This window comes from Suncus etruscus, chromosome 17, assembly GCF_024139225.1.
Source record: "Suncus etruscus isolate mSunEtr1 chromosome 17, mSunEtr1.pri.cur, whole genome shotgun sequence".
NCBI lineage: Eukaryota > Metazoa > Chordata > Mammalia > Eulipotyphla > Soricidae > Suncus > Suncus etruscus.
The window spans coordinates 23,877,638-24,000,137 of record NC_064864.1 but is presented as its reverse complement, the minus strand read 5'-3'; the positions used below and the strand labels follow the sequence as shown (position 1 = coordinate 24,000,137).

Genomic DNA, 122,500 nt, shown 5'->3' with positions numbered 1-122,500 from the left:
TTGCCTCTCCTCTCTGAACATCAACCTGAACTGATGGCTTTCCCAAACTCAAACAGTTCCAGCGAATTTTGAAGTGGGTGTCACTGACAGCCAGTCACCACTGGTCACAAAAAGTAGTCTCTTTTTCCAGGCTGACCTTACTACTCAGGGCTTGATGGAAGCATCCTTGATCTCCTCCAATGACAACAAAGAGTCTTGACTCCATTCCTGACCCCAGAATAGAATCATTCTGTGAAGAGTGAGAGCTCAGTCCAGTCATGGGAATGTGCACCAGAACACTCAGACTAGAGTAATGGGACACTGAGCTAGGGGTTCAATAAGTCAATAAGTTCAGTAAGTTCAATGCAGTCAAGTAAAGCTAAGAACAGAATCTTTCAAGAGCATTCCTCTTCAATCAGCTAAAACAAAGCATGAAAAGAACAACAGAGAAAATATTATTATGCTTTAACCTGGCACTCTTATCTGATCCTTCATTTTCATGAATACTGGTATCATTTCTTTTTTTTTTTTCCCCCAAGCCAGGAAGCCAGGAGTGATTTCTGAGCACATAGCAGGAGTAACCCCTGAGCATCACAAGGTGTGGCCCAAAAACCAAAAAAAAAAAGAAAAGAAAAAGAAAAAGAAATTTAAGCCATTTACCTTTATTTTTTATAATTTATTTAAACACTGTGATTACAAACATAATTGTAGTTAGGTTTCAGCCATACAAGAATACCCCCTTCACCTATGCAACCTTCCCATCATCAATGCCCCCATCTCTTCCCTCTCACTCCCAGCCTGTATTTGAGACAGGCTTTCTACATCCCTTACTCACTGACATTGTTCTGATAATTCTCAGAGTAGTTATTTCTCTAACTGCACTCACCACTCTTATATCTTAAGCCGGTCCTTCTGGCCCTTATCTTTGGGAATTACTTCAATGTCTTTAATTTTTCTTAAAACCCATAGATGAGTGAGGCAATTCCCAGTCTCTCTCTCTCTCTCTCTCTCTCTCTCTCTCTCTCTCTCTCTCTCTCTCTCTCTCTCTCTCTCTCTCTCTCTCTCTCTCTCCCTCCCTTTCCCTCTCCCTCTGACTAATTTAATTCAGCATAATAGATTCCATGTACATCCATGTATCCATGTATAGGAAAATTTTATGACTTCATCTCTCCTGATGGCTGCATAATATTCCATTGTGTATATGTACACAGTTTCTTTAGCCATTCATCTGTTGAAGGGCATCTTGGTTGTTTCCAGAGTCTGGCTATAGTAAATAGTGCTGCAATGAATATAGGCGTGAGGAAGGGATTTTTGTATTGCATTTTTGTGTTCCTTGGGTATATCCCTAGGAGTGGATCATATAGGAGCTCAATGTCCAGTGTTTTGAGGAATCTCCATATTGTTTTCCATAAGGGCTGGACTAGACGGCATTCCCACCAGCAATGAATAAGGGTTCCTTTCTCCCCACATCCCCGCCAGACTGATTGTTCTTGCTCTTTGTGATGTGTGCCAGTCTCTGTGGTGTGAGATGGTACCTCACCATTGTTTTGATTTGCATCTCCCTGATGATTAGTGATATGGAGCATTTTTCATGTGCCTTTTGGCCATTTGTATTTTTTTCTTTGAGAAATCATTCATTTCTTCTCCCCATTTGTTGATGGGAGTAGATGTTTTTTCTTGCTAAGTTCTGTCAGTACCTTGTATATCTTAGATATTAGCCCCTTATCTGATGTGTATTGAGTGAATAGCTTCTCCCATCCTATGGGTGGCTTTTGTATCGTAGGCATTATTTTCTTTGAGGTGCAGAAGCTTCTCAGCTTAATTTAGTCCTATTTGTGTGTCTCTGCTTCGACTTGTTTGGAGAGTTCTGTTTCTTTCTTGAAGATGCCTTTAGTTTCAATGTCCTGAAGTGTTTAACCTACATGTTGTTCTATATATCTTATGATTTCAGGTCTGATATCAAGGTCTTTAATCCATTTGCATTTTACCTTGGTGCATGGTGTTAGTTGGAGTTCTGAGTTTTTTTTTTGTTTTTTTTTTTTTGCAAGTGACTGACCAATTGTGCCAACACCATTTGTTGAAGAGGATTTCCTTGCTCCATTTTACGTTTCTTGCCCCTTTATCAAAGATTAATTTTTTTTTGATTTTTGGTTTTTGGGCCACACCCGGCGATGCTCAGGGGTTATTCCTGGTTGTCTGCTCAGAAATAGCTCCTGGCAGGCACGGGGGACCATATGGAACACCGGGATTTGAACCAACCACCTTTGGTCCAGGATCAGCTGCTTGCAAGGCAAACGCTGCTGTGCTATCTCTCCGGGCCCTATCAAAGATTAATTGATTGTATATCTGGGGCGGATTCTCTGAATACTCCAGTCTATTCCACTGATCTGAGAGTCTGTCTGTACTGGTGTCATTTCTTGTGCACAGTTTAGTTCTGTACTCTAATTTTATAAAATCTTTCAATAATTGTGTGATGATTAGAGCAATATAATAAACTAAAATTTAAAGAATCAATGAAGCATGTAAGCAAATACAAGCCTCTTTATATTGAGACTCATCGATAGTAGAAAGTTGTCTCACTAGAAGGCTTGAGTTTTAAGGAATGCCCCGAAAATGAAGGTGGGTTCTGAAAAGATAACTCAGTGGTCATGAGCACATACATTGCTATGCTCAGGGACCACTTCTGATTGCTGGCACTACACCACATGCTCCCCAAATATCATCAGGGTTGGCCTGGTGGCCTCTAACAAGCCTCAGACTGACCATTAACTCATCCCACTATTTGGCCAAGTATCACTAGTAGTGGACTTCGGGCCTCCTGATATCAGTTTGGGAAACCCATCTGAAAACAACAACTAAAAAAAAAAAAAAAAAAAAAAGAAAGGAGCCAGAGGGGCCTGGAGAGATAGCACAGCGGCGTTTGCCTTGCAAGCAGCCGATCCAGGACCTAAGGTGGTTGGTTTGAATCCCAGTGTCCCATATGGTCCCCCGTGCCTGCCAGGAGCTATTTCTGAGCAGACAACCAGGAATAACCCCTGAGCATCGCCGGGTGTGGCCCAAAAACCGAAAAAAAAAAAAAAAAAAAAAAAAAGAAAGTGGCCAGAGATAGCACAATGGTAGGCATTTGCCTTGTATGCAGCTGACCAAGACCAATGGTGGTTCAATTCCCAGCATTCTATATGGTCCCCTGATCATGCCAGGGGCAATTTTTGAGTGCAGAGCCAGGAGTAACTAACTCCTAAGCATTGCTGGGTGTGACCCAAAAATGAATAAATAAATAATTAAATAAATAACAAGAGAAAGAAAACTTGGGACAGGGGGGGGCAACAACACAGTGAAGAGGGCGTTTGGTTTACACGAAGCCAACCCAGGTTCAATAATTGGCATCCCATATTCCATATTGTCCCCTGAACACCACTAGAAGTAATTCTTGAGTGCAGAGCCAGGAGTAACCCCTGAGATGCACCAAGAATGGCCTCCAAACAAAACAAAAACAAACAAACAAACAAAAAAAACCAAAACCTTTTTTTCAAATGAGTTAGGATTTATGATTTAGGAGAAACATTTGGAAGACAAGATAATTCAGGCCTTTTTTCTAAGATAGAAAGTGAAACCTGCTACCAATCAACCAATGATCTCAAATGAGAAGTATGCACCTATAATAAATATATAGACTTGGTCAACGCTTTCCCTATAGCCTATGAATCTCTGAGCAGAGAGGCTGGCTGAGTTGAACTGAAATTGAGAGAGAGAGAGAGAGAGAGAGAGAGAGAGAGAGAGAGAGAGAGAGAGAGAGAGAGAGAGAGAGAGAGAGAGAGAGCACTCGTGCGTGTAAACCCGCATGCATGCTTGGTTTTGGATCATACCATGTGCTGCTCTGGGGTTACTCCTGACTCTGTACTCAAGAATTATCCCTGGTAGGCTCAGGTGACCATATGGGATGCCAAAGATCAAACCTGGATTTGCCATGTGTAAGGCAAGCCCAAATACTGTGTAATCTCTCCAGTCCCATGAACTAAACTTCTGATCCACATAACCATGAGATATTAAAGGGGTATTGTTTCACAGGATAGGTTTTTGGTCATTAACTATGAAGCAATGGAAAACGAACAGTCTGTCATCCATATTACATTGTAGAATAGGGGATTCTTACTCTTTCCTCTTTCCTAGTATACTAAGAGAAACTGGATAGAAGAGCATAGCTGGAACACTATAGCAGGAAACTTTGTTGAGGATGCAGGAACCATCTGAAAAGCCATCTGTTTATTCTAGTCCCTTCTGTTGTGAACCACTTCTGCAATACATTTAGGACTATTCTGTTTGGGGGGAAGTATATCCAGAGGTGATCATGGGCCACTCCTGGATCTATAACCAGTGGTTATTCTTGGTTTTGTGCTTAGTAAATACTCCTTGATCCATGCTCAGGGACTGTACATTGGGGTGCCCATGGGACCATATATGATTCTGGGATTTCAACCACCTAGTTCATGTACAATGCAAATTGTTTTTGTTTTTGTTTGGTTTGGTTTTTGGGTCACACCTGGCACCGCTCAGGGGTTACTCCTGGCTCTATGCTCAGAAATCACTCCTGGCAGGCTCAGTGGACCATATGGGATGCCGGGATTTGAACCACTGACCTTCTGCATGAAAGTCAAACACCTTACCTCCATGCTATCTCTCCGGCTCCGGAGAGATAAAACCTCTGTTCTTTCTCCTTGATCCATGTTCTCTTGTTTTTGTGGAATATCAAAACACCATGCTAAGAACTCTTCATTTTTCTGACTCTCCATTGATTTTCTACCTGTCACTCAATGGTTCTTTGATAATGAAGTTTCACTGCCCATTCTCTGTGCTATCTAGCTCATGTCCTCGGTAACTCTGCTTGTTTGAGAACCTCACAAGAATTTACTTGATATGAGTTCATAATTTAATGAATTCATCATTAAAAATAGACAAATAAATTTGTGCCAAGATGAATCAGAAAAATCTGGAGAAGGAATGCAAAATACTAATTTTTGTTGTATTTTTAAGTGACTTACATTTTCCTTAATAGTGCAATATTGTTGGTTTCCCATGTCCTCGCAATATGACACTCCAATTTTGTGTTTTTATTTATTTATTTAATTTATTTTGTTTTGGGGTCACATTAGTAGTGTCTGGGGATTACTCCTAGCTCTGCATTCAGGAATTATACTTGGCAAGCTGTGATCAAGGGACTGTAATGAGATGCTGGAGATCAAACCCTGGGCAGCTAGCTGTGTGCAAGGCAAGTACCCTATCTTTGTACTATCTCTTTGTGCCCCCTAATTTTATGATTTTTAAGGCACAATAGTCTACCATTTCAGCTAAAGCATTCTTAGGAAGTCTCTAGATTTGGGGGCCTGCTCTACATCCTGGATAGACTAAGCACCCCCAGAGATGGGGAATAAACAATGGTCCCTGGATATAACCTGCTGTCTCATGGGAAGCAGAACTTAACAATTATTTGTAATAGCACTTTATCTCCAGGTTGGCCTTGTCTTGCCTCAATTTTAATCTTTTTCTATTTATTTGGGGAGGGGGCACATCTGACATCATGTATGGGAGTTCTTCTTGGCAGTGTTTAGAGGACCATGAAGTTCCAGAGATTGAACCTAGACCTTTTGCATACAAAGCATTAGTTGACACTCTGCTATTACCTAAAACAAAGGTGTTCCCATAATTTTCTTTCTTTTTTTACCTATCTCTTTGATAAGTAAATCTCCATCTGATCTCACTCAATTCTCCCCCCTGCTGGTTTAATTTGTATTGGTAAAAGAAACAGGTTTCAGTTTGGCTTGGTACTTGCTGAGAAACCACAAGTTGAGAAGTCAACCAGACTCCATGATTCTCTCCTGACTGGCTTGGTTTATTAATTTTTCATGGATACCCTTCTTTAGACCCAACCTGGGTTTGGAAATACAGTATGTGGATGATTTCACAACTAGCATCTGATCAGTGACCTGAGGACCTTAGAGGATCCAAACAATAGTGAGTAACTTGACCATCAGGTGAGTTGTCACCATGATGACCCCCTTGAGCTGGACTAAGTGTGTAGTGCACTTCACTAGAACATCGGTGTACATGGCACCCATTCTGAACAGCTTCAGATTGCTCTGGTCTTATCACCCCACCAACCCTGGAAGCAGAGGTCCCCTCAGGTGAGACAGAAGCAGGCAGTGAAAAGGAGAGAGCTGAAGACTCCAGACCTGACAGCACTGTCTTTCTTCTACCACAGGCACTTTGTGTGAGAACCTCAGCCCCCCACCTGTAGCAGCTTATTGAGATCACTGATGGAGTAGAAGCCAAAGAGAAAGCACCACTGCTCATTATAAGAATGTTTTAGCAAACTTATTTTCAAATGGTGTATAAATGTATATACACCATTTAAAAATAAGTTTATATATATATATAAACTTATTTTTTATTTTAATATTATATATATATAATATTTTATTATTATATATATCTGCGCAGAAATGTTCTTATGATTTTGTTTAGAGAAATTTATGAAAAAGGAACTTGGATGTTATAGACTTGTATTACAGTACTCTGTGTAAAATGTTTAAGACTTTTCTTTATCTTTTTTTTTTAAGTTCCCCCTGTTTAAGACTTTTCAGATTAAGTATATCTACAGAAAGATTCTATTGTTTATATTCAGAGAAGTCTATGAAAAAATTTTGTGAGATGTATAAGACAAGGATATGGAAATAGCTGGTTGTTTTGAGAACGATGTATGCACAATCTAACCTATGACGCTTTTTAAAGCCCAGTCTGCCCTCAGGAGCAGTGATTCCTAGAAATGAGAAAAATTCCTTACCACTTTACTTACTGTTAAAGGATCTTTTTCTTTTTTTTTTTCCCCAGCTTTTACTGTGCCTATGCAAATTAACAGCCACTTTGGGGATTTATTTTACATCTGGTGCCAACAGAACAAAATTTACAAAAGTCTTTCTCAAAAAAAAAGATTTTTAAACAGAAAAGGTGAATTTGTTAGTTGACACACTGCTATTACCCAAAACAAAAGCATTCCCTCAATTTCCTCTTTCCTTTTCACCTATCCTTTTGATATGTAAAAGTCCACCTGGATCTCACTTAACTGTCCTTTGAATTTGTACTGGGGAAATAAAAAGGATTAGTCTGGCTTGGCTGACAGAGAGACCATGAAGTAAGAAGCAAATTGGCACCAAAAAAAAAAAATTGGCACAAAAAAACAAAACAAATAAAAAAGCAAACTGGCTCTATGATTATCTCCTGACTGGCTTAGTTTATTCCACCTGCATGCATGGGGTGATTTCACACAAAGCATGTGCTCAATCTAATGAGATATCTCTCTGGCCCTCAAACTTGTGTTTTACCAAGATCTTTCTGGGATTAGTACTGAGAAGTTAAATGCAGAGGAAGAGCAAACAAATAAGTGATATTACTAATCCAAACAAAATAAGATTGTGACTGGAACATTTGAGCAGTTACATTCTGCTTTCATTTCAAGTGAATTAACAGAATATAACAGACCAAAAATGGTGGTGTCGTGGTGATACCAAGAGGTTTGACCAAATAAAATGATGGCCAGTGGGCCGGGCGGTGGCGCTAAAGGTAAGGTGCCTGCGCTAGCCTTGGACGGACCGAGGTTCGATCCCCCGGTGTCCCATATGGTCCCCCAAGCCAGGAGCAACTTCTGAGCACATAGCCAGGAGTAACCCCTGAGCGTTACCGGGTGTGGCCCAAAAACCAAAAAAAAAAAAAAAAAAAAAATGATGGCCAGAGACAGGGACAAGAGCGAAGTACAGTTAGATAAGGTAAGTTTGATTTTGGAAAATCTTAAAGCTTTAAGTATGAAGTCATCACCATATAAATGGCTTTTAAATGAAGAGAAAGCTGTGGAAGAATTTCCAGCCTTTGAGTTTTACTATCAAGGAGCTACTCAATAAATCAGCTTCATTAGTTGATACAGGCAGATTCTAGAACAAGTGGAAACTTCTGAAGGACTTGACTGCAAAGTTCCACTGAAATTAAGATATGTACATATGAAATGGATGTTTTCACTGTCTGGTGGCCAGAAGCAAACTAAAAAAGATCAAACAAGAGGCAAAGTCTCAAGAGTTTGAACACATTTTAAATTCTGATGATGAGTTTATTTTCTCCAATTACTACCTCAAATAGAACATGATGAGAGGGTTTTCATGGTTTATTGGGACAAGGCTTGGTTGGAGAGTCCCTACAGACACTCCACAGTTCTTCAAATCATGACTTGATCTACCTACATTCAATATAAGCTCTTTCTGCTAATCATTTTCTCAGCTAGCATCTTTGGGATAAGAATCACAAGCAGTATCTACCTTATAATGATCTAAGAAGGATATTTGGAGCTATGATCCAGTCTGTGGGTAACTTGAGGTGGAAAATCCTGGCCATTTATTTCCTGTAGATTTTGGATGCCGTGGTCAGTTTGGCTGTCCAACCCTGAAGAAGGCATCTCTGAAGGTGCTCTGAGAATCACACTGGAAGTATTTGGCAGGAGTTGCTGCTTTGAGGCCTCATTCCCCTGAGGTTCTGTTTTCTCCTGCACCAATGTGCTGCTCTCTTCGGAACTGGCTACCGTCATAGGTGACTAAACAAAGACAAAGAACCAAAGAACTTGATAGCATTAGCTGAAAATACGGTAAGTATTACACAAGCACAAGACTTTCAAGAAGAAGAACATAACTGAACAGACCTGTTCTAGTAAACTATGAAACCAAAAGCAGATAAAATCAAGAAGATTAAAATATTATGTATATGTGTATATGGGGAGATTCATCAGACCAGCAGTTCCCCTTCTAACAATATTCCTATCAAAATCTGTTTATATATTCTATTGTTTTCTATTGTTTAATTCTTTCACTCTGAACTTTAAATTTTCTATGTTTATGGCAGGAACAGAAAATATTAGTATTACCCCAATATTTTTTTGCTCTCTTGTAATTTAGAATTCTTACAGTCACACCCATAGTTTAGGTATTGTAACTGTTTTACTATGCTCTGCCTAATACTGGACATTTTAGAAGAAAGCCGCATCAAACTTGGTAACAATAAAAAAGAATAAAACAATAGGGGCAAAAGAACACGCTGAACTAGCTTGGGTCTTTGCTTACAAGTTAGAGGGCTGGGTTCAATCCTGACACTATGGTTCTCTGAACACTAAGCTAGGAGCAATCCCTGAGCAACCCTGGTCATGGCCATAACATGCCCCCCCACCCCAAAAAAATACCCAAGAGAAATTACTGAAACATTGAGAAAAAGAACTAAAAAAGTGAACACAGCTTCAGTAGTCAATGACACAGTACATCTATGGGAGTCATTGGTTGGAGTAGAAATTGTCGGGCTTAAGCTCTACTGGCCTCTTTGATACTCAGGCCTGTCCAAAGTCCCAGAGACTCAGTTTATAAGGGACCATTAGGGGCACCTGAGAGGGCTGTGAGGTACCTGCCCCTATGCTCTCTCTCTCTCTCTCTCTCTCTCTCTCTCTCTCTCTCTCTCTCTCTCTCTCTCTCTCTCTCTCTCACCCTTTTTACCTACAAAAATGCTGTGTATCTATCCTGTATAAGTATGGATTGATTCTATATGAAAACATACTTCTAAAACATTCATATGGCTAAGATATTTATTTTTTTAAAAGGGGTCTGTTTTCAGAAATAGAAATAGCGTAATATCCAACTTACTCAATGCTGCCTCTACTTAATAGAGAGAAGACAAAGCAAGCAATTTTGACCTGTTTTTTAGATCTGACTCCAAGACCACCTCCTCTGCCAATCCTCTTTTTATTTTATTTTTTAATTTTTTGGTGTTTAAGCCACAACCAGCAGTCTTCAGGCCTTACTCCTAGCTCTGCATTCCCAGGGATTATTCCTGATGGTACTCAGAGGACCACATGAGATGAGAGGGATTGAATCCAGGTCAGCCACATGTAATGCAAGAACCCTACTCACTGTCCTATCTCTCTGGAGTGTGCATGAACCTCTTCTTGATTGCTATCATTGGATGTGATTTCTACCACGTACAGTGCTCTGTTTTGACTCCTCTTCTGACACACCCATGGGACTGGTGGAATTCAATATGAGGTACATGTAAGCAGTAGGGTTTGAAGATATTCAGATCAACCTTGCAAAGCTCTGAGTCTGTGCATATAATCTCAATATATAAATTAGTAAGCCTACAGAAGCTCTCAACCCAATTTCAACCCATTATGGTTCTGTCGGAACCATAATGAATTAGTTGGAGACAAATTCGATAGCATTAATATTATAAGACTTGAAGGTGATTAATTATAAGAAATATTTTGCAATTCATCTTGGATCAACAAAGGACTAAAACTATTCCTATTCAATATAATTTCACTTCAATATCCTTTATCTATTCCTGGAAATTCATCCTAGCAGAGTAACTTCCACTCCAATGATGTGGCTCTCCTTTCCGAGGTAGCGGGGGGTCACTGTGGCTTCTCTTTCTTTCCTTTTAACAAAGGTGATTGATTCCCAGAACCACAACCTGCATATCAGTTCTTTCCTAAAATTGAGAGCTTGCCCAGAGATCTGGCATTACTATGCTAGATCTGGTTTCTCAACTTCTTCCATGACAGTGACCTCTACCTCACACCTGGCAATAGGTCAGCTCATTCTGACATTGTGATGCTCAATATAAAACCTCCTGAATACATGACAAACATACAATTCAAAACTACTGAATTTTTTTGGTTTAGGGGGCCACGCCTGGTGGTGCTCAGGGATTACTTCTGGCACCGCACTCAGAAATCACTCCTGGCAGCCTCGGGGGACCATATGTGATGCTGGGGACCAAATCTGGGTCCATTCCAGGTTGGCCACATGCAAGGCAAACGCCCTACTGCTGTGCTATCACTCCAGCTCTTGATCTTTTTATTTAATAAAGGCACCATGAAAACCAGAATGGAATTTGGGGATCTGTTTCTAAGATCTATATCTATAGCTACATAGATTCCTATTAGCAAGGAAGCATGGTGTTAGAAATGAAATAGTATACATAGAAAAGGGATGATAATTTTAGTTAAGACCTTACTTACCCAACCATCTTCCAACAATTGCTCAAAGAATGAATTCTCTCAGAGGAAGAGTTGATTTCAAGTAAACTACTATCTGATGGGAAAAGGAACTATAATTCACTTACAAAACTCCCAGATTTTTAAAATATATTGTTTATAAGGAAAGTTGAGCATAGTTGTATAAATTTAAGAAGGTCAACTTGTTTATGTCCTCATCAAAGTTAAATTTGGAAGCTAGGAAAATCTAATGAAGATTTTATTGTGTAGGATAGGGTATAGCTAAAAAAGGTGTCCTATAGAAAACCCAGAAAATCAAGTTCATGTACTTTGTAAGAAGCACAAAATGTCACAAACTTTTCAGAAGATTCTAACAAAAATTGTGGGAGATAAGAAGACATTCTGGTCAGGCAAAGAGATTCACAGTTACTTCTTATTCCAAGTCAATAATTTATAAGCCCTAGTTGGGAAGAAGACCATCAAAAAATAACAATGATTTATGAGCACTGTTCCAGCATCATGGAGAAGGCATCTGTGGCAAGATTCATAAATCAATGGAATATAATCAAACTCTTAATAGCACAGAATAAAGAGCCCCAGCTACTGGAACTATATACCCTAATAAAAACCACATTTGCTTTCTGAAAGCTTTTGAATAAATTTTTGAAAAGGAAGCAAAATATCTTTTATGATATTTTATTTGTCCACCTAAGTGACAACGTAGTCCTTTTTAAATCTTATTTTTAAATTCAGTACCATCTAAGGCAGTTCTTGAAATCTAAAATGAAATTTCCTTTTAGTGTGTGTGTGTGTGTGTGTGCGCACGCGCGCACACACACACACACACACACGCGCGCGCACTAGCATGAATCTCACTGACAAGAACTAATAGAAAATCAATTTACGGGGAAAATCTACGCCCGCCCAAGTGATTCCCGACTGTGAGTGTTGCCTGTGCGTGTTTTTCCACTGTCCTGTCTCCGAAACCTCTTGGGAGTGGGCCTAAAAGGGCCCATAAAAATAGCTCTCCCAGAGGCTCATCCAAGGGCTGGAGCACCAAGGAACTGTGTCAGACCATGAAAACCAGCTATCCACAGTATTTTGCAGAAAGGAAGGTCCCCTGTTTATAACGTCAGGCTGGGAAAATCTACGCCCGCCCAGTGATTCCCGACTGTGAGTGTTGCCTGTGCATGTTTTTTCACTGTCCTGTCTCCGAAACCTCTTGGGAGTGGGCTGAAAAGGGCCCAGAAAAATAGCTCTCCCAGAGGCTCCAGAAGAGCACAGATGCTCCACTTTGCTTCGTGGCCGCGCACTCTTTCTAACCAATGAACCCCACCACAACACGCAGAAAAAAATCACACTACAAGCGTGACAATGAGGAAATCTCGCAGGCAAACACCATGCACAGAGAATGAAGATGATAGCTGGGATGACCTAAAAAATCCCAACCATCTGATTAGCCTCTCGAATAAGGAGTTTAGAATAGCAATATGGAAGATGTTTGTAGAACTCAAAGAAAGCATAGATTGATCTGAACAGAACACAAAAACAGAAATCAGAAAACTCCAAACTGAAATAACAGATCTGAAAAACACGGTAGCTGAACTGAAAAACTCAGTGGATGGCCTCACCAGCAGGGTAACAGCAGCTGAGGAGAGAATTTGAGTACTGGAAGATGTGATGCAGAAAAACTCAACAAAGAATGAGAACAATCGGTGCTGGCGGTGATGTGGAGAGAAAGGAACTCTTATCCACTGGGAATGCCATCTAGTCCAACCTCTATGGAAAGCGATATGGAGATTCCTCCAAAACCTGGAAATTGAGCTCCCATTCGACCCAGCTATTCCACTCCCAGGGATGTACCCTAGGAACACAAGAATACAATACAAAAGAACCCTTCCTCACACCTATATTTATTGCAGCACTATTCACAATAGCCAGGCTCTAGAAACAACCAAGATGCCCTTCAACAGACGAATGGCTAAAGAAAATGTGGTACATATACACAATGGAATATTATGCAGCCGTCAGGAGAGAGGAAGGCATGAAATTTTCCTATACATGGATGTACATGGAGTCTATCATGCTGTGTGAAATAAGTCAGAGGGAAAGAGAGATGCAGAATAGTCTCATTCACGTATGGGTTTTAAGAAAAATAAAAGTCATCTTTGCAACAATCCTCACAGACAATGAGAGGAGGGCTGGAACTTCCAGCTCACTTTATGAAGCTCACCACAAAGAGTGGTGAGTGCAGTTATAGAAATAACTACACTGAGAACTTCCATAATCATGTGAATGAATGAGGGAACTGGAAAGCCTGTCTAGAGTACAGATGGGGGTGGGGTGGGATGGAAGGAGATTTGGGACATTGGTGGTGGGAATGTTTCACTGGTGAAGGGGGGGGGTGTTCTTTACATGACTGAGACCTAATCATAATCGTATTTGTAATCAAGATGTTTAAGTAAAGAAAAAATGCAAAAAAAAAAAAAAAAAGAAAAAAGAAAAAGAAAATCAGTTTACTTTTCAACATATGAAGCCGGAAGAATGAGAAGGGGTCAATGGGTACCTCAGTTCTAGTCTCCTGTGGCCACAGTAGATAGGATGTGCCCATTGCTGAGTCCCTTCCTAGCATCTTGCAATCCTGTTCACACCTCTTTTTTGTTTGTTTGTTTGTTTGTTTGTTTGCTTATTTTGGGTCACATCTGACATGCTCAAGGTTACTCCTGGCTCTGCATTCAGAAATCACTCCTGGCAGGTTAGGGGGACCATATGGGATGCTGGGGATCAAATTTGTGTTGGCTGTGTGCAAAGCAAATGCCCTACCCACTGTGCTATTGCTCCAGCTTCTTGTTTGTACCTTGTGTATCTGAGTCTCCTCTTGTTTCAGCATTTCTGTCAGAATGGTTTCCTTGAGTTTTTTATCATCTTCCTCTGGCTGAATCCTCTCTTTCTCACTCTGAAGTGACATGACAGATAAAGCTGAGGTAGTTTAGGCATATAGAGGCCAGGCCCTCCCTCACCAAACAGAACTCAACTCTGTAATCAGGTTAGTCTGCTGGAACTCCAAAGCCACTAACTGTACACACAGCTGCTCAGGAGTTGGACTCCTTTTTTTCAGTAGAGGGTGCACAGCTCAGAAGACTATATGGGATGCTACAGGTTGCACCTACCCAGATTGGCTGAATGCAAGGCAAACACTCTACCTACTGTAGGGACTATCACTTGGGCCCCTGGAGTCTCTCTTTAGTGCCCATATAGACCATGCTTCTTGGATAGCTAATTAAAGCCATTATCACAGGTTGGTTATGCCAAGAAACTCCCTGGGACACCCTGGAATCCTATCTTAGGCTTCATTTAGTCCAGGAAAGTTGAAAAGCCCTTCCAAACCCACCCAGGGTGTGCCTGTACAGATACCTGTCACCTACAACTACCAATCCCCCAAAGGTCCACCAGCCCCACCCTCCAGATCACTACCCACTACCCTTGCCCCATCCCTACCTCTTTTTTTGCTACAGTGATTTTCCTGTGATGATACAGCCAGTGAGCCAGGTATTCAATGGGGTCACTGGGCCGAACTATTGCCACCGTTGCCAGTGCTCTAGTAAGGCTGTTTCCAAAGCACCTCTTCAGGTAGTCAGTTTCCATACTTGAGAGACCTGGAAACAATAAATTTGTCCCACTATTTACACATTTAATTCAATTAAAAAAAAAAAAAAAGACACTAGCCAGGGGCCGGAGAGATAGCACAGCGGGCTTTTGCCTTGCAAGCAGCTGATCCAGGACCTAAGGTGGTTGTTTCGCATCCTGGTGTCCCATATGGTCCCCCGGGCCTGCCAGGAGCTATTTCTGAGCAGATAGCCAGAAGTAATCCCTGAGCACTGCCGGATGTGGCCCAAAAGTTAAAAAAAAGAAAAAGAAAAAAAAAGACACTAGCCAGTCAAATTCATCTCAGCACAAAAAATGAGCTGGTTTTTTGGATCCCACAATTCCCCTCCCCCACCAGAACTAAAACATACATACTTGCCAAGGGCTCTTCTTCCATTCAAATGCTTTTTTTCCTAAAGCTCTCTTCTGGTCCTGGGCCAGACAGCAGGTTGTGGGAATCATCAGGCATGAGTTGATAAGGTTAGAGTCCATTAAGGGAAGCTAAGCAATTGCCTCCACTTGCCCATACATTTCTACCTTTGAGCAGAGGAAAATAATTGAGATCTCAAGAAAAAACTCTGAGTACCTTGAAAATTGTACTATTGTCAACTAAGACCTATAGAAGATAGGCTCATTTGTTTCACAAAGGATCACTGAGCCCTGGTGGAGAGTTGAGGGAATTGTAAAGGTCAAGGGCTCTGCCAGCACTTAACATGATAGTCCCTCTCTCTACCTTAGCAAGATACTATTTTAGGTTGTGTTATGCCTGTAGATTGTATTAATCCAATTTCAAGAGCTGCAACTTGAGATAGACTGTAAGTTAGTAATGGCAGGTGCTGTAGCAATACAAGGGCAGATTCTGGTATCAGACAGACAAAGCTGCAATCCTAGTTTCATCGCTTATTAGCTGTGTGATCTTCAGCAAGTCACCCCGTCTTTCTGAGCCTTGTTTGTCTCATCTGTGAAATAAAATCACAAATGTACACCATAATTATACAGATTAAAAAAGGTTAGAAAATATGTGACAAGCAATTTTCCTGGCCCATAGTAAGTATTTAATAATAAATATTAGTTCTTAGAGAGGAAGATTATGAATTCACTTGGTTTAGCATCTTGCCTATTCCTGACCAATTAGTTGCCTAGTCCAGAAGTTTACATGGGCTTTATTGTTCGTTTTGGTTTTGCAGTGCTGGGTATGGAACAAAAAGCCGCATACAGGCAAAGTATGGTCTCTGCTACTCAGTTATATCTCCACTCCCTGATGTTTTAATGTCTTGTCTCCCAAAGAGCTGATAATAAAAGATCATATTCAATCCTATCATTTCCTGAAGTGTTTTTCACCTTAAGCAGGAAAGACAGGTAAATGGATATGAACATAGGGGAAAAATAAAACAACAACAACAAAAAACACTTCTCTCAGCTCTCTCCACTGCAAAAGCTTTGATACAAATAGATGTTAATAGTCATAAAATGTTGAGCAGACTGGCCTCTAAAAAGCTGCCATCATTAAGAAAGAATCAAGGGGCCGGCGAGGTGGCGCTAGAGGTAAGGTGTCTGCCTTGCAAGCGCTAGCCAAGGAAGGACCGAGTTCGATCCCCCGGTGTCCCACATGGTCCCCCCAAGCCAGGGGCAATTTCTGAGCGCTTAGCCAGGAGTAACCCGTGAGCATCAAATGGGTGTGCCTCCCCCGCCCAAATAAGAAGGAATCAAGGTTCCTTGGAGAAATAACAAATTTCTTTCTTTCTTTCTTTCTTTCTTTCTTTCTTTCTTTCTTTCTTTCTTTCTTTCTTTCTTTCTTTCTTTCTTTCTTTCTTTCTTTCTCTCTCTCTCTCTTTCTTTCCTTCCTTCCTTCCTTCCTTCTTCCTTCCTTCCTTCCTTCCTTCCTTTCTTTCTTTCTTTCTTTCTTTCTTTCTTTCTTTCTTTCTTTCTTTCTTTCTTTCTTTCTTTCTTTTTTTCTTTCTTTCTTTCTTCCTTCCTTTCTTCCTTCCTTCCTTCCTTCCTTTCTTTCTTCTTTCTTTCTTTCTTTCTTTCTTTCTTTCTTCTTCTTACTATCTTTCTTTCTTTTGGGCCATCTTCTTCTTACTATCTTTCTTTCTTTTTCTTTCTTCCTTTCTTTGTTTGTTTGTTTCTTTCTTTCTTTCTTTCTTTCTTTCTTTCTTTCTTTCTTTCTTTCTTTCTTCTTTCTTTCTTCTTTCTTTCTTTCCTTCTTTCTTTCTTCCTTTTTTCTTTCTTTCTTTCTTTCTTTCTTTCTTTCTTTCTTTTTTTGTGGTAAATAACAAATTTCAAGGCTGGGACAAAAAAAATCTAATAAGCCTGAACATTTTATTGTCCTATAAAGAAAAAGATAAAAAATAAATGCTTGGGGATACAGGAATGAGTCTGGTTACTATGAAGCAGGCAGAAGTGATTTGACTAAAAAAATAATAATGACTTATAATGGGTTGTGAGAAAAGAGTAATAATTGACTAGAACAAAAATCCATGAGTGTAGATAAGAATAAAAAACTGTCTGTGTATTTATTATTCTCATACTATTTTTAAAATATCTGTAGCTGAGAGCTATCATTTTATGCCTTTCTCTCTTTTTCTGACTCATTTCACTCAACATGATATTCTCATGTATAAACAGATTTCATGACTTCATTTTCCGAACAGCTACATGGTATTCCATTGTGTAGATGTATCATGGTTGCCATAGTATTAAAATAATACCCAAAGATTACAGAAATAATGAGGTAGGGGAAGTGCAGTTAGGACAGAGAAGGGACCACTATGACAATAAGAGTTGAAAATGATCACTCTAGACAAGAACTGAGAGCTGAAAGGAAATAAAGTGATATAAATATACCCCTTCAGTAACAATATTGCAAACCATGGTGCCCGAGAGAGAGAGAGAGAGAGAGAGAGAGAGAGAGAGAGAGAGAGAGAGAGAGAGAGAGAAGAGAAACAGGCTAGGGGTAGTAGCAAAGTGGGGGTATGGGGGCAACTAGGAAAATTGGTGGTGGAAAGTGAACACTGGTGAAGGGATGGGTGTTAAAACACTGTATAACTGAAATTCAGCTAGCAACAACTGACTTTATATTTCATGGTAATTTAATTTTAAAAAAATTTTAACTGACTGGGGGTAGAGTGAGGGAAATGGCCTAAAAGGATGAATGAAGCACAGGGCTGGAAGAGAGTACAAGTATAAGTTATTGTGTTCCATGAGCCAACCCCAAGGATCATATGTGATTCTCCCAAGCACTGCCTTGAGTGATTTCTGAGCACAAAGCCAGAAGTAAACCTGAGCACCAATGGATGTGCACCCCCACCCCCAACAAAATGGCTGGAGCACATACCTGGCAGGCACAGGGCACTAAATTCAATCCCTGGTGCTGCAGTCTTCTCCCCATTTTTAGATATAACAGTGGTGGCTCCTAGCAGCCTTGGGGAGATGGGCCCCACCAAAAAGGCAAATGGGAAGTGATCTGTGATATGAGTCTAGTGATAGAGTTCATGCTTTGCATATTCAAGGCCTTAGATTCAATTCTGCCTAATCATGCCAGAGAACCACTAAATATGACTCCATAAATAACAAAATTTTGGAAAAAAAATACAAAATAGAAGGTGAAAGGGAAAGGCTGGAGAGATAGTACAGGAAGTAATGCATTGGCATTGCATATTTCTACAGAAATAACGCTAATTCAAATCCCCAGTACCACATATGGTCACTTGAAGACCACCAGGGGTCACTCCTGAGCAGAGAACCAGGAATAGTCCCTGACCTGAGCACTGCTGTATGTGACACAAGCGCCTTCCTCCCAAATGGGACAGAAGGCAAGCTCTTAAGGAGACTGTGTAATGAATTATGGCTTTTAAAACTCATTTTGGTTTTCTGTTTGTTTGTTTTTGAGCCAAACCCAGGTCAGCCGTGTGCAAGACAAATGCCCTACCCACGGTATGAAAATCATTCTGTAACTGTCAAAGTATAACAGAATCATTGAGTGCTAAAATTTCAAGAATATTTGATAAAATATTTATGTATTTTTTACACTTTCTCCACTTAAATTATGAGAACCAGGGATATGATTCAATAGTAGAATTTGCGCTTGCATGTGTGAGGTCCTAGGTTCAATAGATTTTATCATTGCAAACAAATAAAATAATGGAATTTGGCTTAGGAAAGTGTTTCAATGGGGAGTGGTGTATACCTGCACACAGAGGCCCGGAATTTGATTTCTAGCGCCCAATGGATCCCCAATGGGATTCAAATATTGCAGGAAGTGTTCTCTGGGAGTCCTCTGGGCATTACTGGGAGTCTTGGCTTTCCAAAAGAAGAGATGTTACACCTGTCTCTCAAATGATGTGGTTTAGGGCTGGAGAGATAGCATGTCGGTAGGGCATTTGCCTTGCACACAGCCAACACAGGACGAATCCCCGTTTCAATTCCTGGCATCTCATATGGTCACCCGATCTTACCGGGGTGATTTCTGAGTGCAGAGCCAGGAGTAACCCATGAGCGCTGCTGGGTGTGATCCCCCCAAGCCCCCCCCCACAAAAATGTGGTTTAAAGAAAATAAGGGAAACCTTTCTGTTATGAAACACAACTTTAACCAAGTGATCAAAGTAAAAAAAAAAGTCAACAATTAAGAGATAAAGTGGCATCCTATTTTTCTGATGTGACATACAAATGGGGCTTCTGCAAAATCTTGCCTAAAGCATAGTGCATCTTATAAAAAGTGGAGAGGCAATTAAAGCACTTCTTTTTTCTGCAGCCCACCCTGGTTTGATCCCAGGGTTCACATATGCTTTCTTGAATATGGAACTAAGAGTAGTCCTTGAGCAACACCCAGTCCCTTGACATTGTCCCAAAGGAACGTCAGACCACACACAACATATGATCCTGGATTGGGTCTGGACCAGGAAAACTTAATTATACAAAGGCTATTGAGACCATTTAATTAGCTGATTTACAGACTACACAATAGCCCTGTGTCAAGGTAAGATGTTCTCATTCTGGTCATTGAAATATGAGTAATATTCTTAGGACACACAGTGGGATGGTGATACAGAATACTAACAGCCCCTAAAGATGTGCAAATTCTCCTCGGAAATGGAGGGGATTCTGCAGTTGTGGGGTTGGAGCTTTAACCTGTGAATTCCTTTGACCCAGCATCCTTGGAGATGCCTACCTACACCCTAGCCCTTTAGTGGACACCCAGAGGGCGGCCAAGACCCCCCAACCCCAATTGTTCCATTCAGTCCCTCTTTTTCCAGCACCCACCCCTAATCAGAGTCCAGGCGGCAGGCTTCCCCCACCACTCCACACACATGTCCCTTCCCGTGTGTGTGGCACAGACACGCATTCTCCTCTGTGCACCCACACTCAGGAAGCCTGCTCCTCCCTTTGCCTTGACTTAGCCCCCCACAATTGCCCACTTTCTTCCCTCTAGCTTACTCCGATTCTTGTACCTCTCTTGCTAACCTACCTGCCTCTAGCTATTCCAGTTCCCGGAGGCGCGTGCACCTGTTGCCGAGCAACAGGATGCTCTCCGCGGGGGGGGGGAGGAGCGTGCGTCTGTTGCCTAGCGACGGGACGCTCTCCTAGGGTGTGGGCGGAGATATCATTGTTGCCTGGCAACAGGATGCTCTCCTCGAAGGTGGGCGGAGCTAGCACCTGTTGCCTGGCGACGGGATGCTTTCCTCCGGGTGGGCGGAGCCTAACGTCGTTGCCTAGCGACGGGATGCTCTTCTCTGCAGCCCGCCGTCTGATGTGAGCCTGCCTGCCTGGTGGGCCTCTCTGCTGTTTTTGTCGGTTGGCCCCAAAGAATTGTGCAAGCTCAGTCGCAAGTCCAGGCACCTCGCACGTTCAAAACCAGGGTCAGTTAGTTCCTCGTCCAGGGACTTCGAAGACTCCTCGGTGGAAGGCTTTCTCTTCCTGTCAACTATAAAACGCACGCTTGAAGGGAGTCCAGGCAGGGAGCCCCTGCAAAGGAAAAGGAATTCAGGTGCTCCAGTTTGCGAAAAAGCCCCAAACAATCTTGCACACCCAGTTAATTTTGAATTTTAGAAACAGAAAGGATACCTCTATACATTTTTATACAGTATAAAATAATACAAAAATCATTTGCTTAACTGAATTTTGCTTTTTTATTTTTATATTTTTTAAATATTAAATATTTATATTTTATATTTTTAAAAATATTTTATATTTTTAGTTTTGGTTTGCTTTCTGAAGACTCAGGGGATTATATGGGATGCTGGGGATCAAACCCTGGTCAGCCGCATACCCACTGTACTATATCTCCTGCCCCTTTTATTTGGGTTTTGAGACCTTCCTCAGTGGTGTTTTGAGCATGCTCCTGACTCTTGCTCTCTGGTCACTTCTAGTAGAGCAGTGATTGGGATCTAACTGTGGTCAGTCACATGCTAAAGTTCACTTTCATCTGGGCATCCTGTATTTTATTTTGCTAAATGTAGGAACCTTTTGTGCAACCCCTTTTCCCCATTTGTTTGGCTTTACCTCAGGCAGACTTAAGGCACATTTTGGGCTTCTGGGAGCATCTTGAGGCTTGATTGGGCAGGTTTTGATTGTCTCCATAAAAAGTAGCATTTCCTACAACCACCTTGTGATGTGGACACCATCTCCTTCCTCATGGGGACCCCACAGATGATGTAATGGAGCACCCAAAATATGAGACCCAAGCAGGACCCAACTTATTCTTTTAGTGCAGTGGTGGTGGTGGTGGTGAAACAGGGATGTTTGGGCCAAATCTGGCTGCTTGAGTTTAATTCTGGCTTTATGCTCAGAGATCACTCCTGGGCATGTGCAGAGAACCACGTATGGTGGGAATCAAATCTGGGTCACTAGCATGAAGGCAGCCCTTGCCTTAACATTGTACAGCTCAAACTCAAAATTTTCCTTTAGTTACTGTGTTCTTCCATGTTTTAGTTCTCTGGAGCCACAGGAGTTCTTTTATGTCACTCGCCTTCAGATGACATTGAGGGATTAGTGTAGTTATTGTCCTTTTTATGTAGTATTTTGGTTTTTATGAAGTAGTCATAATTCCTTTATGGGAGAATTAGGGTGTTTGAGCCACATCTGGTGATGTTCAGAGCTAACTTCTGGCTCTGATCTCAGGGGTTGTTCTTGGTAGGCGTTGGAAACTATATAGGATGCCCAGAATCGAACCTGGGTCAGCCTCATACAGGCAAGTGTCCTAACTGATGTAAGGGTCAAAGAGAGAGTGCAGGAGCTAAGGTGCTTACCTCGCCATACTATCACTTGGTCACCAGAAGTTGTGATACTCTTCAGTCTAATACTTTTTATCTTGGTATTTTAAGACACCAATGCCAATTTGATAGGGAATGAGGTTCAATTGTGTCTGAGTTCAATTTCAACCTTGTTTTTATGAGTGTGCTTATTTGCCCACAATGAACATTCTTTCTTTCCTTGCTTCTGTTGTCAATTCAGAAAACAGCATAGGGCACATATTCTGTGTTTTCCTTTGATCACTTCAGATTATGTTCTGGACATCAGTTCCTACATAGAGATAGTCCACATTTCCTTTTCAGATATCTGCAAAGTAAATTACCATTTTTCTCATCAGTTCTTTAATTAGTTCTTTAATGATTAACATTTCTATTCAACTCCATTTTGACTAGTCTCTGATGGTATATAAAAATAATCAGGTGGGGCCAGAGAGATAACATGGAGGTAAGGCATTTGCCTTAGGTGCAGAAGGATAGTGGTTAGAATCCTAGCATCCCATATGGTCCCCCAGGCCTGCCAGGAGTAACCCCTGAGCACTGCTGGGTGTGACCCAAACCCCCCCCCAAAAAATCAGGTGCACATTGATATACATTTAACATTTTTTGAAGATAATATCTCAGAAATGAGATCGGTCAAAAAATGAATACACAGGTAATATTTAGAGATTGACAAATTCCTCAGTTTATGGATTATGCCAATTTGTACATCAAATGAGATAAAGCAATAGTACAATCTATAAGTGTACTTCACAGGGTCTTTGCTGTGGAATTTTATGCATAAAGTTAGGTGAATTTTCCCATAAGCAAACCTAAAAAAACCTAGTGTCTTTGCCCCTATAATTTCTTGGGCCTATCATGTAATAGATACTCATGTAATATTTGTTGAATAACAAAATTAATAACAAAAATGCTTCATTAGACTTTCAACAGTTTTTTCCCAAAGATCCTGAGAACATTGGTCACTAAATTAATTGGTTCTTTTATTTTTATTTTTATTTTGGGCAATACTTGATGTACTCAGGGCTTACATATGACTTTGTGTTCAGAGACCACTCCTGGTAGTGCTTAGAGGGATTATAAACTAGACTGGTCACTTGTTAGACAAGCATGTACCTGTTATACACTATCTGGCTTCCTAAAACTTAATTAAAAAGTCTGATGTAAGGGCCAGAGAGAGTGAGTATAGGGGATAAGCCACTTACCTTGAATTCTGCTAATTCTGGTTTGATCCCCTGTGCACTGCCAGGATTACTCCTGAGCACTGCAGGGTATGGCAAAACTCCCTAACTCCCACCCCTCAAATCTGATCTGATCTAAGTGTATGCCTATTCTTATGCCTAAATTTTTCTGGAAGTGAAGAAACGTATCCACTTGCAATCAAGACAAGCCAGCTATATCAGGAAGTAGGACTGTACAAGCTTCCTTGGAGAATGGGAACTTTGCATTGCTTGGAAAAGCTTAAGGAATGAGGATTGAGTCAAATTTTAGAAGTAAGGAGATACTTCCCAAGGTGGGAGAGTCAAGGGATCATTGTGTCCAAAAGTCACAGAGATGGAGACATTGAACAGAATGGCAGAATATTCATTGTAGTTAGAGTCCAGGAGGCAGAAGGGATATCTCTGGAAAAGAGCCTGAAAGAAAATTAGGTATAGGAAATGAGAAGCCTCATTCATAGCCTATTCATGGAAGGCTGATTTATTTTCTTTCAAAATTCAATAACTCTCTCATATTAAATTCTCCAAGAATTATTCTCAGGTGTTGGGAGAAACTTCTTAGTATGATCATTAGGGTAAAGGAATCAAGAGTAGGGTATGAATCCTGTGTGTATATATTCATATGTGTGTGTGTGTGTGTGTGTGTGTGTGTGTTTATTCTTAGTCTACTTGTTTAATCTCTTTGGGTCTGGCAGTCTTCCTCTGCATGAGGTGAAAAATCCATTTTCCAGAGGTATTGTATGAATTGTTAGACATATATTGTTGGCATCTAACGCATATTGTTACTGACCTTACAGTCAGTAATGGAAGTATTGTCCCATCTTTGGTGTCAGGTGTTGAAAGTCATCCAGGATTTAAGAACTCTTAGTTGTAGTGATTTCTGTGGTACCTTTCTGGAAGCCATTCCCTGGGGTCAGCTTTCTTATGTCATCCCAATGTGAGGGAGGTGCCTGAGGCTGGTGACAGGGTTTAAGACTTTTTTTGGCTTCATAAGACTCCACTTTTCTTAGGATTTAATTGAAAATTCATGACACTAATGCAAAACATTTATCTTTTAGAAAGTTTTAATCATGGATTAGAAATGGAGTCAGCATATCTCCAAAAGCACGTTGGGAAATGTCTAACTCTAGGTCTTGCGGAATTGGCAAAAAGTCGCCCCACAGATCCAATAGAATATTTGGCATTATGGATTTACAAATACAAATATAATCTGATTGCGGAACAACAGGTAAATCTGGATCTTCTTTTAAAAAATAAGAGTAGTCTAATTTGTCTAACTTGTCTGTTTTTAAATAGTTCAATAGCATAAAATTTAGTTTTACAAAAACTTATAGAAAAACATAGACAACTTAGCTAAGTAGAAAGAAAACTATTCAAAACCACCTTAATTTTGATTACTATGTAGTTTTCTTTTTTTACACATTTATATTACTCTGTGTAATTTGTACTCTTCGTAGAAGTAAAACATTCCTAGTTATACTCTTTCAAAATGGATCATGTAATCTACTTAACTTTTAACTTTCAATTTGCTTAACTTTAAATTAGTGATGGAAGTGCTTTCAAGATTATTTTCCCATCTAGTCCAACCTTTATGGAAAGTGATATGGAAATTCCTCCAAAAACTGGAACTTGACATCCCATATGATCCAGCTATACCACTCCTAGAGATATACCTGAGGAACACAAAAATACAATACAAAAATCCCTTCCTCACACCTATATTCATCGCAGCACTATTTACAATAGCCAGACTCTGGAAACAACCAAGATGCCCTTCAACAGATGAGTGGCTAAAGAAACTGTGGTACATATACACAATGGAATATTATGCAGCCGTCAGGAGAGATGAAGTCATGAAATTTTCCTATACATGTTGTACATGGAATCTATTATGCTGAGTGAAATAAGTCAGAGGGAGAGAGATAGACTCACTCATCTATGGGTTTTAAGAAAAATGAGGGCCGAGAGATAGCATGGAGGTAAGGTGTTTGCTTTGCATGCAGAAAGACGGTGGTTCGAATCCTGGCATCTCATATGATCCCCCGAGCCTGCCAGGAGCAATTTCTGAGTGTAGAGCCAGGAATAACCCCTGAGCACTGCTGGGTGTGACCCAAAAACCAAAAAAAAAAATGAAAGACATTTTTGCAATAATACTCAGAGACAAAAGAGATGAGGGCTGGAAGGTGCACCACAAAGAGTGGTGAGTGCTGTTAGAGAAATAACTACATTGAGAACTATCCTAACAATGTGAATGAATGAGGGAAGTAGAAAGCCTGTCTAGAGCACAGGCGGGAGTGGGGTGGGGAGGAGGGAGATTTGGGACTTTGGCGGTGGGAATATTGCACTAGTGAAGGGGGATGTTCTTTACATGACTGAAATCATACAACTACAGTCATATTTGTAATCACAGTGTTTAAATAAAGATAAAAAAGAAAAAAAAGATTATTTTCACCAATAGCTTCATTTTTACTTAGTCACAGAATACTTTTTTTTTTTTTTTTTAACAATGCTAGAGACAAAAGGAAATGGCTGAGTTGGAACGTGAGAGAGCAGTAGCTCTGCTGCGACAGCAAATGATGGAGAAGCTCAAAGCAGAGGAGCTCCTGTTTCAACAGGTGAGACAGTCCAGCAGGGACCAGAATCAATGGTGTCTACCTACATGTGTTCAAACCAGATGTTGAAAAGCCTCTCCCCGCAACTCGCCCCCACACTCTTGTTCTGTAGATCAGGATTTCTGTGTGTGTGTGTGTGTGTGTGTGTGTGTGTGTGTGTGTGTGTGTGTGTGTGTGTGTGTGTGTGTGTGTGTGTGTGTGTGGCTTTTGGGTCATCCCGGCAGTGCTCAGGGATTACTCCTGGCTCCATGCTCAGAAATTGCTCCTAGCAGGCACTGGGAACCATATGAGACACCGGGATTCGAACTGATGGCCTTCTGCATGAAAGGCAAAGTTTGCCTTACCTCCTTGCTATCTCTCCGGCCCCATAGTTCAGGATTTCTTCTAGCTTCATCTCTGTGTATAGAATATTTTCTATGCTGGAGATGCAGCGACAGTACATTGGGGGCAAATGTGCTCTCCTGTAGCACTGTGAACAGTTTCAGACCTGTGAGTGTTGCTGGAAAAATGACTACAGGTTATTTGAGATAAACAAACAAACAAACAAAGAGGTTATTTGAGACCACTGATGACCTTGAAGAAAGGAACAATGTGAGTGTTGGGTTGAGGAAACCCGGAAGAGATGGTTATGATGGCTCCACTTTCAAGGTGATTTTTAGGGAAGAAGATTTTTCTTTTTCTTTTTTTTATCTCATTGAAACCATTGTGATTTGCAAAGCCTTTCATCATTGGGTTTTAGGCATACAGTGACAGTGAATTAGGGCCAATCCCACTACCAGTGTTGACCTCACTCCCCCTATGTTCCCAGCATGCATCCTACACTACCACCTTTAACTCCCTGGCCTGCCAGTGTAACAGGCCCATTTTAAGTATAGATTATTATCATTTGGATCTTTTGATCCTATTGTTGTTGACTTTGGCTTGGGTATTTAGTTATGTCCTTTTATTTTATCTTCATCAATGCACCTGAGACCACTTGGCCCTTGGCCCTGTTTTTTTTTTTCCTAATTCTATAGAAAAATGCAAAGTAATTCATCTCTCAAGGTTTTATTAAAAAAAAAAAAAAGCCGGGAGCCCCTATCTAGAAGATAAAAACAAAATTTAAATAAAGAGAGGGTGGCAATTTTCTTTTTGCATAGGCTCAGCAAACATTGGGAGAAATTAGAAAAGAAAAAACAAACCATTGGCCTAAAAACAGGGTGTCCCTACCCATGAAGCATCCTGTTATAAGACCAAGTACAGGATCCGTGCATACTAATTGTCTGACCCCAAGGTCTTTCTTCATGGTGAATCAAGTGGAGGGAGGGAGAGTAGTTAATATTAAGAAAATAGAGATGATAACCCAGAGACAGCTTTCCAAGGAGGTGAGGAAAATAGGTGTGGAAAACAGAAGCATTGGCAGGAGAAAGGGCTTGAGGAGGGAAGAAAGTGGCAGGCATATGTGGATAAAAGGGTTTATAGTAAAGTCTGAAAGCAGTTCTTGTGAGACTTTGTCTTATGGGAGGACCAAGGTTATCTTTTGAGTTTTAGGAAGTGAGAGAGTGGACAAAATAATGACAGGTTTGAGTATGATAGGGGAGAGCTGATAGGGAAAATAGCTTTGCTTGCTAGCTATACCAAATATTTATGATGGTGCCATGTGTTGTTGTTTTGTGATATATGAATATGATTTTTGTCCTTTTAGGCCTAGATCTCCGAATTAAGATGTGTAGGAGAGAGACCCTTGATGTAGGAGGATTGGGGAGCTGACTATGTTGGGAAGGAAATAGTAAAAGATTAAAGGAATGGATCATGAAGTATAAACTGGAAGGCAGGAAGTTCTAGAGTGATTTTTAGGTAAATTTATCAAGAGCTTTACAACAGTGAAGTCACTGATAAAGTATTAACATATAGTCTTGCTGCTAGAAACATGACTTGGGCCTATATATTTTTTTAATTAATTTATTTTGTTTGGGGAGGCCACACTTAGTGGTGCTCAGGGTTTAGTTTTAATTCAGCACTCAGGAACCTCTCCTGATAGGGCTCAGAGGAAATGATATGGGGTATCAGGGATTGAACCATAATCAGTGACATGCAAAGCAAGCACCCTACTTTCTGTACAATCTCTCAGGCCCTGAGCCTCCACACTCTTACAATACTGTGTCTCCCTTCACTCCCTGTCTCTGCTGCTCCTGTGGTGACCAGAGGCTGCACACACTTTGTTGAAATGTCAGTATGCTCCTGTGGTGTCACATACTTTTAGTTGCAGTGCCCTCAGGATCAACAGCACACTGGTAGTGGTATTTGCACATACTATCTTGTAGTGTGCCAAAGATCTCACACTTTAAAAAAAATGTTTGGGATATACCCAGTGGTGTTCAGGGCTTATTCCTGGCTCTACACTCAGGGATCACTCTTTGGCAGGTTTAAGAACCATATGGGGTGCTGGGGAGCACACCTGGCATCAAAACAAGTGCTCTACCAACTGTACTATTTCTTTGACTCATACACATTTTTTTAAAAGGGTAGAAACCTTTTTGGGCTGGAGCAGTGGTGAGCAGTAGGGTATTTGCCTTAAACACGCTAACCTAGGATGGACCGCTGTTTGATCCCCTAGCATCCCATATGATCCCCCAAGCCAGGAGCAATTTCTGAGCGCATAGCCAGAAGTAACCCCTGAGTGTCACCAGGTGTGACCCAAAAACAAAAAAAGGGGGGGGCGAAGAAACCTTTTATCTGAGTATGTGGATAAAAAGAAAAATATATTCAAGGAAAATAGCTTCTGTTTAAGGTCTCTTGATTTAGAGAAGAATAGAACATTCCAGGTATCTTGCCTCAATACGACTGGCGAAAACCTAATTGCTTCTGAGTTTTAGTTCTCAATTATTTGGATGGGTGTATGGGAAGGGGGGCAACCCCAAATTGACCATCACGAAGTTTTGACCTGGTGGAAAAACAATAAATCTCATGATTGTTTTGAGGAATACACATGTAAAAGTTCTTGGCAGATGCTGCTTTTATATATTTAAAAAACCCACAAACTAATGGTTGGCTTGATAATACAATGGGTAGGGCATTTACCTTGCATGTGGCCATCTTGGGTTGGCTTATGGAAAAATCCAATATGGTCCCCAGGGCCAAGAGTTATCCTTGAGCAATGCTTGGACTTAAAAACCAAAAAGTCAAAAAGCAAAAACCCACATAACTGTCATGACATGTAGACCATATTGGGGAACCACATGTCAGAGATAAAGGTTTTTGCATTGGTGAATAGTGGTCTTGAAATAAAAAAAAATATATATGAGTTAGAGAAAATAGAGAAAAAAAATCTCTATTCTTAACCAACTCTGGATTTTGGCCTCTGGTGAGTTCATGAAATGTGTGTTTCCAACGTGTGAAAATTGTGCCAAAATAAGTCAATAAAATAACAAAAACTAAAATATAATTAGAAAATGTCCTTAAAGGAGGGGCTGGTGCTAGGCTAATGGTAAGAAAGTATTTTTTGGCTAGGATCTGACTGATTTTAAAGACTTATATCATTAATATTTTGAGTTTTGCCAACCAAGAGACAAATTGAGGGTATTATGTAGGTATTAGGTATATTATATAGATAGAGAAAACAGATTTATATTTTTATCACAGATATTTATAACTAAAGAATAACAATGTGATGTGATTTAAAAAAATAGGCTTACTACTGAGAAGAATGAAATTTTTTGTTGTTGGGGCTGGTGAGGTGGCACTAAAGGTAAGGTGTCTGCCTTGCAAGCGCTAGCCAAGAAAGACTGCTGTTCGATCCCCCGGTGTCCCATATGGCCCCCTCAAGCCAGGGGTGATTTCTGAATGCTTAGCAACCCCTGAACATCAAACGACTGTGGCCCCCCCCAAAAAAAAGGAAAAAAAAATTTTTTGTTGTTATTTTGGTTTCTGTTTTGGGGCCACACCTAGCAGTGCTCAGGGGTGACAGCTAGCAATGGACTCAGGAGACAATTTGAAAATGTTTTTATACAGATATTACTATCTGTCCATGTATGTGTTTTAATTAAGCACAGTTATCTCTTGGAAGAAATTTGAAGATTTCCATCTGGTTTTCTCTTGACATTTTAGCATTGTATTACATTATAGATTAATCTCTTCCAAATGATGGTTCATAAAAATTTTCTATTATACAATTATAAATTAATTTTAATATATGAAATTTTTCTTTACACTCACATGGAGACCTAAACTCACCCAGGAACTATACATTTTGGGCCTGGAAAAGACATCAAATTTCTGTGGAAATAGAGACCTAATTTTTTAATAGCATTTAGAGTATATAATAGCAGCTTGACATTATATGCATATTATTCAAGCATTAGTTTTTGAAAGGACTTCTGCAGTGAAGTTTTACATATAAATGTTGTTTTACCTTGTAATTTTAGATTGGACTGATTAAGAAACATTAAATCTATAGCAAAAAGCTAATTTTCAAAGTCATTTAACATGCTTGACAATAATGGTTGAGATTTAGATCTTGAATGGAATTCAAAATTTTACCGCTGCTGAGGCGTGCAATTATGCTATGTGGTAGGACAAGTTAAGGAATCAGCTTCTCCTTATGTCAAATTTATGGAACTGATCATGTCTGAGTTCACATACTGATCTGTGGGTACTGAACTCCAGAAAAGTGAGGAAAGTGCCATCTCTGGTCTCAGTTACAAGGACTCAATCACGTACTTTTAGGAAAGCCCATAAATCAGTGAACATGGCAATGCTTTAATAAAACTTTACTTTGGGACCAGAGAGATGGCACAGGGGTTAAGTCACTTGCCTTACACCTCAGTGATGTTGGTTTAAATCCCCAGGATGTATGGTCCCCAAAGCATAGAGCTGGGAGTATTGCTGAGTGTGGCTCCAAAACAAAATGAATGTTATTCTATACATAAAAAATTGAATTTCCTAATTTTTATGTACCATAAAACATTGAATTTCTTCTATTTTTTACCCACTTAAAATGTTTAAGTCTTTTCTAGCTTGCTTGCGATATAGAAATAAGCTTGGGTCAGACTTTGCTGCAAAATTTGCTCTGCTGACCTCTGTTCTAGCATGGTATATATGTTGTTGGGATCACATATATTGTTAATACATTATGTGTTTCATATCGCACTTAAGATTTTATCAACCCCTATTTTATAAGCTAGGTTTATCTATTTGAAGATCCATCTATGTCTGAAGAGATCTTATATGTAAAGGTCAGTCTCATTTGTAGTTTCAAGAACAAGAAAATGACCTAATTTTGTGCACATTGCAGTTTTCTTTTTTTTTTTTTTTTTTTTTTGGTTTTTGGGCCACACCCGGTAACGCTCAGGGGTTACTCCTGGCTATGCGCTCAGAAGTCGCTCCTGGCTTGGGGGACCATATGGGACGCCGGGGGATCGAACCGCGGTCCGTCTCCTAGGCTAGCGCAGGTAAGGCAGGCACCTTACCTCCAGCGCCACCGCCCGGCCCCTCACATTGCAGTTTTCTGAAATTAGTAATTAAAGTTTTTTTTTTAAGTTTTATACCTCAGGTTTGACATATTTGAAAAAAAAATAACAGAATTATTGACAAGCTGTGGCCATTTATTTAGTTTTGTAAGTTTCTGAAATTTATGTAGACATAAGCTTTAGGACTTTATTCACAAGTATAAAAGTTCATTCTTTGCAATTGATCTGACTTTAATGAGTTATTTCTTTTGACTATCCAGCAACAACAGGCATTACAGCTAGAGTTGGAAATGCAAGAAAGGGAGAGGCAGAGAATAATAGAATTACAGAGAGCTCAAGAACAGGAGAAGGTAATTGGGAATTTTATAAATGTCTAATTTATTTAAAAATAATTCATGGGATTCCTAGTGGAAAGACCGCCTATACATTAGCTGTGTGACTAAATAAACTTCTTCATTCAGCCTCAGTTCATTCTTTTAAAACATAGGGAAAACAGCATAATAGTCTTAGAAGAAAGGCTCCATTAGGTTATAAGGATCAAGTGAGACCATGTACATGAAAGTGCTTTGTGAGCAGTAAAGTTTTCTAATAGTGATATGATCAACATTTTATTCAAGACACTTATTCCTAATTGAGATAGTTGATGTTAAAGGTTAAGTTCTTTATAACGAGTTTTCTGATTCTCCAGACTACAGTAAGCAGCTCTCATTCTTATTAGACTTACTACAAACAGCAATTTAAATTTTAAATGTTTTATAGGTTTCTCATGTTCCTTAAGTAGACAATGCAGTAAATTGTGACCAAAGTTTATCCCCATTAGCCATCTTTATTAAGTTGAACCTTTGTTTTCCGATGTTTGTTGGCATCCCCAAAGTCAATGTTCTATTGATCAAACTTCTGAATATTTCATCTTATAATAGATCAAAAACATCTATTATTCAAACATTAACTGATCTAATTTTTTTCCACAATTAAAGTTAAAACAGAAGCATGTTTTATAGAGAAAGTTTAGATGACAGCATCAATTATTGAAAGCCCTTTTTAAACTTAAGACTGAATTAAATCAATGAAATTTAAAAGTATAACCTCAGGGGCCTGAGAGATAGCATGGAAGTAAAGCATTTGCCTTGCATGCAGAAGGACAGTGGTTTGAATCCCAGCATCCCATATGGTCCCCCGAACCTGCCAGGAGCAATTTCTGAGCATAGAGTCAGGAGTAACCCCTGAGCGCTGCCGGGTGTGACCCCCCAAAAAAACCAAACAAAAAGGTATCACTTCAGAAGTTTAACCTGTTGTATCGCTTCTCGGCCTTTTGGCTAAGATCAAGTGTAAAAGTTTTACCTGTTGTGTTTGAAAATAAAGATATTGATGGGGCCCGGAGAGATAGCACAGCGGCATTTGCCTTGCAAGCTGCCGATCCAGGACCAAAGGTGGTTGGTTCGAATCCCGGAGTCCCATATGGTCCCCCGTGCCTGCCAGGAGCTATTTCTGAGCAGACAGCCAGGAGTCACCCCTGAGCACCGCCGGGTGTGGCCCAAAAACCAAAATAAATAAATAAACAAACAAACAAACAAATAAATAAATTGATGTTTTGTAAGCCTGAGTGGTAGATAGGCATGCATGTGCACACACAGACATCGATCCATATACACACATACACACACTTCACACAGCCTGTTTAGTTAAGAGTTCCTGACCTAATATTAAAGAAGAAAAGCTAGATTACATCTAGAAGATCTATAAAAATAAGAAAATAAAAACTTAAACTTAAAGGCCTGAGAGCTGAATTGAATGTTTAAAAAGTCTGATACATAGGGTTGGAGAGAATACAGCTGGTAGGGCATTTGCCTTGCATGTGGCCGACCCTGAGTCAATTCTCAGCACCTCTAGCAGTCCCCTGTGCACCACCAGGAGTACTCCCTGAAAAGCAGAACCAGGAGTAAACTCTGAGCACTGCCAGGTATGGGTCAAAAATTAAACAATAAAAGAAAGGGAAACTCTGATTTATAGGAGGGCCTTAGTCCTGTTTTGTGGCTTCAGAAGTTAGCACTCATAATCTGCAGGCCTCATTCAACCAGAACCACAAGTACTTTAGTAATAAAATGTATAGGAAAAATCCCGGTTGAATAATGGCTTTAACATCACATTTGTAAAGGTTTCTGGTACAGTTGGGCCTTTCAGACCTAAAGAGCAAGAGAATTGAAAGCTGTCTGGCTGTTGGTTTAAATCTCTTTATAACCAGGCTTGCTGCCCACATGTGAAGAACACTGTGCTTAATGAATCCTGTGTCTGCTTATGTTGAGGTTTCTGTTATCTAAGAGGAATGGATTACTTTATTAAAATTAAGAAAATCTTGGTGGCGGGGCCAGAAAGGTAGTACAGTGGGTGAGGCATTTGCCTTGCACACGGCTGACCCAGGTTCGGTAACCAAAACTCCATACGTTATTTACCAAGAGTAATTCCTGAGTAGAGAGCAGGAGTAACCCTTGAGCATCACCAGGGCAAGAAAAGAAAAGAAAAAGAAAATCTTGGGAGATGGGACGGGGATAAAAAAGAAAAGTATCTTGGGGAAGGATTCATTTTGTTATGTATCTACTTCTGCAACAGGGAACACAGATGTTCAAACACTACAAAACATGTGGTGTGGATAATAAATAAATTCTAGTCAGTCTTAAGAAAATAGCACCATGGTTGGGACCAGAGTGATAATCCAGCAGGTAGAGCACTTGCCTTGCACATGGCTGACCTAGATTCGATCTCCACCATCCCATATGGTCCTCAGAGCCCACCAGAAACAATTCTTTCTTCTTTTTTTTTTTTTTTTTTTTTTTTTTTGGTTTTTGGGCCACACCCGGCGGTGCTCAGGGGTGACTCCTGGCTATCTGCTCAGAAATAGCTCCTGGCAGGCACAGGGGACCATATGGGACACCGGGATTCGAACCAACCACCTTTGGTCCTGGATCGGCTGCTTGCAAGGCAAACGCCGCTGTGCTATGTCTCCGGGCCCACAATTCTTAAGCTTAAGTCCAACAATAAGCCCTGGGAACACCTTCCCCCAAAAAAGCAAAAGCAAAAATAAAAGTGGCGCCATGTTTTAAGAAATAAGTGTAGCAAGTATATAATTAAGGTATCTATAGATACAGTCATCACAGATGACTAATTTCTGAAGAGGAGCTCAATGAATTAGCTCAGGTACAATAAAACACCTTGATAACAAATCTTTGACACACTTGCAGTTTGTCTTGGTTAAAGGAATGTCTTAACATTCAGAAAGAAAGAAAAGTTTTAAGCAAAATTTTTTTGTCTGTATCATGTGTTCAATTTGATTACAATCTGCAGTTTTGTATCAAGTGTATTCATAACACTCCTTTAAAAGTAACAGCTGGAGTGATAGCGCAGCGGTAGGGCATTTGCCTTGCATGCGGCTGACCCAGGAGGGACCTGGGTTCGACCCCCAGCATCCCAAATAATCCCCCAAGCCAGGAATGATTTCTGAGTGCATAGCCAGGAGTAAACCCCGAGCATCACCAGGTGTGGCTCAAAAAAAACAAAAACAAAAACAAAAACAAAAAAAGTAACAACTTTTGTTGTTGATCATGACATTTATATCAAAAGAAAATGCTTAAAATTAAACCAGAATAGGGGCTGAAAAGATAGCATGGAGGTAGCATGTTTGCCTGGCATGCAGAAGGATGGTAGTTCGAATCCCAGCATCCCATATGGTCCCCCAAGCCTGCTGGGGGCGATTTCTGAGCGTATTGCCAGGAGTAACCCCTGAGCGCTGCTGGGTGTGACCCAAAAACAAACAAAACAAACAAACAAAAAATTAAACTAAAATCAAAGTGATTCATATAAGGCATTTTATTTCTTTTTGTTACAGGCAATGAGAATGTATATGGAAAATATGAAGAGAGCTGATACTTTCAGAGAGGTGAGAAGAAAGACATTCTGTTATGTGAAAGGAATGAGTATTTTAGAATTTAAGCTTAACACTAATGCTACATTTTTAATGAAACTAATGTACTACAGATAAAATATTAGAGTCAGAAATATGATGAGCTTTAAAAATAAATTATAAGGGGAGGGGCCAGAGTGATAGTACAGCAGTAGGGCATTTGCCTCGCCCACAGCCGACCAGGGACTGACCAGGTTTGATACCCAGCGTCCCATATGGTCCACCAAGCCTGCCAGGAGTGATTTCTGAGCTCAGAGCCAGGAGTAACCCCTAAGCACTGCCGGGTGTGGCCAAAACCCCTCCCAAAATAAATAATTTATAAGAATTGTATAAAAAGGTAGACAGACTGTGTTTGTATTGTGTGTTAAATTTTTTTTTTCAGGGAGAAAAGGTTGCTCCTGGTGGTACTGGGAAAACTTACAGTGCCAGTGTTTTTAAAAAATGACTCTTTTCATTGTAGGAAGCATCAGCAGACTCAGGCAAAACACTAGCTGAAATCAGTGATCGCTATGGTGCACCTAACTTGAGCAGAGTAGAGGAACTTGATGAACCGATGCTCTCCGATGTAAGTGTCTTTTTCTTTTTCTTTCTTTCTTTTCGTTTTTGTTTTTGGGCCACACCCAGTGATGCTCAGGGTTACTCTTGGCTATGCGCTCAGAAATCGCTCCTGGCTTGGAGGACCATATGGGACACCAGGGGATCAAACCCAGTTTCTTCCTAGGTTAGCACATGCAAGGCAAATGCCCTACCACTCGTGCCATTGCTCTGGCCCCAAAATATTTTTTTGCAGTGTTGGTGGTGGTGATTTTTGTTTTTGTTGTTAGATGTAAGTGTCTTTAGAAGAGGTTTTGTGAGTGACACATCATTCATCTAGGTCAGTCTTGCCTCTTTTAGATCATAGTTGATTGTATAAGGGGGCTTTGCTTCCTAGGAAGCTCTGTGGGAGCCAACTAGATTTTCTAATTGGCCTTTTCACATAGGTCCACCTCCCCTATGGAGGTCAGCAGTAATGGGGAAGTGTCTAGAGGCTAACATGGAAGTAATTCTGCACCCTCCTAGTAGATAATTATTTATTTAGGAGTTAGACTTCAAACATTTCAAAATCACTTCAAAATGTCTTTTCTTATTTTTAATCAATTTTTATACACATTTTTGGGAAATTATCTTCTATTCTTTTTTTGTTGTTAAATTTGTGTGTTTCTTTTGGGGGAGGTTTGGGTCACACCAGGCAGCGCTCAGGGCTTATTCCTCAGAGTTCTTCGCTCAGAAATTGTAGGCTAGGGGGACCATATGGGATGCTGGGATTTGAACCATCGTCCTTCTGCATGCAAGGCTAATGCCTAACCACTGTGCTATCTCTCCAGCCCCTCAAAATATCTTTTTAAAGTCAAAAATTTGATCATTCTGGAGAGCCAATTGTTTAGGTTTGCTAACTATGATTTCAAATAAATAGTCTAATGAAATGCATGTTTTTACAATATATATTTTAAAATAAAGGCCTAGGGTTGTGTGTGTGTGTGTGTGTGTGTGTGTGTGTGTGTGTGTGTGTGTGTGTACTAGACACAGTGGTTAGTGGTCTTAAGACGAAAACCTATTTCTTATTGGTTTAGGGAAGAAATGGACAAACAATAGGTTCTGTGATAATGACTGGGATTTACTGTCCAAATCAGCACAGGTGTCACTTAACCATATTAATAGTTGTCCCCATGAGAAGGATTGAGAGAGAGAGAGAGAGAGAGAGAGAAATAGAAGAAAGAATGGATTAGTGAATGCAGTGAAAACACAACTATTATTCATTGAATTTCCATCTTATTTAAAATACTTTAAAACTATACAGATTGACCTAAACTCCATATAGTTTGTACATTTAATGAGTCTAATTATATTAAAGCATATTTATTTTCATTTTGCTTTTAGGCCGAATTAAACATTGATCAAGATGTAGATTTATAGATCAACCAGCTTGAGAGCAATACATTTTTCTACTTGTTTTGAGTTTTCATATATAAATTTCCCAACTGTATTTTTTTACTTCAAACTTGAACTCTTTGGGTTCTTTTTCTTCCCTCTTCAAAGACAGTTTTATGAATGGGCTTCAAAGGGAGCCTTAAAATACAGATTTGGATTTTTCCATTGTGAGAACAATGGAAGTTTCCTGAAGCAAGCACCAAAAGCAAGTAGGATATATATATATATATATACCTCTCTGGAGTGATAGTCAGGATTAAGTCTTTTTTATTTTATTTTATTTTTTATTTTGGGCTACACCTGGTGATATTTAGGGGTTACTCCTGGCTATTCGCTTAGAAATCACCCCTGGCTTGGGGACCATATGGGACACTGGGGGATCCAACCAAGGTCCATCCTGGGTCAGCCACGTGCAAGGCAAATGCCCTTCCACTGTGCCATCACTCTGGCCCCAAGGTTAAGTCTTGAGCACCAACAGGTGTGGACCTAAAGCAAGCCAAAAAAAAAAATATGTAAGCCTCCCTGAGAACAAGATAACTAGCCTGGGATGGAAGGTACAGGTATGTGAGCAATAGAATTGGTTTCCAGGGCTGGAGTGATAGCACAGCTGTAGGATGTTTGCCTTGCAGAGGACCTGGGACAGACCCAGATTCAGTCCCCAACATCCCATATGGTCCCCCGAGTCTGCCAGAAGTGATTTCTTAACGCAGAGCCAGGAGTAACCCTGAGTGCTGCCAGGTGTAGCCCAAAAACCAAAAGAAACAAGGAAAAAAAAAAAAGAAAAGAAAGGGCTTCAGGCTCTGGAATGTTCAACATGCTTGAGAAGAACATTTCCTTCTGGAAATAAACTGTAGAAAGAGAAAAAAAAATCTCCCTCCTACTCTCCAAACAACCAAGTTATATGTCCAGTTAGTTTTAGTTGTGACTGGGTAGGAGGGAAAAAATGGTCAGAAACAAGAAAATGAAGATGAATGGGGATGGAGAAATAGCATGGAGGTAAGTCGTTTGCCTTTCTTGCAGAAGGACGGTGGTTTCGAATCCCAGCATCCCAAAATGTCCCCCGTGCCTGCCAGGGGCGATTTTCTGAGCATAAAGCCAGGAGTAACCCCTGAGCGCTGTGTGACCCGAAAAATACAACAACAACAAAAAAAAAGAGAGAGAGAGAGAGAGAGAGAGAGAGAGAGAGAGAGAGAGAGAGAGAGAGAGAGAGAGAGAGAGAGAGAGAGAGAGAGAGAGAGAGAGAGAGAGAGAGAGAGAGAGAGAGAGAGAGAGAGAGAAAGAAAATGAAGATGGGAAAGCCTGTAAGATGCTTGAAGGATAGTAGAACTGTGCAATTTCCTAAACTGTCTGTTCAGGAAACTGTATTTGATTGGGATCTTACCTGATTTTTAGTAAGATTTTTTTATTTTTGTTTTTTGGGGTCACACCCAGTAGCGCTCAGGGGTCACTCCTGGCTCCACGCTCAGAAATCGCTTCTGGCAGGCTTGGGGGGACCATATGGGATGCTGGGATTTGAACCACCGACCTTCTGCACGCAAGGCAAACACCTTACCTCCATGCTATCTCTCTGGCTCCACTTACCTTATTTTTAAATACACAGTAGGTGCCAACAAGGAGGAATGAAGATGATCATAGTAGGCTGGAAAGCCTGTTGGTAACAGACAATGAAAAAATAGCATTAAGTTGCAAAACAAAGATTTAAAATGTTTAAATGGTATTATTTTGGTTGCCTTACGCTTAGGGTGCTAATACTATGGTTGAGGCTGAGGATGACGAAGGTCTGGAACCTAGGTTGTGGCAGTCTGAGTCAGTGAACCTTGACTTTGTGTCTCTTCCATCTCAAGAACAAGACTAGGTTCTCATGGGCAGCATCTATGCAAGAAATGGTTCTGTTTCCAAGTAGTCGCAATGTATTTAGTTGATGATTTAAAGAAAATAAGTGATGTGTGTGGTCCTGTTCATAAAAGTTGGAACTTGGAAGTTGGTTGGGTGGGGCAAAAGCCAGGAGAGAGAGCTCAGAGCTTCTCTTTGACTCAGAACTTGCTGGTAGCAGGAACATTAGGGAGGGTAGGAGATACATTAAACCTGATAGAACTGGTACAGAATCAATATACACAAGATAACTTTATTCACGATATTGTCTCCATTGAAAGCATTCAAACACACAGAAAAAAATAATCACCAGCTTAAAAACTGTTGAGCATTGAACTAACCCAGGAGTTTGAATATTATTAATACACAAATGAAGCCTCTAATTGGGTATTAAATTGTAACTATTTCTACTACCACTAGATGTCACAAAGATTCAGTTTTTAAAAGCCTCTAAAATTTTTTTTTAATTCTTGTGGATGCAAAAATTTTCATTTAGAAATTAGATCATACTATAGTATCCACAAGTATCAATAAAATACTTTTTAATGTCCATAATTATTACAGAATACTTCAACTATATACCAGTAAATACAAAATTATGCAAGCAATATCTTTCACCTAGCCCAGATTTAATCATTTATCATAAATGACAAATTAATAATTTTTTTTGTTTTTGGGCCACACCCAGCGGTGCTCAGGGGTTACTCCTGGCTGTCTGCTCAGAAATAGCTCCTGGCAGGCACAGGGGACCATATGGGACACCAGAATTCGAACCAACCACCTTAGGTCCTGGATCGGCTGCTTGCAAGGCAAACACCGCTGTGCTATCTCTCCGGGCTCAAATTAATAATTTTTATCATGCACTTAACAATTTATTTTTAAGCCCACTTAGTGATGTTCAGGGTCTAAGCCTGACTCTGCACTCAGGAACTACTGACCAAATGGGATGAACAAATAGGATGACAGGGATCAAACCCAAGTCAGCCAAGTGTTAGGCAAATGCCTTAGCAACTAACTCTACTATCTTTTCAGACCCCACATTTGACAACTTTAAGATATAATTTTAAAAGCTTTAGTTCTCCATCCCATTTCTTTTATTGCTTTTTTAGCTGACTATTGTCATGAAATAAGCACTTAATACTTCCCACTATCTATCCTCCATGTTCTTATGCAAATGTAGATTTGTCCATAAATGACATTTTGTTGAGAGGTAGGGTTGATAGTTCAGCAGTCATGAGTACACTTTGCATATGCAGAACCTGAGTTCAAACTCCAGAACCATTGACTGTAGCCCTGGAGGGCCGCTGAGCACCATAGGAGAGAGTGATCCCAGAGCCCTCTGAACCCTGCTTTGGAGGCCCCTCCTGTGCCCAAAAATTTGGGGGTGAGATTTTAACTTACATGTTAAAAGGTGACCTTTTACAACTTATTTTTATTCAGCATCATATGTTTAACAATTCTTATTTTCATATTTTCCTTACCAGCACATGTGTTTACTTTATTTAAGTGTTGTCTAAAGTCCAGTCTTCCTTTGGCAACTCTCAGATGTTACAAATATGTCATTCTTTTACAAACATTTTTGCATGTATTTCTTTGCACAAATATTTGCACCAACATGTATTGCATGTATTTCTTTGCACAAATGGATGCGGTAGAAGAAATCTGGTTGACACAATCTCTTGACCCTTTACAGCGATCAACCAAGGTCTTTCAGACTGTGGTGTTTTTAGAGACTATATCGAGGACCAGTGCAGTTTTTTTTTGACACTGAGGCCTATTAAAACAGGTGGAAATGTGTGTAGGAAAGTTTCTCTAGGACAGTGATTTTAAAATTTTAGCAGAATTTGCTGAAAGACTTGAAAAAAAAAAAGCCTCTGCAAAGGTTATTTTATTTTATTTTATTTATTTTATTTTGGTTTTTGGGTCACACCCGGCGATGCTTAGGGGTTACTCCTGGCTGTGTGCTCAGAAATAGCTCCTGGCAGGCACAGGGGACCATATGGGACACTGGGATTCGAACTAACCACCTTTGGTCCTGGATTGGCTGCTTGCAAGGCAAACACCGCTGTGCTATCTCTCCGGGCCCTATTAATTATTATTAAGCAGCAGGATTTGCATTTCTGGCACGTTTCCAAATGCTGCTGCCGCCTTGGAGCAGTCACACTTCAGAAAACTCTGCTCTAAAGCAGATAAAACTCACCTGTGCAATTTCTGATGCCATTCACCCATCCTCAAGCTAAATGCTTTCCAAAGTGGCCATGAGAATTTATTCTCTTCCCAGCAAGATAGGGGAAATCCTACTGTGCTGTATCCTTTCTCCTACTTGGTAATGTCACACTTCAAACATTACTTGCCCATCATAGGAATACAGTGTGGTAGCCTCTTTGTTGTTTAACATTTTTTCTGATTAGTGGCAAGAGTACAAATCTTTTCATGTTTACAGGATAGTAAACTTGCTTTCCCAGGAATTTCATGTTCATATTATTTGCTGATGTTCTATATTGATTAGCTTGTCCTTATTGATTTTTTTGTGTGTGTGGGTTACATGGTTTGGGAAATGTCTCAGGTGGTGGGCCTTTTAACTGGGTTTGTAGCATTTGTTTGGCAAAAATAATACTTTTTAGTTTAGACATGCTATTTAGTTTTTAATTCATGTTTTATGTGTTATAAATTTTAGTAGAGAAACATTGGTTTAAAAATAAGATTTTCAGGTGCTGGAAAGATAATACAGCAGATAAGACTTGCACATGGCTGACCCACCATTTGATCCCTGGCATAGCATTCCTGAGCACCACCAGGAGTGATCCCTGAGTGCAGAGCCAGAAGTAAGCCCTGAGAATCACTGGATGAGAAGAGGATAGGAGTGGAGGAGAGAGGAAGAGAAAGGAGAGGAGTTTGTGTTTTTATTCCAGTGCCATACTGTTTTTATTACTATAATTTTGTATAAAGTTGGTGAATATGATTCCTCCTTTTTTCTCATTATAGCTTAGGTGCTAGTCTTGTAATTCATTACAAACTTAGCAGTGTTGGGGCCGAAGAGATAGCACAGCGGCATTTGCCTTGCAAGCAGCCGATCCAGGACCTAAGGTGATTGGTTCGAAATTCCGGTGTCCCATATGGTCCTCCGTGCCTGCCAGGAGCTATTTCTGAGCAGATAGCCAGGAGTAACCCCTGAGCACCGCCGGTGTGGTTCAAAAAAAAAGACAAATTTAGCAGTGTTTGTTCTGTTTTCCTGAAGAACACTGTTCGAATTTTGAAGAAGGTGACGTTAAACCTTTTGACATTAAGCTTTTGAGTAGTTGGTCCATTTTAGCAATATTCTTCCAGTCTATGGATATTAATTATCTTTCTTCTTTTTGTCTTTTTAAATTACTTTTAAAAATGACATAATTTTTGTTTTGCAAGTCCTTTTATTCATTTTCTGTTTATTTCTAGATATTTAATTCTTATGTGATTATAAAGGGAATTATTATTTTCTCTCTTAGTTCATTATATTTGCACATAAATATTCTTGTATGTCGATTTTGTAATCTGCTAAAGTTATATAGCCTGTTCTCTATATAAGGCAATGGTCCTCAAACCACAGCCCGAGGGCCACATGTTGTATTTATTCCCATTTTGTTTCTTCACTTCTAAATAAGATATATGCAATGTGCATAGAAATGTGTTCATAATTTTTGTTTTTACTATAATCTGGCCCTCCAATAGTCTGAAGGACAGTGAACTGGCCCCCTGTTTAAAAGTTTGAGGACCCCTGATATAAGGTATCATCTGTAAGTAGTAATAATTTTACTCTTATATCATTGTAATAAGAAAAGATACTTGATATTATTTCAACATTTATTAGTTTATATATGAATATTTTGTTGTTTGGGGACTAACCATGACAATGCTCAGGGAAGATGTTCAGGGTCCATATGAAACACAGGTGATCAAAACCAGGTCAGCAACATGCAAAGCAAGCACTTTGCCCATTCTACAAATCTTTGTTGCCCATTATTCATGAATTTATTAACACCTGTTTTGTGCCTCAAAAAAATTTTTTTGATTTTGGTTTTTGGGTCACACATGGCGGTGCTCAGGGGTTACTCCTAGCTGTGTGCTCAGAAATAGCTCCTGGCAGGCACGGGGGACCATATGGGACACCGGGATTCGAACCAACCACCTTTGGTCCTGGATCGGCTGCTTGCAAGGCAAATGCCGCTGTGCTATCTCTCCGGGCCCTGTGCCTCAAAATTTTATCTATACTTGAGACTTTCATATGCACGTTTGAAAAATGTGCACTCAGAGTTGTTGATGTGTGTGTCTGTGTGTGTGTGTGTGTGTGTGTGTAGAGCATCTTGTAAATGTACAGTATGTTCATCTAGTCTGATTCCTCTTTGAAGACTAGTTCCCTTGATGATTTTCTGTCTAGCTGATTGGTTCATTGACCCACTGATAATAGTAGGGTGTTCAAAGTTATTGTGTGTGGAAATTGATTTTCTGGGGGCTGCCACCTGCAGCCAGAAGTTTGCAGTATTCACCATGTTCATGGTGATACACAGATACACTATACAAGAAAATAGATGGAGTCATGGGATAAAGTGCATAGAGACCAGGGATTTGAGCAGCCTCTTGGATCTTACTGAGCCAGCGAGGCTTCTGAGCTAAACTGTTTTCCCTGCCACCTTTATTAGCCAGAGTTAACAGAACAAAAATAATTCACTGGAGGGCCAGGGTTGATGTAGTTAAGAGTACTTAGGTGGACCCCTAATCAAGCCTGGGTGGGTTGTTACAATTCAGAAAGGGTGTGAAGGGACAAGGAAAAGCAGGGAGTGATCTAAGAATCTAATACATATGTCTACAATTGTGTACTATCATTGTGTCATAAAACAAAAATTTTAAATGCCATAAAAGTTTTATTTTGTTAATGGGCTACTTTGGGCAGTATTCAGGGCTTCTGGTTCTGTGTTCAGGGATCATTCCTGGTAGGGTCCTGGACACAATATGGGGAGCTGGATATGAAACCCATCTTGACTACATATAAGACAGTCTTGCCTGATATACTCTCTCCAGCCCCTCATGGGTATTTTTATAGGAACTACATTGAATTTATATCATGCTTTTGGCAAGATTATACTTTTGATAATATTAGTCTTTCCGATATATGAAGAGAGGGGTACTTACACTTCCTTGTCTAATTTTATATATTTTATTTTATTTTTGGTTTTTGGGTGACACCCAGCAGCGCTCAGAGGTTACTCCTGGCTCTACGCTCAGAAATCACTCCGGGCAGGCTTGGGGACCATATGGGATGCTGGGATTCGAACTACCATCCTTCTGCATGGAAGACAAATGCCCTACCTCCGTGCTATCTCTCCGGCCCCTAATTTTATATGTTTTAGTAATGATTTAAAGTGTTAGTTTTCTTTGTGTAAGTGCTTCACCTCTTTGGTTATCAAATTTTCAGATACTTGAATTTCTGGTTTTTGGGCCACACCTGGCGGTGCTCAGGGGTTACTCCTGGCTATCTGCTCAGGAATAGCTCCTGACAGGCACGGGGGACCATATGGGACACCGGGATTCAAACCAACCACCTTTGGTCCTGGATCGGCTGCTTACAAGGCAAACGCTGTTGTGCTATCTCTCCGAAATACTTGAATTTCTGAAGCACAATTGTAAATGGAATTTTGTCATTTCTCTTTCTTCAAGTATTTGCATATTAAAAAATCATGAATTATTGTGCATTGATTTTGTAGCCTGTCACTTTACATGTCTATTCTTTATAGAAACATTTTTTTTCCTTCAGAATCCTTAGTTTTCTAAGGTGTCTATCAGACACCTGCAAATAGTGGGACTTTGACATCCTTTTTAATCAGGATGTCATAGCTCTTTCTTGGCTACTAGAATAGCGCTCTCAAGAGCTACCAATACTATACTGAATAATAGTTGTGAAAATAGGCAACCTTGTCTTGTGCTTGATCTTCAAGCAAGGCTTTCAGGTTTGTTTGTTTGGTTGGTTGGTTTGGGGCCACACCTGGCCATGCCTCAGGGGTTATTTCTGTGCTCAGAAATAACTCCTGCCAGGCTCGGTGGACCATATGAGATGCTGAGGATTGAATCCTTGTTGGCTACATGTTGGCTATGTGTGTGGATACGTTGGTAATCGAATTACTATTGTATTGCTATGGTGTATTCTGTTGTTTGGCTTGTTTCCATTAAACTATTCTTTATCCCTGGGGTGGATCTTACTTTTGTCATGGTACATGATCTTTTCTAATGTATTTTTTTATTAAGTTTGATAGTATTTGCTGAGAATTTGGCATAATATACATCAGGGATATAGGTCTATAATTTTTATTTTTGGTGATGTCTCTGCTCTTGGTATCGGGTAATGTTTTCTCCAGAAACTGAGAAGATTTCTGTTTCTTCAATTTTCTGAAAGAACCTGAAAAGGATTAGAAATAGATCTTGGGGGCCAGAGAGATAGCATGGAGATAAGGCCTTTCATGCAGAAGGTCATTGGTTCGAATCCCGGCATCCCATATGGTTCCCCGAGCCTGCCAAGAGCGATATCTGAGCGTGGAGCCATGAGTAACCCCTGAGCACTGCTGGGTGTGACTCAAAAACAAAAACAAAAATAAAAAAAATAGATCTTATTTAAAGGTTTGGAAGAACTCACTAGTAAACCCCTATGGATTTGATGGTTTTTGTTTTGTTTTGTTTTGTTGTTTGTTTGTTTGTTTGTTTTTGAGTCACATGCGGCAGCACTCAGGGGATACTCCTGGCTCTATGCTCAGAAATCGCTCCTGGCAGGCTCGGGGGACCATATGGGATGCCAGGATTCGAACCACTGTCCTTGTGCATGCAAGGCAAACGCTTTACCTCCATGCTATCTCTCCAGCCCTTGATGGTTTGTTTTGAGGGAGAATTTAACATAATTTCAATTTCCTTAATAATAATTTACCTACCAGGTGCTCTTCTGTTACATATAAGTCACAAACTGTTTTAATTCTTCCAAATTGTCCAGTTTCATGGCATAAAGATTTTCAAAGTAATTCCTGAATTATCTTTGAATTTATGTGGTATCTGTTGTAATGCCTTCCTTCCCCTTTCTGATTCTATTAAGAGTTTTCTCTGTTTAGGGGGGCACATTTGGTGGTGCTCAGGAGTTACTCCTGACTGTGCCCTCAGAAATCACTCCTGGTGGGGCTGGAGAGATAGCATGGAGGTAAGGCGTTTGTCTTTTATGCAGAAGGTAATTGGTTCAAATTCTGGCATCCCATATGGTCCCCCGTGCCTGCCAGGAGTGATATCTGAGCGTGGAGCCATGAGTAACCCCTGAGCACTGCCGGGTGTGACCCAAAAACCAAAAAGAGAGAGAAAGAGAGAGAGAGAGAGAGAGAGAGAGAGAGAGAGAGAGAGAGGAGAGAAGGGGTGGAGAGAGAGAGAGGAGAGAGAGAGAGAAGAGAGAGAGAGGGAGGTGGAGAGAGAGAGGAGAGAGAGATAGAGATAGAGATAGAGATAGAGATAGAGATAGATCACTCTTGGCAGTCTCAGGACCATATGGAATTCTGGGGATCGAACCCCCATCAGCCATGTGCAAGGCAAAAAACCCTACCCACTGTGTTATCATTCCAGCGTAATAGTTTTCTCTTAATAAACTAATTTGGAACAGCAGCACAATGTGCAAGGCAAAAAACCCTACCCGGGGGCCGGGTAGGTGGCGCTGGAGGTAAGGTGTCTGCCTTGCAAGCGCTAGCCAAGGAAGGACCGCGGTTCGATCCCCCGGCGTCCCATATGGTCCCCCCAAGCCAGGGGCGATTTCTGAGCACATAGCCAGGAGTAACCCCTGAGCGTCAAACGGGTGTGGCCCAAAAACCAAAAAAAAAAAAAAAAAAAAAAACCCCTACCCACTGTGTTATCACTCCAGCATAATAGTTTTCTCTTAATAAACTAATTTGGAACAGTAGCACAATGGATAGGTATGGGTGCCCTTCCTGCAGGGGCACCAGTTAAGATGTGGCTATTCTTTCTTGGAGGGAGACGCAAACACAAAGACACAAACACAGACAAGACGACAGACAAAGACAGACACGGAGACAGACAAAAGTAGGAAAAGGATTTCAGCCAAGACTGAACCCAATTTCATTTATTGAAACTCAAGGCCCAACTTAAAGAATATTTTGTGGACACAGCTCTGCTCGTAAATATGTCAATAAGAGGTAGATATATTGAACAAGAAGAATAACAGGACCCATTGGCAGGTGAGATGAAATGTGCAGATAATGAGCTCTGCTCCATCAGGTCGGGGATGTACTGATAATGGAACCTATCTCCGGCAGGTGGAATATACAGATAAAGGGATCATAATGTTTACATTTACTTCTCGAGGCTTCCTGCTTTATGGCTCTCTGTTTGGTGCCTTTAAGTCTTGAATGGTTAACAATCAATTCTCAAATCTGCCTGCTTCTAACAAAATTCTATGCCTGCATTTCAATCCTGTATTTCTTGTCTGTTCTTAAAGGGGCTCCCTACAGATAGGCATTTGCCTTGCATGTGGCCGACCAGAGTTTGATCCCTGGCATCCCACATGGTTTTCTGAGGACTGCTAGGTGTGCCCCCCAAACCAATAAACAAACAAACAAACACTTGTGAGTCTTGCTAACATTTTGTTAATCTTATTGGAAAAAAATCCTTAATTTTTTATTACAAATAAATAATATTTTAATTTTTTTAGTTTTCACCTCATTAATTTAAATTTTAAGTTTTCTTGTTTACTTCTTTTTGATTACTTTAGGTTACCTTCGTTGGTCTTTTTCTTACTGTGCAAGCTATTCTCTTGGGTTATTCATGTGGGTCCTTTCTTGCTATCTAAATGAATTCTTGAATAGCTATGAACTTTCCTTTTTTTTTTAAACTTTCCTTTTAACACTGTTTTTGCTGTGTTCTATGTGTTCCAGTAACTTTTATCTTCATTCTCATGTGTTTTCATTAACATTTTGATTTACTCTTTGATTTGCTTTGATACACTGATTATTTAGTAATAAGTCATTTAATTTCCATGTGTCGGAGCCCCCTTTCATTTCTTTTTATGATTAATTTCCACTTTCTAAGCCTTGTGATCTGAGAGAATAGTTGATATTATTTCCAGTTTCTTGGTTTTGTGAAGATGTGTTTTGTGATCTAACATGTAATCTATCTAAGGAATGTTTCTGGTGCACTGAAGAAGAATGTATACTCAACTTTTGGGGTATAAAAGGCTCAGTATTTGTCTTGTAGGCCTGTATTTTTCCTTTCTTCCTTCAAGTCAGTATTTGTTGAGTTTTTGCCTAACTCATGTAAACCAGCAGTGAAAAAAAGAATGGTAGTCTTCTATTACTATTTTTGTATTGCTGTCAATGTCTTCCTTCATGTCTACTTATGCTAATCTAATCTATTTTAAATGGGAAACAAATTGTAAAACTCAACTTGTAAAGACTTTTCCATTATTATTCCCCTTCCTAAATGTTTAAGTGCCTTGATCCTTTGGAGTGGAGTTACTTTTCATTTTATAGAAAACTATTTAGAATACCTCATGAGAATGAATTCATGAATATAATTTTCTTTAACCGTTATTATCCATAAATATCATCCCAATATGAGTGATAACTCTATGAGTAGAGTATTTTATGTTGAGGACTTTTCTATTTAATACTTTAAACATGTCATTCCTTTTGGTCTATAAAATTTCTGCTAAGAAATGGTAATGTAGACATCAGGCGGGGAAAATCCGCGAAAGTACACCAGCCCAGTGGGGCCCAACTGTGAAAAACTGTGAGTGTGACCTGTATATGTCTGTCTACTGTCCTCTTGCGTGAAACTCTTGCGAGTGGGGCAAAAAGAGGCTCCAGAAAACTCGCTCGCCCAGAGGCCATTTTCAGGGAGGGACTACAGAGCATGAAAACCAGCCAGACTTTGCAAAAGCCATCTCCCTGGGTGTGACATCAGGCGGGGAAAATCCGCGAAAGTACACCGGCCCAGTGGGGCCCAACTGTGAAAAACTGTGAGTGTGACCTGTCTATGTCTGTCTAATGTCCTCTTGCGTGAAACTCTTGCGAGTGGGGCAAAAAGAGGCTCCAGTGGAGCACGGCCGCTCCGCTTCGCTACGCGGCCGTGCACTCTTTCTAAGGAAAGAACACCATTGCAACAAGAAGGAAAAATTACACTAAGAACGGTGCTATATCAGAGAAGCAAACATTTCTCTCTGGACTGTCTTCTCTGTTGCATGCTCGGGCCTAAGATTTGACCCAGTGTGAGGCTTCATCCACGGAGGACTCCCCTCCCTTAGAGGCAAGTCAGCCCATCCAGAAAGGGAGGAGCCAGAGGAGTGTGCTGCCTGCATCATATAGACAATGAATACCACCACAACACGTACAAAAACCCACAATACAAGTGTCACAATGGGGAAACAACGCAGGCCAGCATCAGACATAGAGAATGAAGATGACAATTCTGAGGACCAGATAATGACCAACCAACTAATCAACCTCTCAGATAAGGACTTTAGACTAGCAATATGGAAGATGCTCAAAGATCTCCAAGAAACCATGGATCGAGTTGAACAGAACACTAATAAGAACCAAGAAAATATGAAGACAGAAATCACAAAACTCCAAACTGAAATAACATGTCAACTAACAGGACTGAAAAAGTCAGTAAACGAAGTGAATGACAAAATGGATAAGCTCTGGGACAGGGTATCAGAAGCTGAGAATAGACTTGGTGCTGTGGAAGATGAGATACATAACAATTCCATACAGCAGGAGAGATTGGACAAAAAACTTAAAGCAAATGAACAGACAATGGAAAAATTAGTCAAAGAATGGGAACAGATGAAAATAGAAGTCTATGAAAAGATCAACAGAAACAACTTAAGAATCATTGGAGTCCCAGAGACCCAGGAAGAAAATTTCCAGGAAGAATCAACGGTCAAAAACATCATTAAAGAGAAACTTCCAGAGCTAAAGAATATATGTGATCAAATCCTGCATGCCCGAAGAGTACCAACCAAAAGAGACCCCAGAAAAACCACCCCAAGACACATCCTAGTCACAATGACAAATCCCACAGATAGAGACAGAATTCTGAAAACAGCAAGATCAAAAGGGGAAATCACGTTCAAGCAAGCTTCCCTGAGATTTACAGCAGACCTGTCACCAGAAACACTCAATGCCAGAAAGCAGTGGTGGGATATTGTGACAAGACTGAATGAAATGAATGCTTCACCCAGAATACTATACCCAGCAAAACTCACTTTCCGGTTTGATGGAAGAATACATGGTTTCACAGACAAAAAACAGCTCAGAAACTTCACAGACACAAAACCAGTCTTAAGAGAAAAACTGAAAGACCTAATCTAAGACAAGACTACCCAAAAGACACACCAAATTTCGAAATAAAGATGGCGTTAAATCCCAGGACAATTCTTTCTCTCAACGTCAATGGACTAAATGCACCAGTTAAGAGACACAGAGTGGCTAAATGGATCAAAAAACTCAATCCAACCTTCTGCTGCCTACAAGAAACGCACCTGAATAGTCAGAACAAACATAGACTCAAAATAAAAGGCTGAAGAAAAATTATCCAAGCAAACAACACCCATAAAAAAGCTGGAGTGGCCATACTAATATCAGATGATGCAAACTTTATACTCAGGAAGGTTGTAAGGGACAAAGATGGACATTTTATATTAATCAAGGGGTACGTAGAGCAGGAAGACTTCACTCTCCTAAACATATATGCACCGAATGAGGGGCCAGCAAAATATTTAATACAACTGTTGACAAATCTGAAAAATAATATCAACAACAACACAATAATTGTGGGGGACCTTAACACGGCTTTGTCAACACTGGATAGGTCAACCAGACTGAAACCCAACAAGAATATACTAGACCTGAGGAGAGAAATGGAAGAAAGAGGCCTAGTGGATATATATAGGACACTCCATCCCCAGAAACCTGGATACACATTCTTCTCCAATGTACATGGGACATTCTCCAGGATAGACTACATGCTGGCACATAAAACATACCTCCATAAGATCAAGAGGATAGAAATTTTGCAGACTACCTTCGCTGACCACAAGGCTCTGAAATTATTTGTGAACTCCAAAGGGACTCAGAAGAAACACTTTAACACCTGGAAGTTAAACAGCCTCATGCTCAATAACCAGTGGGTCCGAGATGAAATCAAGGAGGAAATAAAAAGGTTCCTGGAAACAAATGACAATAAAGACACAAACTATCAGAACTTATGGGACACAGCAAAAGCAGTACTGAGAGGAAAATTTATAGCTTTGCAAGCACACATCAGGAAGGAAGAAGGAACTTACCTGAGTAACTTAATGACACAGCTAATAGAACTAGAAAATGCTCAACAAAAGGACCTAATAATAGGAAGACAGAAGGAAATAACAAAGCTGAGAGCAGAAATCAATGAAGTGGAAACCCAAAAAACAATCCGAAAGATCAACGAAAGCAGAAGTTGGTTCTTTGAAAAAATAAACAAGATTGATAGACCACTGGCAAACCTAACGAAGAAAGAGAGAGAGAGAGAAACTTGATAACTCGTATCAGGAATGAAAAAGGAGAGATCACTACTGATATGACAGAGATTCAAAGGGTAATCAGAAACTACTTTGAAAAACTCAACGCCACTAAAAATGAGAACCTGGAAGAAATGGATAAATTCTTGGACTCTTATAATCTTCCACGGTTGAAGGAAGAGGATGTAGCATATCTAAACACCCCCATCACCATTGATGAAATTAAAACAGTAATCAAATGTCTGCCAAAAAACAAAAGCCCAGGTCCAGATGGATTCACTAATGAATTCTATCAAACTTTCCAAGAGGAACTACTGCCAATCTTGGCAAGACTCTTTCATGAAATTGAACAAACAGAAACACTTCCAAATAGCTTTTATGAAGCCAACATCACCTTGATACCTAAACCAGACAGAGATGCTACAAAAAAAAGAAAATTACAGACCAATATCGCTGATGAATGCAGATGCAAAGATCCTCAACAAAATCCTGGCAAATAGGATTCAATGCCTCGTTAAGAAGATCATCCACTACGATCAAGTAGGTTTCATCCCAGGAATGCAAGGCTGGTTTAACATCCGTAAATCTATCAACATAATACACAACATCAATAACAAGAAAAATAAAAACCACATGATCATATCAATAGATGCAGAGAAAGCATTTGATAAGGTCCAACACCCATTCTTGATCAAAACTCTCAGCAAGATGGGAATGGAGGGAACCTTTCTCAATATAGTGAAGGCCATCTGCCACAAGCCAGTGGCAAATATTATCCTCAATGGAGAAAAACTAAAAGCCTTCCCTCTAAATTCTGGCACAAGACAAGGCTGTCCTCTCTCACCACTCCTATTCAACATAGCACTGGAAGTACTTGCTATAGCGATTAGGCAAGAAAAGGATATCAAGGGAATCCAGATAGGAAAGGAAGAAGTCAAGCTCTCACTGTTTCCGGATGACATGATACTCTACTTAGAAAACCCTAAAGACTCTATCAAAAAGTTTCTAGAAACAATAGACTCACATAGCAAGGTGGCAGGCTACAAAATTAACACACAAAAATCAATGGCCTTTCTATACACCAATAGTAATAAGGATGAAATGGACATTAAGAAAACAACCCCATTCACAATAGTGCCACACAAACTCAAATATCTTGGAATCAACTTAACTAAATATGTGAAGGACCTATACAAGGAAAACTATAAAACTCTGCTCCAAGAAATAAGAAAGGACACACGGAAATGGAAACACATACCCTGCTCATGGATTGGCAGGATTAACATCATCAAAATGTCAATACTCCCCAAGGCATTATACAGATTTAATGCCATCCCTCTAAAGATACCCATGACATTCTTCAAAGAAGTGGATCAGACACTTTTGAAATTCATTTGGAACAATAAACACCCACAAATAGCTAAAGCAATCATTGGGAAAAAGAATATGGGAGGAATTACTTTCCCCAACTTTAAACTTTACTACAAAGCAACAGTTATCAAAACAGCATGGTATTGGAATAAGGACAGGTCCTCAGATCAGTGGAATAGGCTTGAATACTCAGAAAATGTTCCCCAGACATACAACCACCTAATTTTTGATAAAGGAGCAGGAAATCCTAAATGGAGCAGGGAAAGCCTCTTCAACAAGTGGTGTTGGCACAATTGGATAGCCACTTGCAAAAAATTGAACTTAGACCCCCAGCTAACATCATGTACGAAGGTAAAATCCAAATGGATTAAAGACCTCGATATCAGCCCCAAAACCATAAGATATATAGAACAGCACATAGGCAAAACACTCCAGGACATTACAGGCACCTTCAAGGAGGAAACTGCACTCTCCAAGCAAGTGAAAGCAGAGATTAACAGATGGGAATATATTAAGCTGAGAAGCTTCTGCACCTCAAAGGAAATAGTGCCCAGGATACAAGAGTCACCCACTGAGTGGGAGAAGCTATTCACCCAATACCCATCAGATAAGGGGCTAATCTCCAAAATATACAAGGCACTGACAGAACTTTACAAGAAAAAAACATTTAACCCCATCAAAAAATGGGGAGAAGAAATGAACAGACACTTTGACAAAGAAGAAATACACATGGCCAAAAGACACATGAAAAAATGCTCCACATCACTAATCATCAGGGAGATGCAAATCAAAACAACGATGAGATACCACCTCACACCCCAGAGAATGGCACACATCACAAAGAATGAGAATAAACAGTGTTGGCGGGGATGTGGAGAGAAAGGAACTCTTATCCACTGCTGGTGGGAATGCCGTCTAGTTCAACCTTTATGGAAAGCGATATGGAGATTCCTCCAAAAACTGGAAATCGAGCTCCCATACGATCCAGCTATACCACTCCTAGGAATATACCCTCTGAACACAAAAATACAATACAAAAACCCCTTCCTTACACCTATATTCATTGCAGCACTATTTACCATAGCAAGACTCTGGAAACAACCAAGATGCCCTTCAGCAGACGAATGGCTAAAGAAACTGTGGTACATATACACAATGGAATATTATGCAGCTGTCAGGAGAGATGAAGTCATGAAATTTTCCTATACATGGATGTACATGGAATCTATTATGCTGAGTGAAATAAGTCAGAGAGAGAGAGAAAAACGCAGAATGGTCTCACTCATCTATGGGTTTTAAGAAAAATGAAAGACACCCTTGTAATAATAATTTTCAGTCACAAAAGAGAAAAGAGCTGGAAGTTCCAGCTCACCTCAGGAAGCTCACCACAAAGAGTGATGAGTTTAGTTAGGGAAATAACTACATTTTGAACTGTCCTAATAACGAGAATGTATGAGGAAAATGGAGAGCCTGTCTAGAGTACAGGCGGGGGTCGGGTGGTGAGGAGGGAGACTTGGGACATTGGTGATGGGAATGTTTCACTGGTGATGGGTGGTGTTCTTTACATGACTGAAACCCAAACACAATCATGTATGTAATTAAGGTGTTTAAGTAAATTAAAAAAAAAAAAAAGAAATGGTAATGTGGGGGCCCGAATGGTGGTGCTACAGGTAAGGTGCTAGAGGTAAGTCTTGCGAGCGCTAGCCTAGGACAGACCTCGGTTCAATCCCCTGGCATCCCATATGGTCCCCCCAACCTAGGAGTGGTTTCTGAGCGCATAATCAGAACTAACCTCTGATTGTCAATGAAAAAAACAAAAAAAAAAAAAAAAGAAATGGTAAAGTGCTTTTATTTTTACCAGTTCAACTATATTGTGTATTGATTATGCATCTTTATTTTCTTATTTGGAACAATTTGAGCTTCCTGAAATTGGATTTTTCCTGTCTCATTTTGGGTAATATTTTTGGATATTATTTACTGAAATAAGATTTCTGTCCTTTTCTTTTGCTTTTCTTTTGGAACCTCAAATGTTGTCAATATTTATCCTCTTAACATTGTGCCATTCACTTCTTATGTTATCTTAATTTTTCAATATTTTACTTTATGTCTTTTTATTTTACTTTTTTATATTTTTTATTTTACTTTATTTTTTTTTATTTTAAGTCTTCTTGGAGGCTTTCCAATATCCTATTTTCCAGGTTACTTACTTGTTTCTTGATTTCATCAGATCTACTATTAAATCACTTTATATTGAATTTTTACCTCAAATACAACATTTTTGAGGGACCAGAGCAATAGCACAGTGGTAGGGCATTTGCCTTGCACACCTAGCCAAGCTGGGATGGACCCAGGTTTGATTCCCAGCATCCAATATGGTCCCCAAAGCCTGCCAGGAGTGATTTCTGAGCGCAGAGCCAAGAGTAACACCTGAGCGATGCTGGGTGTGGCCCTCCCCTCCAAAAAATCCCAACATTTTTGGGCTTGGGCTCTATGATTTCTATATTACATTTTCTCTGTTCTTAATTTTTTTTATTTATTCATTGGTATAATTTCAGTGAGCATGATCATAACTGTACTTTGGCATCATCTTCTGGTAGTTTACTTGGCTCTATTGTACTAGGAAATTTCCCCTCGGTTTTTGGCTTGATCCAGTAGTTGTGTTGAATTCCTTAGTCTCTTCATTTATTTTGTAGATTAAGCTAAACAGCTTTACTTCCTAGTACTAATGAAATAGTACTGTAAGTTTGCTGAGGTGTTAGCCTTGGATATTATGCTTTGTTGTGTAGACTAAGTCTTTGTCACCAAATGGGATGTCCAGAACCCAGCGTACAAGGTGGGTGACAAAGAGATAGGAAGCACGAAGATTTCTCATATAGTCAATGGAATAAGCTTCCCTGAAGACTCAGGTGCTGTAGCTCCTTGAGCTAAGACAGAGATCTACAATCACTGCTCAAGGTAGATTCAGTTGGTGGTACTTTTCCGGAAGCCTCTTGGCTATTACCAACTCTTCAGTTGAAGTCAGGCTCTGATCTTGGATTTTACTAGTAAAAATTTCCCCTGAAGCTAAGGCAAGAACTGGAAGGTAACAATGGATGATTGCAGGGGCCTGAGAGATAGCTTTTGCCTTGCATGCAGAAAGGATGGTTGTTCGAATCCCGGCATCCCATATGGTCCCCTGAGCCTGCAAGGAGCGATTTCTGAGCATAGAGCTCAGGAGTAACCCCTGAGCACTGCCGGGTGTGATCCAAAAACTAAAAACCAAAAAAACCAAAACCAAAACCAAAAATGGATGATTGCAGAACTTTAATTTGTGTTTAGCCGGTTGCCCAAAAGCACTCTGACAAGAAAAAGTGTAAGGGAAGAGGGTGTTTTGTGCAATATGAATTCAGTTAGCTCTACTGATTTGCTACCCCAGAGATAGCAAGGCCAGGAGGAAGCATGTGGATACTGAGAGAGAGGGACAGGAGACTGAAGAGAGGCATCGTTGTTTCATAGGCCTGCACAGCCTGCTTCTTCCTAGTTCCACCATGGTACAGCTAGTGTGGCAGATCTGACAGGCAGCTGGAAGTCTGCAGGCATGACAGGCCTGGAAGGTGGCTTCATTTGCTATGAATTGGTTCATACGCTTGAATCAATGTTTTTCTATTCTTTTCAATATCAAAGCTGAGTAGAGAACTAAAAGATGCTCTCATTATTCATGATTCCCTGACAACAGTTGAGATTGTGTAACCTTCCCTTAATTCATTCCACCAAGGTTGCCCTTTGTTGGGAGACAACTGACCAATCGAGTGCTGCTCTTCTCTCCCACCCAACTTTTACTTCTCTCTCCACAGTTACTGGCTAATTTTAAACACACCCATGTTGGCTCACCCATTTTTCACTTTGTTATTGACAAATAACACTTTGTTATTGACCTTGGTTAGCGTATTAGCTTATATAAAAAGAGTACTGTTTATATAGTGATAACAGTAGCCTTCAGAATATTGCTCATTTAATATAGGACCATGTATTTATAAAAAAAAAAATCATGGTCAGAAGGATTTTATGTGGGGGCATTCTGTTGGGTGGGTGGTTATGTGGTGGGCTGTTGTGAGGAACAAGCCCTCTTTACCTTTAAGTCTTTTTTTAAACTTAATATTTATTCCAATCAACTGCTTGTTCTGGAGTTAGGGTGCCTGCTTTCTGAAAATCTCTCTCTCACTTTGGGGGTTCCCTCAACTATATTCAAATGAAACTGCTCTCTTACAATCATACAGTGTTTTTTTTTTGTTTGTTTGTTTGTAGAAAAAAAAAGAAAAAAAAAAGAAGGATTTTATGTCTTAGGGCATTGGGATTGTATTGATATTTTATGACTTTAAAAGTGTTTAAAATGTTGGGTGCTTATATAATTAATCCTGATCTGTTGAACAAAGTATTTCTTGGAACAAGGTCTGGCAAATGCATGTAAAAGGCAACTTTTGTATTTGCAGAGACTGGACTAGGTCACTGAGAACTCGCGGTTCTCCCCAGGACACTGGCATTCAACTCCTGGCTGTGCCTAACACAATCTGGGAACATACAGTGTTTGTTTTGATAGTTTTTATTTTTCTCCTTTGGCATCCCATGGATCACCCAGATCAAATCCTTGGATGCTATCCCTGAATTCTCACACTCCTTTACTTCCAGCTAAGCATGAAATCCCTTTTCTCTGTTTTTGGGTCATGTATGGCACTGCTTGGGGGGACTGTGTGATGCCAGGGACTGGATCTTGGAGGTTTCTCGTGCAAAACATGCATCCTAGCCTTTTGAGCCATCTCCCAGACCCTCCTCCTTCTTGCTAACTATGCTATGTAATATCCCTGACCGCAGACCTATGTAGTCCAGTAGCCACATAACAGTAGCAGCAGTTAGCAATGTGCTCTTTGTAAAAGAATAGTTTGGAACAGTTTTTGTCACCCAGGTCAGGAGGCTGGGTGCCTACTAGACTTTCCCTTTCTTTAGCTCCAGGCTTTCTTCTGCTCATCTTTGGAGATCATGCTCCTTAGTTGTCACCTGGCCAGATTCTTTGGTCTTCAGTTGAGTCCTTTAATTTCTCAAAGATTTTTCTTTTTGTTTTAGAAGACTCAAGAAGATAATGTTCCACAAAAAAGAGCAACTTCTTCTGTTATGTCTTCACCGTGTTTAGTGTTGAGTGATTAATTTCTCATTGAACTGTAAGCTCGTTAATGGCAAGAATCGTGTTGGGCTTTGCTGTTTGTCTCCCTTGCTATTATATATATACATATATATACATATACATATACATACATACATACACACACACACATATATATAATTCCTTTGAGATTCAGCTCAGATCTGCTCTTTTCATGAAATCTGCCCATAGGTCCTTCTTCCTTTTCATAACAGCTGTTATTTGTGAGAAGTTAATTTGGTTTTTGTATGTTTTAGGGGGTATTTTTACTCAGTGAATGTCAGATATTGTTGAAACTACCTGCAAGGTGAAAATGTGTATTCTGAATAAATTTTTTACCCTTTCTTCCAGGGTGGTTAGGCTTGTTATGGAGCAAAGGAAAGACATTTTCTTGAAAACATTTCATGTGACTATTGTACCATCTAAGTTAGGGGAGTTTTCTTGCTGATTCTTTGAAATGTTTACAATTTAAAATAGCATCTAGGAGAGGTGGCTGCAGGTATCACTTCTGCCTCCATAGTCTAAACCATCTAACCTCTCCATTCTTGGGAGTGGAGCTATGCATATGACCCCAGTTTGATCCCCAGCATGACATATAGTTCTCTAAGCACTATCAGAAGTGATTCCTGAGTGCAGAGTTAAGAGTAACCCTTGAACATATCCAGGTATACCACTACACCACCAAAAAAGGAATGGAAGGAGGGAGAAATAAGGAAGGGAAGGAGAGAGGCAAGGAGGGAAAGAGAGAAGGAGGGAGAGGAGAGGGGGGGAGGAGACAAGAGGAGAGGGGAGGGGAGAGGAAGGAAGGAGAGGAGAGAGGGGAAGGGGCAAGGGGAGGGAGAAGGGTAAGGGAAAAGAGAAGGGGAACAGAGGAAGGAAGGAAGGAAGAAAGGAAGGGGAAGGGGAAGAAAGGAAATGAAGGGGAAGGGGGAAGGGAAGGAATGAGAGGAGAGGGAGGAAATAAAAGGAGAAGGAGAAGAGGGGAGGGAAGAAAGGGGAAGGGAGGGAGGTAAAGGATGAGAGGGAGGGAAAAGAGGGAAGGGAGGAAGGGGGAAGGGAGGGAGGGAAAGGATGAGAGGGAGAAAAGGAAGATAGGGAGGGAAAGAATAAGAAGGAGGGAGGGGGGCCGGCAAGGTGGCGCTAGAGGTAAGGTGTCTGCCTTGCAAGTGCTAGCCAAGGAAGGACCGTGGTTCGATCCCCCGGCATCCCATATGGTCCCCCCAAGCCAGGGACAATTTCTGAGTGCTTAGCCAGGAGTAACTCCTGAGCATCAAATGGGTGTGGCCCGAGAAACAAAAAAAAAAAAAAAAAAAAGAAGGAGGGAGGGAGGGAGGAAGGGGAGGGAAGGAGGGAAAAAAAGATTATTTGGAGGGAAAAGAGGGGAGGGAGGAAGGGAGAGGGGAGAGGGAAAGAATGAGAAGGAGGGAGGGAAGGGAGGAAGGAAAAGGATGAGAGGGAGGAAAGGAGGGGAGGGAGGAAAGGGAAAGGAGGGAAAGGATGAGAGGGAGGAAAAAGAGGGGAGGGAGGAAGGTGAGGGGAGGGTGGAAAAGGATGAGAGGGAGGGAGAGGTGGGGAGGGAGGAAGGGAAGAGGAGGGAGGGAAAGGATGAGAGGGAGGGAAAGAAAGGGAGGAAGGAAATGGGAGGGAGAGGGGAGATGGAAGGAGAAAAAGGGAGAGGGGAGGGAGGAGAAGGGAGGAAAGGAGGGGGAGGGAAGGGATCGAATGGGGAGAAGGGAGGTAAGGGGAGAATGGAGAAGAGAAGAAAAGGAGGGGAGAGAGGAAAGGGAGGAGAGGGAGGAAGGGGAGGGAAGGAAGTGAGGGTGGGAAGGAAAGGGGAGGAAAGGTAGGGGAGGGAAGGGAGGAGAGGAAAAGAAAGGGAGGGGAGAGAGGAAAGTGGAGAAAAGGAAAATGAAAGTGATTAGAGGGAGAGAAGAGAGGAGAGGAAGGGAAGGGGAGGAAGGAATGGGAGGCGAAAGAGGAAAGGGGAGGGGGAAGGAGAGGAAATCAAGGGAAGGGAGGGGAGGAAGGAAAGTGTAGGGAAGGGAAGAGAAGTGAGGGGAAGTAGGGAAGGGAAGGAAAGGAAGGGTAGAGAACGGAGGGGAGGGAGGAAAGGGGAGGGGAGGGAAAGAAATGAAGGGGAGAGAAGGGAGGGGATGGAGGAAAGGAAGGAGAGGGAGGGGTGGGAGGAAGAAGAGAAAGGGAGAGGAGGAAGGCAAGGGAGGAGAGGGAAAATGGAGGGGAGGAAGAGAGGAAAGGGAAGTGCGGGAGGGAAGGGAGGGTAGGGAGGGAAGTGGAGGGGAAGGAGGAAATGGAAAAGAAGAGAGGGGAGGGAAGGTTGGAGGGGAGGGAAGGGAGGGGGAAGGAGAGGAAAAGAATTGGAGTGAGGAGAGGAAAGGGAGGTGAGGGAGGGAAGGGGGAGAAAAGGAAAAGGAAGGGAGGGGAGGGAGAAAGGGGAGGGGAAAGGAGAGGAAAAGAAGTAGAGGGAGGGAATGGGAGGAAGGGAAGGAGAGGAAGGAAAGGAAGGGAGAGAGGGAAGGGGAGGGAAGAGGGAGGGAAGTGGAGGAAAGGGGAGGAGAATGAGGCGAGGGAGGAAAGGAGAGGGAGGGAGGGAAGGGGGTGGAGGGAATGGGAAAGAAAGGAAGGAAAGGGAGGGAAGGGGAGTGAGTGGAGGGTAGAAAGGGGACTGAAGAGGTAGGGAAGGGAGGAGAGAGATGGAAGTGAGTGGTATGGGAGGGAGGGAAAGGGAGAAGAGGGAGGGAGGGAGGGAAGGAAGGAGAGGGAGGGAAGGAAGGAGAGGGAGGGAAGGGGAGAAGAGGGAAGGAATGGAATGGGAGGGAGGGAAAGGGGGAGAAAGTGGAGGGCATGGAAGGGAGGGGAGGGAAGGGAGAGGAGGGGAAAGAAGGGAGAAGATGGAGGGAAAGGAAAAAGGAGGGAAGAAGAGGGGAGGGAGGGAAGGGAGGGTAGAGAAGAAGAAAAGTGAGGTGAGAGAAGGAAGGTAGTAGAGAGAGGGAAGGGGAGGGAAGGAGGGAATGGAAGGGGAGAGAGAGAGGGGAGTGGGGGGCAGAGAGAGGGGACAGAAGAGAGGAAAAGAAAGGGAGAGGAGTGATGAGAGGAAAGGGAGGTGAGGGAGGAAAAGAAGGTGAGAGAAGGGAGGAAAAGGAGCAGAGGGAGGGAATGGGAGGGGAGGGAGGGAATCGGAAGGGAGGGAGGGAAAGGGAGGCGAGGGAGGGCTGGGAGAAGAGGGAGGAAAGAAAAAGAAAGGGAAGGGAGAGGAGAGGGAAGGGAGAGAAGGGAGGGGAGAAAGGGGATCAGAGAGGAAGAAAGGGACAGAGAGGGAGGGAGGAAGAAAGAAGAAAGGTAGGACGGAGGGAGGAAGGATGGAGGGAGGAAGAATGAAGGGAGGTAGGACAAAGGGAGGGAGGGCAGGAAAGAGGGAGAGGGGAACAAAGGAAAGGGAAGGGAGAGGAGGGAGGTAGGAAAGGGAAAGGAAGGAAGGGAGGAAGGGGAAAAGGAGGAAGGAAAAAGGAAGGAAGGAAAGAAGGGGAAGGGAAGGAAGGGACTGGAAAGGGAGGGAAGGGGAAGGGAGGGAGGGAGAAAGGAAGGAAGGAGGGAAGGGGAGGGAAGAAAGGAAGGGAGGAAGGGAGAAGGAACGGGGGAGGGAGGAAAGGAAGGAGGGAGAAAGGGAGGAAGAAGGAAGGGAGGATGGGAGGAAAGGAAGAAGGGAAGAAGGAAGGGATAAAGAAAGGAAGGAAGGTAAAATGGAAGGAAAGAAAAATGGAGGTAAGGAAGGAAGAAAAGAAGGAAGGAAGGAAAATGGAGGGAAGGAAGGAAAAATGAAAGGAAGAAGGAAAAATGGAAGGAAGGAATAATGGAAGGAAAAATGTCCATTCTTTGGTCTATGGTATGCCTTCAGATGCTGTGTTGCCAGTGGTGAGGGTCTGCCCTGCCAATCAATTAGCAAAATTCAAGATTCGAGTGCATCCAGATCTTTCAGGACTTCGACCAGTGGGTCTGACATAGTTTCCTGTGGACAGAACCGTCTTCATTTGGCATTTCCCATATAGGGAAAATGAGATTTATCTTCAAAGTTTCTTCAGAAACTCCTCAGCAAGCCTTCAAGTTGAGGAATTGAGACGGGTTGTAGGCCTTTGCCACATTGAATGGACTTAGGTTGTCAGCGGGGTTGGGGGCATTAGGACAATCCAGGCGTAAGGAAACAGGACAGTCTGTGCGAAATCAGTGTGATGGCAGGTTAGGCTACAAAGTCCTCGGGGGTTACTTCTCTAGTGGTTCCAGGGTTGTTGAGATCTGCCCGTTCTCCCTCAGGGTGGGTGGGGGCATCCAGATACTCCTCTTTAACTCTGGGCTGAAATGTGATTTCTTTTACCTAACATCAGAGTTATTAGCTAAGAGAGATGTTTTCACTTGGTCAGCATTGTCGTAGCCTTGCTTGTTATCAACTTGGGGAAACATGCCAGTGCTTAAATATTTTTACAGAAGCATTATAGTGACATGAAACAAGTAGAACAGTGACTAGCCAGTTTCTGGATTTAAGAGGGAAAAGAGGGCACATTACAAAGATCAGAGAGATAGGACGGTGGAAAGGGCACTTGCCTTACCCTGGTTCAACCCCTGGTATCCCTTATGGTCCCCAGGCACCACCAGGAGCGATTCCTGAGGGCAGAACCAGGAGTAACCCCCTGAGTAAGCATTGCTGAGAGTGGCTCCAAAACAAAAATAAACAAAACACACATAACGATCTCATTGTGATATACTAACAAATGCTAATGAGATCTCTCTAGAGGGGTGGAAGAGAACCCCACTCCCCATATGACTGTGTAAAACATTTTGTAAGAAATAGTGTATACGGGGCTGGAGAGATAGCATGGAGCTAAGGTGTTTGCCTTTCATGCAGAAGGTCATTGGTTCAGATCCTGGCATCCCATATGGTACCCCATGCCTGCCAGAAGCAATTTCTGAGCATAGAGCCAGGAGTAACCCCTGAGCACTGCCGGGTGTGACCCAAAAACCAAAAATAAAAAGAAGAAATAGTGTATACGTATTTATGTTTAGAAGAAAACCAAAATCGGGGCCGGAGAGATAGCATAGTGGTAGGGCATTTGCCTTGCACTCAACTGATCCAGGATGAACGGTGATTGGAATCCTGGCATCCCTCATGGTCCCCAAGCCAGGAGTAACCCCTGAGTACCGCCGAATGTGATCCCCCCCCCCCAAAAAAGAAAAAGGAAACAAAAACCATGTTCTATAAACAAAGAAAGTACTTAATGATTACTCTCCTGTAACATCATGTCAAATTCTGCTGTGATATTCTTATATTCTGTACTCAGCATCCCTCCATACCATGAGGCAGGCAATTATTTTTGCAGAAGCTTGGAGAGGATTGAGCCTGTTCCAGAGCTAAGTAGGTTAAAAGTGAGATGCCAGCTTGAAGCCCCCCACCCATCTGCTGTGCTCTACGCACTAGTTGTCACTGCATTCTGCTGTGAGCGGTAGATAAGTCCATGTAACACCAATGCATCCCTAGTGGTTCAGGATGTTTGAGGAGATGCTCACATGAGATGAGCACCCAACCACATGACTTCCAGATCCTTCCCTCCCTTTGAATGTGGGTCCTGGCTGCAGAAGCCTATGGCATTCATTCATTCATTCCACAAGTGCTGCTTCTCCAGGCAGAAACCCTAGCCCTCCGTGCCTCCTCACTCGATGGTGCTATTAGTTGTTTTGTTTTGTTTTGTTTTCTCCTGAAATTTTAGCTTAGGAACCTGATACTTGAACTTCATCTTGTTCTTTTTTGTTTGTGGGGTGGGTGGGTGTTGTACTTCACACTGGCTCCAGGTCTTAATGCTACGGTCACCTAGGTCTACAGGTCCCATTAAACATTAGCCCGTGTTGCCTCCAGCTTTGGAATCAATGTCCCCAGAAGAAATTGCCAAAGGGGGCAGCAGTGTTGAAATACTTGAAGTGCAAACAGGAGGAATCCTGTGTGCTGACACTGACGAGTCTGTGTCGTCTAAAGTCCCTGTTTGACTCCATTTTTCCATCCCTTCCCAAATGGCCTTTTCCTCCCCAACCTTGAGCAATCTTGTGCCTGATCCTGCTAGTATCCTCTGCTAAAAGCTTGTGATTAAAAAAAAAAAATGTGGGAATAAAATCTCTTTATTTTTCCCCAGAAGAGGACACTTCAATATATTTTTATTTGTAATTTCCTGGAGGGTTGTACCTCCCCTGCGGATCAATTAGCAAAATTCAAGAATCGAGTGCATACAAAAAAATTCAAATATTCATAATTACATACCCAGGGCCTCCAGCCATCAGAGTTGGTGGTGGAGGCTATTACGTTCTGTCTTCTGCGTCCCACAGTCTCAATCTTTGATTCACAAGGTTTTGGTTGATCACATTTTATGACATTCTAGCAAAAACCGGTTTCTTAGTCTCCATGATCTCAATTCCCCTTTGTTCTGTGGGTCTGAGATGCCATGCAGCCTGAAGAGGGGGAGAGAATGAAGTGAGAGATGCCGTCGTCACTTGGTGCATGACTTGGTTAAAGACACAACCTTGTCTACTTATCTTGGCTTTCTCAGTTTGTGTGAGCTGGATGTTTATCAAGTGTGTATAGGAGGGAGTTGGTAGATGTCGTATTTGCCACCTGGAAATCGGGTGGGACTGCCACTCTGACCATTTCCCTTTAGTGAATCAGTCTCTCGAGTAATAATCATTCTGTGTCACTGTCTATACACCATTCAGATGCCTTGTTGGTAGTAGCAATATAGATTTTTTTCCCCCACTATTAATTAAAAATTGTGGACACCAAGGCTTTTCCTTTCCTCTCCAATGAATCTGTTGTGTAACATCCAAGCTGGCTCAGAACACAGGTGCATGTTCTCGCTCTGAGAAGGTAGAGGAAGGGGAAGAGCTCAACCCAGATCTGACCTGGGGGAGGTTAGGAGGGGGTGTATAGCAAAGGCCACCAAGTGTTGCAATCTTCACCTAAACCGTATCTCTGGGGAAGAGATTTTTGCTGTCTGCTTGTCTCCCTAAGTAACCACAGCCCCCCACCTTCCACCATGGGGGATTAACTTGGTGGCAATATTAACAGCAGAATTGAGGCAGAGTTTCCACCTGAACTTTCATTGTAAAGAACCTCTGCAGTCTTCCAACACTGATAGATGCTCAGAGTTGAGGACATCAGAGCTGAGGACTGAGATTTTCCATGGTGTCAAGACTTACCCCCCACCCTGTCATACCCTCCCCCCGGAAATGGACTCCTCCAGTTTTCTCACATGATTTACTATTCAGGCACTTTCACTTTTCCATATATAGGAGTTCTCAGGAGCAAGCTCTGACCAGTGAGAGGGAGTGACACGTCGGGATTCAGTCCCTCCCTTCTCACCCATCCTCACCCACTCTTCTCACGTGCTCTGAGGGACTTAGACAGAAGTGAACCCTGTGGTTCTGCCAGAGACAAGCCTGTTGAGTTGAAAGGAGGAAAACACAAAAATACCTCAGGCCAAGGCAAAGCACCAAGAGTTACCCTGAAGCATCTGAGCGGAGAAGAGTGAAGATGAATGGACCCGTGGACGGCCTGTGTGACCGCTCTCTGAGCGAGGAAGGCGCTTTCATGTTTACTTCAGAGTCGGTGGGAGAAGGACATCCAGGTAAGTGAGCTCTCTGGGCCTCTGCTACCTGTAAGCAAGGAAAGTCTTGAGGAAAAAAAAAACTATTTGTGTGGATTATTTTTGAAGGCTCTCGGGAGGAGCGATGGCAGCACTTTAAAAATTCTATTAATAAAAAAAAAGAGAGAGAAAAAGAGAAAAATAATTTATTAATTTGTAGTTTTGCTTAAAAAAAATCCAACCAAAAACACTAGGCAAGCGACAGAATTGTAAGCTAACAAGTCTAAGAGCCCATGAATTGCCCACCACTAGCATTTCACCTGTCGTAGGCTGAGTATTGATACACAGGTAGAATGAACATCTGTATGTAAAGTTGTGTCATTTATTATCAGCAATGGTTGTTGGAAGAAACGGTTCCCCCCACATGACCAGGATTTTGCATGTCGAGCATGTGCAATTAGAAGTTAAGAGTGGGGGCCTAAGAGATAGCACAGCAGTAGGGTGTTTGCTTTGTATGCAGAAGGATGGTGGTTCGAATCCCGCCATCCCATAAGGTCCCCCGAGCCTGCCGGGGCGATTTCTGAGCATAGAGCCAGAAGTAGCCCCTGAGCGTTGTCAGATGTGACCTCTCCTCCCCCCCAAAAAAAAAGAAGTGAAGAGCAGGGCAGAAGAGATAGCATGGAAGTAGGGTATTTACCTTGCATGCAGAAGGACAGTGGTTCGAATCCCAACATCCCATATGATCCCCCGAGCCTGCCATGGGCGACTTCTGAGTTTAGAGCCAAGATTAACCCCTGAGTGCTGCCGGGTGTGACCCCAAAACCAAAAAAGACAAAAAAAAGTGAAGAGCACTGTTTTCTGAGAGGTGCCCAGATAGCACGCCAGGGCCTCTGGGAAACTTTAATGTCTATTATTGAAAAGCAGCACAGATGATTTCCTAAAGCGGTAGTAAACAAAGATTGGTGGACTGTGATGTGGAGAAATGAGAGTTTTCTCTAGCTATCCTGAAAACTGATCAGAACCTGAAATTCTAGAACAGCTGTTCTGAAATTCTGGGGTGTTTCAGCATCACCCAGAGTTTCAGCTTTAGTCAGTATTGGGTGAGATGCAAGAATCTACATTTTTTTTTTTACCAAGTTCCCAAATGTTGATGTTACCGGCATGAGAGCCACATTCTGAAGACTTGTATTCTAGGACAAATAATTTTGGGAACCAGCCATACCAGGGGACTAGATTTATGTACGGAAGCACTTCTTCAAAATCAGTTGTGTCCTTCAAAATTTGGGGTACCATATCACTAGATTTGCCTTTTGGCTTTTTTTCTTTAATCTCCTTATTCTCTTTGTAAGGAGATGATGTAACTTCTAGCCCTTGTGTCTCAGATTTGTACAGCTCAGGACACACTCTTGATATATGTGTCAGCTAGTGCTGCCCGCTGGACTGGCTACCTACCCCCAGGGCAGTTCATAAGGTCTGGAATCATTAGGTTGTCACAATTCTTGGAGCGAGAAGGGAGGAAGCAACTGGCATTTGGTGGGTAGATGCCAGGTACGGTATGCTGCTGAACAGCATGAATACACAAGACCCACCTCCCCCACCACCCCCCGCAAAAAATGGTCCCAAATAGTCAATAAGGCTACTATTGAGAAACCTTAGCTAAACTAAGCTTTGTATGTACCTTAGTTCAATTTAGCACAGATAGCCTCTTTCACTCTGCTTAGCTTTCTAGATCATTTATCAATTTACCACACACATAATCTCAGACCATGGCTTAAAAGGCCACATACAGGTTAGGAAAATGTCATGTTTTACCTGGAAGAAGCAGGTGCTTTGGCACACAGAGACAGTTGGCACCATCAGTCACAAAGCAATGTGTTCAATGGAGAGCAAATGAAAATTCCATTCACACAATTCATTGTTTTGTCAGTACAGTGGCAGCCCTTCCATTTGTCTAATTTCCCTTTCACTTGCCACTTAATATGAACTAAGTAAGTAGTTGGTTCCTTTTTTGTCATTACACCGGTGAAATTTCTCTCCACCAGAAAGATAAAGTCAATTTTCTTCTTTTTAAACTACATTCCCCATAAAAGTTATCAGGTCTCCTGAGCCTACTCACTGATCTGGATAGAAACTTTGAAAGTCAAAGGCCAGAGCAATAGCATAGTAGTAGGGCATTTGCCTTGCATGTGACTAACCCAGGACAGACCTGGGTTCAATCCCGGCATCCCATATGGTCCCCCGAGACTGCCAGGAGCAATTTCTGAGCACAAAGCCAGGAATAACCCCTAAATGCTGCCAGGTGTCGCCCCCCAAAAAAACAAAGAAAATAAAAGAAAAAAGAAAAGAAACTTTGAAAGTCTAAGGAAACTGTGATCTCCAAGTGATCTCCTTAGGCATTAACTTTACCTGTGGCCTCTTTATACCCTTGCTCAACACTCACTGTATTCCCAACACTCCCCCCCACCTCCTTTCCCTGTGTGCACTGGGAAAATATGACCTGTGTCCTGTAAACAAGCAGAGTCACCCATGCTCAGTGTGTGAGTAGACCCTAGAAGTTCTGCAGGGAAGATCTATGTGCGTGTGTGGGAGGAGAGGGCATTAACAGTGAGAGGAAGGGTTTCAGAAGGTGATGAACTCAGAGCCTAGAGTTGCCACCAGTACCTGCCACTGGCATGAGGATAGGAGAGGGAAGTTAGGAAATTCACCCTAAACTGCAGCTGGTTTTGTTGTTGTTTGTTTGTTTGTTTGTTGTTTTGGGGTCACACCCAACAGCATGCAGGAGTAACCAAATGGGGACCATATGGGATGCCAGGATTCAAACCACCATTCGTCCTGGGTTGGCTGCTTGCAAGGCAAATGCCCTACAGCTGTGCTATCTCAGAATTTTTTTGTGTGTGGTTTTTGGGTCACACCAGCAGTGCTCAGGGGTTATTCCTGGCTCCATGCTCAGAAATTGCTCCTGGCAGGCACAGGGGACCATATGAGATGCCGGGATTCGAACCGATGACCTTCTGCATGAAAGGCAAACGCCTTACCTCCATGCTATCTCTCCAGCCCCAGAATTATTTTTTTTAATAACATCAATTTTGTAGAGCAAAACTGCTAGATTCTGAATACGAATTAATTGAAACTAAGAACACATAAACATGGACACAAAAAAAACTTCTAGAGATGATAAATATATGTAAGATCTTGTTGTGGTAATAACAATGTGAGTGCTGGCCTATGTCCAAACAAATCAAACTGTAAACATTTAATTATATTTGGTCATATCAGTCATACTTCAATAAAGTGGGGGGGTTAAACTATGGTAAGAGAAGGCCTTTTGATTATTTTAAGCACAATGAGGTACAATTTGTACAAACAGCTGTCACTTCTAGTCTTGAATTTGTAAATATGAACAGTGTGCATGCCCCATGTACATTTTAGTGAAACAGATGTTGACCAGTGGAGTCTTGAAGGCAAATAGTGAGGGAATAAGATCCAAATCCAACTCATTTGAGATCTTGTCAGGTGGGCAAGATTAGAGCATTGACCTACAGGAGGTATTGGTTTCTGGGAATGATCTGAGAGTCACTCCTGTAAACTGTGGTAGCTCTCATAATTCGGTATGTAGAGCCATGGACTTGGATGTGGGTAAGATAGTCCATGGCATCTTATTATACAGGGCATCTGTTTGTCCCATCTGATCTTACAATTTGGCATTAATTTGGCCTTAATTTATTTTAAATTCTCTTTCTGAACTTTCCAAATTGTCATAATTAAGGGATTGTGTTGAGGAATGAGAGATTTTTAGCTGAAGAGAAGAATGTGTGTATACATATTATATATATTTAAATTCCTTAGACTCCCAGAAGTAATTTGGGATAAATTATTTTAGGGAATCCATGACAGATAATATAAATTAGGCATAAATGAGAAGAAATAAAAATTTTGAAAGAAATCTCATTTTATGTTTAAAGAAAGCAACCTCTTTGGTACATAGACTTGATAGGTAAATAAACAAAAGATTTATTTATTTTAGATTTCAGAATCTTATTCCCTGGGGTGGATGGTTCTCATGTTCATTCATTCTTATCCAGATAAGATCTGTGATCAGATCAGTGATGCGGTGCTGGATGCCCACCTCCAGCAGGACCCCAATGCCAAGGTGGCCTGTGGTAAGATCCCCCCTTCCATTCCAGCCCAAGAGCCAGCTGCCTGGGGCTTCAACCTTTGTCCTGAGTGGAAGCCCTCAGCACAGAAGAGAAACAAGGATTTCAGAGCTGAGGGGACCCCCTAGGATGATCTGTCACCCTCACTACTGAGAGGTTCATAGTCAAGGTGTCTGACCACTTGTCATGTCAGTCTTCTGATCTGAGCCTGGCACATTGCCCACCCCAACCCTGTTGTCAGACACTAGGGAGTCTGTGTCCTCAGAGGATAGACATTGTCCTGACAACTCTATATGGAGCAAGAATCCCATCCCCTAAAGCCCAAAGTGGAGTTTTAGCAATACAGGTCATGAGAAGCTACATTGGATGACTGTCTTGAAAGAAGGGCACGCACCCTTCTCTGGCTGTAAGCCACATAGCAGTTAGTAAACACTCCAGGAAGGTGCTGGGTGTAAAAATTTAGGCCCTTCTGGAGCAAAAGGGCCTTCAGGCATGGCTAGAAAGTGGCTGCCACTTAGGTGGGAACTCACCTCTTCCCTGGCCCCCTTCCCTTTCCTGGGACCCTGTTTCTTAGGAGTGTTTACTGAAGCACTGTGGGAGGAGGAGCAGGTAAGGAGCTTCCCTTTTAAGGGCTCCCACCACCTTCTACCCTTGCAGAGACAGTGTGTAAGACAGGCATGGTGCTGCTATGCGGGGAGATCACCTCCATGGCCACAGTGGACTACCAGCGAGTGGTACGAGATGCCATCAAACACATCGGCTACGACGACTCTGCTAAGGGTGAGTCCCTGGTCCCTGAGGCCACTGGGTGGGTTTCAACCAATGCTGGTCTCAGCTGAGAGCCCCCCCCAGTGCTGAGTCTATCGGGGTTCTCCCTTGTGGAAGTGCTAGTAACCCTCAGGGGGGAAAATTTTTGAGGCCCCCTTGTGCAAGTCCTGAGGTAAAACTGTCTGTAAGAATATAGCTCCTGCCCAGGTGATTGGGCCCTGCTGGATTAATGTGTGTTCATTATAGTTGGTCCTGGACTTGCTTAAGGTCTTGCCCTTTTAATGTGAGTGAAGGTTTGTAGAGAGAGAAAGGAGAGTGGACTGAAGGCTGCCGAACCTCATGCTGGACTCTATCCATAGCTTTTGTTTGTTTGTTTGTTTGTTTTGGAGCCACACTGGCAATGCTCAGGGGTTACTCCTGACTCTGATCCAGGAATTACTCCTGGGGGACCAGGTTTGGGAATCAAACTTGGGTCAACTGTGTCCAAGACAAACACTCTCCCTGTTGTACACTCTGGTTTCCTGTGTCAGTATTTTCTAATACCTCAAAGAATCTGTGGTGAAGCAGATGAGGAAACTGAGGCTTAGAGAGACATAAAGTGATGGCCTCTGGCTTTAGATAATGTGAGCAATTCTGGTTTTAAAAGAAAAATTCTTTGGGGATCCCTTGGCTTTTTCTGAGCTTCCCTCAAAGAGGTTCTGTGACCTTTAGCAGGGGGGGTTCATAGCCCACCTCCAGACCAAACCTATGCTTAAACAGATCTAGCCCTATTTAAACTTATACTACCACTCTTGTGAGTGGATTAAAGTGATGCTTGGTGTCATCCTGGGGCAGGTAGGCTGGGAAGGTGGCACTGTCCCTTACAGGTGGGAAGCACTCACTTGTGAATGAATGCCCAAACACATAAATTTTGAAGCTCCAGACAGCCACCACCTCATTTCTCATTAAAGCTGGCCAATGGGTAAGGTCCCCACATTATGAGAATCGGGAGTCACAGGGAGGTGAACTGGTCCATGTAGGCCACATCTCCAATCTCAGGGCTCACAAGAAACGTGCTATACCAGCTTCCTGCTATGTTGTCAGGCACAGCCAGCTGTCTCTTATACCAGGAAAGCCCACTTGTTTATGGACACTTAGATCTTCCTTATGAGCCAGCTGAGCTGTGCCTGCATTGGCAGCAGGAAGATTTACCAGGAGTCTGTGTCCCTAAGTCAGGCAGAAGTGAGAGAGCCCAACTTTGATGTTGGCTGTGCTTCTGGGTGCTAAGCTTGTCCATGTGCTTGTGCCAGAAAGATGGGACACCCAGAGATGGCCCACATGGTGGTGAGAACCAATAGAGAGAAGACTGAGCTGGCCGTGTGAGCCCCAGTGCCCAGCTTGCTGTGTTGACTCAACTTATGAGCCTAAAGTTAGTGGATGAGCAGAGAAGCCTTGGTCTCCAGGGTATGGTTTCTTGAGCCATACTTCCACTTCCCTGGTCTGTCTCAGGATGGAGCTTAGACAGTCTCAACTCTGGCTGAGTCCCAGACTGTTCCTGTGTGGAAATGAGTAGTTGTCCCTTGAACCTGAGACCTCGCTCAGACCAGCTTTCCCTCCTGTCCAGGCTTTGACTTCAAGACGTGCAACGTGCTGGTAGCTTTGGAGCAGCAGTCCCCAGATATTGCCCAGGGTGTCCACCTAGACAGAAATGAAGAAGACGTTGGTGCTGGGGACCAGGTAACATAGGGGTCAGGGACTGGCCCATGAAGAACTGGAGAAGTGGGTGGGTCACACGGTGGGACGGTCTTCTCCTTAAAATGAGCCCCCCAAAAGCTTTGAACCAGGGAGAGTTGGTCACTGCTGCTGCAGGGCCCTGCTCTATCCTGGAGGCTGATACTGACTTGGGCTTGTCAGAAACCCTGCTTTTCCCTCGACATGAACCCAGTGTGAAGCATGCACACATCTGATAATGGTGGAGCTTCAGACCTGAAGGGAGAAGGTGGTTGTCCTGGTGTCTAAAATGGGCTTTGTGCCTGGCCACAGGGCTTGATGTTCGGCTATGCCACTGATGAGACGGAGGAGTGCATGCCGCTCACCATCATTCTCGCTCATAAGCTCAATGCCCGGATGGCCGAGCTGAGGCGCTCAGGAATCCTTCCCTGGCTGAGACCGGACTCAAAGACACAGGTGAGCTGCTTGATGTCACTCAACTGGGTTCAGACACACACACACACACACACACACACACACACACACACACACACACACACACACACACACACACACACACCCCAGTCCTCTTCATTCTTGCAATCCTGAAGTGCCATACTGGGCACTCAAAGAATTATTAATTCCACCAAAAATTGTTTATTTGAAAAATCTTCAGCTGTGGGTGTTCCCTTCCCTCAAAGTTTTACTGCAAAGTATGCAGTAAGGAAAGTTGCCAGACCAGGCCCTTGTGCTCATTGAGTCCCAGTTTCTGTTCTTGCTTAGCTTCCAACTCTGCCCCTGCCTGTGCCACTGGCACAATCTCCACATCAGGAGCCCACCTGAGCACTCATGCACCTTGCTGCCACCTTTGCTCTTTCTGACTGCCCCCCCCTGGGCCCTGCCTCTGTGTTCCCCATCATCTGGAAGGCTTCGATAAAGTCTGTTTGCAGAACAGCGGTCACACCATCACTCTAGTCCTCTATCTCTTGCCCAGTTAATCCTGATGACCCCAGGGGCCCTTTCCTAGACTCCTTTCCCTGCTGCTGCTCCAGGTGCTCAACTGTGCCAGCAAATCCAGCTTTCATCACCACCCATGCAGTTTCCCATGCTGCTCCAGGGCAGTAACCTCACTCTGCCAGGCTAGTGTCCACAGACTACTCTTGCAAAAGGCACTCCCTACCCTCACCCATGCCCCATCATCTGAAAGGGGGTGAGCAGCCTTCCCTGCCTCACACTCTAGCCTTTCCTAATTCAGCCTCTTACACAAAGCCCCTTTCACCAATTTCAAGCTAGAACATTTGCTACACGACTGATTTTGGTTTAATTTTTGGTGGGTGTGCGTGCAAAAGCCTTTTTACTATCACCAATGTTGTGCAGCTCCCATAAGATTATATTATGTGACGCCATTGATAAATTTATTTTAAAATACATTGCTTTGCGGGGGGCAGAGTGATAGCACAGTGGGTAGGACATTTGCCTTGCATGCGGTCGACCCAGGTTGGATCCCCAGCATCTCATATGGTTCCCAAAGTTTGCCAGGAGTAATTCCTGAGTGCAGAGACAGAAGTAATCCCTGAGCACTGTCAGGTGTGCCCCCCAAAAAAACAAATAATAATAATAATAAAATGCATTGCTTTATGCCTTAGTTTCAGTGAATGTTGACATGGACACCTGTTTTATGGACATCTATATAGCCACAGTTGTGTGAAATTGTCTTGGGTAAAAAGGGGCTGAGTGAAAAGGTTGAAGTCATGCTTAGGTCCCCTTGGGGATCCCACCCAGCCTCTCCAGAGCTACATTGAATTAGGCCCAGCCCAACACTGTCAACCCCCAATCCCATACCAAAGAGCTCCAATTAATCCCCTTCTTTTTTTAATTACTTCCAGCCTGACCTTTCTGCTGCTTCCCAAGTCCTTGGGCTGGGAGTCCAAGTGGACACTGTGCCCTTGTTTCTTGGTACCTCTCACATTGTGCCCTCACTCTTCTCCTAATTAAGTCTTTTTCTGGTCTCCACCTGTTATTGATCCCAGATACTTCCAGGTGGGGCCTTGTTACTTGGGGTGAGCCAACGAGACAATGGATGTTGTCTGGAGCCCTACCTGATGCCTGAGCACATGATGTCCCCAGCACATAATGCATCATCCCCCAAATTGAGGATATACAGGACCTAGATGAGCAGATGGGCTGTCCATGGGTTGGGGGGCAGGACAACAGTGTGGCACACCTGTTCTGGAACCATGCTGAGATTCACAGAAAAGGAGACCCCAGACCAGAGGGCAGGAGCACAAGGTCCTGGAGCTGTCCTGGTCCCAGTGAGCCTGAGCCGGCAAAGATGTCGTCCTTGGCTGAAGGAGTGATGGGGTCACACGTGAGCAGTGAGGGGGAGGAATTCAGGCACCTCCAAGCTCCCCTTTTCTGCTGGCAACAGCCGCAATATTCTCCACAGAGCACCACGAGGGCCAGGGGGAGGGTATCACTGCCATAGTTGTGATCATGATGTGTGGCCTCTACAAAGTATAAATGATGATATGATTTGGGTTTGTTTTGTCTTGTTTTGGAGCCACACCTGGCAGTGCTCAGGGATTACTCCTGGCTCTGTGCTCAGAAATTGTCCCTGGCAGGCTGGAGGGGGACATATAGGATGCTGGAAATCAAACCCTGGTCTGTCCTGGGTTGGCCACATACAAGGCAAACACCCAACCACTGTGCTATCCTCCAGCCCATGATTTGAGTTTTTTAAAATGGCCTTTTTGTTTTGTTTTGTTTTTTGTTTTTTTTTTTTGGATCACACCCGATTTTGCTCAGGGGTTACTCCTGGCTCTCTGCTCAGAAATTCTGGACCTGTGCTCAGAAATTTCCACTGGCAAACTGGAGGGGGACATATAGGATGCTGGAAATCTAACCCTGGTCCATCCCAGTTGGCCACGTGCAAAGCAAACACCCTACCACTGTGCTATCCTCCAGCCCGCATTTTGGGTTTTTTAAATGGCTCTTATGGGGGGGGGGTCACACCCGATTTCACTCAGAGGTTACTCCTGACTCTGCACTCAGAAATCACCCCTGGCAGGCTCGGGGGACCATATGGGATGCCAGGATTCGAACCACCATCTGTCCTGGGTTGGGCACGTGCAAGGCAAACGCCCTACCACTGTGCTATCTCTCCGGACCCTTAAAATGGCGTTTAACTAAAGCTCCTTTGAATTCCAAAGAAGCTTCCTTTCCCTGCCTCAGTGGACCCTGACAAGAGGCCAGTGGGTGGACTGAGACTGTGAGAGACATCCCACAGGCCTGGGAGCCATTGGACCTCTGACTGCCTTCCCTCTAGTGAAGCTGCTGCTGTGAGGGAATGAGCTCCTAGCTCTCCTCAAGACTCTCCCCAGGACTTTCATCTCACTAGTGTTGACTGTGAACAGGATGAGTCTTTCCACCTGAACAAACTCATGCCTCTGATACCGAGAACTGAGTGGCAGTGCAGAGGGCTATTTTTGTGCCTGGTTCGGGCTGTGTTTTTCCCCACATCTTGCTGACATGAGATAAGAGCTGGGAGCCCATTGCTTCACTCACTCCTGTGAGTCCACAAGGACACTGCTTGGGTTAGTGGCCAGGGGGGTGAGGGTAGACACAGCAGCTAAGGCCTGGTGCTGTGGATCTGGCCCATAGGGTCCCCCCTGATTCTTCCTGCCTCCAGATGACTCCCTCTGACACAGCCCAACACTGGGCCTCAGTCCTGTTGCCTGTATCCTATGGTCAGGGCTCTTTCCCGCCTCCCCTCTGGAGTCCATCCTCCTGCTCTTGGTATCACTGGATACAAAACCCAGTGGTATTCGATGGGCAGCAGAGGTTTGGGGCAGGCCTGACCTGGGGAATATGACAGAGCTGCACCCTGAAGCTTCCAGGCTCCCTGCTCTGCTCTCAGGGGCCCACGCTGTCTTAGGAAGCAGCAGGGCCCAAGGTCACCCAGGGCATAAAGCTCCAGGCCCAGCTCCGAGTTGACTGTGCACTTTGACCTGAGAGTTCATGTTCTGAAATCTGTTTGCTTGTCTTGAAAACAGGGCCAGAAACAGCAGCTCTGAGTTTCTGGCTGGCTCCCAGCGTATAGATTTGCTGTGTGCACATAACTTCTTCCACCTCATCCTCGCCAGCCCCTTCCCTCTTCCTCTAGAAACAGAGGCCCTCTGCACTGTTCTGTGCTACCGGGTCAGGCTGGGATGTTGGTCATCGACCCAGGCATGTGTTTTTATGGGACAGAATCTGTAGATTCCCTGTGGGGGAAAGGCAGAGACTTGTGTCTGGCAGAGCAGGATTTTGCCCTTTTGGCCTCTCGCTGGTTGTGTGTGACTTTAGATAAAGGTGTTTGCTGCTCGGAGTCTAGTTTTCCCTGCCTATATTAAGGGTGGTGTACACACTTGCTGGGGCAGCTTAACTTTGAGGAGGTGGGATAGATTTGGATCTCAAGGGAGGCCCAGAGGGTGAGATAGACTGGGGCCCCACAGGTGACACCCCTTGTAGGTGTTCTCTGTTCTCAGCTTTCCTGCTCTTCTCTGCCCAGTTCAGCAATGTCCAGCCCAGGGTACCCTCGACTGAGTCTCTTTACCTGTCCCTCCAGCAGCCACACTCACTGGGCCCACACTCTGGAGGATAGGCTCCAGCAATTGTGGAGAGGGGGCTTGTGTGTCCCTTTGCAGAAGGGGAGGGGTGCATTCAAACTTGGAGGGCCAAAAGAGGGGCCTTTGAATCTCAGAGGTTAGAAGGATCAGAGCCCAGTGGGTCATCAACAGGAAACAGTGCCTGCTTCAGGACAATTCTAACCATGCCCAGGTGAAGCATAGCATGGCACCAGGCAGGGGCTCCAACAGTGAAATGGGTCTGGAGCCTGCACTGTGGCCAGCAACACAGACCTGCCCTGCTCACAGAGTGGGACCCCAGCATCCACTACCTACAGAGTTGAGTGGGGTTTCAGGGGGCACACAGGTGAGCACCAGTAATACAACCACCACCATCCACCACCAAAAGATTCCACTGAAAGGACTTTCCTGAGGGCCCCAGGAGCCCTGCCTGCCTCCAAGCATCTGTGAGTGGCCGGCAGCATAGTATTGCCCCCTGGGACAGACCTCACGGGGCTGCTGTGTTCTGTGTTTGCAGGTGACGGTGCAGTACATGCAGGACAAGGGCGCAGTGATCCCCGTGCGCATTCACACCATCGTCATCTCGGTGCAGCACGATGAGGACATCTCGCTGGAGGACATGCGCAGGGCCCTGAAGGAGCAAGTGATCCAGGCTGTGGTGCCCGCCAAGTATCTAGACAAGAACACCATCTATCACCTGCAGCCCAGCGGCCGTTTCGTCATCGGGGGGCCCCAGGTGTGCCCCTCTGGCTGGCCCTTGTTCCTGGCCAGGTCTCTGCTGGCCCCTGCGAGATCAGGGTAGCCTCGGGACCCCCCATGAGTGCTACCTGGTGCCCCTGACTCCAGACCACTCACACCACTCCCCTGTGCTGCTAACTGGCCTTTCCCATGTGGCACTCACCAGGGGGCATACACAGGTCAGCTTCAGCTTGGGTGGGCATCAGCGTGAGGTGATTATTTTTATTTATTTTATTTCAGGGGTTGGGGATGGTGCTCAGGACTTACTACTGGCTCTGTGCTCAGGGATCACTTCCTGGTAGTATTTAGAGAACCAACAGTGTCCTGTTCCCCAGGACACTAAAAGTTGCTCTTGTGGCCTCTTTATTGGTGGGTGTCTCACAAAACAGACACTTGAGTGGCAAGAGATGAAGCACAGGCCAGCACTGCAGCGCCAAGTCTGTGGGTGCCTTCGCTGCTCCCAGGTCCCAGCTGGGACTGACAGAGATGGGCCTTGGCTGGAACCTGGTTCCCCTGCCCATCTGTGCTCTCTGTGGACAAGCTCCTTTATCCTCTGTGCCAGGCCAGTCACTGAACCAAGGCTGGTGCCCAGAGCTTCGGGCTGAGCCCTGACCCAGGGAGCTTTGCAAAGTGCTCCTGGCAACCTGGGGTCTCTTTCCAAGTTGTAGGCTAAGTGTGGGGTGCTTTGATGCTGCCACTGGGGGGTGCCTGGTCTTCACCTGCCATTGCTTTCTTCCCCTCCACAGGGGGATGCGGGCGTCACAGGCCGAAAGATCATCGTGGACACCTATGGCGGCTGGGGGGCGCATGGTGGCGGTGCCTTCTCCGGGAAGGACTACACCAAAGTGGACCGCTCTGCTGCATATGCTGCCCGCTGGGTGGCCAAGTCCCTGGTGAAGGCAGGACTCTGCCGGCGAGTACTGGTGCAGGTGCGCTGGCCCCCAACCCGGCCCGGGGTAGACCAAGTTGTCCCTGATGTTGTGCCTGTGTGGTGCTGCGCTGTAACCTGTAACCCCAGGGTTGGAGGGAGCAGTGGTTAGGGTGAGCCCCCTACCTTGTGGCTCTGGTCATGGTGTTGCGGTGTCTCTCCCAATCTTTGCCAGATCCTTGGAGGCATGGTAAAAGCCAGGGTATCTGTGCCACGGGGCCTCTGTCCTCACCCCGCCTTTCCTATAAGGTGTCCTATGCCATCGGAGTGGCCGAGCCCCTGTCCATTTCGCTCTTCACCTATGGGACATCTCAGAAGACTGAGGCGGAGCTTCTAGAAGTGGTGCACAGGAACTTTGACCTCCGGCCCGGTGTCATTGTCAAGTGAGAGGGTGTCTCTGAGCACTCCACTGCCTGTCCCTGAGACAAAGAGGGTCTCGGGCCCCAAGATGGGAGATAAGGTTTCCAGATCCCTGAGTAGGGTCTGGGGGACTTAGGACAAGCAATGTAGCACAGCAAGTTGAGCTGCCCGGCCTGAGCTCTGCCAACATCCCTGCCCCTGGCTGAGCTAATGCATGCTGGGAGGGAGCAGACCTCTGGGTGAAGTCTGGGGGAGAGACCTCTGGGGAGGGGACTCTGGGTGGCCCTGAGCTGGTGTCCCATATTCACCCACAACTGTCTCCTGAGCTGTGGTTCAGAAGGGACATTTGTGGGGCAGGGATGTACCTGGGTGGCACTGCCTGCAAATTGTGATGGGTGATATCTGTGTATGACCCCTGGGTGGAGGACTGGGAAGAGGTGCTGTCCTTGCCAGGAATTGACCTCTCCCCGATGTCTGTGCAGGGAACTGGATCTGAGGAAGCCCATCTACCAGAAGACGGCGTGCTACGGCCACTTTGGGAGAAAGGGGTTCCCCTGGGAAGTCCCCAAGAAACTGGTGTTTTAGGCATGACGGGACTGAGGTGTCCCCACTTGGAATCCCTCTTCTTCAGGCTCCCTTGACCCTGGCTTCCAGCCCTCCCAGCAGCTCCTGCCCCAACCCACCCCTGTTCCCCAGGGGATTCCCATGGTCCCTCCTCTCCACAGGTCCGGGGTTGTTGATGATTTAGTGGGCACTCCCCCACCCCCCCATTAAGCGGATGAACCCCTTTCTTCCCCCGGACTCTGGCAGGCTCCGCCCCTGCACCATAGTTGGAGTGTCTCATAGAACTCAGCCAAGTCAGGGCCTCTTCCCCAGTCCTGTGTCTGTTGGTGATGGAGGGGACCGCTCTGCTCATTCTTGATCTTCCTTCTTCACTACCACATGGTGAGGGGGCACCTTTTCCTCACCTGTGATCAGGGAAACCCAGGTGCAGACCACTAGGGTCGCTTTCCCATCGCCCCCATAGCCACAAGGCTCAGGGCCTACACTTGAATCCCAGAAACTTGGACTCATGAACCCAGCTGGCATCCCTGGCCCATCCTACGCCAGAAACAGGCCAAAGCAGTGGCAGAGCAGATTGCCAGGAGGCTGAAAACTGGAAGCTTCTGAGATTAGTGGCTAACCCCACGAGCCCAGGACAGTGATCTATCTGCAAATGCAGGTCACATTTGGGACCGTTCTGGCCATGAGCTTGCCTGAGATTTAGAATCGAGCAAGCATAAACCCTCACCTGAAGGCCTTTGTGATTTACAGGTGAGAGGTCCAAGACTATTCCAGCCCCAGCTGAACTTCCTGGCCTGAGACAAGGCCCTGCACTGTGGTGTTCTTTAACCCTCCCTCTCTGAATCTTTGGCCTGGCCCTTGTAGTTTGACAGTGTTATTTGCACAGATGCCCCTTCCTGCAGGGTGAGGTCTGGCTGAGACAGCCTGTGAGTTGCTCCTTGGTATCAGGCCTACTTCCCTGGGGCTTGCTGTCCTCATTATACCAGCCCATTGGGAACTATACACTTCCCTGCCTTTTTGTCTGACCCTGGCCCTGCTCCCCTCTTGTCCAGGGAACCTCCTTAGTCTCCTTCCGGTGCAGAGCATATCCCCCAGGGACCTCAGGAGAATTCTGGTCTTGGGCTTGTTTCCAAGGCAGAGGTTGCCAGTGTTGGCTGGGGAGGCAACCCAAGAAGCCTGAAGTATGTGCAGAAGAAAACCTGGAGCCCAGAGGACAACAACCCCCTAGAACCTGTGTAGGACTCAGACGCTCTGAATCCCCATTACCAGGACACCTTCAGTTCGTTTCAGTCGAGGGAGGCAAGCTGTGGGGTTCCCCTCTCTTGGGCCATAGTCATCCCAATGAAAAAGTTAAATCTGCCAATTGCTCACCAAACAAGACCTTTCTGAGGAGAGGCCCCATGTTGTTTATAGAATTGTGTATAGAAACTGGAACCTCTGTTTGTGAATAGTTGCTGCTAGAAAGAATAAAAATTGACAGGAGAACCACTTTGTGCTCAGTGTTCTGATGGTACCCCATCCGTCACTTGGAGCCCTATTATTTGGTCTCCCCTATGTGGGTGGTGGTGTCAGGGTTCTCATCCCCAGACCACCACACTCGGTCATGCGTAGCATTTCTGTGCTGTTCCCAGTGACTAAAAAAGACAGCCTATGAGGTGTCTACAGTCACATTCTCCACCCCCTTTGTCATCCTTTAGCACCTCCAATTCCTTCTGAATAGACTTCCAATTGCATGACGAAGCTGTCTCTCTCCAATTGGTGCTCACCAATTGCCCATGGTCTGTGCTCCAGACCTATGTTACCATGGCATCCTTGAGTTCATTCCAGCCTCTGGACCTTTGCACATGCCACTCTCTCCTGCTTTTGACTAGCTGTTCCATCTCATCCTGCAGGGTTGAAATGATGGGAGAGAACTCTTCCTTTCTGCTGGAATCATACCCTTCCCTGAACCAAGAGAATTTAAGGGCTGAGAATAGGCAGCTTCCCAGACTGGAAGGAGGCCTGAGACAGCACCTTTAACCAAATTCTATCCAGTTCCTGTGCATCTAGTCACCCATGGAAGAGTAATTATGGGGAAACCTGAGTTCTGCTCCTCTTATCCCCCTCAGACCCTGTGGGCAGATTCCCCCCCCCCATCCTTTTGGTCCCAAAGGCAGTGCTTCAGTGAGTGCAAAGATGAAACTCAGAGCAAAGTGTGTCCCCATCACTTGCTCCTGGAGGTGGGATGGGGCAGTGACTGTTGTCATGATCCTCCACAAGGACTGACAGTCCCCAGACAACCTCACCAGAAGACAGTCTGCTCTTCAGTGCCCTCTGAAATCCCAGGTCAGGGTTGGGAAGACCAGCAGCTCCCTAATCCCAAGTACCTGCCCAACCCAGCACCATTGGCCTGAAGTTCCTCACATGCAGGGCCTGAGCAGTACCACATACTGGGTCTCAACTTGGCAGCTTGGCAGCTACAGAAAATGGGTCCCAGGAGGTGCTAATGTCATTTCTCTTCTTATTCAAATGTGGCTTTGAATGATCTTTTTCCTTTTCTTTCTATTCTTAACATCTTTACATGTTATTAGGGCTAGAGAAACAGGATAAAGCACTTGCCTTGCACATGGCATATACTAGCTTGGTCCTCGATATCACAGGTGATCCCCTAAGTACTGTCAGGAGTGGTCCCTGAGTGCAAAGCCAGGAGTAAGCCCTAACCCGCCACCAAATATGTTTCATTTGTTCTCAGATTGCAACTTGATAGGTACTATAAACAATTTTCTAGATGTGTTTAACAAATAGTGGGCATTTAAATTCTCATTGTAAATCCTATTTAACTTTAATTTAATATTTAAAAATAGAATTGGGCCGGAGAGATAGCCTGGAGGTAAGGCGTTTGCCTTTCATGCAGAAGGTCATTGGTTCAAATCCCGGTATCCCATATGGTCCCCCGAGCCTGCCAGGAGCAATTTCTGAGCGTGGAGCCAGGAGTAACCCCTGAGCACTGCCAGGTGTGACCCAAAAACCAATAAATAAAATAAAATAAAAATAAAAAAATAAAAATAGAACTACTTAAATTCTAATTTAATTCTTTGACAAAGTAGACAGACTGTTTCTGAAACCTGACAGTAGTCCGTTATCAGCATTGCTAGGACTACCAGAACATGTTCCCTCTGCAATTGCTTATATGTGGCTTGTTAGAAGGGAACAAGGTCCGTAAGCAGTGGCTGGGCCAAGCTGGCTATGTGAGCTGGAAGATAAGAACCTGATTGTCTGGGCCCACCAGAGCTGCATGAAGCTCAGCTGTGAGATGTCACAGACTGGGATTCTGAGCTCTGCGCCCCTCTCCAGGACAGGGAGCCAAGAATCTGTCTAGAATCTGTCTAGACCACCAGCACTTGACCCTGGGATCCACAGCTGGCGTGGAGAGCTGAGCTGTGAACAGCCATGCCCAGTGGCCTGGCAGAGCCAGCATGAGGAATGGATGTGGCTTATGAGCCAACAGCAAGGCTGTAGATTCTGGGCACTGCCGCAAACAGGCTAGGTTCCCAAGGGCCTTATAGAGGGACAGCCATGCAGAGCCTGTGTAGGACCTGATCCGGAGCTGTGGGCAGAGGCTGTGCCACAGTTTTCAGGGATGGTGCCAAGGGGTCAGTCAGAGCAGGTTTTGAGCTAGAGTTTAGACTCAGTGATGGCACCTGTGGTCTTAGTTTCTTTGCTCATCTGTGTGTATGTAAATATTTTAGGGGATTACTATGTTACTCACCCTAAACTGATTGGTGATTGTGCCCTACCCTAGGGTGTGACTTGGCATTCTGCCCCCACCCTAGGGTAGTACCTGATTCTGCTTCCACCATTGGTTGATATCTGATCCCACCATTGGGTGGTACCTGATTCTGGGGGATAAAAACGAGGGTCTGTGGAAGGCCAGGGCTTTTTGGCTGGAACTGAAGCTGAGTCTTTGGACTTCAGTCTTGTCCACTGAATAAAGCGAATATTTCCACGAGCCTGACTGCGAGCTGTTTACCCGCCGTTTCACCTCAGAACCGTCGGCTAGACAGGGTGGCAGACGCGTGCTCCGAGCTGGAAGAGAAAGGCCTCATCCTCCATCCCACCATCAGTCAACCTCTTCAGGGGCTGACTTGCTACAATCTCTGTTACAAGGGAGTAAGGACAAATCCGGGCTTCTGGTGAGCCTGGAAGAGAAACAGGCAATAGGGCAGATGCAACTAGTACCTGCTGCCTAGGAAGCAGTTAGAATGGACAGTTGTTTGCATTAGGCTTCTCCAGGGACTCAACACTTGAGACTGCCGTTGTGGACAAACAGGGATAGAACTGTGAGCTGGAACAGTGTGACTAAGGGAAGAACGTAGAGAAGATACAGTTCCCAGCTCAGGGGAAGTAGGGTCGACTTAGATATAGAGTGATGTTGTGTCTTTCCTGTCTCATCCTGACTGCCACCTGACTCAAACTCAAGCCTTAAGGTGGATGAGAAGGGAAATGTTTCATTTGTCTGCAGTTCCTCATGCGGCCACCAGAGGGCAGGCACGGCCCACATGTCCTGTTGCTGGGGCTTCCTCTGCTGCAGGGTGCGCCCCCTGTAGGTTTTTAAAGGAAAAGATCCTGCAGAAAATTCCTGTGTAGGAGGTACTGGGGCCCAGTTTTCCTGGGGGTGCTTGGAGGCTCCAAGCTGCTTAGGGGTAGCTTCTGGCAGTAAGGTACCATGAGGTACCATGGAAAGAAATAGGGTTTCCTGCATGCCAATTCTGTGCCCCAGATCTTTGGATCATGTTCCTGACCACTTCTCTTTCTTCCTTTGACAAAAAATAAAGGGGGGAGAGCTCTGCAGAAAGATGCAAGTTGGGGTTTCTTTCATTTTTCTTTCTTTCTCCCTTCTTCCCTTTTTCTTTTTCTTTATTTCTTCCTTTCATTTTCTTCCTTCTTTCTTTTCTTGTTCTTTTTCTTCCTTACTTCCTTCCTTTCTTCTTCCTCTTTCTCTTCTTTTCTTTTTCTTCCTTTCTTTTTCCTTTTATTTCTTCTTTCCTTCCTTTCTTTTTTCTTCTTTTCTTCCTTCCTTCCTATGTTCCTCTTTCTTTTCTTTCTTTCTTTCTTTCTTTCTTTTCTTTTTCTCTCTCTCTTTCTTTCCTTTTTCCTTCCTTCCTTCCTTCTTTCCTTTCTTCCTTTTTTTGTTAAACAGAAAAGGGTTTGCCAAGGATTGAGCATAGAACCTCATACATGTGACCCAGGCAACCTCCCACTGAGAAGCATGCCCAGGCATCATTAATTTATTGCCACAATAAGATACTGCACCAAACTGACTGCAGGAATCAGGGACAAAACAGACTTAGAGCACTTGCCTTGCCAGCCAGAGCCTGTGAGTTCGGCCCTGGTCTCGCCACACTTGCCTCTGCAGTCTAGGCCTGGCATTGCTGTCTGCCTCATGAGACACTCAAGACAAATGCTACCCCATAAACACCACGGCAAGGGAAGACAACCCTGGGCGGCATGTATGCACAGACTGTAACTGAAAGGAGCACAAAGCCCAGAGAGCTCCCTGCCGAGTGATTTTAGGCACAGCAGCCAAGGTGAGACTCTCCCTTCCCCACCCCATGTGAGCCTCCCTGCTGAACACGGGAGCACCACAGCCAGGGGAATGTGGCCCTCAGTCTTCGCAATATCAGTGAAGGGGTGACAGATAAAACTCTCTATGGGAGCCAGGGAAATAGTAAAGCTTGTAGCAAGCTTGCATTGTACGTGGCCAACCTGGGCTGATCCCTAGCACCACATATGGTTCCCTGAGTTATGTTAGGAGTGATCCCTGAGCACATCGCCAGGAGTAAGGCCTGAGAACCTTTGGGTGTGGCCCAAAAAGGGTTGATAGTACTAGGGTCTAGATAGCCTCAATCCCAGCCGGGGTGACCTGAAATTCCGGGCACCACAGGACTGAGCAATACCACATCTCAACAGCTGCCAGTGGCCTCCCCAAAAACAAACACACAAATGAAACACCTCTCTGGCCTGCTGCAGGGGCCCAGCATCGGGGAGGAGCAAGGCCCCTATGAACATAGAAGAGTTGGGGTACATTTCTGATACCTGTGCATGATGCAGGGGTCCCTGTGGGGGGAGGGAGAAAGCCCGTGGGTATTATTGCTGTCGTCTGACATTGCATCCGTGCAGGAGATCCAGGTAGGGAGTCATACAAAGAGCAAACAGCGGCCAAGCTGTGGGGTCAAGAACAGGCGCAACCTAGAGAGGCCTGGGAACACACAGAGCTCACTTGGTACTGTTGGATGATCCTTGACTTGGGAGGAGGCCGAATCTGGCACCACAGAAACTTGTGTGAATCAGACTGTGAGTTCAAACCTTCCCTGAGATCTGTGGACTGATGTGAGGCTAGCCAGGTGGGGAGGGGTCCAAGGTAGAGTTGGGAATGGGGTCGACAGACTGAAGGTGCTCTCCGGGACTCAGGGAAATGAGGGTCCCAAAGCACACTGAGTGTGGATCTCATCCTGAAGACAGTGGTAATTGTCTAGAGCAAGCAATTGTCAGCTGTTCCCTGAAGTCTCTGTTTAGTCAGGAAGACATAGTTGCATGAGGTGCCTGGACTCAGCAGAAAAAGCGCCATCCCAGACAACCTAGCCATCACTGGCTCCCCTGTCCCGTTCGCTCTAACTCCCCCTGCTGCTTTCATGCACAAGCAAGCATACATATACTCACATATGCTTGTGTACAGGTGCAAACATGTATGCACATATATACACTAACACACAAACATATTCACTTACATTCACTCTCTCTCTCTCTCTCTCTCACACACACACACACACACACACACACACACACACACACACACACACACACACACTTTCCTACCCACTGACTGAGCTCAGTCCTGCTTCATAGGCCTCACCAGACCATAGGGCTTAATCCTGGATTTGCAGATCGGTTTCAAAGGTTCCTGAGGCCCCCCCAAAGACCACTGGACACTGAAAGAGACTGACAGGAGAGCGTTCCTGTGCTGATGGACTTTCAGGCCCAGGAAGGTCAGTTGGTCTCTGCAGTCTCTGTTTGGAAGACTCACCCTGTCTTGGATGCCCGTCCCTCCAGTTACTGGTTTCTTGGCTCTGTTTGAGAGAGAAATGTCAGCAATATAGATCTACACATTCTCTCTACTTAATACTTCTCTATTCTGGGCCCGGAGAGACAGCACAGTGGTGTTTGCCTTGCAAGCAGCTGATCCAGGAACAAAGGTGGTTGGTTCGAATCCCGGTGTCCCATATGGTCCCCCCCCCCGGCCCCCCCCCCCCCCCCCCCCCCCCCGTGCCTGCCAGGAGCTATTTCTGAGCAGACAGCCAGGAGTAACCCCTGAGCATTGCCGGGTGTGGCCCAAAAACAAAACAAAACAAAAAAATAAAAAACTTCTCTATTCTCTATTTAAATTTTGGTCTTATTCATATATAATTCATAGATAGATACATTGTGAATATAATACTACTCAATTCACCTATTTTGTTTATTTGTTTGTTTGTATTTGTTTTTGGCCACACCCAGTGATGCTCAGGGGTTACTCCTGGCTATGTGCTCAGAAGTGGCTCCAGGCTTGGGAGACCATCTGGGATGCTGGGGGATTGAACTGTGGTTTGTCCTAGGTTAGTGCGGGCAAGGCAAATGCCCTACCACTTGCACCACCGCTCCTAATTCACCATTTTAAAGTATACAGTCCAGTGGCTTTCATTATTCCCAGGTTTTGCCATCACTACTGACCACTACGTAATTTCAGGGTGTTGTTACTCTTCCCCAAAGGAAATCCTGCAGCCATTTTCAATCACTGCTATCCTCCATCTCTGTCCGTGACAATGGCTGATCTCTGGGCTGTCACATGGATTTGTCTGGTTAGCATAATCCACACCAATGGGATCATAAACCGTGTCCTCTTGGGTCTCCTCTTTCTCACAGTTTGATGCTTCCAGGACACTCATGTCAGAGCATGTTCCTATTCTGTTTTCATATTTTGTAGGGAGAACTCCCACAGTGCCCAGAGACTACAGTGCTTGGGGGAACCATGAGGTGCTGGTTAGAGGATTGTCTTCAGCTCGAACATGCGACTCCCTTACCACCCGAGTCACTTCTGGCATGTTTGTTCTTTAAGGTTAAACAAATGTCAATTTTCCAATTTCTTAGCATGCAGTAACTAGCCTTCTTCCATTTTATTCAACGATGTTTTGTAGTTTTCAGTATATGATTACTATTATTTGTTTTCTTCTTTTAATTACTTGTTAAAATTGTTTGTTTGGGGTCACACCCAACGGCACTCAAGGGTTACTCCTGCTCTGAGCTCAAAAATTGCAGAAATTGCTCCTGGCAGACTCGGGGGACCATATGGGATGCCAGGAATCAAACTTGGGTCAGTCCCAGGTTGGTTGCATGCAAGGTTAATGCCCTATTCACTCTGCTATTGCTCTGGCCCCTTCTTTTTGGTTTTGAGGCCAGTTCTTAGGGCTAATCCTCCCTTTGTGCTCAAGATTGCTGCCAAAATAATGTTTGAGGCACCATGGAGTGCTGGGATTGGAAATGAAGCCTTCTGTCTGCAGAGCCTGAGCTCAAATCAATAAGCTATCTTCCTGGTCCTTTGCTTTTATGGGTTAAATTTATTCCTAACTATTCTGTTTTTTGTGATTCAATTTCAAATAAAATTTATTCAGATTGCTTGTAGATAGTATATAGAAATATAAGGGGTATGTATATTATATACACATGAAATGTATGGAAAATATGTATGATCTTGTATCCATAACAAGCTAAAACATGAGCTTTAAGAGTTCTTATTTTTGTCATTTTCCTAAAATTGTCTATGTTTAAGATGAGGTCACCTGCTAAGAGAGATGGTTTTATTTATATTTTAGTCCAATGCTTTTCCATCTTTTCTCTGCCTACATACTTTGGCTAGCAGCAGGCACAAGAAAATGTGCTCATTGTCAACCATAACTAGAGAAATGCAAACCCAAACAATAATGAGATACCATCTTGTGCCTATTAGAATGGCACATATCAAAAATTATTTAGAAATATGGCTCTGGGTGGGATTGTGGTGAGAAAGGAATCTTTGTCCACTGTCGGTGTGAATGTATGTTGTCTGGCTCAATCTCTGTGCAAAGTAATGTGGGAATTTCTCCCAAAACAGAACTAGAACTCCCAGAACTAGATCTGGCAACATCACCTCTTAGCACCCAAAACACAAAAATATTAATTTGAACTTATATTTATTACTTTGCTTAGTACAATGGCCAAGATATGGAAACAATCCAAATACCCAACTACAGATGAATGAACCAAGAATTTGAGGTGTATATGTGTGTGTTCTAACAAAGAAGAAAATTATGTAATACAATCTCCAACAATATAACTGCAACTGGAGCATATGCTGAGTGAAGTCAGTTAGAAGGAAAGGGGTAGATACAATGTTCTCTCAATCTGTGGGACTTAAAGATACACAGTGAGGTAGCAACCCAGATCTAAAAGCACAATAATGAGGAAATTGATATGGGGGATAATAAAAAGGGAGGGATGGAGTCCTTCAAGGAGAGAGACGGGTACACTGGTGATGGGTGTGGCGTTAGAATTATGTTCATGAGGAACTATGAACATAGTATGAACTAGTATTGTAAATCAAAAAAATTAAATTAAATTTTGAAAAATACAACAAAAAATGTTGGTGAGGTTTTGAGCCATACCCTGCAGTGCTCAGGGGTTGCTCCTGGTTCTGGCTTCAGAAATTGCTCCTGGCAGGCTCAGGGGACTATATGGGATGCCAGGGATTGAACTGAAGTCTGTCGGGGTCTGCCACCTGCAAGGCAAATGCCCTACCTCTGTGCTATCTCTCCAGTCCCACCAAAATATGGTTTTTATATATAAAATCTTTATTTAAGCATCATGATTACAAGCATGATTGTAGTTGGGTTTCAGTCATAAACAGAACACTCCCTTCACCAGTGCAACATTCCCACCAACAATGCCCCCACCTTCCCAATCCCTGCTTATATTCGAGACAGGCATTTTACTTCTCTCACTCATTAAGATTGTCATGATAGGGCCTGGAGAGATAGCACAGCGGCATTTGCCTTGCAAGCAGCCGATCCAGGACCTAAGGTGGTTAGTTCAAATCCCGGTGTCCCATATGGTCCCCCATGCCTGCCAGGAGCTATTTCTGAGCAGACAGCCAGGAGTAACCCCTGAGCACTGCCGGTTGTGGCCCAGAAACCAAAAAATAAAATTAAAAAAGATTGTCATGATAGTTGTTAGTGTAGTTATTTCCCTAACTGCACCAACTCTTTGTGGTGACCTTCATATTGTGAGCTGGTCCTTTCAGCTCTCATCTTTATTGTCTCTGGGTAGTATTACAATAATGTCCTTAATTTTTCTTAAAACCTATAGATAAGTGAGACTATTCTGTGTCTCTCCCTCTAACTTATTTCACTCAGCATAATAGACTCCATGTACATCCACGTATAGGAAAATTTTATGACTTCATCTCTCCTGACAGCTGCATAATATTCCATTGCGTATATGTACCACAATTTCTTTAGCCATTCATCTGCTGAAGGGCATCTTGATTGTTTCCAGAGTCTGGCGATTGTAAATAGCCATTTTAGGTGTGAGAAAGGGACTTTTGACTTGCATTTTTGTGTTCCTAGGGTATATCCCTAGGAGTGGTATAGCTGGATCATATGGGAGCTCAATTTTCAGTGTTTTGAGGAATCTCCAAATTGTTTTCCAGAAAGGCTGAACTAGAGGTCATTCATACCAGCAGTGAATGAAAGTTCCTTTCTCCCCACATCACTGCCAACACTTATTGTTCTTTTTTTTTTTTTTTTTTTTTTTTTTTTTTTTTTTTTTTTTTTTTTTTTTTTTCTTTTTTTTTTTGGGGTCACACCCGGCAGTGCTCAGGGGTTTTTCCTGGCTCCGTGCTCAGAAATTGCTCCTGGCATGCACGGGGGACCATATGGGATGCCGGGATTCGAACCGATGACCTTCTGCATGAATGGTAAATGCCTTACCTCCATGCTATCTCTCCGGCCCCACACTTATTGTTCTTGATCGTTGTGATGTGTGCTAGTCTCTGTGGTGTGAGATGATACCTCATTGTTGTTTTGATTTGCATCTCCCTGATGATTAGTGATGTGGAGCATTTTTCATGTGTCTTTTGGCCATTTGTGTTTCTTCTTTGAAGGAATTGTTTGTTCATTTCTTCTCCCCATTTTTGATGGGGTTAGATTGTTTTTTCTTGTTAAGTTCTGTCAGTACCTTGTATATTTTCTATATTAGCCCCTTATATGATGGGTATTGGGTGAATAGTTTCTCCCACTCAGTGGCAGCTCTTGTATCCTGGGTACTATTTCCTTTGAGGTGCAGAAGCTTCTCAGCTTAATATAGTCTCATCTGTTTATCTCTGTTTCCACTTGTATGAAGAGTACTGTTTCCTCCTTGAAAATGCCTTTAGTATTAATGACCAAAATATTTAAATTTTTTTGTATGTTTGTTTTGTTTTGGAGTCATACCCGGTGACACTCAGGGGTTACTCCTGGCTATGCACTCAGAAATCTCTCCTGGTTTGGGGGACCATATGGGATGCTGGGGATCAAACCGAGGTCCATCCTGGATGTGCTGCATGAAAGGAAAACACCCTACTGCTGCGCTATCACTCCAGCCCCAAGTATTTTTAATTTAAAAATACTTTGTCTAGAACCTACATCACCATCTTAAATAGAAACGATGAGCGATGACTCTTCTGTCTTGTGCCTGACCATTGAGAACGGGTGTGAGGGATGAGGAAATTGGTTCTTTTTTATTCCCAAATCTTAATTTATCATAAGAAGATTCTGGATTTTGTAAAAAAAAAAAAAAATCTCTGTGTATATTGAGCTGAGCCTGTGGTTTTAGTATTTTATTGTATTAAGTATGTTTATAACTCCTAGGACTGGAATGATGCTTAGCATCATTAGACACAGGTGCCTGTGTCTGATCCCTGGCACCATGTGGTCCCTCAAGCACTGCTGGGAATGGGTCCCAGCAGAGAAGGTGTTACTGCCTCAACAATCTCCAGGACCAGACTTTGCTGTATCTGTAGCCCCCAGAGGCCGTTCCAAGAGCCCACTAAGCTGGAAAGAGTCACAGAACTGCCTAGAGTGAGACCCTAGAAAAAAACTCTGGTGGCAGCTGAGGAGCAGGGGTGCTGGGACCATGAATGCTTCCCCAAGTAGGTGTAGGCCAGGATGTGGGAGTGTCCTGTGTGTGTGGCTCAGTGGGTCCCTTCCTGGGAAGCTGGGTGTGGGCAGCCCTAGTGACCTGGAGTTCATGGGAAATCCCCCCCCAACACACACACACACACACATACACACATAACCGGGAGCTTCTCTTCAGTGGCTGTGCTAAGAACCTCTCCAGTCTAAGTGCTCTGTGGGGAAACTCAGGGTAAACAGGGCAGCTGCTTCCTGATTGGCATCTCTGAGGAGAGGCCCTGAAGCAGGTTCCCCCAAGGGTGGAGAGGAAGCCTGGGGCCTCCATCCATATAAACACCACAGCTATCCACCTCCCACAGGGACCTGGAGGCTGAGATTCCCCAAAGGCTTGTTCGAGTGGGTGAGTCAAAACCCTGGTTTTCTGGGTCATACGGGGTTGCCAGGATTTAGAGGGGAGGCCTCTATATGGATGACTAGAGTCAGTCATGGCATTCTTATAGCGATCTCAAGGTGAGCTTGCAGGCACCCCTATATACCTTCTGGTGACTCTAGGCCAGGTCCATTCCCACTACCCCCTCCACTGACCACCATCACTGACCAACTTGGGGTGGCCCAGAGATAGCTGTCTGCTCAGAAATAGCTCCTGGCAGGCACAGGGGACCATATGGGACACCGGGATTCGAACCAACCACCTTTGGTCCTGGATTGGCTGCTTGCAAGGCAAACGCCGCTGTGCTATCTCTCCGGGCCCCAGAGATGGGTTTTCATCACTTTTGTTCATCCTCAGGAACATGATTCCTTCAAACCCAAGGAGTTTCAGAAAGTCTCCAAAAGTAAGAGATTGAGGGATAGAGGGGGTGAGTCTGGGACCACATGTCTCTGGAGTGTGGGATTATTCAGGATTGTCTCCAGGAGACACAACTTCCCAGTGAGGTTAAACAGAGTAGTATGTGCCTCAGGGTTGCACAAGTTGCCAATAGATACTATGGATCTGTGCTTATCCCAGGACCCTCCACCTCAAGCCAGAAGAACATGGTGTGAGATTGCAGAGAAACTGGGACTGTCTGAGCACAGTTTGTCTCTTCCAGCCCTCCTGTCTGTGCTTGCCATGGCCCAGGCCCTACGTGTGCCTGAGGCATGAAAAGCACAGAGAGGGGCAGACCACTTCAGGCCCTTACATGAGTCCTCTCCCTCCTCGCCCTTCTGCAGGGGAGCAGCTCAGCAGAAGCCATGTTGTTGTGCACTGTGACCCTCTCCTTCCTCTTGCTGGCAGTTCCTAGTGTCATGTGCGATGACAAGGATTCTTGTTCCGCAAGCCCTGGTATCCCTGGCACCCCTGGAACCCATGGCCAGCCAGGCAGAGATGGGAGAGATGGTGTCAAAGGGGACCCCGGACCTCCAGGTACAGGGCAGGAGATCACATACACAGCTGAGGGACACGATTATGTCTCTGGAATGTCTGTCTGTCTGAAGCTCTGGTCTGGGTCCCAGGTCCAGTGGATGCTGGGTAGATGGTGGATGGATAGCAGGGGTGGATTTGGGTGTTGGGTGGGTGCTTGATGGACAGAGGGTGAGCAGTGGGTGAATGGCAGTCTTGGAGACAGTCTTTGAAGTGCCCACAAACCCTCTGGTGACAGTCACATTGGTCTCCACCCAGATATGGTCTGTAAACAATGTGAATCTGAACTTCCCTCTCTCTGCAGGTCCCATGGGCCCCCCTGGAGGCATGCCAGGCCTTCCTGGGCGTGATGGGCTGGTTGGAGCTCCTGGTTGCCCTGGAGAACGTGGGGAGAAGGGTGAACCGGGTGCAATGGGCCCTCCAGGTAAGCAGTTCGGGGTATGGGTTAGAGCAGGCCTGTCAGAGGTCCTCCCCACTGCAGGAGGGAGGATATGGAGCACAATAAACCATGGCCATCTAAAGGGCATGCTGCTTAAGGCCGGAGCAGTGGCGCAAGTGGTAAGGCATTTGCCTTGCATGCGCTAACCTAGGACAAACCACAGTTTGACGCCCTGGTGTCCCATATGGTCCCCCAAGCCAGGAGCGATTTCTGAGTGCATAGCCAGGCGTAACCCCTGAGCATCACTGGGTGTAGCCCAAAAAAGGGGGGACATGATGCTTAACTTGAGCAAGCTTTAGACATTGAAGAATGACATAGTGATGGGAGGCAGAGAGCTGGCCACAATGAGGCTTGGATGCCTGAAGTGCTGCAGGCATCGCAGGGTGCTGCCGAATCATGGGGTCAGGGCACTGGAGGCATTTCCTAGGAATGAGGTGCTGGAACATTCTGAAATGGGTGTGAGGTTATGGGCACTAGGATCCAAATAGGTGGCATGGTGAGAAACCCCCAAACCTGGAGGATCCTCTGAAGTTCTTCATATCATCCAGACCTGTCTGGAGAGTCCAGAGAAACACATGGTGGTGAGTGCAGGAAGGGGCCTGCTCAGAAGCCAGAACGGCCCACAGAAAGAAAGCAGACAGAGCCAGGAAGGGCCATGGTTGGGGAGAGGAGCAGAGCAGCGTCCAGGAAGTCGGGAGACATTTTTCTTCATAGACCTTGTGCCTTGAGGCCTGTGGGCGAGCCAAGGACAGTGCCAGGGCCCTGCTGGGCACAGGTACAGGTCTCTGTTGAGTTGTTCCTGACTTGGGTGGGGTCTCTCCAGGTTTTCCAGCTTACATGGATGAAGAGCTACAATCCACACTCTACATCATGCGACAGCATATCATGCAAACCAGGGGTGGTAAGTGAAGTCCTGGGGTATCCTAGGAAAGGGAGGTCTCCTATAAGATCCCCTCCTCAGTCTGGTCAAGCAGGTGACAGCATGTGGATATTGGGGTAGGAGTGATCTTTTCTTATTTTTTTTGTTTTTGGGTCTCACCCGGTGATTCTCAGGGATTACTCCTGGCTCTGCACTCAGAAATCACTTCTGGCAGGCTTTGGGGACCATATGGGATGCTGGAGATTAAACCTGGGCCTGTCCTAGGTTGGCTACATGCAAGACAAATGCCCTACTGCTGTGTTATCACTCTGGCCCTCTTTTTTTTAGTTTGCTTTTGGTTTTGTCTTTGGGCCACACCTGGTGGCACTCAGGGATTACTCTTGGCTATGTGCTCAGAAAACGCCCCTGGCTTGGGGGACCATATGGGATTCCGGGGGATCAAACCACGGTCAGTCCTAGGTTAGCACGTGCAAGGCAAATGCCCTATTGCCTGCGCCACTACTCTAGCCTCAAGGGTCCTCTTTTTTTTTTTTTTCTGATATTCTTAAATGACCTCAAGGAGACAGATCAGCCCTCTGTCTCCTGAATTTCCTGCCTCTCTGACTTCTCTTGAACCCAGGATTGACAGAGTCTGGCACATTTAAAAAAAAAATTCAACGAGTAATCACCAGAGAGATGAATAATGACAAGAATGGTGAGCACACAGAGGGCAATTCAAAAAGATTAGGACTGGAAGAGGGAGGAAGAGAGTTGCAAGGATTTGAGAGAGAATTCCCCCATGCAATCCATGTGAGGGAAAGGGACTTAGAAGAAAACAGATTGGTTGCCTAACCCTAACCTCTCCTCCAGTCCTTGCTTTGCAGGGGTCCATGGTGGAAGTGGGAGACAAAATCTTCTCTACCAGTGGGCAGTCGGTCATTTTCGAAGCCATTGAAGAATTATGTGCCAAGGCAGGAGGCCGCGTTGCTGTCCCCAGGAACTCAGATGAGAATCAGGCCATTGCCAAAATTGTGACGAAGTACAATGTTTATGCCTACCTGGGGGTGAAGGAGGGCTCCAACCCTGGGGAGTTCTTTTATAGTGATGGGACCCATGTAAATTACACCAACTGGTACCCAGGGGAGCCCAGGGGTCGGGGCAAAGAGAAATGCGTGGAAATGTACAAAGATGGGCAATGGAATGACAAGAGCTGTGGGCAGTACAGACTGGCCATATGTGAGTTTTGAGCACACATCAAATCGCAGGATAGGTAGAGGTCTGCCTGGCTCGCCAGTCTCCATCTTGAGACCCACCTAGCCTATGAGATGCTGGTATTTCTTATCAACAAAATTGACTTGTGGCTCTTACAGTTGAGGCATTCTTTGTCTCTACGCTCTCACTACCATCACTAATCAGTCTTATATCTTCTAATGCCCCTGCTCAATGCTACACTTCTAGGCAGTTCTCCCTGGGCCCTTGAAAAGAGATGGAGACTTCATTCTTCCTTTCCCTGCTCAGTCTCTTTATTGAGTGATGCCACTGTGAGGTCCAGGGATGGCTCCCTCAAAAATCACACAAAAGGGCCTATTTGGGGGGACCCTCTACTCTTTCTTCACAAGCCAGTACTACCCAGCTTTAGCAAGATTTATCCTTTATAATTAAGTATGATCATAGGAACAGAAAGATTTCTAAGAAGTTCCCAGTGTGTGGTTCTAAGGATATAACCCCACAATATGGGGTTATCCAGTATTATAGACCTCTGGATAATAGCTGATCAGTCTTTCCAGGTCTGAAAACTAGGTGGTACCCCAGCATGATGAAGGTGACCCCAACCCTGGTTATTTACATGTACAGTCCACTTTCTTGAATCTCGGAGGGTCAGTTCAAGTCCTTGACCTGAAAGAAAATCTCATGCCCAACTCTAGACATAATCCATGTAACTTCCTGCAGATATGTACTTTCCCCAAGTTATTTCAAATCTCAGGAAGCAGCTTAGTCCACTTTTTATTGGAGCATATACTGTGTACCAAGCATCTTGAAAAACACTTCTAATACATCTTCTGAAATGTTATTTAATCAGCATGACTTTCTTCTTGTTTTGCATAAGACAGGAAAACTTTGAGAAGTTAACTATTTTTCAATTTAATCACAGTAGCAGAGACTGGATTCAAATTCTCCTACCTAGACCGGAAGCTCAGGTTCATCATTACCCTCATCCTTTAGCTAAATAAAGATGATTTTATTGTCATAATTGTGACTATATCATGAACTTAAGAATATGTTATAAAATATCGCCGAAAAGAGATGATTTAAGTGTAATAAATTATTATACAATTATAAAAATAGAAAAAGAGTGTCCTTTACTTTGGTTCTAAAAAATGATCCATTTCTGTTGTTTTCATTTTTTTTTTATTTTTTTGGGTTTTTTTTGTTTGTTTGTTTTCACACATGCTTACGCTCAGGATTTATTCCTGGCTCTATGATCAGGGATCACCCCTGGTGGACTTAGGAGACTAGATGGGGTGCTGGGTTGACTGTGTACACGACAAATGCCCTACCTGCTGTACCATCATTCTCTACCCCCACCATTTCAAGTATTTTTTATCAATTAGTTTGATTGTAGTACTGAGCCCCCATTTATCTGAAATAGAAGATTCAAACCTCAGCATATCTGTGCTTCTTTTATTGGATGGGAGAACAATCAGCTCACCTTCCTCATACAAGCAAATAGGGAGCTACATAATCAACTAGAAGAATCTATGGGAATGAGGTAGAGGAGAAGAATATGCAGGTATTGGTGATGGTGATTGGCTGCAAGACACCTTCAGATCTAAGTTCATGTGGTCCATTTTGGTGGTAAATCCTGCCTTCCATCACCCCCTTGGCCACCTGGATATCTGATAGCTCGCCATAGTGGCACTCAGGGCTTTATCCCTGGCCCCCATGAGCCCTCCCTATTTGTTATTGTTGATATATAAAAACTTTTGATTTAGTTTTTGTTGGTCTTCACCTCTTTGAAATATATTCCCCCTAATATTTCTAGCATCATTAATTCTCTTATAATTTAAAGATATAATGTTAAAATGATTAGTTTTACCTAATCCCTATGAAGTTTTTTTTCTATTTTGATGCAAAATCTAAATTTTTCCTTTTTAAAAAATAAATGATATTCTGTAAATTTTAGTCGTCCCATATTATAAGTTGTCAGTCAACACTACAGTGTGCTCACAACCACAAACCTAGTTTTTATTCAAGTCCACACAATTGACCCATTTACCCATTTTACCCAAACCCCTAACCCTGTACTCAAACTTTCCTCTGTATCTGAGTTTCTGTTTTTTTTTGTTTTTCTGTATTTCACATTTGAATGAAATTTCACAGTATTTTACTTATTGCGTGTAGCAATATTCCTCTCAAAGTCCCTCCATATTACAAATGACATGGCTTCTTTTTATGACTAAATAGTATGCCACTTGGAACACTCTGAAAAAGCATTTAGGAGGCATTTAGGGACCATTGCAAGGGATATTAGACCAACTGAGCTGAACGGATCAAAGCAAGGACCCAAGGATATAATGCTGCTCTGGACCTGCTGGCTTGGGGACTACCAGGGTGGCACTCAAAAGTGCTCAGAGGACTCCAGGGCTACACTAGTGGTTCTCAGAATGTCATATATGTACCAGGGATCAAACAAGGGTTGGGTGCATGCACAACTTGCATGTGGCTCTAATCTCTGCACATTCTTATTTTGTTTGTTTTGTTTTTGGGCCACACCCAGCGGTGCTCAGGGTTTACTCCTGGCTATCTGCTCAGAAATAGCTCCTGGTAGGCACGGGGGATCATATGGGACACTGGGATTCGAACCAACCATTTTAGGTCCTGGATCAGCTGTCTGCAAGGCAAACACCGCTGTTCTCTGCACATTCTTAGCACTCCAAATCACATCTTTTTATTCATTGATGGAGACTAATGTTTTTATATCTCAAAGATTACACACAGATGGGGAGAAATTATTTACCTAACACTCATCTGATAAGGGGTTAATAAAAAATTATATAAGGCGCTGATTGAACTTTATGAGAAAAACGCATCCAAACCCATTAAATAATGGGGAGGAGAAATGAACAGAAACCTCATCAAAGAAGAAATAGAGATGCTCAAAAGGCACATGAAAAATACTTCACACCACTAATCATCAGGAAGATGTCAATCAAAACCACAATGAGAAACCATTTCATACCACAGAATTTGGTACATAACACAAAGAACAAGAACAACTGGTGCTGGCTAGGATGCAGGGAGAAAGGGACTCTCATTCACTGCTGGTGGGAACGCCATCTGGTCCAGCCTTTTTGGAAAACCATACAGACATTCCTCAAAACATTAACATTTGAATTTCCATATAATCCAATAATATTGCTCCTGGAAATATACCCTAGGAGCCCAAAAACACAATGCAGAAAAGGCATCTCCACTCCTATGTTCATTGCAGCACTAGTCACAACAGTCATAATTTGAAAACAATCCAAATGCAGAGAACAGATGAGTGGATAAAGACATTCTGGTACATCTATACAATGAAATAATATGCAGCTATTAGAAAAAATATGAACTTTGCTTATACATGAGTGAATATGGAATGTATTATGCTGAGTAAAATGAATCAGAAAGAAAGGGATAGACATAAAATTATCTCACTCATTTGTGGGATATGAAAAAAAAAAACATAGTATTGTAACAATACCCAAAAACAATAGAGATGAAAGCCAGGAGAACTGGTCCATGATAGGAAGCTTTCCACAAAGAGTGGGAGGAGTGCAATTAGTACAAAGAAGGGACTACTATGAAAATAATAGTTGGAAATAACCACTCTGGACAAGAACTGGGTGCTGAAAGAGTGTAGAGTAATATGCATGGTACCCCTTTAGTAACATTATTGCAAACCACAGTGCCCTAAAGGAAAAGAGAGAAAGAGAGAGAAGAAAAATGTCTACCATTTGTTGGAGACTCTTTGGCATAACTAAAAGCCCTTTTTACTAAAATCAAAATGGAGTCTCTGAAAGTCTGAGCAAAAGTGCCTACGTGACAATTAGCAGTAGCTGCCAGCCTAAGCAGCTAGCGAATGTGGCCTTTGCCCTTGGACCTAAAGAAAAGAGGAGTCACTGCATACCTCAGAGCTAGGGGAGTCGACCACAGGCACCAAGATGTTCCCATAAAGATAGAGGCTGGTGGGCCTGGGCAGAGATTAGATCTTATACTTCGTTGCTCTAAGACGGTATGGGCCTCATGATTGATGAATGCCAGCTTCATGATGTACAACCTTGTTAATTTTGAAAAAACAAGATGTGCCTGTGGAAAGTTACAATTATTGCCCCTTTCTCTTTGTTTGGCCTGACTATAAAAGGTTTGCCCCCTCCCAGAATAAACAGACTCTTGATCAGAACTTTTCGCCTTGAGTCTCCTTGTCTTCCCAACCCCTCTTTTCTTTCAGGCCGGAATCCTCTTCGTGACTCGGGAATAACTGTTGTAGTCTCCAGTCTCTCCCACGGATCGGGATTGAGGTCCCTGGGGGGCCGCAACCATTGAGGCAAACTGGGATGGGGGGAGTTGGGGGACTGGGGACATTGGTGATGAATGCACTGGTTAAGGGATGGGGAAACACTGGATGACTGAAACTCAACCAAAAACATCTTGTAACTGTGTATCTCACATTAGTTGAATTAAAATTATTTATTAAAAATAAAATTTTTAAATGTTAAAGACTTTTTTTTTTTTTTTTGGTTTTTGGGCCACACCCTGTGACGCTCAGGGGTTACTCCTGGCTATGCACTCAGAAGTTGCTCCTGGCTTCTTGGGGGACCATATGGGACGCTGGGGGATCGAACCGCGGTCCATCCTAGGCTAGCGCAGGCAAGGCAGGCACCTTACCTCCAGCGCCACCGCCCGGCCCCATTAAAGACTTTTTAATCTCTTGGCTATTAAAAATAATGCTACAATGCACATGAATGTATATACATTTTTAATGTTTTAGCTCATTACCCAAAAGTTGTACAACCGTATCATCCAATTATTCCATTCTTATTTATTTACTTATTTATCTTTGGAATCTTTCTATTGCCCTCCATGAAATTTTCAGACCACTGACAATAAATGTAGTGGCTACATTAACTTACATTTCTCTCAACATTATATAATAGGGCCCTTTTCTTCAGATCCTCTCTAATACTTGCTGCTCTGGTCTTTGTGAAAACTGCTATTCTAACAGATATGAGGCGCTGTCTCATCATGGTTTTGATTTATACCTCCCTGACAATCAGTGATATTGTACTAATTTCATGGACTTGTTACTCATTTGTATGTCTTCTTTGGAGAAATTTCTATTCAGACCCTCTGCCCATTTTTACAATGAATTGTTAATACGTTGCTGTTATATGAGTTCTCACATATTTGGGATATTAATCCCTTGTCAAACATATGATTGACAAGTATATTTCTCAAATGTAGAAACTTGCTTTTTCTATCTTGGTTATAATTCTTTGGTAGTTGAAGAAGCTTTTTAGTTTGATGCCATCCCATTTGTATCTGGATTTTATTTTGGTTTTTGTTTTGTTTCCTTGCTTTTGGTCAATCCCACTAAAATGTCCTAAGATCAGTATCAAGAAGTCTAACACATCTTTTCTTCTTCATATTTTGTGATTTCAGATCTTGTGTTCATGTATTTATTTAGTACACTTAGAGTGAACCTTTCGTGTATTATATTTGTTACATATAATATTTTGTATTGGACCAGAAACCCCTATAATTTTTTAAGATAGTTGACTACATGGCAATTTTGAGTGAGAGGTAATGAGTATATAATGAAAACACTGTCAATGTTTTGCTACTGAAAATATTGCTCACTTTGTATTTGTAATAATTACCTTTTATCAAGGTAAAATCTTTTTATAAAAGATTTTTATAAACTTTTTATCAAGGTTTATCAAGGTTAAAAAATGTTTCCACTTTTTCCTAATTAACTGAAATTTATGTTATGAATATGATTAAATTTTATCATATAACATTTTGTCATATTCTTTAGTCTAACATTAAAAAGGGTCAAGTATGAGTTGAATCATTTTCTATTCCCAGATGCTGGTGTCTAGAGCCCTCAGATAAGAAAAAGAGGTTCTAAGTGCGTTATATTTTAAGGTTACAGAAATTCTCAGAGAATCCACCATGAACACTACCAGGAAAGCTTATTCAGCGTAAGTGACTTGAGCTAAAGAGGAGAAAGGAAGCTAAACCTCTTAAGTGACATTTATCCTCTCATGGTGGAAATTACTACTTTCTTTCCTCTCCCTATAAAATAAGGGCAGGCTGTTCTATCCTGTTAATCTTTGCAAATAGAGATACTCAGATTATTTCACTTTTCCTGATCCAGTCACTTGAGGCAGGATTGAGGCTAATTCTTTATAAAATTGCTAATGTACTAAAGCAGCAGAAGCCCAAATTTGTTTGAGGCATGAGGGGCAGAAGAAGGTAGAGAACAAAAATGTGCCCAGGAGGACTCTGGGGCAATGTGGGTTCCTGCCACTTGGAAGGATTTTTCCAGTGGGTGTGTGAATGTCGAAGGCAGGTAGTCTAGCTGGGTTTTAAACTCGTTTAAATCCATGGTCTCCATTGAATATGTATCTTTCTATATCTCTTTGCTTGCTTGCTTGCTATTTCAAGCTTGTGCTCTCTCCTTCTAACCCCTCATACAATGTTAGGGTCCAGAGTCAAAGGATGAGAGCACATGATTGAAATAAAGCAAAGCAAGACTTGGTTCTGTTTGCCCCAAGATGGCTGGCCAGGGCCACCTCCCACAGGAGGTAACCCTGCCTGGGGTCATAAGTCAGGATAAATAGGAAGGGATTGAGGAGGTTCTAGCTTCTGTTGATCTTTAAAACAATTGCTGCTGTCTAGGGTACCTTCTTGCTGCTTCCTTGTGTCCTTTCCAGAGAGTCTATCTGGTATAAACAGAGGTCTCAAGGGGTATTAAATGGAAATTTAGGCTTGAGAAAGAGAAGTGATTCTTGAGCATAGAGCCAGAAGTAATCCTTGATCACAGTCTGGTGTGTCCCTAAAACAAACAAACAAACAAATAAATAAAAGTAAATCAAGCTTGAGCCAGAGAGATAGCATGGAGGAAGTGCGTTTGACTTGCATGTAGAAGGATGGTGGTTCGAATCCCAGCATCCCATATGGTCCCCTGAGCTTGCCAGGAGCGATTTTGGAGCATAGAGCCAGGAATAACCCCTGAGTGCTGCCAGGTGTGACCCAAAAAGCAAAATAAATATAAATAAATAAATAAAGCAAGCAAGCTAAAGAAAGTCTGCTTTGTAAAAGTCTGGGAAGAAATTGAAGAAAATTGTATGAAGAAACATTTATATTATCAAATATGTATATTATTATTAAAACATATATTAGTTTTGAAATCAGGTTAGCTGCTAGTTTAGTACTGTACATAACTGTATTAACATTCTTCTCTCTCTTTTTTTTTCCCTCTGGTGGTGATAAGGATCTATTCCTAATTCACTCCTCAAAGGGTAATTCCTAGAGGTACTTGGGAAAACATGCAATGCTAGGAAGCAAATTCAGGCCACTTGCCTACAAAGCTATATTCTAGCCCAATGAGTTATATCACGGGGGTCTCAAACTCGCAGCCCGAGGGCCGTTTGCGGTCCTCTGTACAACATTTTGTGGCCCTGCCCTAGAGGAATCTTTTTTTGTTTTGTTTTGTTTTAGTTGTTTGGGTCACACCCCCCAGTGTTCAAGGCTTACTACTGACTTTGCACTCAAGGATCACCCCGACTTTGCTTCCTGCGGCCCCCAGGTAAATTGAGTTTGAGACCCCTGCTCTAGCATATATTAAGACTCTTAGCCAAACTTGCTACATATTAAATTAGTTATTTATATGGATTCATTTTTATGTTGAAACATTTTTTGCATTCCTGGTTCACACACACAACTTGGTCAAATGGCTGTAATCACATTACACTCTATATCAGGAACAGCACTTGTATTAATTCATGAGTACTCACTAACTCTATTACATAGATGCTATAATTAATGACCCCTAATTTACAAATAAGAATATTGATGCTCATAGAGCTTAAAGTATCTTGACAAATATCATGTAGCCAGCTCATGGCATAACTGGACTATCCATGTAGGAAGTCAGATTCCAGAGTCAGTGATTTTTCCCACTGACACATGACTGGACTTTAAACATTCTGTTTGTTTGGGGTTGGAGCAATATACCAGGTAAGGTATTTACTTTGCACATGGCCAAGCTGGGTTGATCTCCGGCATACTATATGGTCTCTCCTAACTCTGAGCTCAGAGCCAAGAGTAAGCCCTGAGCACTACTAAATGTAGTCCCACATACCTACCCACAAAAAATATATCCATTTTTTTGTGGGTTTGTTTTGGTTTGGTTTGGGGGCCACATTGGTGGCACTCAGGGGTTACTCCAGGCTCTATACTCAGAAATCCCTCCTGGCAGGCTCATGGACCGTATAGGATGTCAGGGATCTAACCGGGTTGGCTACATGCCAGGCAAATGCCCTACCTGCTGTCCTATCTCTCAGGCCCGTTTATTTATTTGAGGGCCACACCTGGTAGTACTCAGGGACCATTCCCAGCTGTATATTCTAGCAGGGGTCCTCAAACTTTTTAAACAGGGGTCCAGTTCACTGTCCCTCAGATCATTGGAGGGTCTGATTATAGTAAAAACAAAACTTATGAACGAATTCTTATGCACACTGCATATATCTTATTTTGCAATGAAGAAACAAAAACAGATACAAATACAATATGTGACCTGCGGGCCATAGTTTGAGGACCACTGCCTAGGGGTCTCTCTCAGGGGTGCTTAAGGAGCCATGTGGTACTGTGGATTGAAACTGGGACTTCCACATGGGACACAGGTATTTGGTCCTTTTGGCTATCACTCCAGCCCAAGACTAGAGTATTTCTTAGTAAAGTATATGTGCTATATCATTTAATTATCCTAATATTAGTGGTCACCAGAGACTAATCTCCCATGATTAAAGAAAATCAGACCACCACTTTACAGGTTAAATCTGCACTTGCTGAAATTTTCACAGTCCAGCTCCCTTCACATTTCTAATAGGCATATGGCCAAGCCAAATAGCAAAGGTTGTTTATGCCACTCTCCTAGTGGGAGGCTAGTCAAGAGCAGCAGTATAGAAACTTAGGAGAAAAAGAACCAAAAAAAAAAAAAAATTCAGACACAATGATCCAAACTACCTGGCCAGGTTGATGAAACAAATTATATTTTTTTTAATTTTGTTGTTGTTGTTGTTGTTGAGAACTGGTTTAGCTAAATGATTTTTAATCCTAGTTTTTTAAATGTTGCTGAATTGTTTACTTGTTCCTTATTTTTACTATCTTCACAAATATCCATTTGTTGAGTAAAATTGACATTTTTTTCCAGAGGACTAACCGGCTCTTTCTTGGCTTTTTTTCTCCTGTGTTTGGTCATTTTGATGAAGTGAAGATGAATTTATTTGCCTGGTGGCCAGTGGAGAAAACTATGAGGCACCTTAATTAGACCCAAGAGTTTCTCTTATATTTTTATCTCCACAGTGAACTAGCTTGTGTTTAGCTGAGATGTGTTTTCCTCTATCTTTTCAACTTGCCATAAACAACAAGATTCAATAGTAACCATCACAGTGGGAAAAAATAACATGAATTCAAACTCCACAGCTAGGAGAAGATAGCCTAGGGTTCTAGAACATCCTATTCTAATTGTCAGATATTTTTTTAAATCTGTGACATTCTCACCTCAAGCAGAATCTCACCCTTTCCCAGGCCCTCTGAACCCTGCATTCTCCTGCTCCTCTCTTTCCTCTTTCCCAAGCCAGCCTTCCTCTAAGCCCGCAGCATATATAGGGTCCTGATTTAGTGTCCTGCTCTCTGTTCCAAATGCCTGCCCTCTGGGAAGTGTGCCATTTGCGGTATGGGGTGAATGTTCTTTGTCCGGAAAGCGCCCTTTACCTGACAATGGGCACACACCTCTTCTTAGTACTTCCTTTGAAACAGGAATCTGGGAGGGCTGCCAACAGCGAGAGGGACTGAGTGGACAGGGCTGACGACCCTCCAGAAAAGGAAAAACCAATCAAAAACCGGGTTCCTGGGGAGTGACCTGATCCCCGGGCCCCCCACGAGGGAAAAAGCAAAGCTCTCTAGTTATTTGATGAGATGGAGTGTTTGAAAAGTGAGTTTAGTTTTGAGTGAGGACGGGAATCCAAGTGTATGCCAGGGATTTGAAAAGACCCACTTGAGCAGGGCCTGGTGATAAACACTGGACACTCATGGAAACCCAGGTTGGGAACTCTGAGGCTGGTCTGGGGTCCCCTCATGTGCTTAGCTGCTGTCTCTCCCACAAGTTCCCTGCAGAGTCACCAGGACTGTGCCTGGACACAGGAGGTGAATTGGTGTAGTTCTCTCTGGCCACAGGAACATAGAAGCTCTGCAAAAAAGGGCACGGGGTGAGCTTTAGTTGACTCGAAGACTACTTTGCAGACATATATGATTCATTTATTCCCTAAAGGTTTACTGAGCATTTTGCTCAGTAAATAAATATAGGTTTATTGAGCACTGCCTGTTCCAAGTTCTCTTCCAGGTATGGATACAGTCTAGGGAGGGCACTCCCTCTTCTAATAACGTTTTGCTCTAAATTCTGTCTTTTCTTCTATCTAATTATTATTTACTGGGTATCTGTTCCATAATAATTTTATCCAATCATCTGTTCTTTGGACACTTGGGTTGTTTCCAGATTTTAACTCTTGTGCATAGTGCTATGATGAACAGAGAAGCCTAGATATCTCTTCTAAAAAGATTTTGGTCTTTATGGGTAGAAAGACAATTCTATAGAGACAAATTCCAACACAATAAAGCGAAGAATTACAATTGAACAAGAATGACTGCTGGAATATTTTTGGGAAAAATCCTTTCTCCGGAGATGTTTCAGTTGCAATCTAAATGACAACAATTATGCAAACATAGAGCAGAAGTGTTCCCAGCAAGAACAGCTAGAGCAAACACCCACATTCAGTTCCAATCAAAAGTTTCTCCTGGTGCTTGACCCTATCACATGCCCAAAGATTTTTGACAAGTAACAATGTTCTGAAAGAGAAGGGAGGAATGAGATCGTTCAGTTGGTAGGTCTTTCATCTGTACCCCAATCTCTCAGTAAACTGAATAAATGAGGGGGGGGGGGGCTGGGCGGTGGTGCTAGAGGTAAGGTGCCTGCCTTGCCTGCTCTAGCCTTGGATGGACCGCGGTTCGATCCTCCCATGTCCCAGATGGTCCCCCAAGCCAGGAGCGACTTCTGAGCGCATAGCCAGGAGTAACCCCTGAGCGTCACTGGGTGTGGCCCAAAAGCCAAAAAAAAAAAAAAAAAAAATGAGGATGTGGTGGTTCCCTGGATCTAGTCAGAACAACAGATACAAAAGAGTGAATAAGTGTGCGAATGCTCTTGCACATAAGATGACACCCGACTACTAACCCAAAACAATGGTGTTCCCATCTTCCTCTTTCCCATAAATCTCTTCTTTTGATATATAAAAGTCTACATGGATCCTACTCCACCCTGCCCCACCTGGTTGAATGGGTATTGGTTTCATAAAGAAAGAGGCAGAGAGGGGCCGGGCGGTGGCGCTAAAGGTAAGTTGTCTGCCTTGCCTGCGCTAGCGTTGGACGGACCTCGGTTTGATTCCCCGGTGTCTCATATGGTCCCCCAAGCCGGGAGCAACTTCTGAGCACATAGCCAGGAGTAACCCCTGAGTGTTACTGGGTGTGGCCCAAAAACCAAAAAAAAAAAAAAAAAAAAAAAGAAAGAGGCAGAGAGACCTCTAGGTGAAAAGCCACTGACTTCATGAACTTTCCTGACTGGCTTGGTTTATTCATCCTTGCCGCTCCCTTGCTTCTTCAAACCCATCTGGTTAGGGGTTAGAAAAACAGCTCCTAGGGTGATCTCACAAACTAGGGGGATATATTTTACACTTACATTCTGGGTGAACTGGCCATGATATTACTACTGGATGGACTCTGCTGAGCTACAATTCTAGGAGACCCAGGTCACCAAGTTGCAGAGGAAATGACAGTGGTAATAGAAGGTATTCAGGGAATTCAAGCAGAGACCTTGCCCAGCACTGTGCCAAAGACCTGCCAGCAGCCCTAGAGAATGGTCTAGTAAACAGAAGTTCTAAGGATGGTTGTTTATTAATCTAGGAATGAAGGCCAGTCTGACATTGCCCCAGCCACCAGGCTCATTGGACCCATCACTCAGCCATCTGAAAGAGGCTTGGCCAGAAGGACTAGCCACAACCTCTGATCTGAGAAGAACCTAGTAAGTCTTTTCTGGGGGAGGGATCCTGGGTCAAGAGTGGCTACTTGCCTTGTTCTGGGTGAGGTCCAGACAGGGGTCTGGATGCCACTCTGACATCTGGCCTCAGGTGTCTATGTCCTTCCTGTCTTTACCTGCACTGCAATTTGAGGAAATCTTTGGCCAAAGGGAAAAATGACAGTGGGGTGTGGATGTCCAAAACAAACTTTGATCACCAGCATAATAAAGGGAGGTGACAGAAAGAGACAGAGATATATAGAGATGAGAGAGGGGGAAAAAGAGATAGAGGCAAAGAAGAAAAAAGAGATCCAAAAAGTTCCCTTCCAATTAGCTAATTTTCACCTTCCTTCTATCCTGGAGGAAGATAGTGGTTAAGGGTGCTGACAAACCAGGGTGTTCAAGGGTGGGAATGTGATTACGCAGCAAGGCCTGGACCTTGGTTTAAGAGGTCAGGGCAGTGCAGGGACACCTTCTGGTAAAGGCTTTTTATGGTTTGTGAGACAAGGGTCCAGAGAGGTAAAGGTCTGGTTGGAATCTGACAGCCACATGGGCCGTAGATCGGGGGGGAAAAGGCACACACAATCCTGCCAGAGAGAACCTGAACATACATCCAAGGAATAGGTATTTTGGGAGCCTGGTCTGATTAGCAGGAAAAAAATCTTTCCCAGGGGAAAACTCAAACCAAGAGAAGGAAATCTAAGATTCATCAAGGACCCTAGGATGACTCTGTTCTGAGGCTCAACACTCTATATTAAACCCCCAGTATAAAAGAGAAGAAAAAAAGAGAGAGGCAGACAGAGACAGAGGCAGATAGAGAGACTGCAGAAACACTGTGTGAAAGATCAAAAAATTTCATAAACCGGGGCCAGAGCACAGAGATAGGGTGTTTGCCTTGCATGTTGCCAACTGACCCAAGTTCGATCCCCGGCATCCCATTGGTTCCCTGAGCCTACCAGGAGCAATTTCTGAGATCAATGCCAGGAGTAAGCCCTGGGTGCTTCCAAATGTGGCCAAAAGGAGTCATAAACTGTTAAGTATATGGAGACTTTTTATATTTCTCCTCAATATTCGTTTTCCTACTTGTTTCCCACCTACGACCTTCCAGGTGGTGGTGCTGTTCAGATCTTAATAAATAGGTGATTAGCTGGGCAGTCAGGGTCCTTTTGGGCAGTTGCTGGGTGGCCTCTTGGTTTTGTGGAGCTACTTGTAGGCTGACAAAGGATTCTACTTCCAACCTTCTCGCCTTTTACCTTCCTGTCTGTGTGGATTATTTGCTGCAGATAGATATTACCAGGATTGCTTCCCCACCCTGGGGGACAGGGGAATGGGAATTGCTTTCATGTTCTGGGAGCTCTTTAGAGACCAGGCCTCAACCAGTCTTGGAGAAAAAGTCACACTTCAATAAACCAGGTGCCAGGTCCCAGTCAAAAAGGGACTTTTGGGAGCTTTGTTGGTACAATGCATAAGGCCTTTTCCTTACATGCGACTGGACCAGGTTCAATCCCTGACATTCCATATAGTCCCCTGAGCCCCAGCAGGAGGAATTTCTGAGTGTGCAGAGCCAGGAGTAACTCCTGAGCATTGCCAGGTGTGACCCCCTAAACAAAGCAAAAAACAAAAAAAAAAAATGGCCTTTGTGGGAGTTCAGCATTTAGGGAAAAAAAAGAGAAGTATGTTGCCTTGGCCTCAAGAAGAGAGTTGAGAAAGTGAAGAGCAAAAGTTCCCCCCAGGTAAGCCCCCTTTGCTCCTGTGCCAGGCCCCCAAGATAACATTAATTAGTCATTTCCAGATCCCCAGGTTCAGAACTGCTTCACTCACAAAGCCTGTTCCCTCAGGACATCACAACCCAGAAGGATGGGTGCTGAGCACATCCCTTTTGTCCTTTCCTTGGCCTTTATTTCAGTCCATCTTCCTGGGAACCAATCGGGAGGGACTTGGAGTCCTGGCATGTTAATATTGCCCTCAGGGTCCACAGCCTTGACCAGAGTTGGCCCACACCAGATAGATAGAGAATGCTGCCAGCAATAACTGGGAGTGATTTTCCCTGATTTTCCTCCATTCTAAGGTAAGGACCATGTTTCTGAGGCCCCCACTTGCTTTCTTCCTACTGTGTGTGATAACAACCTCCTGTTCCGAACCCCAAAACTGTGAAGACATCCAAAAGACCTATCCAGTGATTGCCTGCAGCACTCCAGGCCGAGATGGGCGTGATGGACTTAAGGGAGAAAAGGGAGAGCCAGGTATGTTGCAGACTGCAGGGCCCCACCCCCCGACACGCAGACACCCTCTTTCTCTCCAAGTCAAAGGCTTCTTGGCCTTCAGGATCCCACCTCTTCACACAGGGGGTGGTATGGGTGATTATCTCTAGAGAGGGGATGTCTGCTTATTGGGGGGGCTGAAGCACAGGACAGGCCAAACCCTGGGATGCAGAAGGCGCTTTGTTCTTGGGATCGCCACTAGCTCATTGCTGGTTTCCTGGAGACTCTGAATGGAGGATTTTGCATTTGCAGAAAGAAACCCAAATGTGACCAGCAAGCCCCCAGGTCACATTTCCTTGTTCTTTCAACAGGGCAAGGGCTCAGAGGTCTGCAGGGCCCTCCTGGGAAACTGGGGCCCCAAGGAGTAAAAGGGGATACCGGGAATCCAGGACCCAAGGGTAATAAAGGAGATCGAGGAGATTGTTCAGGTAAGGGTATCCCCTTGGTGCAATGTGGGCTGGGGTGTCATAGAGGGGTCCCCTCTTTTGATCTCCCTAGATAATGCTCTACATTCAGACCTGGTTTCAGATCCCCATCAGGGGCTTAAAGGATTCCTTCCCATCCATGCCTGAGTATATCAACTCCTCGAATTATGCTCAGTTTTGCTCAGTGTAATTTATGATGCTATGTTCAGGAAAAAAAACTGATTCCTCCATTATTCTTCTGGAGCCTGACCTAGGCTGACCAGGGTTCAATCCCCAGTACTACAAAATGTTCCCCTGAGCCCTGCCAAGAGTGATTCCTGAGCACAAAATCAGGCGTAAGCTCTGAGGACCATCAGGTGTGCCCTCATCAAAATGTAATGTTTTAATAAAAGAGAATAGGGGCCGGCGAGGTAGCGCTAGAGGTAAGGTGTCTGCCTTGCAAGTGCTAGCCAAGGATTAGAACCACAGTTCGATCCCCCCCCCATTCCATGTGGTCCCCCCCAAGCCAGGGGCAATTTCTGAGCGCTTAGCCAGGAGTAACCCCTGAGCATCAAACAGGTGTGGCACAAAAACAAAACAAAACAAAACAAAAAGATAAAAATAAAAGAGACTAAAAACTGACCTTTTCTTATAATAAAGTCTTTCAACAGGTGAGTATGTGACCAAAAAAATCAGAGTTATAATTAAATAGCTATTATTATTAATATTAATGAGTATGATCATTAATATTAATGGTGATCTTAGCTATTATTACCATTTTATTCCTAGTTATACAGCAATGGTTCATATCATGCTATTATTATTATTATTATTATTATTATTGCTTTTATTAGTAGCTATGAAGTTCATGAAAGTTACTATATTTGGGTGTTTGAAATTCAGTTCTTTTCCCTTTTGCTTCTTTTTGATTTTGCATTGTTCTGAAAAAACCATATTCTTTTTGTTTGCTTGTTTGTTTGTTTGGGCCACACCCAGTGACGCTCAGGAGTTGCTCCTGGCTATGCACTCAGAAATTGCTCCTGACTTGGGGGGCCATATGGGATGCCGGGGGATCGAATCTCGGTTCGTCCTAGGCTAGCACCAACAAGGCAGACACCTTACCACTCCGTGCCACCGCTCCGGCCCCTGAAAGAATCATATTCTTTAGAAAGCTCATTGTTTTCCATAGAACTCTGCTATCTAATGCAGAGTTTTTCTCTCAAAAAGTGTCCTTCTGGGGCCAGAGGAATGGTACAGTGGTACTGTATTTGCCTTACATGCGGCTGATCCAGGATGGACTTCAATTTGATCCCCAGCAATCCATATGGTCCCCCAAGCCAGGTGCGATTTCTGAGCATCACCGGGTGTGACCCCCAAAAAAACTCAAAAAAAAAATAGAAAGTGCCCTTCTGTCTTCTGTTTTGTAGCTATGGAAACTAAGTTGGCTCTTGTAGAGCAAGAAATGAAGAGCCTAAAATCAGAACTGGTAAAAGTCAAAAGAGGTAAGTGTGTTTTTGGACCTCTGATGTATGGTGGCCTCCTTGTGGGTAGAGTGGAGGAGCACAGCCAGGAACACATTCAAAGCATTCAATTATACATAGTCAATTCAGTACCTATAAAAATACACAAGACATTTTTAAAAAATAGACCTATTGTTACTAAAAATGTATAGCCCAAACAGCCAAAGCAATCCAAAGAAGCAATACAAAGAAACAAGGAGGATGAGGACTTTACTTTCCCCAACTATAATTATACATCAAACTATAGTAATCAAGACAATGTAGTACAGATAGAAAGACTTTTAATCCAATTTTAGGAGCTGGAGCGATAGCTCAGTGGTAGGGCATTGCCTTGCATGCAGCCAACTGGGGATGGGACCCGGGTTTGATCCCCGGCATTTCATATGTTCCCCTGAGCCTGCCAGGAGTGATTTCTGAGTGCAGAGCCAAAACTAACCCCTGAGCATTGCTGGGTGTGGCCCAAAAACAAACAAAATAATAATCCAACTTTAGAGTTAGGCAGAGAATAGATGATTTCAAACTTTTTAGTTATATTAACTACTTTTGTATTTTGTTCCAAAATATGGGAACCTTATTTTTCATACTCTGGGTTTATTTTAACCCTCTTATTAGCCCCTTTTTGTGAATCTTAGAGTCATTTTTTTTCACTGATGAGAAAAAAAAATTGATGCAGAAAGTGTTGAGAATAGATTTGACACCACACAACTCAAGTGTATTGAAGACTGACCACTTGGGAGGCTGTTGGTCTGCCTTTGTTTCTTCTTCAGCAGCCAAGACTGGCTCGCTAGCTGAGGAGGATGTTCTTTTAAGGACTAATCACAGATGACACTATTTTTCGGGTCCTATATCCCCAGAGAGGAACCTTTTCTCTTGCTGTCATGAGGAGGCCCTAGGCTGAGTCAACTTCATTTATCCTTTGTAATTTCAGTGCAAAGCTTCTCATTGGGCAATCAACCTGGGAAGAAGTGGTATGTGGTCTCCAAGGAAAAAATGCCTTTCTCCCAAGTGAAGGCTCTATGTGATCAGCTCCAAGCCACTGTGGCCAGCCCCAAGAATGATGACGAGAACAGAGCTATTCAGAATGTGATCAATGATGTTGCCTACCTGGGCATTACAGATGAAAAAACAGAAGGCCAGTTTATGTACATAACAGGAGGAAGCCTCACCTACAGCAATTGGAAGAAGAATGAGCCAAATGACTATGGATCGAATGAGGATTGTACGGTGATCTTAACTGAAGGCAACTGGAACGATGTCAGCTGCTCAGTCCCCTACAAGGCTGTCTGTGAATTCCCAGCCTGAAGAGACGCTTTCTCCCTGCTGAATTCTCTGTCTCTCCAAAAGAAAATTTGATGCTTGTTTTACCTATGCTGAGTGTTGACTTATTTCTTCATGGGACAGGAGACAACCAATGATAATCCTATTTAAAGCACTATATACACTCAATACATATAAAAATACACAAAAAAACGCCGGAGTAGTGGCACGGTGGTAGAGCATTTGCTTTGCATGCAACTGAACTAGGATGAACCGTGGTTCAATCACCCGGTGTCCCATATGGTCCCCCAAGCCAGGAAGGATTTCTGAGTGCATAGCCAGGAGTAACCCCTGAGCATCACCAGTGTGACCCCAAAACAAAAACAAACAAAAATACAGAAGAAAATTTTAAAACAGACTGACCTATTGCTACTAAAATTTATGTGGGGTAATAAAACCACCAAAAAGCCAAAGCAATCGTCAGAAACCAAGAAGATGGAAGCTTCACTTTCCCCAACTTTAATTATACATGAAGCTATAGTAATCAAGACAGTGTGGTACAGTGTGGTATAAAGACTTTCAAACTAAATGTAATATAATCTGACTTTAGGGTTAGAGAATAGATGATTTAAAACTTGTTAGCGTTAATAACTACTTTGGATTTTGTTCCAAAATATGAGAACTATTGAATAGTTCACTTTAATAGGAGAATGATTTGATCTTGTTTGTACTTTTTTTTTTTTTTTTTTTTTTTTTTTTTTTTTTTTTTTTTTTGGTTTTTGGGCCACACCCGGTAACGCTCAGGGGTTACTCCTGGCTATGCGCTCAGAAGTTGCTCCTGGCTTGGGGGACCATATGGGACACCGGGGGATCGAACCGCGGTCCGTCCAAGGCTAGCGAAGGCAAGGCAGGCACCTTACCTTTAGCGCCACCGCCCGGCCCCTCTTGTTTGTACTTTAAGAACAGGAGACAACCATGCATTGAATTGTGGGGTGAGGAGAACTAACCATGGGTGTGAGGGATTCTGGTTCAGTTGTGATTAAGGACATGCTCTATCTTATAAGCACAGCATTGCTCAGTTCCATTCAGTTCCAGAAAGGGTCAAGTAGATCCCTCGCCTTTTACAGAGAGGCCATGGAGAGTAGTGAAGGGAACCACATCTGACAGAGTGGGCAGGACCCCATCATCTTTCTAGAGGTTCAATGACTTTCTCACCAAGAGTTGCTTCTACTTGGTGTTAAGTTTTTTTTTCCTGAGTGCTTTAGCATGGCCAGCCCAGCCCTGTCCATGACATGAGTTTTATTTTTCAATTGTTCATAAGCTGCACCAGTTACTAGTCTCAGAAATCCTTTGCCCTGATCAAGTGACTATGTCACTGTTCCCCATCCTTGACACACACATTCATTATCTATTGTAAAATGGCACCGAGCTATTAACTCAAAACAAAAGCATTCCCCATCTTCCTCTTTCTGTTAAATCTCTCTGTTGATATGTAAAAGCCTCCCTGGATCACTCTGCTCTGTCCTGCCCTGGTGGATTTTGTTCTGGGATAATAAAGAAAAGTCAGTTTTGGCTTAGCACTCAGAGATGACACCACAAGGGAGAAGGCACTGATCCCAGGATTCTCCTGACTAGCTTGGTTTATTAATTCATCATCACTGCCCTGCTACTTCAGACCTATCTACCTGGGGTTGGAGATTCGGTGTGTGTAGGATGGTTTCACAAACCAAGGATTTTATTTAGATTCTATAGTCATGAGAGTAATTAAGAGCCTTACCTTCTTGCTTCTCTGGTCTGGTTTGATTTACCAGCATCTTAGAGTGGGCAAATGGTCAAGTAGGCTGTGGCTGTGTCTCTCTCCATAGGGCATTGCTGATCTCACTTCCTCCGTAAGCAGCGTTCCATTCCTCCACCTGAGATAGGTTAGTGGCTCCATTATTATTAGAAATAAGAGAAGTAAGGCAGAGTTTTATGCCCTGCAGGTCAAGTCTTTTAGCATGGTCCCATCTGCAAATTAAGTTTGCCTTCTGTGCAGGGGTCTGATGAAATCTTTACCCACAGTCTAACTCTTCAGCAGGGTTATTTTTTTAGTACTGGGGTAGAGGCAGACAGGGGAAGAGCTGACATGATATGGGACTCAGACTGCCAACTGGGGAAAGAGTGAATTCCAACCCCAATTGTGTCCCATCTGCAAAAGAGATTTGGGAAATAAGTCCCTCATGGACCAAGGGCCACTTTCATTTAATGGAATTTGGGGGTAAAAAAATTAATTTTCCATGTTACTGCTCTTTGTTCCTGAACTACTAAAGATCACTCACCTATAATCAGCGCTTGATGATTATCTGTTGAGTAGAACCCCCCATGGGTGGGTGGGTTAGATTTGGGGCAGTCAGTATAGGGTAGAGTTGTCTAATAGAGATACAGGATGGACCCTGGTACCTGGATCTCTACCATTCAGTGTCACATCATTGAAGTTTCATTCCTGCAAAGCTCTTCTTCATGCACTGCTCTTGGGAGCAATGACAAGAAAACTTTTGTAACATGCAGCAAAAAAAAAAAAAAAAAAAAAAAAGAAATCCCTGTTTTCAATTCAAGTTTAGATAGTGCACCAAAGGCATGAGAAATTGTTTCTGATGTAAAGGCACAAAGAAAACGATAGCTACAGGGAAAGCAAGATAGCTTTTAGAAGGAAAGAGGAGACACAGAGATGGCCCAGAGCAAGAGCAGTACCATAGCAGGCACAGAAGTTACACCTGAACTTCTCAGAATCAAGACAAACAGGGAAATACCAGATGGAGAAGCATTACGCAGCTACTCTATTTTAAGTTATGAGCTGGAATCTTGGTCACCCCAGGAAGATTTTCCTGTTAATCCCATGTGACAGGAGTTTTTTCAGCTGTGAAAATGTAGGAAACACCATTATGTGCTTTATACACACCATCTCCTAGCATAAAATGTTTGTCCTGCAGACAGGAAGGAACAAAGTTAAATCAAAGGGAACATTCTTTATTCCCCTTACAGGCAACTCCCTCCAGTTCCATCTCTGGGGCCCCTTCTGCCCTGTCCTCTCACCCACAGGGCTCACTTCCTGCTCTGAGAACTTCTGAGCTATTCAGCATCAACCTTTTCCTCTGCCAGAGCCTCTGGGAATCCTTACTGCTTCCCTCGATGGTAGGCACACCTCCTTCCCAGTTTGTTCTTTACTGGATCTAGCACCTGATCATACTTTCCTACATCTTCTCTCTAAAAGCACCCATTTGCCTCCATCCCCTGGTGAAATTGAGGGGACCACCCCACTCTGTCCATATCTCAATACTTATCAGCAAGCTATGAGACCCCTCGAAATTAAAACAAGTGGAGGGGCCAGAGCGATGGCGCAGCGGTAGGGAGCTTGACTTGCATGCGGCTGACCCAGGACAGACTGTAGTTTGATTCCCCAGTGTCCTAGATGGTCCCCAAGCCAGGAGCTATTTTTGAGTACATAGCCAGGAGTAACCCCTGAACATCACCAAGTGTAGTCCAAAAAATCAAAAAAAAAAAAAAAAAAAAAAAGACCAAGTGGAATGAATTTAAACAAAGTTAATTTTCCAGTAGGGGATATGACTCAACAGTACAATAATGCTTTACATTCTAGAGACCTAGATTCAATTTTTTGAATTTTTTGAACAATTTTTTGAACAAAAATTTAATTTCATTTAGAAACTGGCTTCTTGTGGAGTCCAGAGATTAAAAAAAAAAAACATAGTTTCTTCCAAGCTTCCTGGGTTCTGCAACAAAAGGAAAATTACACATTCAAGATGACCTTCCAAATAGTCTCTCATCTCTCTGTCTCTCTGTCTCTGTCTCTGTCTCTCTGTCTCTCTGTCTCTGTCCCTGTCTCTCTCTGTCTCTCTGTCTGTCTCTCTGTCTCTCTCTCTGCCTCTGTCCCTGTCTCTCTCTCTCTGTCTGTCTCTCTGTCTCTCTCTCTCTGTCTCTCTCTCTGTCTCTCTCTGTCTCTCTGTCTCTGTCTCTGTCTCTGTCTCTCTGTCTCTGTCTCTCTCTCTCTCTCTCTCTCTCTCTCGGTAAATCATGCAAGGGAAACAACACTTCTTCAAACCCTATATAATCTCTGTACTCCATTGCAACCTCTTGTTTGTTCTGCTGGAACAGGAGCTTCATTTGACTCTGGTCTAGACAGTGATCAATTTATCTGAGCTGCTTCTGTCATTGCCTTTTGCCCTGAAATCCGCATTAGAGCTCCATACCTGTCAGCCATATCTCAGCTCATTCCTGGAAAGGAAGCAGAAGCAAGTCTTCCAGTTCCACAAACCTATGGTCCTTCTCGGGGTCATGCCTAGCAGTAGAGCACAACCTGGGTGTCTTGATAGGGCTGAAGGAGAGAGAATTTGAGGGCAGGATGTTCAGGACTCAGAAGCTCACATCTATGGTTTGAGGTTGGCTCCCTGAGTTTCATTCTCCCCATTTGCAAACTGTTTTGTAAAAATTCCACTCTTCTGGGGACAGGAAGGTGGCGCTAGAGGTAAGGTGTCTACCTTGCAAGCGCTAGTGTAGGACTGACCAAGGTTCTATCCTCTGGTGTCCCATATGGTCCCCCCAAGCCAGGGACGATTTCTGAGTGCGTAGCCAGGAGTAAGCCCTGAGCGTCAAACGGGTGTGCCCCCCCCCCCCCCCCCCCGCAAAAAAAAATTCCACCCTTCTAAAGCAGAAAAAATCCAGAGTCGGGCCCGGAGAGATAGCACAGCGAAGTTTGCCTTGCAAGCAGCCGATCCAGGACCAAAGGTGGTTGGTTCGAATCCCGGTGTCCCATATGGTCCCCAGTGCCTGCCAGGAGCTATTTCTGAGCAGACAGCCAGGAGTAACCCCTGAGCACCGCCGGGTGTGACCCCCCCAAAAAAAAATCTAGAGTCACATGTTTGGTCAGACCCAAGCAAGGGCTCATTTTCATAGCAAATTAGTCCTCACCAGTAAGTGTTTTCAGTTGTTAGAGATGTCAGTTTTGAGATCTCTGTCTCAAATCCATAGAAAGCCAGTCTGAAGCAGCAGGGAGCAAATAAGCTCTGCCCTCAAGAGGGACTGGTGTTTAAATGACATCGGTAAGTCAGCAACTTCCATGGAAGTCTAAATGGACACCATAACTGGGATTCGTTTCCTGTGCAGAGCAGACGTTGCTTCAGTGGGCAATGATCAAAGCTCAGATCCTGCAAACCCAACTTGGTGTATGTTTGCTTGTTTGTTTGTTAGTTTGTTAGTTTGTTTGTTTGTTTGTTTGGTTGGTTGGTTGGTTGGTTGGTTGGCTGGTTGGCTGGTTGGTTGGTTGGCTGGTTGGCTGGCTGGCTGGTTGGTTGTTTGGTTGTTTGGTTTTGGTATTCAGGACTTCTGACTCTGCACTCAGGGATCTCACCTGGTGGTGCTCCCAGGACTATATAGGGATCTAATCCAGGTTGGTTCAGTGCAAGGCAACTAACTGCCTTACCCATTATACTATCTTCACTCTAGCCTAGGCTCGATTAGCCCCGCCATCCTACAGCTCTGCTCTTGCCCAAGCCAGAGGAGATGCCGGGGCATCCATAGAAGTCCAAATTCTCATGTTTTTCAAATCTCCATTCTGCCGAGAACCAGCCTGCCCCTCCTCCCTGGAAGATGAGCCAGCAGCACGCAGGTCATGGGGAGTCCCTGAACTCGTCCCCTTCAAATATGTTCTTGGCAGAGAGCCTCTGACTGGGAAACGTGTTTGCTCGCTGTTGTGTAACTTACCTGTGCTTTGAAACCTGCCAGGAATCAGGATCTTTCCCCCTTTCTTTAACCAGAAAGGAACCCACGTCATTATGGGGCCTGCAGGAGTCCAGAAACAGACTTTGTAATGTGATGTTGTCCTAGTAGCCCAGAGTGCTGATGAAGTGCTGGAAAGAGAGGGGTTCAGGGCTGGGCTCAGCCTGAGGAGGGGTGTTTCTGGCCTTGGTAGTATGGGGAAGAGACAATGCCTGCTGTGGATCAGTGGTTTTATCCAGGCAAACGCAGGTGTCAGAGTCAAAATAAGTGAGAGGCCAGCAGGTAGCTGAACAAATGCCCTGGGGTAGGCAAATCACCGAACACCCCAGAGCCAGCCTGGCTGGACTCCTACATCCTGTGTGTCACTCATGTGACTCTTCAGAGTTGGAACCATTAACTTGCTCAGAGCACTTGACAACTCTCAGAATCTTTGCTTCGCCCTGGACCCAGTGACTAAACAACTCAGAAATCTGCCATCTTCCTGGGGCCCCTCAATGACCTTAATGTCCGGTCAGCTTTAGACATCACTGCCATAAGAAACAAAGTCATCAAACTGTTTTTTTCTCTGCATCACAGTTTTGCACCCCCCACCACCACACCACACCCCCTAGAGTCAGGAGACTAGAGCCTACACTGTTTAGATTCTTCAGAGTTGAAGAAGGTCCTGCTTTACTCAATGTCAAACCTCAAGTAACCTTCCAGAAGCCACTGTTGATCCAAAAATGCATTTCCAAGGTCTTGGAATAGCCTTCAGGGGCAATTGGAGATAACAAGTCACTCACACTCTGAGTGGGGAATTGTGGGTACCAGGATTTGGGGGGTGTGTGTGTGTGTGTGTGTGTGTGTGTGTGTGTGTGTGTGTGTGAATCAATAAATGACCCATTGCTTGAAATTTCCAGCCTCCTGTTGCTAGGACAAACCCCTGCCTTCCCCCAACCTGTGTCCTCTCTGCTGCCCTCCTCCAAGGAGCTTAGGTTCTACTGACTCCAAGAGATCAAGGTCAGACGTATAAATGCTTGATCATGGACAAAAGGATCCACAAATGATCCTAAATTTTGCATTAAAACCTCAATGGTGGGTCCAGAGAGATAGCACAGTGGTAAGGCATTTGCCTTGCAAGCAGCCAAAGTAACCCCTGAGCGCCACTGGGTGTGGCCCAGAAAAAAAATAAAATAAAATGGTCTCTCTTTATCAAAAATAAAACAATAAAAAAAGAAGAACATCAATGGCTCCACAGAGACCCATTTTTGAGTTAACAGGCTTATCCTTCTTGCCAGTCTGAACCATATTCTCAAAGCCCATTCCACAGAAAGGCCTTGTCTGACCCAATATGATCGGGATTGCTTTTGTGGTCACTTTATCATCAGAAATCAGTCTAATTGTGTTCTTTCTCATCTTTCTGTCATGCCAGGAAAAGGAATCTATGCCAAAAGGCCTGAATTCAAATCCTGGCTTCACTACTGTGCAGCTGTGTGGCCTTGAGCAAATTACATAGTCCCTGGATTCTTCTAGTCCTCACTCACTCTTCTAACCACAGGGTGGCTGTGAGGAATTGAGACACAAATCAGGTGTTCCAAAGAGTGCTGGGCTGCAGCCATAGTCCTGCAAACATTCCTTATCACTGTTGTGATGATTGCAAAATGGTGTCATTCACCGCTAGAGCCCCAGGCCCTGAGAAAGGGCCTCACATTCAATATTGACTGAATAAGTGGGCAGAGGAATGGCTGAATCTCAGATCCCCCTCGACACCCCACCCCCACCCCCAGAAAAGCGGTGATCCTCCTGTGTCTGCGATCCCAGAAGAGAGCTGCCAAACTTCTTTGGACAATAGCTCAGGGCCTTCTGGGTCCTGCTGGGTTTTCCTGGCCTCAGGCAGTGGGAGCTGTGGGCTTATGCTGTCCTCTGCTGGTCACCTCTAGATAGGGCAGGCAAAAAGGCTCTTGGGGAAGCCCTGTGGCGCCGGTGGAGGTTACCCAGTTGCAGTTTCAAAAGATCCTGCCTTATAACTTAGAAATTATAGAGGCTTTTCAAAAAAATATCAGGGATAGGACCCCCATACAGTCCAATGTTGGATCTATGGTTAGCATCTGCCCTCCAAAACAGAAACATTAATTCTAAAGGATATATGTATACCCATACAATAACTAAGATATAAAAACTGCCCAAATGCCCAACTTTGGGTGAGGACATCAAGAAGTTGTGGCACACATATACAGCGAAATGCTTTAAGGTTCAAAGAAAGAAAAAAAAAGCATGGAATTTGATGCTACATGGATAGGACTATAGATGTCATGTTAAGTGAAGTCAGAAAGAAAGGAGCAGAGACAATGTCTCTCCTGTGGGATGCAAAGATACACATTGAGATAGCCACAAAGAACTAAAGTTAACACAATGGGAGAACTGATCCACAAAACTGAGTTGGGTTAAGTGGGAAATTTAAAAGGAAGAGGAATTGGATCCTTGACAGAAGGTGGATACACAGATGATGGATGTAATTGGAATTATGTGTATGAGAAGCCATTGTTATCCGTGTTTTAAAACTGATTTTTAAAGATTTGATAGATTAAAATTTAAGTTTAAAAACTGTTTAAAGAAAAATACCCCTGCGGCAGCTGTAAGCAACCCCAAAAACGCAGTCGCCATGTTCAAACCAAGCCAGTTCCATAGACTCACTTTTTTCTTGAACAAGATGTTAACCAAGATGTAAAAGAGTATGGCTACATGACCAATACAGCAGAAAGCTGGCCATCTCGGGAGGAAAGGGTAAGCCAAGCACCCGCCCTGCCAGAGCTATTCTTGCTGCCTCCATCATCCAGAATCACTGTTTTCCTGACGGGCCTGCTTCATCACTAACCCACTACAATTCCCTTCGGGGACACCAATGTGACCACACTTTAGGTACACTGGTTTTGGGGTGATATCACCAGGGCTTTTTGGAGTGAGTGTGTGTATCCTTCTGCCATATCTTCCTTCTTCCAGGTGGCCTGGCAGCTAGATACATGCCCCTCAAAGTCAAAGCCTCATCAAACAACTTCATTTGCTTGGTGCTGTCATCCCTAAAGGAACACCCCAATTTATTTTTTTGTTTTGTTTTTTATTTTGTTTTTAGATCACACCTGGCAGTGCTCAGGGGTTACTCCTGTCTCTATGCTCAGAAATTGCTCCTGGCAGGCTCGGGGGACCTTATGGGATGCCGGGATTCGAACCACCATCCTTCTGCATGCAACGCAAACCCCCTACCTCCATGCTATCTCTCTGGCCTAGAACACCCCAATTTAATAGAATGGGCAGCTAACAATAAGAACTTACTAAATCTTCTACTGTTGTATTAGTGACTTCATTGGAAATATAATAATTTTCACAAATGTACTTGCTATTGTACTTTTTTTTCTTTTA

General features: G+C 43.4%; 5 protein-coding genes across 5 annotated transcripts; 4 read left to right on the top strand and 1 right to left on the bottom strand.

Annotated features, from left to right (window-relative positions):
• Positions 1–10,908: 10,908 nt before the first annotated feature.
• DYDC2 (DPY30 domain containing 2) lies at positions 10,909–14,695 on the bottom strand. The gene is made up of 3 exons (XM_049790762.1): positions 14,549–14,695; positions 13,908–14,006; positions 10,909–11,147 (listed from the first exon to the last, which is right to left on the bottom strand). Exons 1-3 carry the CDS (start codon positions 14,693–14,695, stop codon positions 11,097–11,099), a joined length of 297 nt encoding a protein of 98 aa, XP_049646719.1. The 3' UTR covers positions 10,909–11,096.
• Positions 14,696–24,240: 9,545 nt separating this feature from the next.
• DYDC1 (DPY30 domain containing 1) lies at positions 24,241–65,801 on the top strand. Its single transcript, XM_049790750.1, has 6 exons — positions 24,241–24,387; positions 25,673–25,774; positions 31,479–31,568; positions 35,099–35,149; positions 35,634–35,738; positions 65,467–65,801. Exons 1-6 carry the CDS (start codon positions 24,241–24,243, stop codon positions 65,494–65,496), a joined length of 525 nt encoding a protein of 174 aa, XP_049646707.1. The 3' UTR covers positions 65,497–65,801.
• MAT1A (methionine adenosyltransferase 1A) lies at positions 65,708–79,789 on the top strand. The gene is made up of 9 exons (XM_049790704.1): positions 65,708–65,801; positions 69,842–69,919; positions 70,571–70,693; positions 72,285–72,397; positions 72,704–72,847; positions 77,513–77,731; positions 78,480–78,662; positions 78,911–79,044; positions 79,504–79,789. The coding sequence occupies exons 1-9, from the start codon at positions 65,708–65,710 to the stop codon at positions 79,604–79,606; spliced, it is 1,191 nt and encodes a 396-aa protein (XP_049646661.1). The 3' UTR covers positions 79,607–79,789.
• A 13,229-nt stretch (positions 79,790–93,018) lies between these two features.
• Positions 93,019–95,747, top strand: LOC126033762 (pulmonary surfactant-associated protein A-like). The gene is made up of 4 exons (XM_049790766.1): positions 93,019–93,205; positions 93,507–93,626; positions 94,465–94,542; positions 95,371–95,747. The coding sequence occupies exons 1-4, from the start codon at positions 93,034–93,036 to the stop codon at positions 95,745–95,747; spliced, it is 747 nt and encodes a 248-aa protein (XP_049646723.1). The 5' UTR covers positions 93,019–93,033.
• A 12,048-nt stretch (positions 95,748–107,795) lies between these two features.
• Positions 107,796–113,446, top strand: LOC126033725 (mannose-binding protein A-like). Its single transcript, XM_049790735.1, has 5 exons — positions 107,796–107,899; positions 109,962–110,136; positions 110,466–110,582; positions 111,986–112,060; positions 113,007–113,446. Exons 2-5 carry the CDS (start codon positions 109,971–109,973, stop codon positions 113,378–113,380), a joined length of 732 nt encoding a protein of 243 aa, XP_049646692.1. The 5' UTR covers positions 107,796–107,899; positions 109,962–109,970; the 3' UTR covers positions 113,381–113,446.
• The last annotated feature ends 9,054 nt before the right edge of the window (positions 113,447–122,500 follow it).

What these genes read in the sequence shown, in the direction of transcription:
- MAT1A (XM_049790704.1), top strand. Translation starts at nt 65,708, where the DNA reads ATGAATGGACCCGTGGACGGCCTGTGTGACCGCTCTCTGAGCGAGGAA. An exon ending in CAATGCCAAGGTGGCCTGTG is followed by an intron (nt 69,920 to 70,570) that starts GTAAGATCCCCC and finishes CTACCCTTGCAG; the next exon opens with AGACAGTGTGTAAGACAGGC. An exon ending in GCCGGCGAGTACTGGTGCAG is followed by an intron (nt 78,663 to 78,910) that starts GTGCGCTGGCCC and finishes CTTTCCTATAAG; the next exon opens with GTGTCCTATGCCATCGGAGT.
- LOC126033725 (XM_049790735.1), top strand. Translation starts at nt 109,971, where the DNA reads ATGTTTCTGAGGCCCCCACTTGCTTTCTTCCTACTGTGTGTGATAACA. An exon ending in AGATCGAGGAGATTGTTCAG is followed by an intron (nt 110,583 to 111,985) that starts GTAAGGGTATCC and finishes TCTGTTTTGTAG; the next exon opens with CTATGGAAACTAAGTTGGCT. An exon ending in ACTGGTAAAAGTCAAAAGAG is followed by an intron (nt 112,061 to 113,006) that starts GTAAGTGTGTTT and finishes TTGTAATTTCAG; the next exon opens with TGCAAAGCTTCTCATTGGGC.
- DYDC1 (XM_049790750.1), top strand. Translation starts at nt 24,241, where the DNA reads ATGGAGTCAGCATATCTCCAAAAGCACGTTGGGAAATGTCTAACTCTA. An exon ending in ATCTGATTGCGGAACAACAG is followed by an intron (nt 24,388 to 25,672) that starts GTAAATCTGGAT and finishes TAACAATGCTAG; the next exon opens with AGACAAAAGGAAATGGCTGA. An exon ending in AGGAGCTCCTGTTTCAACAG is followed by an intron (nt 25,775 to 31,478) that starts GTGAGACAGTCC and finishes TTGACTATCCAG; the next exon opens with CAACAACAGGCATTACAGCT.
- DYDC2 (XM_049790762.1), bottom strand. Translation starts at nt 14,695, where the DNA reads ATGGAAACTGACTACCTGAAGAGGTGCTTTGGAAACAGCCTTACTAGA. An exon ending in TCACTGTAGCAAAAAAAGAG is followed by an intron (nt 14,007 to 14,548) that starts GTAGGGATGGGG and finishes ATGTCACTTCAG; the next exon opens with AGTGAGAAAGAGAGGATTCA. An exon ending in AGGAGACTCAGATACACAAG is followed by an intron (nt 11,148 to 13,907) that starts GTACAAACAAGA and finishes TTTTCCCATCAG; the next exon opens with ATAGTAGTTTACTTGAAATC.
- LOC126033762 (XM_049790766.1), top strand. Translation starts at nt 93,034, where the DNA reads ATGTTGTTGTGCACTGTGACCCTCTCCTTCCTCTTGCTGGCAGTTCCT. An exon ending in GGGTGCAATGGGCCCTCCAG is followed by an intron (nt 93,627 to 94,464) that starts GTAAGCAGTTCG and finishes GGGTCTCTCCAG; the next exon opens with GTTTTCCAGCTTACATGGAT. An exon ending in TATCATGCAAACCAGGGGTG is followed by an intron (nt 94,543 to 95,370) that starts GTAAGTGAAGTC and finishes CCTCTCCTCCAG; the next exon opens with TCCTTGCTTTGCAGGGGTCC.